General features: G+C 41.3%; 1 protein-coding gene and 1 non-coding gene across 2 annotated transcripts; one reads left to right on the forward strand and one right to left on the reverse strand.

Annotated features, from left to right (window-relative positions):
• Nucleotides 1-18,287: 18,287 nt before the first annotated feature.
• On the reverse strand, nucleotides 18,288-83,939 carry LOC124166493 (homeobox protein OTX1 A-like). Its single transcript, XM_046544021.1, has 3 exons — nucleotides 83,351-83,939; nucleotides 50,747-50,898; nucleotides 18,288-19,340 (listed from the first exon to the last, which is right to left on the reverse strand). The coding sequence occupies exons 1-3, from the start codon at nucleotides 83,544-83,546 to the stop codon at nucleotides 18,288-18,290; spliced, it is 1,401 nt and encodes a 466-aa protein (XP_046399977.1). The 5' UTR covers nucleotides 83,547-83,939.
• On the forward strand, nucleotides 81,737-81,810 carry Trnai-aau. Its single transcript has one exon. It is a non-coding gene; the product is annotated as a tRNA-Ile (tRNA).
• Nucleotides 83,940-144,179: the final 60,240 nt, after the last annotated feature.

Below are 144,179 nucleotides of genomic sequence, written 5' to 3' on the forward strand. Positions count from 1 at the left end.
GTCCGATGTTTCGTTCGCTGCCCGCTCCTGATCACTTTTTTCCTTGGTAATAAGGATGTTTAAGCAACTAAGAAAAATAACCAGCAAAAGCCACAAAACTTTGGGCAACAAACCGAAGTAGGACGCGTGATAAAACCCGAAAAAGCATCAAAAACAGCTACAATGAGCCGAGAGAGCTTCGACGAAGGGTTTACAAAAGTCGCCACTGGCGACGCTGAAGACAGAGCGACGGAAATGAGCTATAATTAGAGATGCATGAAAATCGCAAATGCGATATATATGCGATGTGCGCAAATAAACGCGAAATAGATGCGATGACTGGACTTTTATGATATTTACGAGGGTGCTGCACACGCTCCCAGCGGGCTTCCCCCGCTCTTTTCAATGCAGGTCCACAGAGGGTTAGGCGCGTTTCTAATTTTAAAATTTAGAAAAAAAGGCAGGGTCTTATGTACAAATTTAATTGGAATGTTCATGCACAAATTGAGGTCAGAGGACCTCTTCAAACACAGCATTGGAAATAATTACACTATCCTCTGTAAAACGCACATGATGACTCATACTAACGTATCAACAGGAGACTTGAATATGGAATCAGCTGCATTTTGATAAAAGTTATTTAAAGAATGCGAGATATTGTTGCAAATGAACAAATGTATCAGTTTGTGCGCCGTTAACGTCAGTAATATTTACCGGTTTTTGTTTCTTTATTTTATTATTTTTTTATTATTTAAAAACCAATTTTAGGAAACAACAGCAATATTTAGGAAGTAAGATATGCCGTCACATGTTTTATGATAAATTCTATGAATTTTGGTACCTCATTTGTAGAGTTTGGTTGCGTATAAGTTGAGAAAAAGGTATATAATATATACAGTAGAAATAATATAGAAGATACGCAAATTTGCCTTTTCGACGGCAAAATTCGTACATTTTGTGCCGAGCGCAGTTTTTAAATGTTCCGCCGACACTCGCCGCTTAAAGCATGTGAGTGACTGGGAAGCTGCTAGTTGGCCTGGACTCTATGTGGCCGCGAAATAAGCGAAATAATAAATATAAGTAACCAAGTCAAGCTACTAACTTGTACTCGGCTGCTGGTGCACTTTTCAACCCTGCTTTGGCTGGCCAAACGTTGCAGGTAGGCCTCTATTGTAGTTAGAAATACTTAATATTTATTAAGTTATGCAGCATACACTCCTGAATCGTGTGAACTTATATTTCAGGTAGATGAACAAGACGCCTTAGCTTTAAAAGCAAAGATTCCTTCCGAGACGTTGGGCCTGACTGCTACATAGATGGCTACATATGTTTTCATCGGCAGCTATTAGAAAGGTTGAGAGAGAATGCTGGTAGTTTAGGCGATGTTAATCAAATATTTCTTGCCATCTGCCAGGAAAAACCTGTTTTTGGAAATGCTGCACTCCACACAATCTGGGCGCCAGTGTGCAGCGTGGATGCCTAGAGGTTTTTCAGCCACTACAATTTAGTCGTGACTGACAGACGCAACCGGCTGAAAGAAGAAAGTGTCGAAACTTGTTCCATGTTGATGTTCAGCTAGTATAGTTCTAGTATCATATTTAATTACTTACTATATGTCTTATTCCTTACTTTATGATTGTTATACAACATAATTATTTAAAAGAGTCTGTATTTTGTCATATAACTGTGTTTCACTACATTTTATCGTCATCTACCTCATTATTAAATTAAATATAGACGCTACAAAATGCGATAAACTGTTATTGAAAGTGCGTTAAAATGAAAATGAAAGTTCCATTTTCACGTATCTCTAGCTATAAATAAGGCTGTTAACATTAATATACAGATTTACATATATTCTGTCAGAATTCTCAGAAGGAAGGAGAGGTATACGCGTCGCATGCGTCCTTCGGAGGTCAATAATTGACAAAATGGATATGTTTACTACGCCACTCACTTGGTCACCATTTAAAACCTTTGGTTGGAGATATAAGTTTCCACGATATTTCAAAACATACCACTTTGACCTTTGACCCCCATTATGACGTTTAGAGGTCAAATCATCAACAGTACAGATCTACGAACTGCAAAAATGACTTGGGCCATGACCAGCTTAATGATGAGCATCTAAGTAGGCACCCTTTAAAACCTATGGTTCCACAAGTTGGTTGTCATGATGACCTGACGTTTAACTCTATGACCTTTGACCCCCGTATTAGCCTTGGAGGTCGATTAGAGGGTAAGATGGGTATTTGGACAATACCAATGATGATGCAGGCTGCCTACTGCCGAGCATGGCGGAGCGTAGAGTACCCTGCTAGCAGGTAGCGCTTGGCTTAAACAAGGATTATTAATACTCTATCAAACGAAGGAAACTTTCCGACCATAGGAAATTTTAATAGGTGATTATAAAATAGATGTTTCCCTGAGCTCTGTGCCTCATGCGTGCATTGGTAATCTCAGATGATGTAAAACTCCTATCTACTCGTATAGAATCTACTAGTACTAGTAGGTCCCTCTGACGTCACGTGGAGTGGCATCGCATGGGCGCCAATCTGGCCTTTTTCAGATGAGGTTAAAATTGACCATTGACATTCGTCTAAACCGGGATTACAAAAACCAAACAATTTGTATATTATGAATACACTAATGGTGGGTAACGAATCGCAATCAATGCCTTTCGTTTTCTTTGATAAAAAAACTACCCTATTGCTGCGAAACCTGTGTTCCATGGGTAGGGACATGCAAAAGTTGGGGTTATTTTATAGCCAAAAGTGGTGTTATATTTTTACAAAAGCGATGTAATTTTGCCCTGAAATCGGTGTTATTTTAACATCAAAATAATTGATGTTGATTGAGAACCATGCTTTCAGTGGGCCACCCGTTGCCCTAAATTTAGGATATTATTGACCGTGGATAATTTAAGCAATAATATACATGGAGTATCGACTAATTTCACCTATTTTACATATTTTATCCTTCGTGTACCTATATATCCAGCTTACATAGAAGAGAAATTACTTTTGAATGTCTAATTTCAAATGAAATATTGCTGTAGTGATCAAGTTGTGTTCTTTTACATTTGTTCTCTTATCTGTTAACACAGTGCTATAGCAGGAAAAAATTCTCCGTGCTCCTTCCCTAATGCCATATCAACATTGAAACCTCCTCAAAAATTGCAAAGTGAAAAAGTTACGAGATTTTTTAAGTCCTGGCTTCTGGAGAGAGGGATACCAATGTTGAAAGCACATCTCGATCGCATTACTCCGTGAACTTTGTAAAGGCCACCATGTCAACCGTTATCCGATATCTCGCGGCTAGTGGCGTCCTTTTGAAGTCGTCTGGTCCATGGGTTCCCGTTGATAGGCGATCATGATGCGACGGAGGCACTTTGTATGGGCACGCGTCGACGATAAGAGAGCACGCGCTTTGCTCATTAGGGCAGGGACCAGGTGGGGCGCGTGCGTGGCGAACAAATAGCCAACCTAGAATTTAACGAGCCCGATCCAATGGACACGTGGGCGTGTGGCAGAGGGTGCTTTCCGCTTCTTCACAAAGATAGCACCAAGACCACCAAACGGAGCACTTAATAAGCCAATCCGTCGAACCACGGAAGAGGGGAACCCGCGCAACCTCCTCTACCCATAATTCTCTTTGTCTCTCCGTTCGATGCGTCTTAAACGAGCGCTTCCCATGAGCACACAAAGCGGTCGAAAATACCTACTTCCTAGGAGAGGGGAGAGAGAGCGAGAGATATGCTGGGCGGCCGATAGAGGAGGTAAGCTGGATTCACGGGATCCTTGTCCTCGCATTAGTGCGAGTGCAATAGCGGATATGCATGGACTTATTTCTGTAAGGTCAAAAATTGAGTGTTCGTGTCTTTGAAAATCCACATTTTGGAAAATTTCGCACAATTTCAATCCTTAATATCCTGGGAGTATTATTAATATTTACGTTTTCTACGAGTCAAGGCAGGTTTACGTGGAGCATTTAGCAGAATACTTTCTCTTATCCCGCCCAACTTGGAATTTGGTATGGTATTTGGAGGAGGCGACCGACAGCTGAGGTCATTTGCACCATGACGGAAGGGTATGGAAGGAAGGGTGGAGAGAAACCCGGCGTCGGCATTAGCCTGCTCTTAACGAAAGGTGCCAGGGGGACCACGGCTTAACGTCCCATCCGACGGACGGAGTGTTGCGCTTGAAATGTCCTCCGCAAAACACTCAAGCAGGGATCGGGCAGTCTCTGAAAAATCTCAACCACTGCCGGGATTTGAACCCGAGCCCGCCGGGTGGGAAGCTAACACTCTAGCCACCACACCAAAACGGTCCCTACTTGGAATTTCCTTTTCAATTTACAGTAATGCCAACCTCCTTTCATTCTACGCCTATAAATCCTATTCTTTTCTTCCCCTACCTCGTTACCCAACATTCTATCGTCTGACACTGTTTCCATCATCCCCTCCCCATTACCACGAGTAAGTGTAGTACTCACTTCATCCAAAACTGTCTCCTCCGTATCTCATCTACAAGGTGCCTCTCCTCACCCACCATGTCCAGCACTTCGTCGTTCCTCCTTCTCTTCGTCCTTTTCGCCATTTCTATTATTAGACTCACTAACACCTCGAAAACCTTCCGTCGTTTTTTCGCTGTAATTTAGATCAGTCTCTTCACTGGCCTTTCCTTTAAACTATTCCATAAATATACACCAATCCGCCCTTTCCTCCTTTGCTAATGCATTGTAGAAGTGAAAATAATTACCAGGCACCAAATTCATTTATTAGACATTCAATGCAATGTTCACACTTAGTCTCGTGGAGGTTGACAAACACTAGTTCAATATTCAATTGAAAATGTACAGAATTTCTTTTCAGCAGGAAATAAATTCATATAATTATTAAAAAAACAACACAAGAAATATTGTCTTGCTGATTGAAATATTCGAAAAATTAACACTAAACTACATTTTTTTCTCTGATATCACGCTGCATAAGAACGTCACTTCATGTTTTAAGTTATAATGGAAGATTTAAAATATAATCATAGTAAATACGTCATTGAGATGCGTGATAATCAAGTGGTTAGAGAACTTGGCTGCTGTAGGGGTGGGGGGGGGGTCCCAAGTTCAAATCTCGGTTGAAGCCTTCCGTCACCCCAAATCAAAATACTCGGATCGCGAAGTGGCCAAGCGAAAAGAGCAGACCCACCTTCACTGAATGTGTGAAGTTCGTACACCTGTGATCTATTCCTGGGTGAGTTCTAGCCAAACCAAATCAAACCATCCTTCGGGTTGAATCACTGAGTGATTGAGTGAATAATGGCCTTCATTGCCACGGCCAAGGAGGCTGTGCAAAGAGACTTAATTTATGTTGCCACTTTCGGAGAATTTTAATCAACTTTCACAAATGCACAAAGTCCTGCTATGAATGGAGAGCGATGCCTTTAAACCTGAAACGTATTTTCTGTGGAGTATTCGCACATTCGAAGAGTAATATTTAAAAATTATGAATATTAAATAGATTATAACTTCAGGAATATAAATATCAGTTAACAGTATTCATTATAGTTTGTTTACCCGTGAGATTAGGATCGTCCTGCCGTCAGCGTCGCAAGTGGTGACCTTTGTAAACCCATTCTAATGTGCGGTCGGTGACAACAAATCTGGACGCGGATTGGAGAATCTTCTATTGTTGTGAAAGGGAGTTTTACCTCGGCCTACCGCAAGATAAGACAAAGTCAAACAGGTCAAGTATGGTAGGATGAAAAAACAGAGCGTAGAGGGAAAATTGCGGGAATTTTTGGCGCGACAGTTGAACAGAAAATAACAAAAATACTAAATAAGGATTACCTGATGCGCAATCATTCAGGGATAAGCGGTGAAAAGAAGATGGTGCTGCGACGTGCTCATATACACCTCGTCAGAATATGGTCCAAGAATATCATGCCAGGAGGTAGAAAGCCGAAATTCTCGTAGAACGAGTGCGGCGAATTAAAGTTCGTCGAGATACTTTTTCCCGCCATAGCGTAAATATTCCGAGTTCATTCATGACCTCCTGTAAACTGAACGCGTGGATCACCAATAAAAGTAATATTTAAACAAATTAAAGATCGTAGCACTTTTCCACAAAATTTTTAACTGCGTACAAATAAGAAAGTCTTGTACCAGATGATGGCTCAGTGAGCCGAAACGCGTTGTACGCAGGAAAAAATTTTGTGGAAAATCTTTTTATCTTTTATTTATTTAAATATGCTTAACTTCCACCAATTGAAGCCTGGATCTGTTGAACTTACTAATAAAAGTAATGGACAAAAAGGGGGGAGCATTGATCCCTAAACACACTTAATTGAGTCTTTCACCGACTCCTATTTCGAATTTTTATAATAATTACCTACTCGACATTTGAAAAGTAATTGGCAACACAGCTGGAAGCCTCGTGGAGAGTCCCGTGTTGTGATACTCGTGGCTGCGACATAAGAGAGTCCCAACTTGTAATCATGCGTCTATCCTTATCTGTAAGATGGATCTCTTATTTTATTGAAGGAGTGATTAAGTAAAGGAAATAATCGGTATAATAGTCCAAGTGGAGTGGGAACTATTCCAAAAGAAAGTCTCCTTACAGCTGAAAATGTAAGGGTTGAAGTTAGGAAGCTAATGCGACTCGGAAACCAAATTTGTGCATCCTTGGATGTTCTCTCCCACAGCCTGTGAGCTAACAAGCACACTGCTGTGGACCTCAACCAAACAATATTGACGTAATGATGGTGACCCTAACGGATGCACTTTTTTTAGTTGTTTTTTATTCATTGTTGCCGCGTAGCCCTGAATGCGTATTAGATATGACACATATTGTATACATTTCTATCTCCATCAGCCGTTATCCTATTTCGTACATAGCGTATGCCGTTGGAATAGAAATAATTTAATAAAAATGAGTTATATAAGGCTTCCATTACCGCTCCAATCGTCTTAAAAGTGGACAATATTCCCATCGACTGCGCATTTCAATCTGTTGGCCTTCGTTCACCCCCAAATCTTAGATCAGCAGTCACTTGCTTTGATACGACCATGACGTAAATACAACGGAGCCGATTGGCAGGGGGCTGGGGTGGGTTGGGGGAGCCACCCAAACAATGGCCCCACGACAATCGCGCCCCCTGCACCACCACCCAACCCGACCCCCCTCCCCCCCGTTTATCGTCACCGAGATGCAAAAGGGCCGACGAGGCAGGGGTGGCGAGGGAAGCGGCCCTGCCTATGGCACGTGCCTGCCAAGCGGACATTCAGCCGTGTGCCGAGAAAAGAGGTATTAGCGCCCCTCGTGGGTCTAGCGGCGGGAAAGGGAAGCTCCCGAATGTCTTCATCCGCGATAATTGAATGTCACCCTGCGCAAACACTGATTGGATGGAAACTGGATTCCGGATCACGCAACCCCCTCCATTCACCCACCTCTTCTCCCCAAAACACTCCCCCTCCACCCCCAAGGGATCCTTCTCCGGTGACAATCACCCTTTCAGAGTTGCGCGGATGCGACTGCCACTCTTAAATAAACGGTGCAGAAAAATTGCGTCGAGCAATTTTAACCATGGATTGCTGATGCCTGTGTGAACCAAAATAACTGATGAGTTTTCGCTCGAAAACACACCTTTTTAGAACTACAAAAACTTTGAGCCAAGCGCCGAGATAACAGTAATTCGTACCTCTGCCACTTAACTGGTTTAGTGCTACTAGCGCGGCCGAAACCAGAAAAAGAAATGTGAAGAGAAGAACGATACGATCATTTGGAGAGATTGAGAGCGGAAATGGTTCGGGGATGAAGTTCCAGTCCTGTGGACGTGACTTTTTAAGAAAAATTATTGAAGTCATTTTTAATTAGGAAACAATTTATTTGCCACTGGTCATTTATTTATATTCCGACGAGTTTCAAAACTTCAACACCGAGGGGCAGCACTGGGTTACCACGGTCGTGTGAATGAAAGTGGTATGTTACTGAGGTCGAATGAGCGAGTCATTATGATTTCCCGAAGTCGTTTCAGTGTCTACTCTATAGTGCGGTCGTTTTCACGTGTTCGCCTAATTGTAACCCACAAGTTAACAAATTTAAAGTAAATGCTCGAACGAAGATTTGACTAGCATTTATTCAAGTCCTTCATTGTTCAGGGGAACAGCGAATTCCTTTACTAGTCCGTTCGACAAAATATCTGTTTATTTATCGTTTCTGTCAAATACTGTGGGGTTTAAATGTCCTGTTCTCCGTGTCGCTCTTAAAGATATACATTCTCAATGTCTCAAGCATCTATGCCTAACGCGCAGCCTCCGAGCCTCCAGTGGCTCCCAGGCCAATTCACTCAACCCGGTAACGCCTGGATTAAAAAGTTTCTGCGATTTTTGTGGCAATCATTTATCTAAATGTCAATGACACTCTGATTCATTAGGTGCAAAATTTATTCTTTTACCATTAAGAGTTACGCCTAGCGGTACCATATGGTACCACAAGCATATTTTGCATCATAACATCCCAAATATTAGGCTCACATCAAATAATTTTACTTTATACGAGATATACAGGCTACAAAAATCATAATTACATAATAAAACCTTTGCATTAGCAATACATAGGGCGTAAGTAAAGAAAATGAAATGCTTGCTCTAAAAAATTCCGTTTTTTTGGGCTAGTTGATATTTCTCAAATTTCAAACGGCCCTAAATGCGTTAAATACGGCTTTAAAATACCAACATTTTCGGAATATGTCATTAAAAATGTTCTCAGCAATTTAAAACTCTCAAAAACCCTAATAAATTATGATAAATAATAAAAAAGCTACGTTTAACACTGCACTACCAGCTGATACCATTTGGTACCGCCAGGCGTTAACGGGTTAACATTCTGTGTAACGCTTTTTGTACATCGTCGCTGCGTGATTCACTCAAGGATTGGAATTGAATCCCATCAATAAATGCAATGCCTGCACCTACGTGCCGCTCACTACATTGGCGTCCACTTGACTCGCGCATGGCGAAAGGACAACTGCTTTCCGCTCGCATGCGGCTCGATAGCGGCCCTCTGAGTGAGGAAAAGTGCGCGTTGCTCTTTTTGGCTGACTGCTGTGCAGGCCAGCGCCTTCCTAACCTAAAATGAATGGTAAACGATGACGAAGGAATAACAAATTTCGTAAATATTTCACTTTTGGAATAATAATGATGAATTCTAGAGCAAGAAAGCGGTCCAAACGGCGATTTCTTCGGCTAAGCGAATTAGAAAATAACGACTACAAATACTGGCATCGATGGATAAAATACTGCTGACTTTCATGTCATAAAACTTAATTTCACCATTGAGAAAGCCTTTGAATAAGATATAGTAAAAAGAAATTCAGATATTTCCATTCGTTTTGTTGCTGAAGAGTTTCAAGTGCGATGCATCCGTGTGGCGACCATAAAAAAATCGTTAAAATCCTGTTCGTGAGCGCACATTGAAATTGCTAATAACGGCATAATTTGCACATCCTCAGTAAATAGAAATAAACGAGATTTTTCCGACCCTTTTAATCGCTTGAGCTGTCTTAGTGTTATTGGCCTTCCAATTTGAGTTTCTGAAGGTCGCAAAGGATATTGGTCCGGTGTGACATCTACCTACACCAAAACCATACTTGGGCGAGAAATAGTACCTGAGAGGGTGATAAACCGCGCGTAGAGAAGTGTCTAGGATCTATTACAATCAATGGCATTCCACTACCTGATGTAAATTTACGTAAAATATTTTGGGAAACAACACTTCGGACTGTCCCCCTCCTTAATCAAACTTCCGACAACGTTAATAACTTCCCACTTCACTAAAATGTACACACTAATACGGTCACGAATATTATAATATTATAAATAAGTTTCAATTCTACAGATAGGTGGGATTAGGGATGGAGGGGAAAGAGAGAGTGCTATTGGTGGACTTGCGGCGAAAGTGCGTTACTCGTATTGTTAGCCATTTCTGCGAAAAAATTGTAGACGCAGCTCCGAGATGGAAGGTTTTTTTGAGAGGAGATCAACCAGATGGGAGAGAAATAGGTAATAATTGGAAAAAAGAGAGATGGATAGAAAGTTCTAAGGGCACAAGTCTCATTTATTTCGGCGAAACGATGGAAGAGGCCTGAGAAGGACATAGACTTAAAATTGACGTTTTTGCACGTGTGAGGAAAAATTAAATTTGCTGTCTGTGAGGAGACCTAGGTTCTTTATTGTTGAGACATATTGCAGAGATTGATTAGTGTTAGTTTATTTGAATCCATGGATGGGGGAAGGATTTATTGCTATTAAACATATGGCACGATAATAATGAGTGCAATAGAGAGTATTCTCGAGTAGTTGCAACACATCGCGCGTGTGAATTGAATTACAAAAGCTGCGTCTGTGATGGGCAGACATATCTTAATTCCACGGAGGAATGAGCTTTGATTAGGGCTGGATATCGAAATTTATATTCGCGGTGATGTGATCAATCAAATTCATTACTATTCAATACTATTCTTTGCGAGGGCATTATCATTGCCAACATACTACGGAAGATCAGATCATATAAATAAAATAAGAGAGATAGATTGTAGAACAGACAGATTCAGAATGTCATTTTTTCCACGATCAATAAGAGATTATAACGGCAGCGATAGAACTCATAAATAGAGCGCATGACTTGTAGTGTAGCCTACTAACCTATGTAAACCTTAATGCATGTTTCTTAATTTTACTATTATTTCTAACAGCATATGTTAGTATTATTTGTTAGTATACATGATGTTTTTTTGGACCGTGTGGTGTGCATGTGAGAGTTCAATTGCATGGTGCAAGCTGGTGATTGATCACCCCCTGCCAACCACCATAGAGGTGGCTCGCAGGGTATTATGTAGAAGTAGATAAGTACCGAATACTAGGAATACACGGATCGCTCCGATCTCGTCACCACACTACAGGCACTTTTTTGAAAACCGAATAATATACACCAAAAAGTATCAACATAAATTAAGCTTCAATGGGACGTACTGGTGCCCACTCTATAAGGGCACCTTTAGCTAGGACTTTTTTCCATCCTTTCGACTCTTAAATATTCGCTCCGCCCACATGCTCCTATCAAGTATCTAATTTTCGGATGTAATACGATTATAGAATTAATTATTGACGCAATAGCACTGATAGTAGATGATAATTATTGCCCCTAGGTAACTCTAACGATCTGATCGTTGGATTATTCTTCCTCACAAAATAATCCTCCAAGGTCGTTAGATTATTAATGGCTTTGCCTGGTTTCGCTGATGGTAGGACCCGCCCGCCTCTGTGACGGTGCGGGATTCCTCGCCCCTTCCCTTCCTTCCCTATCCCCTCCCAGGAGGCGTCGTCGGGCTCCTATCGCGGCGGCGCCTCCTTCCTTTCTCCTTCTCGTCCTTCCCCTCCTGGGTGCAGAGGAGAAATGCTAGCGCTTACAGTCCCTGCTCCAGGAGTGTAACCTTGCGAGCCCGCCCTGGAGTCTCGTTTCCACTGCCCTTAGGTGGCGGCTATACTTACTGCTCTTAAAACCTTGTGTACACGTCGAAGTTTTCTGTTATGTCGGTCGGATGTTACGCTCGCTTGATCGTATGGACAGCGATGTTAAAGCACTGCAAAGAGAGCACGAATCGAAACTGACATGGTCGATCTTAATTTAATCTATTTGAGAAACTGAAGCAGCACAATTTGGAAAATCTACATGTGTATTACCACGGAAGCCGTCTCGAAAGGCGTGTGGCAGGGAGTGTTAGGCGACACGCCGTTAACAAATAAAAAGCAAATGCCCCAACAAAATTCTACATACCATTTATTTATATCCTCTATTGTTAAGGAAAAAAACGAATTCCCATACGAGTCTCTAGCTGCTCCCTGCCTAATTCGTTTAACTCCTGCGCTGCGCTTTCTGCATGTACGCCCGTAACAGTTTTTGACTAATGGTGATTGAATTGATGCACATTCCAAGCGGCAAACGTTGATTCAACACACTACCAAAATGGCGATTTTCGTCTATGTCGTATATTTTAAGTAACAAAAACAATATCAAAATTTCCTTACATGAAAATTCTGGGATTTTTTCCGTATTCCATCAGTATGCTACTTTGATATCCATGTACTTTTCTGCACCTCGGAAATTGAAATCTACCTATCGGCAATTTGCAAAATCAAAGAATGGGTAAAATTAAGTTTTATAAGCAATTTCCAATGCGAATATTTCGTTCTCTCTGTAAAAAACGACGAAGTACAACGACCAAATATTTTTCCCGTGACACGATGTAGAAGAGTACCTACCGTTTCGCCGTTCTCACGGTTTTGTTTTTCTTCTTCTTTCGATCGTAGAAGCTAAAAGATTACGTTTAAGTGATGATTAACGATTAAAATTGTTGTAGTCGAATAAACATTGGGTAAAAAGATATATAACATGACCCTATGGAGATTCGACAGAAATTCAAACAAATGCTTTGAGTTCAACGTTCTACCTTTTCTTGCGCCGATACTTGTATCGCATGCGCAGAGGCTTGTTGTGGTGGTGACTCAATGTTGATGACTCATCATGAGAAATTTGTTATATCGTGACCAATATTACGCCATAATAGCGCATCCAATGTTTACATGATCGAAGTTCCTCCGCTATCATGAACCGATTTGGCACTCTTGCTAAACTTCTGTCTTGATAATTATCGGGTGATATCGTTGTTGAGCCACTGCTGTGTGAGATTTCAGGCTCTCCTTGCGACTGCTTGTGTCCTCAGTTTTTCAAGAACACCGGGATATATAATATTCATTTTTCTAACGTTTCAACGATCATCTCCGCCTTAAGGATTATACACGACTAACCTTTACTCTGAGGCACTATCGGGAGTTATGATAAATTGTTAAGTTTCTACACAATTCATTAACCCAACCAGTTACGCGACTTATTGTGTGTCATTTCCAAAAGTACATCTTACTTTTCTCTCGATTTGTACCCCTTGAACAACACAAAAGAAGCCTACAAACATGTTGGGATGAATAAGGGTTGTGTGGAAAATGACTAAGTCGTTATTACTCCCTCTAATAACGCAATAGTTTCAGGCAGTGTATTTGTAAAAAAATTACAGGTACTGGGACGCATACCCACAAAGTTAATCCACACATTATTTTTCAATTATAACCCAAATTAAAACTTCCGACCTTTTAAAACTTGTATTAAAAATTACAGCAAGAATCACGTTTCACCAAATACAAAAAAAACGATGATATTTTTGAATCTTTTAATTTGCATAGAGTACTTACTGACAAAGGATTATTTTTAGGAGTACGCGATTTTCTCATTGAGGTGCCGGAAATAGAACTTCTTAACAATGCGAAGTGCCCGCCCGCCAATTTTGGGCGAATACGTTTGTATTCTCGTCTGTAATTGCAACTCACGTGCCTGGAGTCTTGTTCCAGCCGTGCCGATACCGGACACTTGTCGCGTGACGCCCTCTGCGAAGAAGCGTTGGCGTGGGGTTACACTCGCGTGGGGACGGTGACACGAAACGAACAAATGAAGGCTGCTCCCCGCACCAACCAACCGCCGCGATGACACATGCGAACAAGCACACTCCCATCAATAGCGCCTCGTGAATGCCTCATTCACATTACGATTGTTCCAGCCATTGTCGGAACTATCGTGCATTCACACGACGATGGTTAAAACCCGTGCTGCCCTCTAGTGCTGACATCTAAAGTGAACGGGAAATTGACGGATAGCAAAGCTGTTTATGTATACAGGGACAAGATATTACTGTATTCAACGTGTATTTACCGAATAATTTTTCTTCCGTCCACATTCTTCCTTCCTAGGACAAATCCATGAAAAAAATAGAGCTTCACGAGCTTTTCGTCTTTCTCTTGTCGCTTCCGTTTCCGGTCTCCCAGCGCCTAACCATCGTAAAGTGACAACATTCGGAACTACGTCAGCTATTGTCAGGACATGCATTCACACGGCTAGTTTGGCCAACCATCGTTAGGACAATCGCTTCGACAATCGTAATGTGAACGAAGCATGAACACGGATCGGCGTCTGGCCGACAACTGAAGCGCGGCTTGCGCACGAAGGCAACCGGTCATTGCTGAAGCGAAGTGAGTCAGCTCCCTCGGATAAGGGGTCACGCGGGGGTCAAACGGGACTTACCGGAGCGTACGGCCGTCCGCTCGAGTTGAAGCCGCTGTCTGATTGGTTTCCTGCCACTGCTAATCAAGCCCCATACTTTCTCTGCGAGTTCTTCCCGGCATGATATGGTATTTGGAGGAGGCGACCGACAGCTTAGGTTATTTGCGCCTTGGGGGAAGGGTAGGTACGTAAGGGTGGAGAGAAACCCGGCGTCGGCATTAGCCTGCTCTTAACGAAAGGCGCCAAGGGGACCACGGTTTTACGTTCCATTTGACGGACGGAGTGTTCCGCTTGAAAGTCCTCCACACAACATTCAAGCAGGGATCGGGCAGTCTCCGATAATTCTCTGCCACCGCCGGGATTTGAACCCGGGCCCACGGGGTGGGAAGCCAACACTCTAGCCACCACACCAACCCGATCCCCGAGTTCTTCTCGTGCAAGAAGAATGACACCACCCACTCGACTTGTCTTTTCTACAAATAGTAAAACCAAATATGTACAGTAGATTCCGTTTAATGGGTCCACCTTGGGGCACTTGGGGCAGCCGCTGAACTGGTGCATATCTTGAAGAACAGAACGCAATAGAGGAATATCCCAGAGTATTTTCCGCTTAATTGGGACAGCATGTCACTTTATTGGGCCATGAGTCGGCGACATAGACTATACTAGCGACGAAATAAATTTTTTTTATTTTCAGAATACAATTTTTTTATATTTTCCTCATTTGATTTACTCTTATTATTAACAAATGTTCCTATTCTTGCCCTATTTTGAAAGCTCTTTTTTTATAGAATCCGCAAGAGGATGGGACATTTCTTTAATAGGACTTAGTAAAAGGCATTCATTCAGCGTCGCCCGAGGCTGTGAAAAATATTTTTAACAAAAATGTTATAATTATTGAAAATGATAATAAATTAACTAAACTCGATGATTTATTAATCAAATTTATTTTATAAACTTATGCTGCATTATAAAAATTCTTTAGTCTTCTTTCTACCATTTCAAAGTTTTTTATGGCCATATACAAGAGGCAGCCGCTTAATTGGGGTAGAGTGCACAAGTCCCGGTATGTCCCAATTAACCGGAGTCTACTGTAAAACCAAAAGCGCCATTTTTCGGTGTCTGAATAGCAATACGGGGGAAAGAGATTGCTCAGAGGGTGGAGCACTTGGCTTCTGACCGAAGGGTCCCGGGTTCAAATCATTGATATATTCCACCAACATATCCATGGCTAAGTTTTAACTACACGTATCTCAGAAATAGTAACTTTTCGGGAGACCAAGAAAACGATTAATTTTTTTCTAATTGTACGTTAAAATTAAAAACCAAAAACTCCTAAAACTGAAAAAGAAGCATACACTTGCCAACAAAGGGTTGTTTTTTGCTTGCATTTTATTTTTTTATAATGTCATTAAACTTTGTTTAAGATACCTGTCTCAAACAGGCCCAATTTTGAGACACGTGTTGTTAGAACTTAGCCATCGTTATATTGAAAACTCAGGCGGTTTCAACCTTTTCAAGTCATTACCAGAGGAAACAAAATGATGATGATTGGAAAATATCGAAACACTTAGTTTTTAATAAATACTGCGCGCAACAATATCAGCGTTTATTTTTGAATTTATCATGCAACCATTCCGCGAAGTGAACTCTCGAACCATTTATTAGAAACAATTAATAAATCTTGATGCCTACACTGGAAATTTAACAATGAATTTAAAAAATAATAATTCAATGAAACAAATAGCGTAGTTGGGGAGAATTGCTATGCAGCTGACAAATTCGAAAGGACCAAGTTTATTAACTTATTAATTGGAAGTACAAAGGGATCAATGCGTGTGGAGAGGTGGACGAAAATAAGAGAACGTTTGGTAATGGAAAGTTTATGAATATGTATGGATTAATTAGGATGGGAGTGGGCGGGGCAGAGTGGGACTTCATGCAGGAGAGCATGTCAGGGAAGTCGAAGCTTTTCCAACGCGACAAGGTTGAAACCAAAAGGAATGGCAAATATTAATACATAAATTATTTTCAATTACACTAAATCGAGTGAAGCGAGAAAACTGTTTGCCTGACGAATTGCATGATATCTTTCATAAACCATGGAAATCGGTCAAAAGTTCTTAATAAAACGGCCCTGTAGTTTAGGTACCTACTAAGAACATGAAATGGACCTCCAAACTAATTCAGCAGCAGCAATAAAATGGAAAAGGAAACCAATTTTTTTGCGAAAACCATAATGCAGGAGATGGAAAGATATTGCATAAATGAGCAGTAAACCTAACTAATTCTTAAGACATAATTGAATTAGAAAAAAAACAGGTGATGCAAGTTTCGAAATTGTTTATTCGGAGTAATAATCCTTTACAAAATCATATTTCAAATTTCCGAAGGGTAAATTTAAAGAGGTTTATATTAAACGTCCAACACATTTTTAATGATACGATGATATCGGACACTATTATTTTTTCTAATAAACTCACTTATTACGGGGCGAAGTGTGTATTTTTTTATTCTTTATACAAATAGCACACAGTCTACGTGACAACTTTACACTTTTACCGACAGTCTCGAAAGATATGACACCACACTGCCCGCGATCTTCCCCAAAAGTCTTCTTAAGTGCAACACAAAACTATATGCTCGACAATCCATCGAAAGATTTATCACAATACACATTACTTTATGATACATTTTTACCAAACCAATTCACACACACACACCCACGCTTACACACACGTTTCTGTTAAAAACTGAATATCTGTGAGTTTTTTTGTGTATTTCTCAGCCTCCTCCAAGCATCGTTCTCGGGAAAACAAGAACACACCCTTACCGTTGATATGTGGAATCACACGTATACAATGCGTTGTGTTTTCATCTATTATAGTCATTCCTCCTGAGATGCACAAGGTCCATTTTTCAAGGAAAGAACATTTATGAAAAATACGCTCAATTGTTCGTATTTACACGCAAATAGATGCATCGGATCGCATGTCTTTCTTTATCCTCCCAACTTTGTCACTCGCCCCTAGTGTTCAAATTGATCCAAAACCATCCATAGTTTCTTCAGGAGCACCAGCGAATTTGGGAGTTTTAGTGAAGTTTTAGTATCAAAGTAGGCGAAGGAGATGAAAACGATAGCATCTGTGCTTCCTCCAACACACTGAATGGTACCGCTCAAAAAACAAGGACACCTACAAAAGTTTTTGACATAGTGGCTCACTAAAACAGAAACAAAATACTTTTAAATGCATTCACACGAAATGTGTGAGACCATGATCTGCGGGTGAGTGTATAAGTTCCTCGACACAAAAGAGGAAACACGAGAGGCTTTCGAGCACCAATGTCACAATTGTACCCGAATTTGTACGTTTCAAGAAGATGACGTGAATCTTTTCCAACGAAATGAAAGAAACTTGTGATGAGCTCCTGTGAAGAACCGAGAGACAAAAAGACATCATTTGGCAGCTCTAAGGGGTACCGGTGCCTCACAGCTACGAGTCTGTGTCCATTCAAATAGTAAAAGGGACGAGTCCACACTGGATTCTCACTTTAAAGAGACAAGGAATCATCCAATCCCATCGATTTTGAGGTCAGTCTGCCCGGGCGTTACCCGAGGAACACGAAAGGATGCCATTCCGACGTTTGTCCAGTCACTTTGAGTGGAAGGCTTTCCCCCAAGTGGGATAGGTACCTGGATAGTGTTTGCTCAAATCAAATACGAGATACGACTCGATAACTCTATTGGGCAACTCGCAACTGTCTTTCTGGGGACACCAGTCCATGCCCATACTTCCTGGGGAAGTTTGATGGCTAGTCCCCGGTCGACCGCTTAGAGTAACGAGGAGATGCTTCACTTGCCTGACTTGCAAGCTCACTGTCAGCCTCCAAGCAACACGCTTCAATAGCTCCAACACTTCCTGGAAGCTATGCCGGCTAAATTCCGAGCAAGCCCTGGGTCATGATCGTAATACCAACTAGGAGAGTTCAAGGAAACACTTTCCTGGCCTGATGGTCTCTGGGCTGGTCCCTTGGCGACACAAGGTCAAACCCTTCGTCGTTGGGGAGGCAAGCCGGGTCAATTGAAGGCAGTCCCCAGATTACACCGAGGAGCGCCAAGTATGCGGTGCTATGGAGACGTTCCTCACGGCTGCCCTCCTAGCGACACCATGGCGTACCTGTCGGCCCCCATGCCCCCCATCACCATCCCCGCCCCTCCGCCCCCGTTCCCTCCGCCCCCGCCGCCGTACTCCAAACTGCAGTCGGGACCCCGGGACTGGAACGCTCCCCCGCCGCTCTGGCCCCCGACTGAGTTGACCCCTGCCGACGGGGACGAATAGGAGGAGGCCGCGGCGCCGTGCGAGCCCATCTGGTGGTGCTGGTGGTGCGTGGCGTGGTGCGGGGGGCCGAAGCCGGCCATGGCCGCGGCCGCCGCTGCCGCCGCCGCGGCGTGGTGGTGGTGATGGTGGTGGTAGTGGCCTGCCGCTGCAGCCGCCGTGGGCGACATCTGTACGTTGGGCGGAGGGAAGTACTCGACCACGCCCATGTTGCCGTAGTAGGGGCCATAGTTCTGCGGGTAGCAGGGGGAGGGCGTGGAGGGCGAGGCGGTGGAGGATTTGAGGCCGCCGCCGCCTCCGAGGTAGCCCCCGCCCCCTCCCGCCCCCATCCCCCCGCCGCTGGACCCCATGGGACTGCCCCCGGAGGAGGAGGCGGAGGAGGCTGTGGCCGAGTTGCCCCAGAAGCCGTTGTAAGATGCGTGGCCGTGGTGTGAGCTCTGGGCGGTGGTCTGGTGGTGGCTGTGGTGGTGCTGGGCGCCAGGGGGGGTGTCTGCGTAGCCCATAGGGGGGCTGGGGGTGGAGGCGGAGGGGGCGGGGACGAGCGGGGGCGGGTGGGAGGCGCGGAACATGACAGGGGGCGTGGGAGATGACGAAGACGAGGAAGACACGTGCTCCTCTTTCGGGACCACCCTCAGCGCCGCGCTCTGCTGCTGTTGCTGTTGCTGCTGTTGGGACTGTTGGTTCGCGGACGCCGGGCTGACTGAGGGGCTGGTCTTGGTCTGTCCGGCCGCCCCGGGCGACGCCGACGACGAGATCTTCTTGGGCGTGCGGGTCTTGCCTCCGGAGGACTGCGTGGCTTGCTGTTGTTGCTGTTGTTGCAACTGCTGCCGGCACTTGGCTCGCCTGTTCTTGAACCACACCTGTGAACAGAGGAGAGCGGCCGTGAGAAATATGAAGCTGAAATAATGTTTATAATGGGATACTATCACTTATGAAACATCTACATCAATTACTATCCCTAAAGCCGCCTCGATAGGCGTGTGGAGAAGCGACAGAAGCTGCAAATTAATGAGTAAATCGAGATAATGATTTTGTGCGATATAAGTTATCATTGAAGGATCATATTACCTATTCACCTTAGTTAAATGAAGACATAAATCAAGTTACATCGTTTTATACGAGACGTTAGCCTTCATAGTATCCATGAACTCAGTCAGGGGACATAGCTCCGCGGACTGACTAGGAAAAAACTGTTCTTTCAGGTTCACTTCCGCGTTTATTTGCTAATTATAGCGAAATTTGACATTATCACCGAAACATGTCATAAATGTCCCAACAACGCGGGAGAGAAAGCGGACCATATATAAAAATGATGTACAATGTCAAAAACTACGTCGCATTCAATAAATTCGAGTAACATGATATTTTTTTACGAAAATAGCCTTTCATTCATTTCGCTGAGCATTTACTGAAAGCAAAATAAATTACTTAAGTTTACAAGGCACTACCTAATAGATTCTTCTTCATTATCATTCCACACAAATAATGTTGGTCTTCATATAGCGGTGACCCAACGGGATAGTGATAGGTGGCATCGATTTAAGGAATCGTGACTCAAATCCCAGAGAAGCCTTTGAATAACTAAGGGATTATTCTCGGGCTCTGCATGAAGTTACTGGCTTCATTTTCGCCGATGTTTCGGATAACTTGTATATCGGTGTTTGTTGTAGCGGTGCTTATCTCGCCTAGTAATATACTTGTCTCATTGAAACATTATAATTACTTGAAAGAATGAAAACAGTTTTACAGGGAATATAAAAATAATATTTATAATAATTTATTTACTCCTACATCTTATTTTTACCTCTGAATACATAAATACCAAAGAGAAGGATCTTTAGGTGGTCTCCAAGGTCATAGGAACTTGGAAACAGCACAGCATTCTTACATTATTCGTGAACTGAATATAAGAAAATCAGACCACCACACTACAAAATTATTATATAATTATTAACGAACGGATGATGAATGACAGGGTATAGGAAATGTACGACGTGCTACCACCTTGATCGCTAAACCACACAATAACCGAGTGAGGGAGAGACGCGGTCGAAGAAGACGACAATTGAGGGAAGACCACACGATGTGAAAAAAGATTTTGAGGTGCCAGGAGGAAAGAATGAGATAGAAGGGGAAAATATGGAAGAAGGGAAAAGAGAAATGGGAGGAGAGTAGGGGCTCCAAGCTAGGGGTGGAAAAATGTACACAGTCGAATATATATACGCGCTAGTGAGAGCAACATTTACACCCGATAGTGGTCACAAACAGCCATTTCTGTTCGCACTTTTTTTTTTGCCAAGGACCCATTTTCCCTGGACATCAATTCACGCCTCTCTCACCCAATTCACGCGGCAGAGTGCAGGCTTAGACTTCCCAACGGGAAGAGGGGGTAAAGGGGGGACATTCTCTGTATACAGGCAGGCCTAACAACCCTCCCCCTAAATACGATATTTTATGAAAGGCAAAGTCGGGAGCAAACATTGGCCAGTCATTTACACCCTGAGCGCGGAGGGGAGAGAGGAGGCGAGGGCGAACCCTGACGGCCAGCCAGTCGCAGGGTACGCTCGGCCCCTATTGAACACCCTTAGATAGTATTTTCCCCACCCAATCCCCAATGCAGCGGGGCCAAAAAATAAAACCCGTGGCTGGCCCTCCCCCCCTGGGACCCTGGCGTTGAAATCTCCGCGCGCCCTCCCGTTAACATCATTTTTCAAACAAAAAAGCAGAGCCTTGCGAGCGGAGAGAAACTTTTGCCCCCCTTTTAAATGGTCCCCCGGTACCCTGGCCCCCTCCCCAGGGTACGAACCCCTCCCCAACCCCTTCTGCGCCACCTTTGGCAAACTGTTCATGATGGAGAGGAGTCGACGGCGGGGGGTATTTTTGAGCAGGGTACGAGGGGGGGAGGGGAGTTAGAAAATCCCCTGACCCTGGTGCGCGGCGAGGAATGCTCCCCCTTACTGCTCCCCGTCAGTGCTGCCGCCTCACGGCCACCGACAAAGTTACGCCGTTCCCCGGGCGTATAATCGCTAATGGAAAAGGCGAGGTCGGCCACGGCATCTCTGGGAGGAGGGGTTCCCCAAGGTGGTGCGATGGGTCCACCGTTTTTCCTCCTCCCCTGTGCAGGGGGCACAGCAGATGGGGGCGGGGGCAGGGGTGGGAGGGGGAAGTGGTCTCCCCGAGCAACTCTTTCATTTCATTTTAACTCTTTCAAAACTCGAGTCGGGGAGAACTGTGCGTGGTCCGGGAGTAATCCCAGCAAGAGGAGGGAAAAGGGTACGACGGATATTCTGTTTTTCCTCGGAGGCAAGGATTGGTGCAGACCCCTCCCGAGCCCACCTACAGTATTTTTTGTGAGCACTCCCCCCCCCCTCCTCCTCCTTCTGCTCTCGAGTTTCCGGGTAGCTGAAAAAAATTGAAAAACGCCAACTTTTTAATGACCGCTTTTCCGCGTGGCGAACGCTTCTTTTTTTACGGCCGCCGTTTCTCCTCCCGCAGCGAGCGACCACCCTCTCCCGCCAGAGAGGAAGAAACTTCCCCATTATGAAATTCCAGCAAAATTGAAATAAAAAGGTGGGCAAAATGGATGAAGTTCTGGATCGATGTTGATGAGATGTTACGAAAATTTCATCTCGCAAAGTTTCATTCGTTTTACAACGCAAAGTTAAGTAATTGAATTTGGATGAAAATGTCAAAATATTACTCAACGATGGTACTTGATAACTCTATTATTTTTCACTCCGGGTTTCTCATCATGCTTTCTACAACTCCTTTGGTTTTATGTGCATATGCATGTTTTTATGAGAATGCGAAAGATAACAAAAGAATGTTGAAATGACAGTTTACGAAGAATCTCTAAAAATCAATGACATAGCGTGATATTTAGACTAAGAATTAAGCATAGGCACCACTGCACGAAGTTCTCTGCCATCAGTTAACTATTGCTCGAAACATCCGATAATGAAATCTCAGCACAATAGCGTTGATATCAACGAGTGAAGTGCCGGACAAATGTCGGTGAAATATAAAGGGATTTTGATGCGAAAATATCATTTGCCATTGATACTCGATAAGCTTATGGGCTCTTATCCTAGTTCACGTAACGTAGACTGCAGGGTTTAATGTAATATTGTAGGGTATGGCAATGGAAGTCCCAAATGAGTTTAAATACTATGATTTACATACAGTTTACATCACATAAATAGGTTATTACAAACAAAAATAATAAGAAATCTTTTGCAAAACAACAACCAAATAGTAAAATTTTTCCAAAGAATACCAATGGATGAGCTTAAAATTTAATTTGATACGTAAGTGTCATAAACGCTTAAAATTTCGTGCTAGCGTGGAATAGTAGACTTGTTCTTCAATTCTCCCATACACAGAAAAAAAGTTAATATTTTAGAACACACGCGCAATTTTCCGAAATCGGTCGGGATTTCCAATCCCAAGATAAGGAACGGATTGAAAGTTAAGGAGAGTGATAAATGAGAGGAGAGGATGCATTATGACGAAAGGTAAAAGATCAACGGCTTGTAGACGACACATATTTTTTGCCCCGAGTTCATCAGCTGCCTACTGCCCACAGTTCGCAATAAAAAGACACCCGAATTCCCTGACACGACCCAGAGTTCGCCATTCAATAAGAAGATAAGTCAAGTGTCTAAGGCAGAGGGACATGTGTCAGCAATATAGTCATAAAGGCGTGATATTTTTAAGATTTTAAAATTTATTTCAACATATATATATGCCATTGAACTCTATATTTCTCACAATGAGGATTGAAGATCATTCATCGATTTCTCCCAAACGCTGGGACTTTAGGAGAATTTTTGAAATTACGCGTGATTTCATGGAATACTTATTGTAATCCCAGCATAATATAAGCATTTTATGGTAATTTCTGGATAGAGATAGACAACAGGAGATGATAGAAGGAAGGACACCGAGGAATTTTCCTCAATTTCTACAACAACACGCTACGAGTCTACAACACGCTGGGATGAGGATTTAATTTTTTAAGGTAACCGTGATCACTCGGACACGTTTTGTAATATAAACAGAAGTTACGAATAGCATATAAAGTTACAGGTAGTGGTCAATGGAAGCCGAGGATAAAGATAAGGAAACTACGAAGTTTTCATCGATTTCTCTTTGACTGGGCTTGTTTTGCTCAGAATGAGTTTAATATTTCAGACATTCCCGTATTCTTTCAGACTACGAGTATGTCTGGTAACCCCAATAAACATGTAAATTGTAGGTTCGAAGATTTTCGTGGCGATGATCAGTTGATCTCTGCATTCTCTTCTGATTTTCACCGCGTCCATTGGGTTTTGGCGACAACAGTTTGCGATCAAGGCTACCACTTGCATAACGCATGGAAAAGGATTCTCCAAGCACCAACCAATGGGAGACCAGCAATGAGAGTTGGACAACCACCAACCAATGAGAGAGCAGCAGCGGGATGAAGAGACCTATATAAGGCGGAAATTTTCCGAGTTACTTTCGACCTGAAGACGCAGACTGCAGTGTCAGCGAAACTGTTGTCGCCGAAACCCAACGGACGCGGTGAAAACCCGAAGAGAATGCAGGGATCAAACATGTAAATTGCATTAACCCCTTGCGCTGCAATGACGAGTCTAGCTCGTCATGAACTTGCGATGCCAAACCGCGCAATGACGAGTGTATCTCGTCATCGGATTTTCATAATTTTAGCACTACTTGTTAGTGGAACAGTTTAATTATTTTGAAAGCTTAAAAATGTTAAAACACACAGAGTATACATAAATAATTCGTATTTCATGAAACGTGATGCATTGGAAGAATTAAAATGATTTTATTCGAGTAGCGACAGCTGTATTCTCCATGTTTAATAATCAAATTTTACTTCACGGTTCTTCGTTTATTACAATTTACAAAATATCATTTTTTAACCCTCCATTTTAAAGAGAACTAAATAGGGAATAGGAGCAAGATATTCGAAAAATTAATCGAATTGGAAGGGGTTAAGAGCAGAGGATTGATATCACCCTGGTAGACCAAAAGGATTATATCTGAATTTTTTTAAGATTTCGAAATACATCGGTATACGCATTTGCAAATCTGTTTATTATACATATTTTATACATGTTTGATGATCCATGGTCCTCGATTTATACCAGAATCTTTAAAATATACAAATAATATCCTCACGGCGTAACTAGGGATCATCATATATGTATAACATACATATTTACGACGAGTTATACGTATTCAATCTATATACAATCCATTTTATGGCAGCAGATATAATACGTATGATATCTAGATATTATCTGCGTGGTAGAGGACATTTGAATGTATTTTATACAGATATAATATGTATACAGTGTATACTGTGATACATATTAAATCTAGATATAATCCTTTTGGCCCTACTAGGGAAATGGCATGGCACTCATCATCCGTATTTGGCCCAGGGTCCATTGGCTGCACACCACCTCCGACTGTACTAGGAAGTCACGGAAATTCGTGAAGCGACGCAGGTGAAGGTTCAACCCGGTCCAATAAAAAGAAGAAGACAGACCGTGCGTCGTGTGGGACGCATTGGCGATGCTTTGGGACTTCGTCGGCCGGACGGTCAGGGGCGAGCGAGACACTAAGTTTAAGAGTAAATATTGGGAGCAGATGTCCTTGGGGCCTGACGACGACAGCATGATTGAGATATTTCGAAAGAGGGGGGGGGGGGGGAGGAGATTAAATTCGCCCCTGGGGCCAGGTGCTAAGAACGCCCTTCCTGCCTCCATTCCGGACACTTAATTTCTCCCTCTCCTCGAACAACACGCGGATACTCTCTCACTCGGCTTAACGGCGGCATCAAACGGGGTAGTTTCCGATCGGAGATATTAACTTTTGGCTCGCACGCACAAAAAGTCATGAGTCAGCCGACCCATCTTATGAAGCGATTAGGAGATGTAATGCCCATAAGCTCATCGGCACACCACAGAGTATTATCCAGTCCATTTGCCTTATAAATAAGCGGTTAAGGTGTAATACTCGCGAGGAATTACACCTTCGGCCCTGAATTAAGCTATTAAGAGATCCGTGAGTGTCAAAAATGTGCGAACAAGCTCTTTTTTTCCCGCGGCTTCTTCGCTAATGACAATGCATCGCCAAGGTTACCCACACCAAAAAATCAACTAACTTGGGGTATCCTAACGTCCGTTCTATGAAAATAATTACAGAAAGTATGTACTATGAGCAGGATCGTGGTAGCCTAGTGTGAATCCTTCGGATATCCCAAACAAATTCCACGAATTATGCCTATCGCCTCAAGCTCAATATTGTGGAAGTTCATTTTATCGCAAAAAGCAAACATTTGTTTTATTCTATCGATTTATTTTCACGTACAACTAGTTTCGACTCAGCGGCGACATCTTCAAGTACAAAGAGTAAAAGCAAATACATTTATTTCTTCCTTTCATAATAAGTAAGGATCATGCATTTCTACATCTACATAATACCCCACAAGCCGCCGAAAAGGCGTGTGGCAGGGGGTGTTAGGACAGCAGCCTTTTACAAGTAAAAAAAATGAAGTGCTCTAACGAGGTTGGGACTAGCGTTTATTAAACTCCTTTATAGTTCGGGGGAAAAACGAATTCCAATCTCCTAATTTATCGCTCCTATCGGACCTGGAAATATAGTGTGGCTCTAATATTATGTTCTCTGTGTCGTTCTTAAAGATATCCATTCTCAACTGTTCAAGCAATCTAAGCATAGCGCGCAGCCTCTGAGTCTCCAGCGGCTCCCAGCCATTTGCTTTGTTTCTCCTTGTAACTAAAGATGGAGCCGCTGCGTTAAAACTAATTGTACCTGAAAATAAATCGGCGGAATATAACAAAAATTTTCTTTTCATTTGTGATAAATTCTCGAAGTTCGATGTGGCTCAGGGAAAACAACCGCGTACCCTGAATGTGTGAAGTTCACACGACTGTGGTTCAATCTGGGGTGAGCTCTATCCTCACCTCACCATACCGGCCTCCCTGTTTAATCACTGAGTTAGTGACAAATAAGGACAAGCGAAAAGATTACCTTCACAATTTGGAATAATTCACGTAAAAATTCACCGTGGGCTCGGCGCCATCTACCATTGTTTACTACAACTGTAACCAATAACTGCTGTAAAAAAAGAATTGAAATTGATCTGTTTCTCAGCCTATTTGATGCATTTTTCGGAGTTTACATTTCTACGATATATATGCACGCTATTTTCCATTCCGAGGTGGCCTCTTCCACGATTCACAGAACGGATGATAAGTGCATGAAAAAAATGACAACGACACGGCTCGTTTCAAACTTTTATGCTAACTTTCGTGCTAATTTCACTTCAGGTAATATCCTCAATAATTCTTTCCATGGACGCCGCCATAAAAAAATCGGAATCTCAAGATAGTGCTCCGTACGAAGAAAAGCTAGCCATTTAACCACGTTTTATTACACTTTTGCTTTCTTGTTCGTGCTTCCGGGAAAAATCTTGCAACTCAAATTTAGACCACTTTCCGATTATATAGATCGCTGAAATTTTCAAAATAGCTCAGAACTCGATTACAATTGAATGCTATTACACTTTCATCACGATTGAAATAGTACCTCGAGTGATATTCTCAGGTATAAAAATTAAATATGGAGTTCTAAAACTGGCCACTTACATCCAATGGAGGCACTGCAATCACAGTAAGGGCAATAAAGCATCTGTTTGTAACGCGTAAAGTACCTGTACATTTTGTTTCTAAAAACTCTCCATCTGTTTGAACCCAGTTTTGGCAGCTTTTTGGGCGACACGACGTCCTCTGCATAGCGGCAGCGATTCCGACCTCCTCTCAATAATGGCTCCAATTGAGACTTAAGTTCCGGCACGCGCAAATAGGGGTAATAGCGGCCTCCATCAAAACCCTAAGACATCAAGGAAAATATTTTGGAAAACGGTTCCAAATCCTCGAATAACATCCGTGGACTTATGGGATTGGACCAAAGGGGTCCACGCGATGGGACTCTGAATTGAAAGAGCCAGAAATACGGGCGACGAAAGATTTAGGGGGGGGGGGGGACTATTAATCGGCCTTCTGCTCAAGGATGATGATGATGAGGATGATGGGAAGAGGGCCTTTTGAAGCGAAAACAAAGTCCCATTTCCGCAAAGGATTAAAAGGGGGCAAATGAAGTCGAAAATCCTCAATCACCACCTCCACTTTGCGAGATGACAGAAAGACGTCATTGGGTTATGTCACACCAGCTAATTTCCCGTATAACAATACCTTCTTCTACACGACATCGTGTAGATCAATACATAATTTTTAATAAGGTCAACAGATTAAGGCGTTAAATCGTGGAAGTTCGACATATTTACATAAAAGCTTGTAGCCCTTTTCCACAGTATTTTAATGCGTACGACGCGTTTCGGCTCACTGAGCCATCATCTGGTACAAGACATTAAGATATTGTGGAAAAGTGCTACCATATTTTATTTAAATAAAATTGATGTATAGTTTGACGCTAATATGTTATTTTTTAATTTACTTTTTGTTAATTAATTAATGTAAAAATGATTTAAAACATCAATATATTAGCGTCAAATTATATAATAACATATAATTTGACGAAAAATTTTAAACTGGAAATTGAAATGTTGGAATTAAAGAATATTTTCGAATTTCACTCGCAATTTTACTTAAAGCACGACCAGGATTTCAACACATGCTGTCATCTTCAGGTGAAACTACTGAGTCCAAGTTCAACATGCATATTCTCAAAGGGTATAGGCCAAGGAAGGTGAATGGGAGTGGAAGTCTTTAATTTCACTTGAGGATGACAATATGAGCTGAAACCCATGTCGTGTAAAAATTGAAATAATATGCTAAATTCGCAAATTTTGTTTATTTCCATGGTTCAACGTTTCGATTTAACCAGACCAGTTAAAATGTTTTCAGAGCAGATTATAATCCCACTCTAATGTAATCTTACATTGCGAATATTTCAAATGCCTCTTCATCAGATATATGGCTAATTTTACTTTAGTTCCATTTAAAGTGAAGGTTGAATATTTTCATGGTTAATGCCCTAAACTATATTTCATAATACAAGCTTTTCTAAATGCTAAGCGAATACTAAACTATTAAATCTCACCCCCCCCCCCCGCCAAATGAACACTTTAACTGTCTGTTAATATAACCTACAGCTATCAAAAATTTCGCTTTACTTAAATTAACGGTTGAATATGATGGGACGGTTAACACCCAGAAATAGTTAAACCGAGCACTGAAATGTTGAGTATCTTCCCACGATTCTTTTCCACCATGATGACTTCAGCTGGTCAAAATACACGCAAGTGAGTCGTGATCAATTTGAAAACCACTTCGCCGCTGATGCCCTACCAACACCCAAGAAATAAACAAGAGCATATAATTTTTCCCGAATGGAAATTTGGTACATTTCGTTCACTTGTGGGTAACTACGCAATAGAAAGGCCGCTAAGTTAGCGGTGGTTTCCTCAAACATTCCTGTAAAATTAATTTCCAGCCTGCAATACCTTTTAAACTTCACATACAAATAAAATACAAACCTGCTGCGCTAATATCGCTCCATCCCTGAGAGGTTCAACGCTCTTTTCAAAGGTTATAACGTCTAGTTTAAAAAATTCTACTTACAAAGACCCCAATCTCTTAAATTATTTTACGTATCATGAGCACTTAAAGTGTCTGATCAACGTCTAACTTCACCTTTCTTTTGCTTACATAAAAGTTTCTATGATTTGACGGTTAATCCCAAACACAAATTATGACATACGAGCTCTGCAACTCTAAGCCTTTCAATCTTTTCTTATACATATATTATTTCCCGTAGCAATGACTTCAGCTGGTGAAAATATATGAGCGTGAGTTGAGGCTAATTTGAAAATAAATATGGCCCCGTACCTCTCCGGTTGAGTAGGAAGTGTCCGCCGAACGACCAGATGCGTGGAGGTCGTGGCTAAGGTAAGGGGGAGGGGTGTATTGTGTATCCGAGAGGATTAAAAAAGTAGCTAGGCTGCAAAGGGAGACGGCAAATGCCAAACGGTCGACTGGAAATCACAATGCGCGCAAGGGGAGGCTGGAGTCGGTGCGTGCAATGGAGCAGTTGGGCGGTGGGAGAACCATGATGGCGACGAGGCGAAACGGGGGCCTGTTCGGCGAGCCATCCTATTGGCCCCCGCGGACGCTGTGTCGCGGGTTGGGCGGAGAGGAGGAAGGGGGAACGACCACCCCTTCGTCTCCTCCTCCTCATCTTCCTCCGACACGAAAAACACAGAGCAGTGAGGCTCCTTCACTCTCTTCCATTTGCCCATCACACCTCCGCTTATTTGTCGGACGATTACCGCCAATGATACTTCCGTGGGCTATGACTTCTCCATTGACTCGGGTGCCAATTCTTACTCCCGAAAAAACTTCGAACGTTATAAACTCCTAATAGAAATAGAGTACCTATTCCAAAACCGAATAACGAAGCTATCTTAGCGTCACAAACGCTACGACGAATTCCAAGGACAGCAATGAAACCTCCAACCTCACTAGTATCATTAGAACAGGAAAAAGTAACCAAAGGAAATATTGATGAATAGACTTAAAATCACGATATTTCTCTTTCCACAAGTTAGCAGAGCTTAAAACATCGTGTCTAAATAAGCAACATGCACACGAACACTATATATAGAGATACGAAAAAATCGCACTTTAATTTTTTATTTATCGCACTTTCAATAACAGTTCATCGCATTTTGAAGCGTCTATTTTTTTATTTTCATAATGAAGTAGATTACGATAAAACGTAGTGAAATACAGGTATATGACAAAATACAGAATATTTTAAATAATTATGTTGTAGATCAATTATCAATTAAGGAATAAGACATATGGTGGCGGAGATGTAGCTAGTCCGCGCCCACTTGTAGTCCGCGGCCAAGTAGAGTCCCAGCCAACTAGCAGCAGGCCAGTCGCCGTTCGAAAAGGCAAAAGGATTTTGGAAAAGGACTTTGCCGTCTAAAAGGCAAATTTGCGTATAAATGTCATAGAAGTCCAGTCATCGCATCTATGTCGCATTTATAAGCGCACATCGTATTCATCGCATTTGCGATTTTCACGCATCTCTTCACTATCTACGTAGTCATACCAATTACGTCATCTTGCATTTTCCTTTTACAATCTTGGGTCGTGCGCGCAGCTGCCGAAAATGGCTCTCGCTTGCGTTTCCTCGCTACAATATTCGATCTCACGTGGTCGCATCCACGCTGCACTCCGATTAATTCCACCTTGGACCACGAGAGAGAGAGATTATCGGCGAGGAATCACCTCACTGCCTAGTGGATGAGGGTATGAGGGTCGGGAGTTAAGGAGGACAGGAATTCTCGTCGCACGCGTCTCATCTTTAAAGAGACGAATGTTAACCGTAATCGCATTATATAAATAGGCGGCAAACTGAGGACGGAAAAAAAATTAATAGAGGAAGTAACCATTCACCCTGATCTCCATTTTGATTCTTCCGCGGATTTTAACTCTTCGTATACATTTGAAAGAGATTCCGTACCACCTAACCTTACCACCACCGATGGATAAATAAAATCTAATCTTTCGTCGCCATGTGCTAGCTGAAACTAACGCCAGCAAGCCATAAGAAGGCAATCGCAACTATAGTTGTGAATCTCTTCGATTACTTAAGCTAGCGACCGGTAATTATAACAGGGGCTTTTATTTAGGCCATTATAAGCGGTACCTAACTTGAATTACAGAAGATATGTATAAATGAGGTCGTTCACTTTGTTTACATGCTATTAATCCCATATTTTAATGCAACAAAATTTATCATTCTCATGAAGAGAGTAGTGGTATAGGAATTTTGATAAATCATTTTGTATACCTTTCCCATTGCTTATACGTTTCCGACATTGAGATAAAACGTTTAAGTTTTTGTTTTCACTGCCCTCCTCAGATGTTAGGTACTGCGCAGGAAACATGAAAACTTTTTGTTTATATTTGGACACGAGGGAGTTGCGCGATCGAACGTGGGCCAAAAAACGTGTCTCTATCTCAATATCAATTCGACGCAAGCATCACAAGAACCAGGGCCACCTATGTTAGCCATCGTATTATTTGATCAAGGCCACAATCAATTACATTGATTATGAAAATCGGTATGAATATATCGGAAAAACCACCAAGAGTCAGAAGGACGGCAATTAAATTAAATTTACTGCTTTCCATTCAATGTCAACACCAAAACAAAAGTAATTCATCAATGATTGGGACAAAATAACCTTATTTTTATTCATCATCATCCGCACAAAATACCACTATATTAACTTCGCATGGACGTGCACATTGCATAAATAAATATGGCGCGGTGCGCACGGAGGCAAGCGAGGGAGAGGAGTCGACAGTCGCCGATTTGCTGGTCGGGAGGAAAGGGGGGGGAGGTGTTGTTGCTGCTGCTGCCACGGGTTACGACTCGTATCCTCCCCACACAACTACTGCCTCCATCCTAAGGTGGGCTAACCGGCTATCCTCTGCCTCGACGGCGGGGAGTCGCGGGGGGGGGGGGGGGGGGTAGGGGGGAGTAGGGAGGGGGGGTTCCGGCCCTGCTCTCTCTCTCTTCGCTGAATAAATCAAATCGGTCTTCAGGAGGGATTGCACGAAAGAGAAGAGCGGTGGTGGGGATGGTTTGGGCCGGGGGGACAGGGGGGCAAAGGGTGGGATTTTTTTCTCCCTGACTGGGGATTGATTCATGGCTCTTAGGTATATAGAGGGGGGATTTAATCCCTCCTTTACCCCCTTCTCACCTCCTCCCCCCCAAATCGAACCTTTTCCACCCCTCCCCTCCCCCCAGTAACTCTCCATACGACCGAAATCTCCTTCACGGTCCAGACACAAGCAAGCATCGGGACCCCCGAGACACGGCGAAAGGTTTTATAATCCACGAAATACGGAAGAAACAAATACGTATCAGGGAAATTCTCTCGTGCGCTTCGTTAAAAAAAATAACAGATAGGAGAGCTGTCCTTGAGGGAAGGAGTTTAGAATTTTTTCGCGGGTAAAGCGAAATACATTCAATTTGAAGGATGGTGTGAATAGATTATCGACCTTAGAGCTGTTAAATATCTATTTGATGGTTACAGAAGAAGGAAATCAGATCTTGAAGCTCGTAGTAGCCAAGATATTCATTTAAACTACCTCAATTCAGAGAGGAAAGGGAATACAGACTCAGACTAGGAGTGTTCGCTGTAAGGCAACATTGAAAATATTATTGCGCAATCACAAGTTGATGAAACTGATTGAATGGAATGCTTACTGGTTACTCTTTCGGGTGTTTACTTTACGAAACAATTTTTGCGGGGAAAACTAATTATACACACCAATAAAACAAACTAATTACAACAATTAGTTCAATTATTCAGGCCATAATCATATCTTAAGGTGCGAAGGTGCTAATTCGTGTCACCTTGCCTCCGATTAATTTTGACAGGATTCCAAAAGGAAGGTAGCAAGATTCTGAAAGCAATAATTTTTGTCACAATAACTTAAGTCTTAATTATCATAAATTTCGTTAATTTTCAATATTCATAATTGCGCTGCTTAAATTTTCGAAGTAATATCATTCAAGATGTCCATATGTCACACAAAACCGACTCGCCTTTCATTACCATTCATGCGGATTCACAGCTCTTAGCGTTAGTTCTCGCGGAAGTTTAAGGCGATTCATTGACCAAATATTCCTAAAACTACTTTCAAGAGCACTTCTTTCTTCTATTTTTTTTCAAATAAAAAATGGTTCGCGATTGAATTTCGCACCCCTTAAATACTTGCATTTGTGCAACCCACATTACTTTCATCACACTGCAACATTTTAGGCATCAATCCATCACGGGTTGCAATTACCGAATGGGCAACACAGAAAAACGGACGAATTTATAAACGGAGGTAAAACAAACTAATTTTAACAATTAATTCCATTACTCTGGCCATAATCATATCTTCAGTTGTGAAAGTGCTAATTCGTGTCATCTTTCCTCTTAATTTGTCAGGATTCCTAAAGGAAGATCGCAAGATTCTGAAAACATAAGTTTTATCACAATACCTTAAATTTTAATGAGCCCAAAATTTCATCTGACGTTCATTGAAAACATTTGAATTTGAAATTGTGCTCATTGCTCATTTGATTCAATATCCATGACTTGTGCGCGGATGACTGTTCGTAATCGCATCAATTACTCAAAACTAATTTTCGTTCACCCATAAATAAAAATTCCATTTCAAAAAAATATGGGCAGTAGCAGCAATCAATGCTCGACACATTCTCTCGCTTTTTAAAATTCCATTTTTATACACCGGGTTTTGTTTTTATTCATTTCATAAATTCACGATAGGTGGGATTTCAACCGTCGTTCCGGATAAAAACGGATTAATCTTTAGTCTCTGGGCGACGTTCCCTGGAATAAAAGTTGACTCTACGCGGCGGAAGACCCAAAAATATTTTATAATAGTACACGTAATCGCTGCGAAAATCTTACCACAACTATAAGATGAATATTTTTATAGGTAGCGCAACTGAAACTTCCTTCTTATTGTAAAGGCCGTTTTACACGGGGCATGGAATTGCGCAGGTTAGAGCTGCATTCATTTCTAAAATGGCGTGGAATTGCGTGAATGCATGAAGGAAATTAGAACAGGGGCTATTTTGTGTTCTAGCAATTCACCGCTTTAAGGCCGTTTTACACGGTACACGGAATTGCGCAATCTGACGTACGTGCGAAGTCGCAATCAAAATTGCGTCGTGTAAAGCGGTGAATTGCTAGAACACATGCGAGAATGCGTGGGTGCGAGACGGCAAAATAGCCCCTGTTCTAATTTCGTTCATGAATTCGCGCAATTCCACGCCATTTTAGAAATTAATGCAGCTCTAACCTGCGCAATTCCGTGCCCCGTGTAAAACGGCCTTTACACGACGCAATTTTGATTGCGCCTTCGCACGTACGTCAGATTGCGCAATTCCGTGTACCGTGTAAAACGGCCTTAAGAACAAAAAACGGATAAAATGCCAACAACCGCGAAACATTATTTATCTCCAATTTTACTATTGGTCTCTTTATTCATGGCTGCTCCCCTAAATTAATTAGAAGACTGAAGTTACACCTTTGGGCATCCCGTATCTTTATCGGCGATCAATTAATTACTCGCGCATTATTTCGGGCGATGAGAATGAAATGTTTGGTGCTCTTTGGCAGACCCCTGTATTTGCTCATCGTTAGGGAGTCCATCCGGACCGGGTGTGCCCTAGGGGTCTAAACAGGGTTCCCACGAGGGGAGATCAGATTTATGACTCGACAATCTGCGGCGGACGTAAACACAGGACTCACAGACACGCTTGGCGAGATAACCCTGAGAGCACGCATTCCCGCCACCATTACAAGCATCAGCGAGTCAATTACTGAGGTTTTCCGCGCGAGATACCATTCAGTAGCCAACGTTTAACGCACGCTACATCGCAGGATTCATTATGAAAGTAACACTATTATTAAGCCGTGCTTAAAATATCTGATACAAAAATTACATGCGTGGGGCACATAACCTGATAAAATATCGGATCATGAACGCTTTACTAAATAAGGACAATACTGAAGATGGTAAACTTAGATGTCTTGTAAGCGCTTATATAAAAATATAAGTACCCTATTTACATAACAATAAACTAGGCCATGCTAGGTTAATCAGATTTGGCCTGCTAACAGCTTGGTTTTAGACAATGTTTTGGAGATATCTTTTATTTTAGCGATGAATTCAAGCTTAGAGAATTTATCAGGCGTTTACTGCCATACTGGTGACATTCTGATACTCATTCACGGAATTAGCCTTGTAACATATATTAATAAAGCAGCAAATAGGACACAATTCCAAAATTAAAATTAAAATATTAAATTGGTTTAGAAGTAAAAATAAACAAGTTTACTCCAAAGACTTATTTTTTTGTGAACTCGTCTACAATTTGGTAATACTTTAACTATTTCACGTAGTTATTAATTTTCCCTCAGCTACAGATATAAAACAGTATCTGTACTATTATTTTTGTCCGTTACACGGATTGGTTCTTCTTAAATGTAGCCTACATCCTTATAATTCACATGCTCGTCCTATGTATTTTTCCGAATTTTCCGATATCCATGAAATACATGTAGCGTATTGCAAGCTTCATCTTGGAATGATAAACTCGCCTCCTTCCATATATTTTTAACGTCAAACACAAGGCATTAGATTCATGGAATCGTCGTGCTGTACTAAATGGGATCAGAAGAACGAGATAAAGGAAATAGATGGAGGAGAGATAAGAAATGTGATCCTTTCCTTGTTTTATACAGAATAGCAATGGTTTCACGAATAATAACATTCATGGTGTCGTTCGCTCGAACAACGCATTGCATGATTTTCTTTTTCCAATGGTATATTTCCTGTTTTTCAGAATTTTCTCAAAATCTATTTTCCTTTTCTAACTCTCATCACTTGTTTATTTTTTGGCTTTTTTATGTGGGTGTAATTGTGTTGTGATCTCGGGTTAAATTGAGCGGTCCATGCTCATTGCGAGCTCACGCCACCTGCATGAATATGCACGCATTTTTTGTTGTTATTCTGCGTGTTTTTTTATGATCATAAGGGGTGCATGTGTGGCTCCTGTTGCGTGCTGGTTTTTGGTCATCCCCTGCCAAACATCATAGAGGTGGCTCGTGGGGCATTGCGTAAACGTAGAAGGCATCATGCAGATGTATTTTAGGCGTGACATTACTACGGGACGTGGCACTATCATCGCATTCGCCAGGTTCAACTTCGATCAGCAACGATCACTAAATATATAGCTGCCGTTGGGGTGCGGGGTTACACGGGAGAGGGTTGGATTAGGATACGTATAGATATGAATAAGGGGTGGAGTGGAGAGGGGGTGGGTCGCAGATGCGGGGGCGCAAATAAATCATAATTCACCCCACGCGCCCCACCATGAGTGTTGGGGAGGGGGGTGGAGGGGGTTGCTTTTCCAGAATTCGCCCCCTGACCCCTCTCTCTCCCATGAAACCATAAATTCACACCCTTCCCTTACACCCCTATCGATAATCCCGTCCAATCCGTAACCACGCCATAACAATGTGCGAGGAAGGGCCACTCTGGCTATATCCTGACGTCCTTTGGAAGAGGGGGAGGGGAGTCACAGATATTCTTAGAAAACCACGTCCACAGCGTCTGGGATTACTCCATCCATGTACCAACTGCATGATACATATAATACGGATCGGAAGAGCCTTTTTACCTACGAAAACTGATTGCTTAGGAACCATAGATAGCATTTTTTATGGATTTAGATCTTAGATTACAGAAATTATGTGTTAAAGTTAGAAATAGGAATGACTGAAGAAAATGTATGGGGGGGGGGGGCGAAAAATTGCTTAATTTCTTTACACTGGCAGAAAATATTTGAAACATCTTCCTTTAAATTAATAAATTGCAGCAAATTGCGTTTCTTCAAGCGTGATCGTTGGGAATTCACTATTCATTATGAAAAAGTAATAATAATAGTAATAAATATCGATGCTATTAATAATAATTGTAATGATAAAAGCTATAATTATAACTGTTACATACAATCGTAGACGGTTAAATGTATTCGTTTTTCGGTGGACCATGTCGACTACGCACAGGTAGTATTAATCATGAGATGATTTCAAAAAGCACAGAACTCACATAAAACACACTAGACACCGTTCTCACACTTACTAGAAATCTAGACTAAATGAGTGGATTTCACTTTATTTTTACGTCGTGCACTTCACCTGTGTTTTACAATCATATTCCGTTCCACAATATCCAGTTGTTACCGAAACAGCTTAAATTGTATCGCTTAAAAGCATGTTTCGATGCAGTTTTACATTGCATTTGGGAGCTCTTCAAGCACTCAGTAACTTATTAGCATTAAAGAAAGATAGCTGTGAAAATATCCATCATGTCCAGGTCGTAGGAAATACTCCTCACACATCTACTTCATCTATCTTTACGTCTCCAGATACACTAGTTATAAATAGAACATTTTATAACTAAATATCATCGACCATGACACCCATTGAAATAATTCAGTAACAATTTCAGTAATTCGATAACATTATCAGTAATTAAATAACATTAGCAATAATTTTTGTTGAGGTTAAAAAATAATGTTTAAGCCATTTTATCTTGAGCACACTAAGCTAAGAGGGGTCATACAATGTGTACTTCATCCCCCACTAGAAATCTACTCTGAAAGCCAGCGACTACGCTGATGACGAAAAGAAACCAAAAAAGTAAATAAAAAAATATCAAAAGCTAATTACGAGTTGTATCAACGCAATTTTACAATCCAAGGAGAAGGTATTTATAGCCCCGTAGGGAAAGTGAGGGAATATCAAGGTAGCGAATCGTATCACTGCAAAAACAAGACATTTGAAAGCGAAGAGAGGGCAAGAGGAACCAACTGAAGACATCTTTGTGCTCGCTCTAGTCAACGTCACCGCGGATTTTAATCTCGACCAGTGGACATTATCCGGGCATTCATTCATCGACCAAGAGAAGGACACAAAGAAACGGAAATACTACGCATGCAGACGACGGTGAAAGAGATGGAAAACCCAGAGGCCACCATTGAAACGTCCGTGGTCCAGCGGAAAGACATTCCCACCCAGCCATTCAATTCCAGAGTCCGCAAAACACGCGAGCGGTCCTCTTTCGGGGAGGGAAATTTTTTAAATCCGCGGAAATATGACGCTCTCCCACCACGCGGCGCTGTTTCATTCCATCGGCACGCGAGAGGAAATTCAAAGCGGACCCTGTGAGCTCACACCCTTTTTCCCGGAATTAAATCCTACGAATGCGAAACCCCTGCTTTCTTTCCCTTTCCTCTTTCACGAGAACCCTTTTTCACAGGATGCGATCCAACAAGCATGATATGTATTCCTTCAAAACGCCTTTTCACCATTTTTTTTTTCTCCGTCGTCGTACCCACCTCCATACACTATTTTTCCCTCTCTCATATACCGTTTTACTCCCATTTTTGAGGCAAAAAAAAATATTTTTCCGTCCGTGAATTCCTGCCTACGCAAGAGAGAGCAAAGTCCGTTTCCAGTTGGACGTCGCCGGCAGGAGAGGGAGGGATTCTCTCGTTTATAGCGAGAACCAAAAACTGAATAAATACGCGTCCACATTGGAGTCGAGTCAAAACGAAAGAGGAGCACACTGCGCAGAAAGGAGCCGGTAACGAATAACGACAGAGAAAAAAGTACCTCAACACTTTTTCGGGAAAAAATCGCGATTTAAGACTCTATCTACATATGTACACTAAATCGCAAGTCGTCTCAATAGGCGTGTGGCAGGGGGCTTATGCGTCGATGACCAAGGCGTCACATGGAACACAGTACAGTCCTCATGAAGTTGATTCGAATTTTGAACAATTCAAAGTGCCTCGAGAAAGGAAACTTAACTTCATGCGGGACTTATGTCGACGTAGTCGGAGTAGAGAGCCAATTATTTCATCATCTCCTTCGTGCCTACGTTAGCCTTATAATTGTCCCCGCTCTAATCACATTTTGCTACGAATTTCGGGGCAAAAAATAATTTCCCCTCCAAAAAAGTGTTCCTGCGCAAGACTTCGGTTCAATTTCGACCCTGCGTGGATGGAGAGGCAGGGATTCACTGACTTACGTTGCGAGAGAACCGAATAATGTTAATTCGAGTCACACATAAAGGGGAGGCTGGTGGGACTTCGGACCGAGGCCAACATGAATGAAAGAAAGACGAAAATGGAATTGGAGAGGAAGCAGAGGGCTTATTCTAACGACAGCGACACACAGACAGCAAACCTCAACACATAATTCAGAGAAATTTTACGGTTTGAGCCGGTATCTTACGGTAGATAAGCAAGCCACAGTGTAATACACTCCTCATTCAGCTTCGTTGAGCTTAAGGTCTTATGATTCATTAGCTAAAGTCTAAGAACCTCATGAACGAAAAGAGAGATTCCGGCGAAATAAATATTGACTTGAATTAAAGATGGAACAATGAGCTTTATGAACACAGAGACAAAATAATAGCTTTCATCTAGGCATCCATCCCAGATAAAAAATCTGAAAGTCCCATTGGCAGTTGGTAATAAGTTTGTTATAGGGTCTCAAGCGCGTAATCTATCGTGCCTAGAGTTAATCTGGCCAAAATATTTTGATAATTTCAAATATTTTCACCCATCACCTGTCCTAATACTTACGGAAAAACTTTCGGAACACGGAAACTCATGAGACATGCACGCTGCCAAAATAGGCTCTTGAATTGATGTTTCCTCAATAAAATCTAATAATGATCTTGCTTAGAGTTAAAAATAAAACCAGTAGGAGACTATTTACGTAACGTAATTCATCATTATTGGTTGAAATAGATTGTGTAGCTTCATCCACAGAAATTTTAGTGAGAACGTAGGAACTACATATTTCTATTACTCTAAATTCAGGACTCAGGTATTGATGGGTAAAGATTATTCACCTGTCAAACACATGGGTAGCGGGTCCAAATCCAACGTGATTAAATAATCACACCCAAATAAAAGGATGTGCTTTTCATTGAATATGAGCAAGTAATTTAAAAGGGTAGCTATGAAGCCTTCAATTCGCCCAGCATTCTGAGCCAATTCACGATTTACCGCATGATGAGGCGCTACAAATGAATACAACTGCCGAATATGATGTCTGATTAAGATAAGTAGTAGCTGACGAATAGGAATCGATTCTCGAAGTACATCTGCGATTTCCAATCGCTCACTAAATCAGCAATCTTCCTGGGCACAGAAAGGTCCGAGGGGGGGAGAAGGGGAGTCACGTGATTTGTTGTTGCTATATTGTCCGCGCATGCGAAGCAGTCAATTGTTAAATACCCTCGCCTCCTCGTATCCTTGAGGTTGCCATGGAGCAGATGGCAGATAGTGAGTGAGAAGAGAAAGAAATTGAAAGGAGTCGAACGATGAGATTGAGCATATGCCCTGCCCCACCCCACCCTTCGAAGCGAACCAATGAGGACGAAGGCGTGCGCCGACTGCAGCGCCGCTCGGCGGAGGGGAAAAAAGAGAAAGAGGCGATAAAGCGCGCAACAATGACAAGAGCACGCATCCGTGATCACGGGCGCTTGCCGCAGTCGACGAACAAATGACCGTCTACCACGCCCCCCCCCCTCCCCGCACTGCAAGAGGGAGGGAGGGGGTGGGCAACAATGGGGGGGACCAAAGGAGATGCATTGAATGGGGGGGGGAAGAGTGATGGAGACGGCTGATACTCAGTGGAACTCACGGGGGAAGAAGTACTATGCGATTACGCTGTTTGAAAACACTATGCGATTCTCACTGGTAATTAATAGATTTAAAATCAAGTAAACAGTACAGTTTATTTCCCTCTTATACCAGTACACGCGTTTATTTGATAACGCGTATAATTTTACAGAAATGCGATTGTTAAATACCACCTTATCGGCACTCTGTTCTCGAAAATATTTAGCACAAATAGTTTTGAAGACCACCCTGTGCTCATTGTTCAACATATTGAAGATGACCGAAGTTCAACACATTGTCGATTATTAACAAATAAGCTTTACTTGACAGCACGATTAATCGAAAAAATGCTATTGTTACATTCAATTTTGTTGACACTCCATTATCAAAACTATATGGCCAAAATATATTCGAAAATTACTCGATGGTTAACATATTCGAGATGGTCAAATCATTTTTTCATACTCAGCTTATTACTGCCAGTCAGCCATTTCTCGATAACCTTGGGTTTCAACAACATAGTGACTATCAATAATTGTTTGCGGTCAATAATGGTTTACTTAGCATCATCAACTTAAATGGTTTCCCCAAATTTTAGTGGCCATGAAGAATAATCGACTTTGGTGATCCATTTCCAATTAATCGAGTTTTTCGGTTTATCTTCCGCGTACAAAAATCTGTGTTGACGAAATGTTTTGCAAGCCTTATAGACAGCGTCTTTAGTAGCAGGTGGATATAAAACGCTGCATTTACCGTCATCAAAACATTTCGTTATCACAAATGAACATATCCGGAAGAGCTATCGAAAAAATCTCCATTTTCATAAACTACTACTATGAAACCTTCCATCCAATATCTATCTTCCAAATTCATCATTCATTTCATGTTACTAATTTCATACCATAAAGATGAGTATATTATAGGAGATTCACGATCTTATTTTCCAATGACTCGGCAACGCGGCGTGAAATAATTTTCTGAGCCGGAGGCACCTACTGATTGTCTGTAGCTATGGCAACAGTGAGGGGGATGAGAGGGTTTATCGCAAGTCCAATGAATTTGTGTTTATGAAAGTCAAATGGCGATCATGAGTGGATCTACTGCTGCATTTGACTGCATGACATCAAACTTTGATTTCCACAATAATTAACGAAAATAAATGTACCTATTTTATTTCATCGCGACCCCCAATCTGAGACCCTGGAAGAGGATGAACGAAATGAAGTTATGCACACAGACAGAGTGCGTGCGAATTGGAGATTGTTTTTGTGGAGTGTGGTGGGGCTGTCGCTTTATCTGTGCAAGCCACGCTCTGCCCTAACAGGGAGACAATCTCGCAACGCGCGCTCTTCTCATCTCGGGCGAGCGAATAGGGTGGCGAATGGAACAAGAGGACGCGTGCGCCACACAGCCGTCAATTGTCAAGCTAAGAGGGGCGTGGATGGGGGCGTCTGTACGCGGATTGGCCGAGAGAAAAGTCATCTGCCAGTCTAGGGGCGGGGGAGGTCATGCCAGGTTAGAGGCACAGAGAAATGCAATTGCTTATCAAATTGGCAATGCGAGGCCTATGCTTTGGTGGAGATACGGGTTCGAATCCCGGCTGAGCAAAATATATTTTCATAGCGAATTCCATCCATCTACTTTGCCCCCTTGAGCGTGATTGCGTTCAAAGTTAATAGTTTCATGCAGTGTTTTGATCATCTCAAAAGCTCACTATACAGTGAAACCTCGGTTAGCGAACGCCTCTGATAACGAACAATTCGGATAACGACCCAAAGTTTCGCTAAAAATTTGCCTCGGATAGCGAACATAATTTCGGTTAGCGAACAGATGTCTATCGGCCATATTTGTGTTCGGTGCTGTGCGATCCCAAATGGATACAATGTAATACAATAGTAAGTCTACAAGTAATACATTGTGATACAATACCTATATTGCCTCTAACTTTCACATAATAGCGAGTCAACAGGAGCTAGGAACCAATTATTCCTATGACCTTTATTTCTTATGGGGAAAATTGTTTCGGTTAGCGAACATTTCGGATAACGACCAGCTTTCTGGAACGGATTGTGGTCGTCATCCAAGGTTCCACTGTACTTCAAGGTCCTAAAGGAGCGATAAATTGAGAGAGATATTTTGCCGAACGGATAGGTATGGGAATTCTTTTCTCCCGTGAGCCATAAAGGACTTCAATAAATCCAAGGTGGACATTCGTTAGAAAGTTTTCTTCGCTATTACTTTTCTATTATTTTTGTGAACGGCTTGTGTCCTGCCATGAGCCATAGAGCTACTGAGGCTGCTAGCGGGATGTGCGTGGGTGTAGATGAAATTTTGAACACGTCTGCTCACTCCCGAAATTCATCTGAAGTTGAATGTGGGGAATAAGGTGCGCCCCCTTCCGGAAGCGAAGAAAATTAATTCCACCCCCTGCCGCACATGAGTACCAGCGTAGCGATGGAAACCAAATGAGCTTTGATATGCGTGAGGGATTAGGGAGATTTTCATTACTATTATTACTACTGCTATCATGCTTCCGTGGTGCCAAAGCAGACCCTACGATTCCACCCCCCTCAAAAATATCAGGAACCAACCAGTACAGCATAAACACATTCCACGTGGATCAGTTTAGGGGGGACATTATTAGCAATGCTCATCAGAGACCCAACCAGGGGCAGAGAGGACAGCTGCCCCACCAGAAGCAAAAATCGGAAAAGTCTTTAAGCAAAATCAGTACTGAATTGAAACGAAAGCAATCAACAAATATTCATTAAACCCACGAAAAATGAAAATGATATATAGGTATATTAATATAAGATATGTAACAAAAATAAAACTATTTTTTCAAGGAAATAATCTCATAAACTAATGTCACAACTTGGTTTGCACCCCTCCCCTTGACCATGGCTTGAACCCACCCCCCCAGTTATGATCCTGGGTACGCCCTTGGACTCAACACACCGGAGTATGGAGAAGTAGAGGTAATAGAGACATTTTCATAAGATTTATCAACAACTAAATACAAAATTGCCCATAACCTCACTCTATTTTAAATTTGGTGGTCTATACCATGCTTACAGAGATTTTTATGGCTTTCATGTCATATATGTGATTTTTACATGTGTTTGAAAATGTCACTCTTTTGCCGAAATTTGTCAAAAGTGCAATTTTTGAACATTTATAGAAAAACAAGTTTTTCTAACATCACATCGTTTTCCTAACATTTTTGAAAACTATAGCGGCATGTTTGTAGCCTCTACAATTTTTAATAGCTATGTTCATTTGGTTTCGGTTTTACAGGGGCACAAATTTGGTAGTTTTGAATAATTTGACCGGTGCGCAGAATTTTTGTGTGCGCCTCATTGACTTCAAACACTCATATCTTGGAAAATACTTGCAATACTTGCTGCTGCTGCACCATTTTGGTGGTATAAGAAGCGGCAATGCTTTCTTTGGGCACGTCGACAACTAAGTTCATCATCACCACACTGTCTATGGTTGGCTGTCACACACACTCACCCACTGATTTAACATTGCCGCGAAAAGCAAGTCGGATTCATCTCTGTGGGCAATCAGAGTAATCAACTTAAGGCTGGATGGCGATATTTGATGGAACTTTGTGACAAGAAACATAATAAAAGATACATTGAGTTGTTTGTCTCACAGAAGTTTTTATAACCGACCCAGCTTTCGACATTACACTATGTCACCTTTGAAAATGACATAGTGTATTGTCGAAACCTGGGTCGGTTATTAAAACTTCTGTGGAATATACAACAGTGTATCTTCATTGTGTTTCCAATCAGAGTTGCTTATCGCTAGCGATAAAAAAATCTAGAAGAAATGCCCATGGTATTTATTGCGGATATTTTGCCGACAAGACCTAGCTACAGCAAACATTAGCCAATATACATCTAAATACAACCCCGCATGCCGCCTAAAAGGCGTATGGCAGGGAGTGTTAGGACATCTACATCTACACAATACCCTGAGAGCCACGTATAATGTGTTTGGCAGGGGGTGATCAATCACCATCATCAGCAAGAGGATTCTCATACGTGCACCACACGGTTCTAAAAATGTTACGCATATTTTTTAAAGTATGCCGGGACTAGCCACGGTGATAACTTATACGGGAGTCACCCGCAATGCACAATCGTGCGAAAGATCCACAGAGAAAAAAAGCCCGTTTAAGGCGAATGATTTTTTCTCTGTGGATCTTTTCGCACATGTTACGCATACTAGCAAATTACATTTCCGCATTCATGCAAAGGCAACTACTCATTCAGTTAGAACTGCAAATGCCTATGAAGCTAGAAAATGCTAAACAAGCTTTTATAAATAATAGGAAAATTCAGAAACAAGGAATACATAAGTTAGTAGTTACACTATAAGTCAACTACCGTATTTGTAAGTCATAACGCTCTCGTTGTTGTGTCTGTTCGACCGCACAAAGAACGACATTCTGAATCTATCTTTTCATGACAAGGACACCAGCCATTTGCACATAAAAAGGAAACGCTCCAAAGAAATTACAACAGGCATTTATTAAAGTCCTTTATGGTTCGGTGGAAAAAGGATCATGAGAAGACAATGCAAAAATCGTATCGATAGTCGATCATTTACTCGCAAACTTGAGTTAGCGACCCATAATAATGAAAATAATAAACGCAAAGCACCGATAAAGTTAGAGCTTCTGTGGCTGAGAATCTCCATTTCCCCATCGGATCAACAAAACAAAGGTTTGTTTCAATAAATCAAGAGGATGCCCGGATGGGATAGTAGAATCTCTACCACACCTCTTTGCATTAGTGGTGGTAAGTTTAGAATCATCAGATTATATGCAATCAACTGTTCTCTTCGGACGATAACCAATATTTCATATTTGTGGTTTGAGACCGCGTTCCAGAAACTTTTCGATCCTTGATCTTCCTCATTCTCCTTTCCTTTGTTCACGGTCTCCACTGTAAATCATTCTCCTCCCGATGATGTCGCCACCGCTGCAGATTAACAATAAGAGCACACGACCCCTTCCCCCGACCAAAGAAGGCCCTCTTCCAAAGCCCTCGTCTCAATTTCGCCGCGACAAGCAAGTCGGAAGCAGTGCTGCGGGCAATGAGATAACAACCGACATCACCCTCACATTAATTTTTCCCCAACAATCTCTCCCTCTCAGCGGAACAGGAATTTAACCGATCCACGGCTCCTCCTCCCACCGCTTCGTCGCGCTGGCGTCGTCTTCGTGCGTCGTCATGGCAACGCTACTTAATCGAGGCGCAAGTCAACCTGCGGGTGGTCTCCGATAGATGGATCCACTGCTCATCCCTTCACACACACATCCCTCGTCAATCGTTAAAAACAGTCGAGGAGCTGCGTCCGTCCACTAATCTCACCAAGCACTCTCGCCGGATAGAGTGAATTGTAATCGGAAAGACAGCGGAAAATTGCGCCTTCGATGTATGCTTCACCCTAAGACACTCCTTGGGCTTAAACGCACTCCTCACTATGAACTCCTCTATTTCCTGCTTCGATGGAGATATTTACGATTTTCATGGGTCGCAAATTTTATGGCTCCCCAGATAAAGTATTACGCTGTGTTGTTTCTGCACTGACAATTATTGACCAACTACTATTGCTACAGGGTACAGTTCTCAACGATCTGTATTCTACCCAGTACACCATCTCTGGCCTGGAAATAAAATACTTAAAAATTTTCCGTGGTAAATTTGATATTATTTCTATTTGAAAATGTGTAATTTCACTGTTCCGGAATTATTTTAATGCGTTCGACGCCATACGGCTCACACAGCCATCATCTGGTGCAAAATTAGCTAGATAAAAGGTATACCTTCTACTACAAAGGCAATGAGGTATCTAAGCAATGTAAATAATTGCCATTATTAAGGTATAACCGCACGCACATACCGAAGTCGGACGACTAGAATTAACAGTGGAGGTATACAAGTTATCCTTCGCGCTACCATTCTGGATGGACCACGATGGCCTAACATTTGGTACCGCAAGAATAAAATTAAATTGTGATGGGAATTCAGGAACATGGATAGTGTAGTGCCCAACCCAGTGCCCCGGAAAGCCAAAGGTGCGTGATTCGTTCGACTTCCGGTACAGGAGAATTTTCCCCCGGTATTTATTGTGAATTTACAAGTTGTTTTCGTGATAATAGTACACAGCAACAGACGGTATATAAGGTAGGATAGGCAGATATGAGCCTCCCAAACTCGCCAACTTCACTTGGCTGGCAGAGACATCGAAAGTATACACTCGAACACAGATTCGGCTATTCGGCAGCAGCTTGGCAGTCCCTTAAAAATTTTCTCTGCTCAAATCTGTGTCTTGTAGGAACGTTCTGATGAGCAGCGAAAAACGTAGAACGATTTCTTGGGAGGCCGGACGAGATATGACTATACTGGACGACCGCAGCTTTCCGATTACTCCGTCAGAGTGAAGACCACTCCGTCAAAAACGTGAAATGGTAAGTAACTCAGAGGCAGCTGACTGATTGCGGTCGAGTACGGAAGCCGCTTTGCAGTTCTACTTACTATTCTACCCACGATCACGCATTGGAAATGTGGACCACCCAACCAATGCATCTGAGAAAGTCGTGATGGCGAGACGAAGAGTATTCCTTGACCCGCAAATCCCCGAAACGAAATCAGTTCCGATTCGCTCGCTCCTGTTTGGGTTTATGCTCGCACCCTCTCCGCCCCCAGCCCTCCCCCTTGGGGGCAGGGGGAACCATCGACCTTCAACCCCCTCGCAAACAAACCCCAAACGCCGAGGTGTTCATGTGTCCACACATCTGCACATCCCCAACACACACATCAAACCCCACCCAACGCCTCCTCATACATGTATGGCATCCTTTCTTCGCACCCTGCTCTTTCCGTATCACACACAAGGGGCAGGCACGTAGCCTCTGGGGGCGATATTCTCCCCACCAGACATTTTTCACCTTGTGTAGACTGCCCGCGAGAAGACAACAATCCCACGAGTACCTATCATCCGACAATATCTCAATTAACAATTGTGGACTTAAATTATGGTCTCAAATCTGAAATTTGATCAAAATCTTATAATATGAAGTACTCTCGTCAGAGCCCGAAAATCTGTTTTGCAAAAATCAGTCGGATTTCGTAAACAAGAGAAATAAGAGAGATAAGAAATAAGATAGATAGACTGTAGAACAGACAGATTCAGAATGTCTTTTTTTCCACAGTCAGTAAGAGGTTATAACGGCAGCGATAAAACTCATAAATAGATTAGATGACTTGTAGTGTAGCCTACTAACCTATGTAAAACTTAATGCATATTTCTTAATTTTATTATTATTTCTAACAGCATATGGTAGTATAATTTGTTAGTATGCGTGACGTTTTTTGGACTGTGTGGTGGGAGTCCAATTGCATGCTGCATGCTGGTGATTGATCACCCCCTGCCAAACACACTAGAGGTGGCTCGCAGGGTATTATGTAGATGTAGATGAACAAACGCCCCCGGAGAACAATCCATAATGACTACGGCCGTATTGGTAAACAGCAATGATGACTAAATTTGTAGATTTATAAAGACGAAATTTATAGATTAATTAATGGTTTTCGTATACATGGTATGATACATGCATATTGACGGCAACCCGCATATCACCCAAGTCCTCTCCGAAGCAAATTTCTGGCCACGGAACTATCTAGGGTTGGGGGGGTCAGGAAGCCCCCGTTTAGGAGCACAGGGGGGGGTTATCAGCTCCCCCCCTCTTTGGGTGCGTGTGGTCGTATAGAGATATCTCGTCGGAAATGGATAGGCCCCCAATGTTTGGTGACGCGAAAACCTCACGCCTCCGGGGGGGGGGCGCTTTATTTGATACGGGGGCGGATAGGGGAACCAATTACCCCCTCGTTTGCAAAGGGCGGGGGCGTTTGCTTTGGCCCGGGGCGGAAAATGACACGCCGGGGCTGGTCGAGCGAAGAGAGGGTGGGATGGTGCTTATCGACGTCTCATACTCGATACATATAAACTCTCAGTCAGTCAGTCAACGCTCGGGATAAGTAAAGACGATGGGAGGGAGGGTGGAGAAAAAAAAGACGAACGGGGGGCGCGCTTCTTCTTTTTTTTATTTAATCGCGCGGCAGTCATGGAGTTATTTGCCGAGGGATTGGCGCGTGATTTATTCGTGGCCGCAATCTCCGCGGCCAGACACCAGGAGGCGACACACGTCATCGGTGGGCGCGCGATAGCGGAAACTACTAAGGACGCATTTGAGCGCAACCGTCACGCGTGCTTGATGACTTAATTTAACTTAAATTATGCCGTAACAGAAACCGATGAGAACGTTATACCAGCGTTACTTGCGAGCGATTTTTCGATCGAGGTCTTTAACATGGCGTGCTCCTCACACCCCAACAAAAAATGTCATTATTATCGTAATATATATAATCGAATACATCAACAATTTCACTAAAATTTTCGACTGTAGAGACCAAGATATAACTACTCACACAAATGAAACCTATGCCTTGGAGTACATGGCGCAGAGACAAATGGGGTGTTCGGGAACTTGGGCGATTGAAGCCGAAAACGAAAGTTACGCGAAAGATGCGAAAATAATATATAATTATTTTTATTCATCTTCACCGCCCCGAAAATGGCACATTAAATGCCTTTACAGCTGAGAAATCACACGAATAAAAATTGCGGAGGAATCTACCATGGAATTATTTAATTCCGCTGATGATAACGCGAAGTGAATAACATATTTACGAAGTTAAAACAGTTGACTGCGCAAAAAGATATATTTCAGTACCATCATAATGTTCATCACCGTATCTCAACTGGTAAAGTTGAACTTACCACGCTCAGGTAATGGAAAGGAACGAGACAAAGCGTAGAATTGGTTGCATAGAATATTTCAATAAAATTGTAAAACCATGTTAACCAGCTTCATAAACAAGAATATACACGTAAAATTAAAATGATTCTGAGAGTTCAAAAAAAATATGCATAATAACGAAAAACAATGAACAAGAATGTAAATAGAGAAAAAAGAAAAAATTATCCAGAATGAGCCTCAAATTTTTGACAATTGTCTAAAATATCCTGAGCGCATACTTTTAGCAAGTGAGAGTAATGAGAGCATTCCCATTGGACACGAAGTGCTTCAGAAGTACGCATAACTCCCGGTTGAACGGTATTTCTTTCGCAATGGACAACTTATTCAAAACTTTAATTAATATGCTAAAATTTATAGGCTCTTGGATGTATTCTTTCCGGGTTTCATACTGGGTTAGGTTATGCATGATCAGAGCATCGTCATTCCTGCAGATATTAGGAGAGTTTGCCAAGGAAACGGCGGCATCGATCATGCCGTAACCCTTTGGAAAACTAGAAAAAAATCCACCCGAATTTTTGACTGGGAAAGCCTTCGTATATAAACTCTTGTCAACATCCGACATCCTAGGCTTAACAATGTTTACTCAGAATTGTCTGAAATGTAAAATGATGCTACTGGAAATGGAAAATATTGAATAATGCCTCCCCAATATATACATTGAAAATATCAAGATTTAAACATTTAAAGATTGATAAAAAAGACGAAGAGCCAATTTTATAATGTCTGGTTAACGCAAACCATAAGATGATAAAGCAAATCACTTTACTTGGCGGTAGCTGAAATTTCGAATTAGATGATCAGTACAAGATCAGACATTAAGCTAACCAGGCCACCGCCAAGCAAAATGGAAAGCAATATCATTTTAACGTCAGGGTTAACCAGACGCAATAAATGAGGCTCTAAATGAGAAATAACTTCACCCTTAAATGACTCAGGAGAAGACCAAACAATGAGATATGGAAGAGTATTTAATAGTTGTTTTAAGTCTCTCACCTGCACCCTGGACTCCGGGAGGTTGATCTTGAGGGCCACCTCTTCCCTCATGAAGATGTCCGGATACCTGGTCTTGGAGAAGAGGGCTTCGAGGACGTCGAGCTGGCCTCGCGTGAACGTGGTCCTCTCTCGACGCTGCTTCCGGGGGTTGCCTACACCAACGAAGTCGGAGATGAACACTATATTAAACGTAAACAGCAATCATCAACCCTTGCTGGCAACGATACAAACACACGCATACTATAGACACACACGACATGCACATCACACTCAAAACACAGCCCTAAACATCACCCAATACACCGAAATACAAACGCGCCCCAAACACAACCAAAACCTCGTCCACAACAACTTTTTAAAAACTCATAATAATAATTTGAAGTGATAAAAAAGTTATTGCAGGAGTCCTTTATCATAATTATTTCAGAAAAATTACTTCCAACGCTTCGGCTTCATCATCAGTGCCGGTAGATCGTGAGAAAGAGTGGATCATATGGATTAGAGCAGTTGACACCGACTTTAACTTTCCATTTTTTAATAGGTACTTATCTATCAGCAAGTGTGTTCTAGAACGTCCAATTTACAAGAATTGGAGAGAGAAAATACTTCAGAATAAGGTCTGCTGGTTAACAGCTTAAAGCGATGTAACTCAAATAAGCTAGACCAATGAGAAAGTTAACAGTAATTAATACAAAAAATAAAAGATGCAGCACTTACAATAAGCAGTCCAAAAAGCTGACGATATTTTTCAAAAATATTATTGATTAATCGATTGATCGAAGAGTGATGATGATCGTAATTATTGACGTAATAAATCAATTACTAGTCAAGATACGCCAATTTAAGCTGTCGTGAACGGAGATATGGTCTTTTTAATTGAGGTGTAATACTTTAAAAAAACAAGGATTCATCAGCACACAACTTGACGCTAAGTATAAAATTTGTAGCTAATTTAGAAAATCATTACTAAGTCGGAGGACCTCTCATATTTCATGTATTTCCATTGGTAAAGGATTGAAAACCTAAATTCAAGAGCCAATTTTTGCGAAAATGAGATTTCTAGAAACACATAAAGGTCCTCCTCCCCTTTGCCAGCAGAATTTGCTTTTTTTCAACAATAAATTCCAAAGAAGTTCAGCAGACCGAGTTGAAAACTTCAATTTTACACTCTGCGTCCCAGAACAATTGTTTTCCTCATTTTTTCTCGAATCTCGTCACCTTATTATCTGGTTCTTGCATTCATGCCTTAAATTATAATTGGGTCAAATTACAAAATCAACATTTAATGATAAAATATCATCGCTATCAACGTGTGAAAAATGGTATTACTTCTTTGGTACATTTTACCGTCAATATTTATTTTACAACTGTTAATCTCTTTATCAATTTTAAAATACCGCTTGGCAAATAATAAATTACCATTTCAGACATTTTACAAAATAATTATACCTGTCTTAATATTTCGAGGTACATTGCCTCATCCAGATATCGAAACACATCCTTTTTAAATCAGCATTAATTATGAGTCTTATAAACATATCTGCCTTGGAATGAAACACCTTTATAGCTATGATATTTAGACAAATAAGTGTACGCCAATGAAACATACTAGTAAGTAAATCATTTGTATCGTTAATTTTACTGCATACCAAAATGACATCCTCCAGCCTCAGTATCACTCGAGTTATCATAGCAGCTTACCTATTCCACCACCGCTGTATAACGGCGCTGAATAAGTCACGCAAACCAAAGGAAAAGGGTATATTGTGTTTTGCTGAATGAGAAATGAAGCCGAAGCTCACATAAAAAATTATCAATTTAACATGCTATGGCCCAACCGTTGAAGTATACGAATCCAATGATTACAGTTGATGTAATGGTCGAATCAAATATAAATTGCATAGATGCTTTTTGCAGAGTTATTATTGTAGCTGCGGAAATTGCCTACATAAACTATTAAGGTGTAAATCCCTTTTCAAAACGCAGAAGAAAAGATCTATTACAGTATGACATTGCCTATTGCATTGTATGGATTTGAGATCAGGACGCTAAACAAAAAATCAGAAAAGAACCTTATTGTATCCGAAAAGAAAACTATACACACTTTTTTCGCAAACGTAATTATTGGCCCAGTACGTGACCAAAGCACTGTAAGATACAAAACAACAGAGAACTAAGAGACCTCTACCGTGATACCGAGATTATTTCCCAAATCAAAACCAGAATATTAAGAAGGCCACGTGAAGAGGAAGGAGATGGAGTCCACACTGAGGATGGTGGCAGACAATCAAATAAGTCAGAAAGATTGCCACCGGGGCGCCCAAGACTACGTATGGTGAAGAGATCAAGTGCAGGAAGGTATGCAAAGGATCAATGCAACACTGGAGCTAATAATGCAGAACGTAGACGGATGGCTAGGGCAGCTGCTGACGAGGGCAAAAAGCTTTTCGGGTTTAGGTGGCTACAAAGATGAGGTAAGGTGTCCTATTATTTTCATTTTGGACATCTCTATATTGCATATGTGAAAGGAAAACCATTTTTTATGCTTCTAAGTCCTGATTCACATAAAAAATGCGAGTTCTGGTCATTGTACTTAAATAAATAAAAGATCGTAGCACTTTTCCACAAGACTTCCACACCTGTCTTGTACAAGATGATGGCTCAGTGAGCCGAAACGCGTTGTACGCATTAAAAAATCGTGTGGAAAAGTGCCACGATCTTTTTTTACATTTAAGTATGTCTAACTTCCGCTAGTTGAAGCCTGAATCTGTTGAACCTATTCCGGTCATTATCTCCAAGAGCATGCCAGTCAGCCTTTGGATATATAACGATTGACCGATTAGAAACATTCTCCCATAGCTACCAAAAATAACTCCTGGCTTGAGGAATTCACAATGGAAAACAAAGAATTTCCTTTAAATCCCGTATCAAATTAAACTTTCAATATTTCAGTAGCCTTGAAAATGGGTGACGAGGTGGAACCCTAAAAACGTCAGCTGCCTTAGGTTTTCTCACCGCCACGCTATTTTTAGCTTAACCCTGTCAAGACCGAACTAACTTACCAGCTGATTTTTATCATATTTTTGCAAATCCCATTTATTTTAAACTAACTATAAGATTTTATGAAAGAAAACCCAACAAAAAATTTTTAATGCGTTTTCAAGCATGTTTCCAAATGCGAACACGCCTCAAAATATTGCTATTGCTTGAAAAATAAATGTACCATTAACCAAAAACTAAGTTTAACAATATAATATACACTGATATTTTGAATTTATGATCGTTTGTTACTGGAGAGCTAGTGTAGGGAAAAATATCGAATAAACCGCATACTCACTACAGAGGTGAAGAAAAGAACCAAATTTGAAAAGGTATAATTAACGACCAATGTATACACAAGTCATGCTATTCACTTTTAAAAATACTTCCATGCTTTATTTACGCAACAAAAGCTATAAAAGTAATCACAGATACGAAACCTAATTTTCATTAATTTTTACAAATCTTTTCTCAAATGGGAACATAGGACTGTGAACGGATAAGGCGTGAAAATTATTTTTTTTTTAATCGACCAGTCGCAATTGGTGACTCGAGGACGAAGATATATCCGGGGGATCAGAAACGTGGTATCGCAAAAGTTGGAGGAATAACAATACTCGGTTTGTTTGGCGGTCGCCCGGGGCACGCTCCCGCGAAAGACCTTCAGCCATTGCAACCCACGGCTGGAACCCTCGCGGCCATAAATCCCAATTCTAATCTCTTCCGCGGCCGAGAAAATGAAAAACGGAAGCTCATCGCAAGGCGCGAAGAAAAAAAAACGTCCAGTCAGACAATCACAGCAAGGGAGCCGTGGATAATGGCCCCCCCGGAGAAGCCCAACGGGATTATTATTCCCTATCCTATCCTAAGAGAGGTTGCTTCGCCATTTCTCATTCGGAATCAACAAGACGGCGGTCTCACAAATCCCTGGAATCTCGGATGAAGACGTTGTTGTTTCCCCTGCCCCCTGACGGGGAGAAGAAGAAGGAATTCATGGAAATAACAAGCGAGACGTTCGCGCGACTCAACAAATAAAAAAAAACAGAATGGAAAATTGCGATGAAGAGGGGGATTCGCGAACCGAATGGCCGATGGTGGCAGCACAAGCAACGGCGGGGCAAGGAAATTGGGTCCGATTGACCTTATTGCATTATTACGTGTTGATGTCTGGTATTTTTTTTTATTGAAAGTTAGCGATCATCATCATCACTATTCAATAATTCTAAAATTAGCTTCCTGCGAAGTTCTCCACTCTGATTTCCTATCATAGTGACGTATTTCTTCCTTTTTGCATCATTTATAGCATATCCTATCCTTCGGGACCATCTTCTGCCCTTTCTCCCGTCCACCTGTCCTTCTACGATTGTTTTCATCAGGCCATCATGTCTCATAATGTAGCCAACTAAGTCGTCTCGTTTTCTCCTTGAGGTTTTTTGAAGAGTTCTCATTTCTCCCACTATTCTCAGCATTTCTTCATTACTTAATCGGTCGATCCATTTTATCTTCATCATTCTTCTGTAGCACCACATTTCGAATGCTTCCATTCTTTGGTATCTCTGCCTCTGTCACTGTCCAAGCCCTGCTCCCATAGTCCATGCGTAGGCTTAGTGAATCAAGTCCTTATTACCATATGATGGCAACAACGCGACGGTTCAATTACAGACAAGTAATTCATTACATGTCGCGCAATATATAGCTCATACACAGCATTATTTCCCTATTGGTACGTAGGATTCGTACGTACAAACAGGTAAACTAACAAGTTGTAAGTAGGAAGCCATATGAGGTTAAAGTCTATTTCTATTAGGACCTTATCAGCGACTGATGCAGCTTTAATGCTATTTCTAATTCAACATTACGTGCATATCTTCTTCGGGAACGTGTAAGCGTGCCTACGTTGATGTCACCGGACGATCCTTTTTAGTGCACGCACAACAAATGCTATTTGGACCTCACTTAAGTTGATAAAAAATTAGTTTGAATCAAAATCAATTTGTGGGAGTAAATACCTTGAAGACCTTGGGCCATCTCATAAAGTATTAATAACATTAGTCGCAACCTTTACGGGCTCCGTTAAAAAATAAAAAACACACGCCCATACATCTTCGTTCGTGCCATCATGCTTCCAAAGCTTTGATTGAAGGCCCCTAGGTGGGAGAACTTAGTTCGCATTCGCGAAGTGGATTTGCTCCACGTCCTCGTACGGCATCGCTCTGAATAATGATCGGAGGTCGCCTAGTTAACACGAATCCAAGGATTCTAGGGATAGGAGGTCCAAAATTCGTAATGTATAAAATCGATTGTTGTTGTCAATTCGGTCATTTATATCTGTTTTTAAAAATATCCGCAGGGATACGATGACCGCAAGGGCGATCCATTTATTTTCTTTGGCTTTTGTGATCATGAGGAATGGCATTGTAAAACTATGAATATGATAGGTCACATCACCAGGAATATAGGTTGTGATTGACAGCCCAAATTAAACTCAATTTCCCCGTCACATTCGGATACCTCTGCCTTTTGCGACGCGAGTGGCGACTTTTGCAAATCCATCAAAATGCATTTTGCGTGAAAACGCATCTAGTGGTCCACTCGAGAATCCTCCATTGTAATATTTGCGCTCCAGACGGACTAAGACGTTGTTTCGCGTGCCCTCCGGCGGAAGAAAAAGGAAGCATTCTTGGAAATAACACGTCCGTACGAGTCAACAGAAAAGAACCAGAAAACTGAGATGGAGAATTTTCCGCCGCCGGGGATTGGATAAGAAGTCTTCCTCGTCGCACCGTATGACAAAAGGCGGTCGCCTTCCGAACGCAGATAAGTCCGGGGAGGAATAAGCCGTCCCTCGGATCGCAAATGAAAAGGCCATGAATATAAGAGGAATGGCGGCTGTGTTCTCGGAAGAGTCGTGATTTCCAGGAGAACAATCGAGAAGTCACAGCAAGTGGTTTCCGGCGACGGGTATTCGATCTTTTTCGGAAAACTGCGTCAAAAATATTTGCACAAGCCAGAAATACTGAATATCAAATCATACGTCCATAGCAGCTATCGCTGGTTTATAAAATTCACGAAATTGCGATTGGCTCTGAAACACACGACCGGCAAGACGAAGTTTATATATCAGGCTAAGAGCTCGTTAATTTTTCCGTTTCGCAACTAACGGTTCTCAGTCCTAATATAGATTAATAATTCAAAATGTTCAAATTATAATAATCTAGATTGTTCAAATTATAATAATCTAGATTGTTCAAATTAATTATCTTTTGGTTGAAAGAAATAGTTTTAAGGTGTTTTTTTATGCTAAGAGTGATAGGTCGTGGCTTCAGATAACTTAGCAGCAGAGAGTTTAACGAGAAACTTCAAAAGATGAAGCCTTCTAGGAATGAGTGCATCACAGTTTCGTTCATTACATTCTCCATCAGACATGGGCGTAACCAGCGAGGGAAGCTGCCCCCCACCACCAAAGAAGAGGAATAACTTTAGTTCAAAACGAAAGTTTTGAACAAATTTTGTTTTGAAGAAAAATGATATAGTACCTATAAGATATGGAACTTAAATAAAAATCATTACTTTTAAAGCAAATTATTTTATAAACTAATAAAGCGCTGTCATAATTTCCTTGAAATTTTGGTTTCATTAGCCTTATCTGTGCTAAAATGTTTCATCTTGAACGACCACAGACAAACCCCCCTCCCCCGGGTACGCCCATTTCATTAGGACTCATTGTTAGCAAGGGCGTAGCCGGGATCAAAACTGGGGGGGAGCAAGCCATGTTTGTTCAAGTTGTAGATAAGATTTAAGCATGGAAAAGGTGAATGAAATCGACATTATAAGGAAACTGTGAAAGCTCTTTATGTGAGTTTTTAAAATTATTTGCTTGAAAAAATATTACTTTCCTTCAGGACATTCGTAATTTTTGCTGCTGCCCCTCGCTGGGTATGCCCGTGATTGTTAGTATCACGTTAGGGAATACGGCTGTCGGTTTGGCACCGTGAGGCTACTGGTGCAAAGGAGGCTGGCACATTTCCCCACGTGTGGGAAGGATCGCTTCCCTTTAGGGCAGGAGGGGAGGGGGCGAGCAAGGGATGGAGAAGGAGGGTGGGGGAATGAGAGGGGTGGGAGAGCAGAAGAAGGAGAGGGATTGGACGAGAAGGGAAAAGGGGGGCGGGGTGAAGGACGAGCGAGGGGATTGGCTGACGCGATGGCGGGAGGAAGAGGCGGGGGGGGGGGGGGGTAAGAGGGGTTTGAGAAGAATGCTTGCGCGTGGACAGGAGGAGGAGGTTCCAATGGCCGATGCTCACTTACGCATCTTGCTTCACCCGTGGGTAAAACACGAAAGCCTGCTTTACAGACAAAATTATCAACAAATCATTCATATGGAGCGTAAGATTCCATTGCCTGCACGTCAATGACAACCTACGTTCGTGGAAAAAATTATCCTCGACCCTGCTGAAATAATCGTGGATTTTTTAAACAATTTTTTATTAACGGGAAAATTATCCTTCGGAACGCGCAGTGTCGCCGTCAGTTCTTTTCATGCGCCTTGCGTCCGTGTTTTGTTAGTTTTAAACGTTATTCTCGGATGACGACACATCATAACAAAAAATGACGTGAATAAATTATCGGCTTGAGAAGTACACTTACTACAGAAAAGACATCGATGCAACTAAGAAACAACTGAATGTCAATACCTTGTGTATGGATTAGGGTCGTTGTTTAGGGGAAATTCATAAAGCTACGTGTCCACTGCAGATTTTACCGTATTGACCTTCCCTCTTTAATTATCTGGGCCATTCATTCATGCTATTCCATGAAATCCAGTTTTACTTCTTCCCTTACCCACAATCCTAGACCCTACGGCCGTGTGGTGCTCATGTGGCGGTCCTCTTACATGTTGCATGTTGGTGATTTTTTCACCCCCTGCCAAACACCCTAGAGGTGGCTCGCAGGGTATTATGTAGATGTAGATGTAAGCATATACTCCCCTTAGTAATAATCCATACAACTACACCCTCTGTCTATTCTAGCTGTTTTCTCTACCAGCCCACCATGCCCAGCACTTCTTTGTTCATTCTCCTCTCCATACCCCTAATCTTATCCTCAACACCCACATCATGAATACTTCCAGTTCTTTCTCAACCCTTTATCTTCAACGCCCTCACTCAGCCAACAACCGCGCCAAATGTTATGGTCCTGGTTATCTTCTCATCTTTGTAATGCCATCCGCTTATCAACCCCTTTCATTGCCTGCCTACTCTCCAGACCCTATCGTTTTCTTGCTACACTTAACTTCGTCCCCATTTCTCTCTGATGTGCTGCGACAAAAAATTAAAATTCTTCAATTTTATGACTAACCAACTACCCTGTGTAAAACTTGATGCGTGTTTCTTAATTTTATTATTATTTCTAACAGCATATAGTAGTATAATTTGTTAGTATACGTGACGTTTTTGGACGGTGTGGTGTGCATGTAGGAGTCCAAATGCATGCTGCATGCTGGTGATTGATCACCCCTGCCAAACAACCTATAGATGGCTCGCTGGGTATTATGTAGATGTAGATTACATGTTTTTTCCATAGTTCTAACCTTGCATGTTTTGCTCTAGGAATTACTAACCATTAGCAAGTTTTTTTAATGAATAAGTATATTTAATTTGCTAGTATGCGTAATATTTCTATGACCATGCGGTGTGCATGTGGCGGTCCTCTTGCATGCTGCATGTTGGTGATTTGTCACCCCCTGCCAAACACCCTAGAGGTGTCTCGCAGGGTATTATGTAAATGTAGATGAGTTTTGCTAAACTACTCTTCACGGTGAAAGAGATTTTCGCACAGAAGAAATACATATTTCGACATCAATGTATGTGGTAATGAAATGCTTCGATATAGTGTAGTTCGTGCTCATATTACGAAATGTGTTACAACTAAGAAATGCACATTTAGGGCACAGCAATTTGGTACCTACACGAGAGCATTCCTTCATCCTGCAAACTTAACTGATGTGAGTTTAACCGTGTTCGACGATCCTCGGTGTAACAACATAGTGAAAACATTAAATAAAACATTTTCTTATTTTGTCTACTTTTTAATCTGTGAAAGTTAAGTGCGCGTTACGATGATTAGCGTATTAATCGGGTCCATTAGATGCATCGGCATGATCCAATATAATCAATATAATGACGGGGCATTTGCATAAAAACTCGCACTTTCGCGTTAACATCATCAGGCTCCAAAAACCTTTTAAGTCTACATAAATTTTATAGTGTGAAGCATTATTATTATATGGAATTATAATTTTTTAGCATTTCATTAAGACAAATCGATTCCATAAAGTCACGCCCGAAATGACGAATTATATCATTAGGTTTGTTGGACGAAATCGATAGTGGAGACATTTTACGTGAAACTTGTGTGGAACGATTAATTCTCAAATCAACTATGAATTTTAACAAAGTTGAAGTTAATTTTTTTATTTTTAAAGTAACTATTCAGTGATAGCAGATATTAAGAGTCCACAAAAATTGAACAGACAACGCAAGAAACCTTGTTTTTTTTTAAGCATAACGGACTAGCCGCGGTGATAACTTTTACGGGAGTCACCCGCAATGCACAATCGTGCGAAAGATCCACAAAGAAAACTCATTCGCCTTGACCGGGATTCGAACCCGGATCCCCCGATTTCCGGTCGAGTGCTTTAGCCAGTTAAGCTACCGAGGCGTCATTCTTCCCTGTGGATATTTGTGGAAACTACCGGACAAGGTGTTGCTGGACTGCTGAGCATATGATGCCACAAGCAGTCCAAATCGTGAGCACAGCGCCACAGCCGGAGAGCAGGCCCGGACATAGAACACATAGAGGTGTTCGCTCTTGACTAACCTAGTGGTTGGAGCATTGATGATCCCCAACTTCCTTACTTTCCTCCTTCGCTAACCCCGTCACATCGGAAAATGGCCTCGGGCAGAGCAGCGAGAGAGAGAAATCAGCGAAGCGAACACAGAGCGAAAGAGAGAGCAACTCCGACAGCCTTCGTCCCTACCCACAATCCTCTGCGTTCGGATCGATCCCATTGGTCGGCCTCTCTCACACGCACACACACCCATCCAGATCTCCATCGGACCCCCAATCCAGTTTCCTCGACAGCCACCCCATGACAGAAATTTGCTATTTTGGTCCCTCGGAAAGCATTCGGGATTTTGTTGTCAATTCGCAATCATCGGAAAGTCATGCATTCCATTAAATCAGCTATATATTTCGTTAGCCTCATATTAAAAGTTAAATTAAACCTAGGTACATCTACATAATACAAAGGTAATTGGAAGGCACAGTGTGAAGTAAATACACACATTGAAAAATGCTATCAGAGAGTCCGCCTCTGTTGTGGTTATTTCAGCAGATATATTGTGGGCAGGCCAAACTAGGGAAATAATTTCGGGAGGTTGAAGCCCCCATACTCATAAATAAATGTCACAAAAGTGAGCTACAGCGTATTTACGATATCTTACGATACTTTTCCCTCTCCGCTATAACCTAAAACGTATGTTTCATCATTTTTAATTTTAAAAAATATTTTCTAATGCATCCTGGACTCTGACCCCATAGATGCTCTAAATGTTACGATTCTGGGGCAATATTTAGCTGTCCAACAGGTATCATAAAAATCTCACGATTTAGCAAAAAACAAGAAGGTTAAGGGGATGAAAATTTGAGCAGATACGTACTCGTTCAATGCCAATGCGATAATTTCAATTTTATTACGATCATGGTAATCACAAAATAACGCTTATTACTTGCAACTTTGATCTTTTACAAATTACCTTGTTCTTTTTTCTTCGGAAGACAAATAGGCACATCTTCAGATTACCACAAGCCTGGGTAAATTGTAATAAAATGGTATTGCATGGGCATTATGCCAAGTATACTGTAGCGCGTTGAGGTTCTTAATGTGTTTTCACCTCTTGTGTGATAATATCTCGCTTCGGGACGTCTCTCGTTTCGAAATCACTATCGGTATATTTAGCGGGAGAAGCCAGGGCCCTTCCCTGCTGGTTCATTACCCCACACAAAGGCATCACGGTCGAGTGGCTGGGTTTTTCCCGTCCCGAGCTGCCGTGAGAAAGAAAGAAAGAAAGAGGGAGAGAGGCCCTCCTCGCAGGGTCCAATCAACGCAAGGCCCCCGCCGCGGTGCCGACGACCCTCGGGAGAGAGCATCCACGGAGACCCGCAGTCTGCCTCCTCCCCATTCCCACGGCAAACACTAAACCAACCGCGAAATGACTACTTCCTACTATCAACGCCAATTCATGGAATTAATAAAAACAGATTTAATGCTTTTTACAATTGAATAAAGAGCCAGATCAATGAAGAAATCAACAATAAATTAACCTTGATGATCTTTTTCTGTTGGGATTCGTAGAAAAATTGAAAATAATTACGCGAAAGACGAAATTTCATCTAAATCCAAATAATACCCCTCAACCATGCTCAATGGGCGTTTTAAGGGGTTGTTAGGACACCGGAATAGTGCCCGGTTTACAGAATAAAATAATTATATTTATTATGCGTTGGGCATCACCGTTAGAGCAAAGCACAATTTACAATAACTGGCTCACCAAAGAAGCTAATTATGTACGTGAAAAGTAAAACATAAATAGCTGTTGATACAATACAAAAGTAGATATAGTAATAAAGAAATGGAGTAGTTTGATGAAAAAATTGTAATAGGATAACAACGGAACGAGTATTTAAATTTTACAACATTGGTAATATGAACGCTGTGATTAATTTATCACAGTAAGTTTAATTTTTCCCTGCATTGAGTGTAACCATAAGTTCATTTTATAATGCATTAATGGACCCCAACTGTTGCAAGTCATCTATTTAAAGACGGATCAAGCGAAAAGCGAACCGTAGAGAGCAGTTAAATACGGTAGATAGAATATAATTAGCTAAAATGAGCTGTAGGGAGGGCTCTAAATGTCAATTAAAAGAGAAAATGTTATAATAAATATATAAAGAAAAATTACCTCCAAGGATCTGGGTCCTGCACAAAAACTGAAATAGTACATACTAAGCAAGCGACTTAAGGGTGGCCCGCGATATTTTGTGATAGCGTGCAATAGTTAGAAATAATTGAAGAAGAAGATGGCATGGTTCACAGATTTTTTATAAGAGTCTTTAACAATATTAGTCGAAACTTGGGTCAGTTTACAAGAATCTTTGGATCATATAGTCTTCGACGGTGGATACGTTAGACGCCATTTATGACCCTTATAAGATATAACAACAAAATATCGGTATAATGAAGAAAATTTAATGAGACGGTAATTTCCTTTGCTGACAAGATTCCTTGAACTGATCCGTTTTTTCAATGGCCATGTTATTGTTCGTATCGAAATATCTTCCTCCAAACTCCTCGAAAACAGATTGACAACTACGGTTGCCCGTGGGAATCAGGATGGGCATTTGAAAAATATACCACTGAATCCGTATTTGTAAACACAGGTTCAAAAGTAAACAGGTAAAACTATATGGGCGAACATTGTGCCTCCACCGTCGTAAAATATTGCTCGGCCCCTCAGAAGTAGTCATAAAGGTAGATGAGGACGAAACCTTCGGACTATTCCCAGGAATCTCCTTTTCGAGAACTGATCGAACAAAGTCAGAAACGTCCCAGCACGGTCGAGCACTATAATAATGGGAGCCCGTGGGAAACGTCTTCGTTAACTTTACCGGTAGTTTCTCACGAGCTGCACCATATATATTTGCACGACAGGATGCCACAAGGTTACGTTTGAGCGAGAGCTCCCACCCATAACTATAGACTAAGCCTTTTAGGTAGTCTTCAGTAGACTAAACCTTTTAGATAAATTCAAGAGCAGTGTCTTCTCTGACGCAGTAAACAATATCTTACGAACGCCAATACACTACGGTAGATCAGATCATGTAAATAAAATAAGAGAGATAGACTGTAGAACAGAAAGATTCAGAATGTCTTTTTTTCCACGATCAATAAGAGATTATAACGGCAGCGATAGAAGTCATAGATAGAGCGCATGTCTTGTAGTGTAGCCTACTAACCAATGTAAAACTTATTGCATGTTTCTGAATTTTATTATTATTTCTAACACCATGTGGTAGCATACTTTTTAATTATGCGTAACGTTTTTTGGACGGTGTGATGTGTGACGGTGTGTGGGAATCAAATTGCATGCTGCATGCTGGTGATTGACCACCCCCTGCCAAACACCCTAGAGATGGCTCGCAGGGTATTATGTAGATGTACGGCCGCGTCGAAGGCGCGTATGCTGAATTCAAGGGGACTGCAGAGAGGAGGCCATATTCCATCCATCCCATAGAAGGTTGATTTCTGTTTCCTCTTCGGTGGCTATGTACTTAATCGGTTTTCAAAATCTCCACACCGTGGCGATTAGTGTTAAGCGATTCACATTTTCCAATATTCTGCAATAAAGCGTATTCAATTGCAGTTATGACTTTGACAGATCATGAGGATTATTTTTTATTTATTTACCTATTAATTTCCGAGGAATCGTGAGGATTATTTTTCAATAATATCTTAATAATATTTTTCAATATTTTTATTACATAATTTGTATATTGTTTTATATATTTGTTTTTATATATTTTATTATATAAATGCAAATAATATTTTTCAATGAAGTCGTGAGGAATATTATTTATTTATTCCCTTATCTCTTTTCAACTTCCCCATAAACAGCACATACTGAGGAATTAACAACGCACGACGCAAACATCCATGCCCTGGATAAGGACCACCTACCCAGGCGGGATTAGAACCAGCGACCTACGGATTGGCAAGCGAGGACTCTACCCCACCGCCACCGAGGCCGTCATGATAATAACGGTTGATAGCCTTAATTATAGGATATTTATCTGTCAAACCCGGATCGCTTTATCCGTCAGCAAGGCAAGTAGAAATTTGTAATCCCATTCAAAGCCCAGTGGCTCACTCCAACCAGCCAGTTAAGAGTTGAAGCTATTTTTTGCGCATATATTTGCGCGAAGCTATTTGGTCTACCTGCATCCAGTCTGCAATCCAAAAGGCAACAGGAATCAGCATAGCCCTTCACTCTTTATTAAGGAAGAGTTCACCGCTCGCAATCAAAACCAAACTCCTGTTATACAACTCAACGATTAAGCCCATTCTGACATACGCATCACCGGCTAGGCTTCATGCGGCGCCATCTCATGTTAAAAAGATCCAGGTCGCTGAAAACAAAATCATTCGAAAAATAATAAACGCGCCGTGGCTTATGAGCAACAGGAATATCAAGAAAGACCTTCACTGTGTCCAATTTTAACATACTTGAAATCGCACTTTAAAAAATTCGAAAATTCATTAGCTGCTACCAAAAACCCTCTATTAGAAAATCTCTGGGACTACGACATACCCGATAAACCAAAATACCTCTATCCCAAATGTGCCCTAAACCCTACCCACATCCAAATTCCCTAATTACCCTAATTAACTATGCCGTGACTCATACAAAAATTTAAAAAAGTGATTATTTTAGCTGAATGAATCTGCAAAAAAAATTGAAACACCCAGGAGACAGCCAAATTCAGGCTGCGAACTGAGGAAAAATAAAGAGAGATACGTGCGTGCGAGATGCGCATATTTTTCGTTGTCAGTGTGAAGTGTTGTTTGTGTGAAAAGAAGATACTTACATCCAACCACTGCGACATTTTGTACGCCTATACTCCTGCTCTATTTAAGAGGAAGTTATTTTTTTCATTAAGTATAACTAGTTTAAAAGTCACGCCCTCATCTTGGTCGTTAGGGAGATGTATTACAACACATTCATTACATCCCATAAATATTTAATAATAGATAGCCCTCAAAGCAAAACCACCAACGAAAACAAAATATATGGATATTTATTCGCCAACAATGGAGTACTGCATGTCAAGCGATCACGATAATAACCAGTTCTTCGAACTGTCTTCTTAATTTATTTCTTAAAAAGATCATAATTTAAGATGCCTTCTATTTTACGTTTACTACTCAACCTGAAATCATTTTTATTTGTGCGCGTATTACGTTTATAGATCCCCCTTTGTCATTTAGAATGAAAGCAATAATATTGAGACGCATGAAGGACATGCAGATGAACTCAATTAAATTAGTTTCAGAGGCATACGGTGAGAGGTGTTCTTCTTCGTGGCATGGGGAATAAAACCCAATTGTGAGGCTGTTGTTACGGTGGCTAGATGGAGAGAAAGACGACAAATCATATGAAATACTGGGAAAGTTAGAGAAAGCTAGTAAAATTTTAAAACATACCTGACGTCATATTTCACTGTTACAAGCACTACATCTACATAATACCCTGCGAGCCACCTCTAGGGTGTTTGGCAGGGGGCACTAGCAGCGAACCAACCAGTCACAATGCAAGGAAATTCAGCTGAGTTGGTCCTTGGCTATCTTGATGGCAAGTCTTGGCCAATTTCTCAGTCCAAATACAAGAATCCTATTAATTTTACATTTCGAGATTACAGCCTCCTTGATTTACGGTTCGCATTAGTAAAAAAAAACCGTGGAAACAAATGACTTCGAAACAGCGCTATAGAGAAATCTCTCGCGAATCCAAAATCGATAACACCTTACACTAACGGTTCCCACTAATTTACGAATATTTCACGCTAACTTTTATATTAATGCCATCTTTGACCTAGGGGCTCAAGAATGCCACCCTAAATGCTCTACACGACTAAATAATAGCTTAATTTTCCGCTGAACCAGGATAAAGGCTGAAATTTTCACGGAAATAAACGAGAAAAACATGGGAGCTGATTGCACGAAACACCGTTCCAGCTCACCACCGGAAAAAAACCGATGAAGTCCTAAAAATGTTCACAAAAGATTCAAGAATGCAGTGCGTACGAATGGAAAGTGAGTTTTGGAAAAATTTGGTTTTTCCCAGGACGTGGGAATATCCACGGGAAGAAGGGGAAGAACCGTTCCCCTGGTGAGGAGTCCATTGAGGTAGAAGAGAGAGAGATGGAGAAAGGCCATGGATAACAAAAAGCGAGGCATCTCAACGACTTGGGAAAACCCGGGATGTGTTTCTCCTCTGGACACAAACTCGCGCGCAAACTGTAGGAGCCCAATAAAGGGTGAAGGACCCCGTGTTTGGGCCCTGAGGGTCGCGGAGGAAGGGGTCGCCGCGGAGGGAAAGGGTTCTTCCTTTCCCTCCCAGAAATGTTGGAAATCCCCAGCATTCAAGGGTCTTGTTGAGGGTGGCTTCCTGCTCTCGCAGGTAAGGAAAGGAAAAGGCACACACAAGGATTGACTTTGTTTGGCATTGGAACTCGTGGGTTTTTACCGCGATAAACTAAACGGCCTAAGTGGCAAGCGGGATGGGGGACTACCAGGTGGCTTTCTTGGAGATAATTAGCGAGCAGTTACCAGGAAAATTCGAGATCCTGCTGTTTAACGACTATAGCACGTGGTTCCCCGTGAAGGGATTTAAAAAAAGACAACAGTAGATTCCAAAGAAGTTGAGGCTCTCCTCTGGGCAAAAACAATCCACGAATTTTAGGCAAACGACTAATCCCAGCTATTTTACGCGCATTACTTTAAAATATCTACGTACAAGTTTAGTGCTCTTTCCTACGCAACAAAGTTTCGTGAAAGATCATGGAAGTCTTGAAGCTCCTTATTTATTATACCGGTTTACAAAAAAATTACACTTAAGTACTTAAACGAAAAATTATCTTAATAGCTTTAAGGAGTTAAAAAAATTAACGCGCACGCTATGTATCGATTTTCTGCATAACTATCATCCATACACTTCGCATTCAAATTTAGTCGACTTCTTCCCTGCTTCCGCGTCTTTGTCGGAGCTTATTTTTTTGTTCTAACACAATATCCATGTCACTTTTTATCTCGAGATGTCTTTCGTCATAATTTACCGTTTGAGTGAACATAACACGGATGAAAACCCCATGAAACAAATGAATTCCAAAAATGTCACGATAATATTTCTGTCATTCTAAATCGACCAAATCGCTCGCTTATTACGTTGCTAATATCACCAATGCCCTAATCTTTTCAATGACAGACGTCTTTGACCATTTGGTATTAGAATCTCACGGTAATTACTTCCTATGGTTCATTTATCGTTAATTTATCAACCGGTCACAATTAAAAACTTACTACAAATAAAACTGCTTTTATCAAAACGAATCCTGTTTCTATTATCGATACATTTAGATTATTAAATATCAATTTTAGCCCGATGTACTACATAATTACTTCCTCTGTTAAATTAGAACCAGTAACACGTATCAGTAACTGAAGAGGGTACGTGGTGGAAGGGCTCCAGCTATAAAATTAATACAGCAATAATAGCAATATATGCAATAAGGACACTTTGTTACTTCCACAATATATGCAAAAATTCCGACCGGTTTCCGCTGTTACACCATTATCAAGTATAGAAAATCAAGTAAAATAAATATTATGCGCTTGGTAATTGCGTAACAGCCGTAACCGGTCGGAATTTTTAAATATATATTGTGGAAGTGTCAAAGTTATTTTCATTGCAAGTATTAGTAACGCTAAATTAAGTGAATACTATGAAAAAGAGGAGTATGCGTGAGAAAATGGGGAGAGTAGATTGAAAGACGTTTAAAGGGAGTAAAATGAATGTTATCATTTCACAAGCGGCAATACGCTTTAAGAATTGGCTAGGAAATCCATGCATTTTTGTAAGTTTCTTTGGTTTCTTTAGGCCTAAACCTAGGGATTAATTATAAAAACATAATTATTCATTGAATTATTACTAATTTGGTGAAATCACGACAGTAACTGGGCGATATTTAATAACTGGCTCAACCCCAAATGAAGGTGGAGCGCTGATTTAAATTACAATGCATGGAAAAAAATTAAGCACACACGAAGGGTCGTCAGATAATTTGAAATTGCGAGGGAAAATAATTACAAAAGCGTTATTTAAAGAATTAAAATCTTGATTATCACTTTCACTGATTTGTATCGTATGACTCCCAATGTCACGCAATCATACCGCTTTGGTTAATTGAAATCAAAATTGATTAAGTATCGATAAAAATTTCTATAAACGGGTAATGTGTGAATACATATCCCAGAAAACTTACAGTCAAAACTACCATGCCATAATCGCACATCAACACGGACTTTAAAAAGCATCTGCTTGCTTTACTTGTCCTTTTGTATAATACTTTGAAGGAAAGGTAATCATTGTTAATATGATAGGAGGAATTCCACGACAAATATGGTCTTCCATTATTTCACAATGATAAAAGTATGTGTATGTATCTTCGTGTGGGCCGTGATACTTCACGGATCAGAGTGTCGTACAATCGGAAAAGCAGACCTGACGACTGGAAGCCTTCGCATCTGGTGCTGGCGGAAAATATTTAAGATCAAATAAGCGGATTAGTTGAGCTACGTGGAGGTATTTAGAAGTATTGGATAAGAAAGATAATTGTGGAGTAGAATACGCCACAGAAAAAGGGCCCATAGGTGGACAGGTCATGTCATGAGATACAGCAACTGCGTGAGGTACGAACATTGGGATTGTAGTACTTGCTACACATGTATTAACAAATTATGTATCCGAATCTGATGGGTAGGTATTTGTAGAATGCGACCGACGGCGTATGTCATGTACGGCATTAAGGATGGGTGTGGAAGGAAGGATAGAGTGAATCCCAGCGTCGTCATTCGTCTACTCATAATAACTCGAGGCGCGCAAAAGACAATCGCCCTTAGTTCCATCCGGCGGGCGTTAAGTAAAACTTGAAGTGCCCACCGCTGGGCACTTGAGTTGGGTTCAGACAACCGCAAAAGAATTTACGCCACCGCAGAAATCTAAACTAAGACCCTTCGGGTGTGACGACAAAACTGTACCCACCACACTGACCACCAAACAGTTGATTGAATACAACTCCAACATTAATTCATTAATTAATTTACCGTTAACTTGGATTAATAAATCCAAATAAATTAATCGTTTACCACTTAAATATGGAAATTCATCTGCTGTCGAAATTTTATCTCAAAGCCGGTGACGTAATCTTCCTCATCGATTTAATGGTACATGCTTATCACATTGGTAAGACTTCACGTCTGCAGGCCAGGCATTTACTTTCCATTTCATGATCGTAAACAGTTTTTAATGGATCACGAATTTTTAACAGTCCTTCCATGAGTAGTATTTCAAGGAAATATTTCGGTTGTCAAAATAAGGAATCTAGCTCCCTCATCCACCATACTTCATTCATCAATAGGCTCTTTCACTAGAGTCCAATAGAGAGTAACATGCAGGACATTAACCCTTGTGTGAAACTTTCAAGACATTTTTCCCAAGTATTCTGCAATTAGCAGATGAATGATTACTCTGTAATCCTAGATTAATACTTATGGCTGATTTTTTACGAACGAGTATAGCTAGCAGATTTTAGGTCGGAAGAAGGCGCTGAATGTTTCTGAATGATTAACTCAAGTGAACACTCGCGTAATTATGAATCCAATTGCGTTAACATTGAAGATAGTCCATATTGCACGAAAATTATACTCACACCAACATGCCAATTTCTCTACCAAGAGGCCTTATCCATCACCTTCTAACCACCGTAACCAGTGTGCGGTGGAAACAAGGCAATGTACTCCCCATCTTGAACGAAGAGGCAGGAGTGGAGCACTCTCTTGCGGCCACTAGAGCAAACAACGTGTGGGGGTGACGCCTCGGAGCGTCGCATTCGACAGCAAGAGTTAAATGGGACATGGGGCAGTGGGGAAAGGGTAGCCGAGCGCACGCAGCCAGCAGCAGCCACTCGGCTACCTCCCCCTCGACTCTGTGGGAATTATCGCCGCTGCTGGGCGTCAATCGATGTAGATTATCCCCCACGAGTGTACATCCCCCTCTTCCTGCGTAAACCGCGTACCCCTGCTGGGGCGACCGCTGGGCGCAATCACACGCTCCCAGCACCCGGCGCCGACTGCATCATTTCCCAAGCTCCTTAGCACATCATCGGGAGCGAGGGCGCAGCACACCGCATCACTTCCGGACGGCTGAGAGAACGACAGAAGGGAGGGGGAGAAAAGCACAGAACTTTCCCCTTCCCGACTCGTTTTTCTTTCCTCCGACGCCTGTGGAGTGCAGTCGCGAAGTTCATGGGTATCCGAGACGAATTCGAGCAAAGCACCTCGCAAATTTTACGCTTTATTTATTTTAATTTGATTAAGTTTTGCCCAAACTCTTTTCGCTCGCATCGGCGAATGGGTATAATAATCGCTCTCTTACGACCAAAAATCATTATCTACACTCGTTCGTAAAAATCAGTCAATTGGATATAAATATTTGAAGTTTATAATTGCCGGCCTCGGTGGCGGCGGGGTAACGTTCTCGCCTACCAAACAAAGAGGTCGCGGGATCGTGTCCCGCCTGGGTAGGTTTCCCCGGTCCAGGGCATGATCGTTTGTGTACGTTTACTTGTTACATTTGTTGAACACCCCGGTGTAAAATGGCCAAAGAGCTGTATCCGGTGGTTTGAGAATAAAATAAATATAAATAAATAAATAACGCCAATTCCAGAATGCTTGGAAAAAGGAAAACGTTTGGAAAATTTCACACCAACTCAATAACCTACATTTTAAATTTTACTAGACGCTACCGAAAGAGTACAGGACTGCATGAGGAAAAGTACATACCTTCACCTCAGTCAAAGTGCCTTAACCCTTTCGCGACGGTGGAGTTTTCGTCTTAGCATGACTGATGTACTGAGCCGCAAGAGACTCTTCTTTCCCCTGGTACGGAGCATTTTTGCGAGGCATTCGTTAAACTGATAACATATCTCTTGATTTTGCAATCCATAATCCGGCGTTTATTGAGTTTAGTGATCGAGGAGATATCGCTGAAAATGAAATACTTAGGCAGTAATCAGCGCATCGTTTTCATTATGCATTAATCACCCTTTACAACTCATCAAGTACACGTATAATACATATGGTGCTAATAGGCTGGAATAGCCCAAGATTTTGTGCCTGCTTGGTCGCCGATGGAGCGCAGAATTGGGGGAAACAATCGAAAATCAGAGGCTATGCAATGTGAGTGACTGCTTTGTTTCCGTGGATCGTCAAAACAAGAAGAAATGACTCCTACTCCAACGAATCCCAAAAATTATTATCTAATTGGCTAAATTCGACAATACCGTTTGTTTACGTGTTGTTTTTTCCATTAAAAATTTTATATTCATTTGATTTAAGCACCAGCGAAGACGGAGAAGTAGTACGATGCAAATGAAATTAAATTTCTTGATTTTCGAGAACAAAATTATTCATTGCCCAGGAAAAATATTGAAAGTGAAGGTTCAAATTTTGCATCAGCTTGTGGTTGCGATGCAGCCATCTTGCGCGTTTATTTATATATTTACTCTGAGGACACAAACACTAAACCATGGTGTTCGCTAAGCAATGGCGCGCTTCTGATCTGGGAACGCCATAAGTTTAAATACTTATAGTACTCGTTAGCTTTTTATTAAAACAATACCAGGCCTTAAAAACTTGATTTATTTCCAGAATTTCTCCGCAACTATCAACGAAACAATGCTTGCTACAACAAAAAATGTAGAACGTACTTTAGCCAGGATTAGTCAGTAGTCAAGAGAAGCTTGACGACAAACACATACGAAGAGATTAGGAGGTTGGGAATCAGCCTTTTACAATCATCGCCTTCCTCAGGCTAAAAATTAATATCTATACTCATTCGTAAAAATCCCTCAATCGGCTATAAATATATGGAGATTTTACAGCCAATAATAGAGTGCTTAGAAAAAGGAAAATGTTTAGGAAGTTTCGCACAAACTCAATTACGTATATTTTAAATTTTATTTGACATAACCGAAAGATTATTCGACTGTTTATTGGTCAACTGGCATTAATGGCGTGGTCAATCACCATCTACGGGTTTATTACGTTGTGCCGGTGCAGGATAGATACTTAGAATAGATACTTTCACCCGGCTGGAAACCCGGGAAACTTCATCGCCAGCGTACTCAGAGAGATCCTACCCCTAAAAATACCCATTTGTTTGCACCTCACGTTAACAGGTATTTTCATGCGCACTAATTTCTTTAGCACTAACGTGAATATAAAGAGGGACTATGGGACTACATGAAAAGGGATATGTTTTAGATTACGACGATAATCACCTTGCACTTGGAGTATTGTAAGGCAAAGAAAATTGCCATATCCATCCCGTGCGTGCCAGAATCATCTTGACTGCGCGTCTGATGCCCGAATTTGATGAAGTGGCCGTGATTTTCGTTTATGATTCCATAGCTCATGCTTGCGATGCATTAAAAGCAGCTGTAGCATTAACTGTCAAACCTTAATGTACACGCGGCAGGAATAAAGTGAAAATAAAAGCTTAATACTTCGATAACCGATTAATGCAGGGTAAATATTTTCGTAGGTGAGTGAAGTATTCTTTCCAAATTATTTTATAGTAAGCCGAGACATACATTAAGTACACACACAGAAGCAAATTTTAGTATCGAAATAACAGCATATTAAGGCTTGGCGTTAACATAGGAGTTAATCATTCTCTACATTAAATTGCGCATAAAATATCGCAGATTAAATAGATTTACTACATCGTCAAATGACTCAGTAAAAGTTAGTGTCTCAGTAGAAAGTTTTTGCGGCACTAACAAGATTGTTATCATTCTTTAAAACGCCACACATCCATCAATTTAAATGATTATCCCTCAAGCCAATCACATCCATGGCCGATTCCAACAATCATGGCTGAAAAAATTTCGTGGACTCCAAAAGCCACAATCCAAATCCTCTTCGTCAAGTGCTTCAACACTTTCAGCTTAGAACACCCTTCACTCCGAGGCGCACCCGGGCCAGGTTTATCTCGGCCAATTTTTCCATCTTCGTCCCACGGCAGCCATCGCAAGGAACACCTTTTCCGAACGGAATGAGCCCAAACCAACCCTTCGGGCTTGTTTTCCGTGTTTTCATTTTCCTTTCAAAAACTTCCGACAAATAGGCGAGAGGGTGAAGACATAAGCTCTAGCTTCCGAGCACCTTTTATCGGTAAAAGTGCGACCAGTGGAACACAATGGGAAGTGCAGGACCCTTCCCGCCACCCGACCCCAGCCTCCGTGACTGACATGTTTTTCCCGACGCGGAATTGCACACTCGGTTTGCCGGCCAACGCTTCCGAGAACCACGGGCGGCGGCCAAAGAGAAGGCCGATGAGGCGGAGACTTCAATGAGTGCATCCACGGCCGCTGGAGACTTCAACGCCTGCACCACTCCTCCGCGTTGGGGAGAAGACCAAGAGAAAAGAGTTCGGCGGCGCGTGAGGAGGAGTGGAAGGCGGTTTGTGGTGTCGGGAAAGAGAGGCGTGATGGACAGCACTGGGGGACAGTTTCCATGGAAAAAGGGAACGATGATGATTAGGGTCGGACCCGCAGCCTCACTGAGATGGGATAGAGGAAGGAGGAGGAGCCCTCCCTTTTGAATTGTGCCTGTCCAGCGATCGGCCACTGTGAGGGTCGTCCGGAACCCTCGAATGACGTGTGTTTGGCCCGAGATATAAATAGGTGTCAACACAGTCAGGCCCGGAGGCTCGGGGCTCACAGAATAGCAGGGTACACAAGGACCAACTCGATACGTGAAATTGAAATAAAGTTGGAAAAGACCAATATTGACGCTAAAAGGGAAGAATAGGGCTAGGTTCTGATGTCTGCCGTAAAATATTACATGTAAAGATTAATTTACAAATGTAACCATTCGAAACTACAAAATATGATGTCATCATTCGAGGCTAATGCCAAAACAGCGACTGCTTCTTCACATGAAATAGTGAAATGCTTTTGATTGTAAATCACGGCCATGTATATGTATTATGGCGGTTAATTATTCAGATAAATTTGAAATTGAAGCCATGACTGCTAATTACAAAAAATATTCCAAATCAAAGTTTCTTTTCCAATATCGCGGCTACGAGGCCAAAATCTCCAACCGATAAATGGAGGTTCTTTTATGTCACCCCTAACTACTTTGCTGCAATAAGGTAGTCTAGGGCATTTTTTCTCGCATGTCACAATAACGTTTTTAACAAAATGAATCCGTTGATAAATACACCTCTGACGATTGACCACAAATCTGGACATATCTCATGGAGTCTTTTGGGTTTAAGTCCAAAACTCACGATGCTTAAACAGTCGCAAATCTAAAAAAATCATAGGATATTACATTGCTCGTTGGGAGATAATAGAGATTTACTTGTCACTAGAACGGCAATAAATGTAATATTCGTTATTATTAAAACACAACTTTGTTTTTACCACTTAATTATTATAATAAAATATTTTTATACAATTAATTAGCATTTTACTATGATAATTCAGTGGAAAATACAAATGTGCATTCTTGATTTAACATGGAAAGGTTACACAATGTAAGATGTTCTTCAAATGAACACACCTTATTTTTGGATTAAGTAAGGTTAAACGACAACTGAATGGCGCACGGAAAGAATAATGAATGTTAAATGATACACATTGACGCCTAATATTCAACGCTGGACGACCCCAGAAGATTTCATCGCCCGACTACATACAAATCCGCTGCGGGTAATCTCGGACAGTGATTTACGAGCATAACTCAAGGAGGAGGGGCTGCTAAGTGAATTATCTGGGAGGTAACAGCGGCATAAAAGAGGGCGGAATCAGAAAGGCGATGGTGGTGGGAGCGTGTGCCTTGCAGTGGCGGCCGAATACAAGTGGGCGGGGCCCCCAGAAGGCCACTTTACGGGCCCCTTTTCTCTACCTGCCCGCAATCCGTCTGCGCGACACCTCCTGCCACTTATCTCTCGCTGAAGATCGGTGGAGAGGCTAGAGTAGGGGCCCAAAAGGAAGGCAGGCCCCCAGGAGAAGGCCTCCACCACGAGGAAGAGGGGGCGCGGTCCAACACGCCTCCAGAATAAGCCCCGCCACCATTCGCCGAAGCATATAACCGCCAAAGATATGTGTGCTTCGCCTCAGAATGGGACGGTCTGTCGTCCCATTCTTGCCTCTTTATAGAGGCTGACGTTCCAAGCAGTGGGCGTTCCTCGCGAGGCATATCGCACAAAGAGGGCGGCGGTGGACGTCTGAAGGGTTGACAGCACACGCTGAACAGTGCGACGAAGGGGTAAACGAGGTGTTGAATGTGGATGGCAACAAGGAAGAATATAGAATAGATATGAGATTTAGATGTATTTTGCGAAAAAGCTGAGGGGGATAGCGAGGGACAATAGGGAAGGATGTCAGGTCTACGAGAATGAATGAAAAATAATGTAAGCATTCTTAGCATTTAGGTTCTAAATCGCACCGATTTAATGCCTATTTATCCAGAAAAGGCTGCGGAAAAGAGGAAGAGAAAATAACTTTGGTAAGTTACACACTGATACTTCATTTCCGACCATTGTTTCGACACAGTACTGTCCCTATGTACGACGCAGTACATTCTCATGATTACACAAATGTGAATTTTCTTTTCTCAATCCGTGATCCACAATTTAAGTCGCAAACTTTTAACTGCATTAAATAGTCAAAGCGACTATTTTTTATAAAATGCAATCCGTGTACGCAGTTCTCCATGATAGCATTGTCGTCTCTACAATGAAACGTTAGGGAAATGGTGGTCAATCGGTAAAGAGACTGCTATTCTAAGAAACTCGGGTTCAAATCTCGAGTACATTCTTCCGACATCCACAAACGTCGGCCACGATGGCGGTGGGGTAAAATCATCGAATTGCGAACCGAAGACCGCGGGTTCGAGACCACCGAGGAAGGTCGCCCCTATACAATGATATTCCAGCACGTTTAATTGATAACCCTTTACAATGTAAAAGCCAATAAAGTGCTACTTTTGGTGGCATGGTAGCAAATAAATAAAACCCTCGAAGTACGGCATGGCTGATGGAAGAGTACGCGATCCTTAAAAGGAAAGATACTTTACGTTATTTTTACAAGTAGGTATATCTAGTTGTATTTTTTATTCCGTATATGCTATACTAACTTTTTCAATTTCATAAAGTAAAATTGAAGTGTAGAGTTTTGTAATTGGGCCTCGGCGTTTGTAGCCGCTTTGAGAGGTCTAGTTTAACCTTAATCTGAATATATACTCTGTGATTATTAAATTTCTGCCTCATCATAGGAAGTGAATATCGCATTGTCACGAGGAAAAATTCCTCTGGAACCAGGGACTTTCTGCAATCCGGACTACTACCCTATCTAGGTTTCTCATTTCCCATGGCAATTGTACGGTCCTCGTGGTCCATCCCTGGTGGCAACGCGGTTAGTCAAAGGTCTGCATTTCGATTCCCGGTCCGGGGAAATATTTTCTGACTCCGCTATACTCAATGTTTTCTCCCGCACATTCCAAACTGTTTTACTTGCATTCCGCCAACTTTCAACCCCCTTGGTGAGTAACTTCGCTCGAAAACAGACTTCAACACACCAAAATATCTCCTTTCAGGCCTCCTGCCACTTCGGACGAGTAGCAATTTTCAAGAGCGGTGGTCCCATTGCAGCAGAACGTCTGCTGTGGAGAGGAAATGGATTCTCCGCGGTGGTTGAGAAGCAGCTCTCTCTCTCGCGGTCCCCAGCGACAATGGACCGTGTCCCAGAGTGCAACGGGGCGTGAGGAGACCCCTGGTGACAATAGGCGCGGGACACTCGCGGTTTGGGTCTTTGGAGACGAGACGACGCCGCTCGAACGGAGGCAAAGCCTTTGACGGAATTGAGGGAAGGTCCACGGAAAAAAGTACGTAGCAATAAATCATCCGGAGAAAGTACTAAGGGCGATTTTCCAGTGTCCATAAGTCAATGGCGGCGCTAATTATTATATTACGAGGGTGAGATTTGGTCGATTTTAAATTAAAGGGTTGAGAAACCAAGGAGTGATTTTTTTTCACAACAGAGTTGGGCAAAATTAATTGTTAGAAGTAATACACAAAAACCTGGTTGCCAAGGGAAACGAGTGAGTCTCCGTTCTGTGCTGACATCGAGTGGAAAATCAAATGCACTATTAAGTATCTAATTGATCTCGTTCGTTTTCTATAGCTAATTTCTGTACCTTAACTCTGTTTAGAAAAAAGAAATCACTTGTACCCTTTGGCTTCCAACCCACTCAATTTTTCAAAAGAGGCGTTCATGAACACGAAGGATCTTACGAGAGGATCGTTATTAAAGAGGGCAAAGAAAACGTTAGTGAAGGGCTTTACGGTATGGAAGCATGTACACTTATGAAGTTGGACGAGAGAAGACTGGAAGAGTTCGAGGTGTGGAGAAGAATGGAGAAGGTGAAGTGGATGGAGAGGAGGAGTAATGAAGAATAGCTGGGCATGGTGGGTGAGGAGAGGCAGGTTCTAGATGAAATACGGAGGAAACAGAAGGTATGGATGGAGCGAGTACCTACTTAGCGGAGAGGGGATGTTGAAAATGGTGTTAGAGGGTAGAATGTAGTTGGGTAAACAAGGGAGAGGAAGGAAGAGAATACGGTTTTTAGATATAATGAAAGTTGAGTATATCTTAAATTGTGATTTGAAGGCGGAAGTCCGTGAAGGGAAAAGAGGCTTCCAGAATACTTTGTAAATTGTCTATACAAACATACCTCAATCGGTAGATTACTTTAGTTATAATGATATGGAATGCCGTACTTGCTTAATTTTATCTGCGATACTGGTCTGCCGCTTATTCGTTACGTGCAAAATATAATATTTGCATGACCTTCCAATAACTTGGTTCAAATATTACTCTGCCCCCTACGGCAATATTCGTTTACTCGTGAGCAGGGGCGTGTATCCTAGCTTGGAGGCTAAACCTGTTGGCACCTTTGCGGAAGCCAAGAATCGCTCTACTCGTGGTCGCAGACGGAGGACCGCAGGGGGCGGTGGGAAGGGCCCTCTCTTGCGGTCCCATTGGGGCCCCGAGCCAAACCACACCGCCGTGAGCACTCACTGGTGTGTGAGAGCCACGTTGCATTCGACCACGGTTGCACGCCCCTGAAGTGCTCTCAAGTCGGCGGGAGGGAAGAGGAGTGAGTCTTTTGGAAGTGTTCGGGAAATGTGCGACGAAATTAGTCCGAAGGGCAGGAGGACACTTCGGCCCGAAAACAGCATTCCGACCGCGTTCCAGGAAAACCCTTCGCATTACTCGTCAAAAGAGAAAATGGTCGCCACGAAATGCTCCAGCACTTCTTGGGAGGAGTTAGATCAGAGAAATGAAGTGCAGCGAAGGGAGAGAAAGGTAAAAAGGATCTGACAGAGACAACACGGAGAGATTTTAAGATGCCATTCCTTCCTCGTAAGACCTGTTAGGGAGAGTAATTTGAGCGTTAAATGCGTCTATGTAGGATAGTTAAGAATGATTTTGGGACGGCGTTCACGTTTATCTCATTTCAACTCCATGGATCGTTTTTTTTTACTTTTCACGTGGGTTAACTATAATTATTTATTAGGTACTATACTTGATGGCTACACATTTAATATTATTAATCGTCTGCGATTATTGTAGCTTCCTATATAAGTGTAGCAAGAACTGAACAAATTCTGGAGTTTTGTGCGTGTAGTAAGGAGCGGATCAATCCATGCTTGTTTGGCCAACATTTTCCAACGGAAGAGAAACATTGATCCATACTTCATGGCTTGATTAAAAAAGGGAGGAAAAGTACTCATACGAAAGGGAAAAGAGGCTTCCAGAATACTCAGTAAATAGTCATTACATGCACACCTTAATCGGTAGATTACTTTAGTAATAATAATATGGAGTGTGGTACCTGGCTTATTTTATCTGTGGCGTGCCGCTTATTCGTTCCGTGCATCGTGCGATATTTGCTTGGCCTTCCAATAACTTGGCTCAAATATTACTCTGCTATCTAAAGCATTATTTATGTACTCCTTGCTTGGAGGCTAAACCTGTTGACAATTTCCACACCGTAAATTTCTCACTAATTCGAAAGTGGTTGAACTTTACTCTAAATTCATCTCTTAATTTGCGCAGGCCTCGCGCTAATTCATTCTATGAACGCCAGCAGTGACCTTAGAACACATAAATCTCGCGCCAAATACTTCCTACGGTATATTGTATCACTATTTTCTTTCTTAGAAACTAGTCCGAAATCTATAACTCTCACAAACCGCGATCGAGCGAGTGTGCTGGCTGCCTTTAACTGGTCTGCTCCGTGAAATGGCGAGGGGGACGAGGGGTGAGGAAGTGGGGGTTGGTGGGGAAGCCATAGAAACATCATTTAAGTCTTCCCACTCTCTATAACTCGTGGCTCTCCACTTTCAAGCACCCACACTCAGCCAACACACTAACAGTCGATTTCCACGGACTGACACGCGCTCCTGCGTACGCAAGCATTTGAAAAGACAAGGCGTATTGAGTAAGGAAAATTTTCGTCACTATTACTATGCCCGATAAATACAATCCTTAACACAATGATAAATAAGATTGATAAACACAACCAATAGAAGCCTCAAGATCGCACATTAATTAAACAGAAGCCTGCTTCATCGAAATAAAATAATACATCTCAAAATTGCTTTCAGAATTCGGCATTAGCCAATGCTACATCTATTTTTGGATGTGTTTATGTTCTAACTATTTCAAATTTTTAAATACCCATGACAAAAATAAATAGCTCTGGCAGCTTAGAACAAAAAATATATTATCGATCTACCATGGTATCCCAGATCACTCACCTAAAACAATTGCACCCAAGGTGATGAAACCAGGGATGGTTGAGTAAAAAGATATTTTGTGTTGAAAGGTTATAATTAGATTTTTTAAATATTGACATTGATACAATTAGTTTCAACAAATATAAATTTGATAAACTTATGAGCATGCCCTGAAAATGTTAGTTGAATTCACTATTTTCCATTCACTATCAATATTCTTAGAGGCACCATGAACAATTCACCAAGTCTACATTTTAGCAATTGAAATTGCTTAAAATTGATTTAACTGACTTAATTTGCGAACTTAATAAAATGCACAGAAAAACTGCACGATTTGTAAAAATTAAAACGGTCGGACAGAGAGCGTTACCCAGATGTTAAACGAATTAGTCTGTGAGTCGCTATGGACTCGCAGGCTACGCGCTAGGCTTAGATTGCTTGAACAATTGAGAATGGATATCTTTAAGAGAAGATAATATGAGAGCCCCACTATATTTCCAGGTCACGAGGGAAACGAGGGAGGGGAGGGAAAAGAATAGGATTTTTAGATAGATTGAAAGGGAGTAGGCCTTACAGTGAATTGAAGAAGGTAGCGCTGTAAGGAAAGGGAGGCTCCCAGATCCTTTCTTTAGTACTCCATGGAAACCTACCTTAATCGGTAGAATACTGTAATAATAATGACGATAATAATAATAAAGAGAGCCCGGCAATATTTTAACACCCCCTTGTCAAACGCCTAAGGAGACGAGCGGATTGTGGGATAGTGTGCACATGTAGATAAATGCAGAAGGCGAGGAGCACGGAGTTAGTGTCTACAAGAGGTGAAGACCGATGGCATTTTCGTTCAGTTGGTAAGCCCCTAGCAGTGCCCCAATACGTAAGGGGCCCTCCGAGCTGACACGCGTGACAAGAGTGGGAGTGGATGGCTTCGTGGGCACGCACGCGACGTGGATCGCATTGCAGCGAACCACGGAATGCGGCGTGCTCGTTGACTGAAGACTGAGAGCGCGCGAGCCACAACTCACCCTCAGTCAGCGGATATTATCGGGAGTGAGCGAGCAGGAAATTCGCGAAAGTAAGCGAGAGCTGTTTAGATGCGATGAGAATGCCAAACTTATTTGAACATTAAAATATCTGATACACGAACGTGGAAGCAATGGTATAGTAAGGCACACAAGGCCCATTAGCTCAGTTGGTTACAGCGTGGTGCTAATAACGCGAAGGTCGTGGGTTCGATCCCCCCATGGGCCAGAATTTTTTAGAACGCGTGCAAAGAAGAGCTGCCAGGTATGTGAAAGGTCGTTACGATAGTCTTGTTAGTGTAACTGACCTCTTAGATAAACTCGGATGGGAATCTCTGTCGGACCGTAGATTGAAAAATAGACTAAACCTTTTATATAAATTCAAGAGCAGTGTCTTTTCTGACGAAGTTAACCATATCTTGCGAACGCCAACGTACTACGGAAGATCAGATCATATAAATAAAATAAGAGAGATAGATTGCAGAACAGACAGATTCCGAATGTCATTTTTTCCACGATCAATAAGAGATTATAACGGCAGCAATAGAACGCGTAAATAGATTGCATGACTTGTAGTGTAGCCTACTAACCTATGTAAAACTTACTGCATGTTTCTGAATTTCTATTCTATATTCTATTTCTAACAGCATATAGTAGTATAGTTTGTTATTATACGGGACGTTTCTTGGACGGTGTGGTGTGCATGTGGGAGTCCAAATGCATGCTGCATGCTGGTGATTGATCACCCCCTGCCAAACACCCTAGAGGTGGCTCGCAGGGTAATTTGTAGATGTAGATGTAGATGTAGATGTATAGCAGACATATTATTAGCAATATATTTCTCGTAAAGTAAAAGCACTTGTCATTAGAGTATTGAAGAGAATATTGAAGTAGAATATTGAAGAGTACTTTTAAATACTATCTTTGCACATTATTTTAACATTGTATGTCATTAGTCTGAATTCTGTATGTATATTTTTATTTATTTTTATAGATTTTATTATAATTCAGTGTATGGAATATTTCTATGTATTAGGTAATAAATGTATTAGTTTTCATTAATTTTTATGTTTCAATCTTTCACAATATTTTTAAAGGAACACACGTTAAATAAAAGCGTACTTTGACTCATTAGTTATGGCATATTCTATTGTTTTGGCCGCACCAGCCAGCTATCAGCTTGTTAGTTTAAGAGGTGGCAAGCCCAACACTGGTCCTTACCACAGGGGTGCCTATATTCCACCTCGTAAAAACTCATGCTTGAGTAAGCTGTTATAATTTCATGTACCATAATGTGGAATAAATATATATTATTATTATTATTATTATTATTATTATTAAATTAGTACTAACATTAAATTTTCGTTTATTACTGACATGAACGCAAGCAAAACCATTAGTATTCTCTAATGTCGAGCTCCATCAACGAGGATGATATTTACAAAGGAGTTACCATATTCCTAGCGCCAAAAACTGAAGGTTTTTCATGAACAGGTGGATAAATTAAGGACGAGTTCCTGATGATATTGAGGTAACGTGGAAAAAAATCCTATTCATTCCGTTTATGTTTCACCGTAAACCGTAAAGATTGAGTCGTTGCCGAGATACAACACTTCAAACTCGGGTATCTTGACATTTTTAACGACTGTATTCTATTGATACAACGCATCTTGACTATGAATGCTGAAAATTATCTCAAATGTAATTTAATGGGATATACCTTTTACATTTCTCTCTTTAATTTCACTCTTGAGCGGACAGATACTCACTGGATGGGTATCCCGGGTGATGGTGCGCGGCTACCACGTCGGGCGGCATGGCGAACCCGGAGAGCGGATGGTGCGGCCCCTGGTGGTGGTGCGCGTGGTGGTGGTGCCCGAACTGCATGTGGTGGTGGTGGTGGTGATGGGCAGAGGGTGCCGTGGAGGAGGGGGCGGCCGGGGGCGGCGGCTTGAGGTAGGCCATGTCGGAGGCGGAGGAGAAGGCGGAGGAGGGGGCGGCGGGGGCAGCGTAGCCCCCGAAAGGGCCCCCGCCGAACGGGAACGAGGGCGGGGGCGGCGGGGGGCCGGAGGCGGAGTTATTGGAGGAGGAGGAGGACGACGAGGAGGAGGAGCAGGAGGATGGGGAGGAGGTGGTGGCGGCCGCACCGCCCCCACCGCCTCCACCGCCGCCGCCGCCCCCGCTGGGGGAGGAGGAGGCGGAGTTGAAGGCCGGGGGCAGGAAGAAGGAGGAGGGGGCGGGGAGGTAGGCTGAGGAGGCCGTGGTGGTGAAGATGGAGGGCGGGGGAGGAGGCGGGGGCAGGAAGGGCGAGGAGGAGGGGGCGGTAGGGGGCGTGGGGGCAGCGAAGTGGTCCTCGGGGGCGGAAGGAGGCGAGCAGGAGGAGAACGGCGAGTCCACGGACGGGGAAGCGTCGTCTTCGGGTGCAGGGGGGGGCTGCGGGGGCGTGGAGGGGGGTGGCGGCCCCCCTAGGGGGTCCAAGGGGTGGGGGCGGGGCGCGGGGGGCAGCGAGGCCTCCAGTCCGGGGGGTGCGGGGGGCGAGGAGCCGCCGCCCGAGCAGGCAGCGACCGCTCCGCCACCGGCAGGAGGATCAACTGCAAAGAGGAAGAGATAACAATGTCAGATTGTAGGTATCGATAAAGATATAAACATTACATCACACCAATAAAGGAAGTCAAGTTCATAATACAGTATTGATATCCGAAACAACTCTTTATGAAGAGGAATATGTATTTTAAATCGAAACTTGAAGGTTTTACGTGGTGGAAAGGCTCCATATTAATAATGAAAAGTAAGAAAGTAATAAAGTGTTTTTCATTATTAAATATATCTAGTAATTATTCAATCAAATTTAAAAATTTTATCCATCAATAAATTTGTAAAATTGATATACTATAAAATCATGGAGGTGCAATTAGCCTGTGAAAAAACTCCATCGCCGCCGGGATAGAGTTCGAACACGTGAACTGTTTCTCATGCCACTTCTTTGATGTGATTTTCAGGTTTTATCAATGGAGGACTCTTATTAAGCTGCGTTGTGAGCTCTGCTATAATTCCAGCTTAAGAAGTTAACCACATCTTGCGGACGCCAACGTACTACGGAAGATCAGATCATATGAATAAAATAAGAGAGATAGATTGTAGAACAGACAGATTCCGAATGTCATTTTTTCCACGATCAATATGAGATTTGAACGGCAGCGATAGAACTCATAAATAGATTCCATGACTTGTGGTATAGCCAACTAACCTATGTTAAACTTAATGCATGTTTCATAATTTCATTATTATTTATAACAGCATATAGTAGTATAATTTGTTAGTATACGGGACGTATTTTGGACGGTGTGGTGTGCATGTTGGAGTCCAATTGCATGCTGCATGCTGGTGATTGATCACACCCTGCCAAACACCCTAGAGGTGGCTCGCAGGGTATTATGTAGACGTAGATGTAGATGTACTTGGCGCAGAACTCCGTCCGTCGAATGGGACGTTGAATTGTGGTCCCTTTGGCACACTCTTTTAAGCCTGTAGGATACTTCCCAATTTATTTGCCACTCTATTGGATATTGGATTGTGGTCCAACTGACACAATTTCTAATACACAAAACAATAACACAATATTGGACACAATTTCTCGCCCAATTTGGAATTTAGAACAGGTTCTTTTTTCTCGCGGCCTATCTCCAAAACAAGAAGTTAGTTTTGTTGACTCCAAACAAGAGTGTAGTAGTTTATAGTGGCCAAAACAAGTTGCCCTTTGCAAAGCATCAGGTTTGGCTGTAAGTCATTGTTTTTCTCCGAAAATTTGCTTGAAGATTCTAAAATGTGGACGAAAGAAGTTGTTTCATTATTGCTTAAATCGCAAAAATACACGAATGTTTACACAACGTAAAATCATTTGAATACCATGGCGTTCTCTAGCGTGACATTAGAACACTATTTCGGCCAATATTAGTGCAAATATTGATACGTGTCGTACGGTACGTAACGCCCAATGTTTTAAACAGTATTGCATGCCGAGTTTTTGGCCAATAACTTGGAAATTGTCATACGGGCTTTAATAGCTGGCTAATGCCAATGCCGGGTTTCGCTACACCCTCCCTACCCCACCCTTCCCTCAGCTGTCTGTATATACTTCTTTCTCCACATGCCAAACAGAAGCATTTACTTAGAGGAGGCTGATACATGAAACAATATAACGTTTATTTCATAAGAATTTTTAAGATTTTAATAGATTTATATCGCCTGACGAACTAAAAAGTAATGACTTTAGGGCAATATTATATGTAAATTTTATTTGAAAGACCTCTCTTTTAAAAAGGCTGTTATGAATTTAATTTCCTATGGGGAAGAAATATTATGGATTATGTCAGAAAATATATGATATTTTGACAAATAATATATAATGTCTGTTACGCCATAAGAATCTTTAAAAAAATAGAATTAAGATACCCTCCGTACATACATTTCAGATAATAGAAATTTAATACTGTAATTGAAGTCAAATAACTGGCGTCACATGACAATGGCGCAATGGTCAACCCAAATTGTAAGAAAAAAGCCAGTAAATATAAATGCGATATCGGCGTACTATATAGCCTACTTTGTGAGCTCGATAGATGCGGTACGTGATGACGAAAGAGTCATTAAATAAATAGCAAGATACGCACTGGCATCAAATAGTGAATTCCTGAACTAGCCACCATAACCACAAACAAGATTTTTGCGCAACTTAATAATACCTGAATTTGGATTTGACAGCTGCGAATCGCAGCTGGCCGAGATTCCAGAAAACTAAAAATACTTAAAAGTCACCGACATTCCACCCAGATTGAATAGGAATTTTAATACTACGAATTCTCGACATGATCCGCGAGTCGGCAGCTTGTGCATAATTTAGAGAAAGAGCGTGTACATTTACCACCGACGATGTCACGTGAAGAGTCTTCGACGCACGATCACGTGAAATGATCAGGTTAAACCGAATGCTCGGAGTAGGAGTTCATTGGGGTAATGGCACTTTTATTTCCAGCGCGGCGTACGAAAGCGTAGATAAAAACATCCAACGGATGGAATTAAAAAAAAATATATGAAATTGAACCGGTGGAATCGTTGAACGGGATATTAATCCTCAGCATTTTGATTAAAGGCAATTAAAAACCTTAAATGCGGAAAGAGGCTGAGATAAGCTGGCTTAAGAACACCTGGGCGGATGAAAAACGGCCGACGGTCAATTTTTAAACGAGCAATTCTGCCCGTGAAAGCAAAAATATAAACTGTGAAGAGGGAATGGCCGAAATAAAGTCAAAACATCGCGGATTTTGGGAGATGAGCGATCGCATTTCACGTGCACACGAACGTGCATATGGGTTTCCGAAGAGCTTGATCGTTGATTAAGGTCCAACCTTACATTCGGAATGAGAGAAATTATCAGACCGGTAATTGAAAACTCTTCCCATACCTGACCGTTTCGTGATCGGTTCGACAACGGTCGCACTTCGCCCGAACAATGACCTGGCGATATGAACTTGGAAAGCAGGAATTATCGGCAAATTAATTTTTATCCGATTATTTTCTTTTTTTAGCCGAGAGAATGTCGCAAAAGGTTTGATGGACATGCCCAAGAAGTGAGGGAATGTGTCCACAAAATCACCTGATCAACACGCAACGGAGGGTGAGAAACATATTTATTTATTTTTTCCTGGCTCTTCATACACGCAGATATTTGGATGGTGAAAGCACTCTGAGAATCACTGGGTCTAAAAATGTATGGAATGTATTTAAAGCAGATTGAATAGCCAGAAAGCTTTATTTTTAAATATAATTGTGTATTAAATAAATATAATATTTAATATAATAAAAAAACGATAATGTTCAAATGAATTTATTTTGACGGTGAACCCAAAATTGAATACGAAAAATCTGTGCCAATGTACTTCTACAGTAGTAGGCTCAGCCTTTAATGGAGACGAACGGATGAGTCAATGAAGTGAGTGAAGAATCGCGAGATCTACTGTTCACAGAATTCATTATTTTAATCACTTACAGAAATAAACAAGTTGGTCTTACAGGCGTCAAGACATTTGGTAGTATAGATCGTTCATTTATAAAGCACCAATGACTGGCGTTCTAGATCTATATGAAATCCCACAAGGGATGTCTTTACGAAATAGAATCCCCGGGTTAGAAAGATAGTTAGGCAGACATACACAATAAGAGAACGTAATACTTCCCATACACCGATAGGTTTCTGCTTTCTCTCGCAACGCGATACTTGTTAAAACTTTCCTGGTCACCTTGGAATGACACGGGTGAGTAATTTAGATTTTTTTGTTTTATTTCAAATATGAAATAATCTACAACTGTTGTGCTTGGTCTCCAGCAAAATCTCAATAAATAAGCTAATAATCTCAAAGTCTCAGAGACAATAATCTTTGAAAACAGAGTACTAATACAATGTTGTACCTATATTTGAAGCAAGAGTTTGGAGAATCATAAAGGGTAGAGAACTGAGTTATATTTTTACTAATTGTAAGCTGTATAATTGCAACAATAAAAACCAACCGTTTAAGATAGCTGGGACAACACTAACATGATAAAACAGTTTTAAATGGTAGATTCAACAGTAGAGGACCTCTAGGAAGACCAAGACTGCGTTGGAGAGATCAAGTACTGAAGTATGTAAGAGGACTTGGATCAGAAATAGAAATGATAAAAAGAGTGGATGCGAGTAGTTGGCGAGGCGAAAAACCATCTTGGGTACACATGGACACAGGAGTAAGGAAGTAAGTACTTCAAGTATAAAAATTTTGCTGAGAAAATACTGGGGCAACTACGTCAAATATGAGACACAGGAATGAGTTTACAATGGTGCTCTCTTCGCATGATACCTGAAATGTTCAAGATGATTCATTAAAACGCTTAGTATGTCGCGAAAAATGAACGATCGAATGACATTTATGCAATCTTTCAACTCATGTCTCAAGACGACACATCACTTCCTCTAGTGAGCACATCGTCGTCACACAGAAATGTTTCTCAACTTATACCAGAGCCTTCACTCTACAGGACACGTACGAATGATTATCGACAGCATTATCCTGCATATCGATGGGTAAGCTCTAACAACACGTATCTTAAAAATATCAACTAAAGCTAAAAAAAAAACGATTAATTTCTTTTACTTGTACGCTGAAATTAAAAACCAAAAGTTCATGAAACTGAAAAAAAGCATTCATTTGCAAGTAAAGACTTAGTTTTTGCTTATATATTATTTTATAACGATATTACACTTTGTTTCAGATAACTGTCTCAAACCGGCCGAATTTGAGATACGCGCTGTTAGAACTTAGCCATCGATATAAAAATTTGAAAAGTTTACCTCGGTATCGTCTCAGATAGGAAAGCTAAATTAATTTTGAATAACGTTGAAAAATGGCTTTCCTGTGTACTAATGAAATTTCAAGATAATAGTTTAAGTTTTAAGCAAGTAACGTAAGTATTTAGAAAAAAAAGACTAACTCCGATAAGCCGAGCGAGTACTACTCGTTCCCTATAGCCGTTTCCTTCGAAAATTTAAGTTTTTAAAAAAATCCCCAATCGTGTTACACGGAAGGTAAGTAGTGCCCTCCATCGGCTTAAAACCGAAATGGAGGACGTCTCTTTGCGTTCGGAATGCCACCTACGTGGAGGGGGACAGAAGACGAGCGATAAGCGTCGAGGCACACGACTAATAATATATGTGTGTAGTGTAGCCACTACAGCGGAGAGACCACCACTCACGCATCCAGCTCATTAACATGACTATCTCATTAATCCCGTAACTCACGTCCAACCAGGCGGGCACATTCATCACAGGCTGAAATAAGCCAATACTCCATCTCCGACTCTTCGCTCCTGACCTTAGAACAACTCGAGAAAATACTGTCGCTTGGCTACCGATGCAGAGGACCGCATCTGTTTATTAGAAATTGCTGGAGCACACATGAAAATTTAAACAGTATTGAAATATCTTGGAAAAAAATCGTTGGACTTGAAGACTTGAGTGAAAGAGAATTTGAGAAGTAACGCAAGCAGCGAAAACAAAATGAATGGAAATAAACAGAAAACCTAGATTTAGTGCAAAATCTAAAGAGAAAAATGATTCCATTACTGCATAATTGCTTGATTAAATTAGTTTCCAATGGTGCCATTAATATTGCTAAAGTGTAAAAGTGAGAAACACAATTATAAACTACAGCATAAGAAGATAATACAAAATATCTATATATTACACAGATAATTACATCCAAATCGCTTGGCGGCATTTCGCGTTTAAGCCCAATTCTGCAGGAAATGAATACTAAAATCTTTAAAGATATGGATGCAATCAGAGGTGGCAGAGATTTAAATCAAATCTAATCATTTTAAAGTTGTTGGTATTCTGGCCGAGGCAGTGAGATAAGAAATATTTCCACGAAACCATTTTCAAGCAAGCAGAATTAAACTGCTCATGTTGAAAGCATAACCTTAATTGAATATTTCATTTCCATGAATAATTCCCTGAGTAATAATGCATACAAGTATATCAAAATATCTCACAATTTTTTATAACATTCCACAATTCAAGAAAGACTGAAATAAATGGAACGCCTTTACGACACAGGTGTGGTAAATTAATGTCCAGCAAGAGTAAAGTTATGACCTCCTCAATATTGACCTACGGGATACTTTGACTATGACTCCAACTTCCTACCAATACGCACCATCCCAACGACTAAGGTAGGTTTACATGAAGCATTTTTCAAACTGCCCCAGCCTTCTCCCTTTCATTTTATCTAAAAATACTATATTCTTCTTTCCTCTCCCTCGTCTACCCACCATTCCACCCTTTAACACTGTTTTCAACATGCCCTTCCCACTCATTATTCGCTCCATCTTACCCTCCTAGCTACTCCGCATCTCATCTAGATGCTCTCTTACCCACTATGTCTCGCAACGAAATAAATCTGAATGAGTGAATTCTCATAAGAAGGTAATATTCTTAAATGTAAAAAAACAACCCTGTACGCTATTCCATACATTTTTGGAGGAAGATTCCCGTTTACAATCGCTCGGAGCGAGGTGACGTAGCTGGTGAATTGGCGCGCAGCCGGCCCGCAGAGGATGCCGGGAAGGGAGACGTCATCTGCCGCGCAAACACGAATTCGGGCCTCGCACACAACGCGGAAGAAAGAGTCGCAAACACGGGGGCCATTGTGCAGGCGAAGGCACGCAGCGATATAAAAAGAGCCAAGGCACGGAATGGACTTAGTAAGCCGGATACAGGCGTTTAGCGTTTAGGGGGGTGGGGGTAGGAGGAGAGGAAAAAAGAGAGGGGGGTGGGTGCATGTGGGAACCCTCCCCCACTCTTTTCCGAACCGGCGCGGAATCAAAAGAAGAACGACCCCCGCAACAAGTAAAATGGCAGCAGCGAAGACGACAAGGGGTATCGGAAGGGGAGCATTTCTACTTCCAGGGGGGGCAGGATTCATTGAATTAGCCAGGGTCACCCTAAGGGGGAGGAGGATGCAAAAAAGAAAGGTTTCTTGCGGCGACCAAGGGAAGAATGAGCCTTCTTCAATGGCGGGGGATGTTTTGTCAGGGGGATGATGAGGAGACGGGGATTATAAGGGGGATGTTGGGAGGCGGGGGTGGTCTCGCTGCAAAAGGGGCAGGTGGACATCCAACTACCCCTGGATCACCCACACATGGGCGGAGACAAGCAAAAAAGGCCCTCCCTTGTGAAATGTACTCGTGGGACTACTTCATGTCAAATAGTTAAAACACCTCTAACTATTCCATGAAAACTACACTGCTTTCCAGTTTTAAATTTAGACACATGGGGACCGGTGCGATTAGCCTCAATCAAGTGGCTGCCACATTTATCCGTGGCATTCCTTAAATATGCATCGAACAAATATTTAAGACGCTGCATCTTCCAATCTTCCATATTATTCATACTGTATAGATACCTTTTTCTCAACTTATACGCAACCAAACTACAAATGAGGTACTAAAATGCACAGAATTTATCAGAGAACATGCGATGGCATATCTTACTTCCTTAATATTGCCATTTTTTCCTAAAATTGGTTTTTATATAATAAAAAAAACAAAAAGACAAAAACCGGTGAATATTCCTGACGTTAACGGCGCACAAACTGATACATTTGTTAATTTGCAACAATATCTCGCATTCTTTAAATAACTTTTATCAAAATGCGGCTGATTCCACATTCAAGTCTCCTGCTGATACGCAAGTATGAGTCATCATGTGCGTTTAACAGAGGATAGTGTAATTACTTCCAATGTTGTTTGTAAAGAGGTCCTCTGACCTCAATTTGTACATGAACATTCCAATTAAATTTGTACATAAGACCCTGCCTTTTTTTCTACATTTTAAAATTAGAAACGTGCCTATTCCTCTGTGGACCTGCATTGAAAAGAGCGGGGGAAGCCCGCTGGGAGCGGTCGCAGCACGCTCGTAACCAATAAATAGCAATATATTACAAACCCCACCATACTGAGGTATATCAGTTAATAAAAATAAAATAGTCTTTAGTTAAGACAGTCTTGTTAGTGTAACTAACCTCTTAGGTAAAATCGGATGGGAATCTCTGTCAGACCGTAGATTGAAAAATAGATTAAACCCTTTAGATAAACTCAAGAGCAGTGTCTTTTCTAACGAAGTTAGCCATATCTTACGGACGCCAACATACTGCGGAAGGTCAGATCATAAAAATAAAATAAGAGAGATTGACTGTAGAACAGATATTTTCAGAATGCTGTTTTGTCTTAGATGAATTAGAGACTATAACGGCAGTGTAAGAACTCACAAATTGATCAGAATACTTGTAGTGTAGCCTACTAACTTATGTAAAACTTAACACATTTCTCTGAATGTTATTACTATTCTAACACCATTTTTTGAGTTTTCTAGCTTTATTGGTAGATTGGCTTCATGATTAGTCCGTATGCGTAACATGTTTTTGACCGTGCGGTGTGCATATGGGAATCAAATTGCAAGCTGCATTCTGGTGATTGATCAACCCCTGCCAAATTCCCTAGAGATGGCTCGCAGGGTATTTCGTGGATATAAATTTTACACTTATTCCATATCGATCTAACCACACGGTAATTTTTCAGATATTCTAACCCAGTCGGGTAAATTTTGTACCAGGACTAAGCCACTCCCTACTTATTCACTACCTCACTAGAAAAGGTACTGTCATTTTACGCTAAGAACATCGGTTAATTTATCGAAGTTTTTCTTCTACAATCTGGCCATTAAACCGCCGGTGCTATCTCGGACGGGTGTCGCTGACTGCAAACGTGTCAAGGGGTCCGAAGGGAAAACGATGCCTCGATGCAATCAAATGATGCGGATAAAAGGGGGAAGCACAATCCAATCACGGCACAGCGTGCGGAAAACAAATGACTGCGGCCACGCCCCTCTAGGCAAACGCATTGTGGGAATCCGACCCCCTTCACATTACAACTATATACATTCGCGTATTGGAGGATGCTCGGTCGTTAGGGAGCGACTGGTCGTCAACGCGACCGAAATGAATACAAACAACGGAATGAACGAGGTGGCTGCACAGTAGGCAAAAGGAGGAAACAACGTTAAAAGAACTGGACCGTCAATATTACCATGGGAAATGAAATTACTTTGTGAGATACAAGCTCAAAAACAGATTGATATTGCTATTCTGATGCTACTCCTTTAACGCGAATTTCAATTGAGTGGTCTTGAAATTATTTATCAAGTTTAAGCATATCACACACTTAGTGATTCGATCCGATTGTTGGTCCGGATATTTGAGGGTTAAGCTCACCCCAGACTAAGCCACAAGTGTTTAATATCAAATAACATATTCAAATAGGCGGGTCATTTCATTTCCTTGGACCACCACGCGTTTCGAGGATTTTGGTCAGACTATATGGTGATTTAAGAATATAGTGCAAATAAATAATCTCATAGAAATACATCTGCAACAAAAAACATATCGTCGGAATGAGCAAATCATGAGCTAGATACGACGAAATTCGTTGGGAAAGCTTCGTCCTCAGAATACAGCAGAATGTATTTAAACATGGATCGGGAATCGAACCAAAGAACTTGGTCTTGCCGGCCCACTCCACATACCACTTCGCAATCCACACTCCGTAATTCACACGGCAATTGTACGCGAAGCTAATAGGGCGTGGTTTGATTCCCGGTTCATGGTCAATGATGTTTTTTTTAGCGATCTTCCATGACAGAGAATGGTGGAAGAAGGATCTTGAGATCTGGGATTTTGCTCCATCAGTGCGTGCGCTTCAGCTGAAAAAATCTCTCTTTTCCAAATTTATCTCCCGCGGAAAGTAACCATAATTCTCCAATAGCAGAAAATGAAAGCTGCGAAGTATAGCATACATGTGATAATAAAAAGTGAAAAGATTAGGAGAGTGGAATGTGAAGATTCACCGGACCACTCTTTTTATGACTACATCTACATAATACCCTGCGAGCCATCTCTATGGAGTTTGGCAGGGGGTGACTAATTGTAGATGACGACAACAATGGAGCGTATGCATTGTATTGTATGGTAATTTGAGAAGGCGACCGACAGCTGAGGTAATTTGTGCCATGAGGGAAGGGTGTGGAAGGAAGGGTGAAGAGAAACCCGGCGTCGGCATTAGCAAGCTCATAACGAAAGGCGCCAAGGGGACCACGGCTTAACGTCCCATCGGACGGACGGAGTGTTGCGCTTGAAATGTCCTCCACACAATATTCAAGTAGGGACCGGGCAGTCTTTGAAAATTCTCCGCCACTGCCGGGATTTGAATCCGAGCACGCCGGGTGGGAAGCCAACACTCTCACCACCACACCGACCCGATCCCCGCGTATGCATTGTTAAGTTGTAAAAAAAGTGAAACAATTACATATAGACTTTTCAACCCACATCCCTTTCAGAGCATATAATTTAGAAACCGCGATGTTTTCAAAGATATTTCTATCCGTATTGCAACTTCGGAGGCCAAATGGCCACAGAGCTATGGCGCCGAAAACTAAAGCCCTTTGGAATCTGGAAGCGGCGCGTAGACCTACCCCAATTGCCGGGAGCGAAGACCGCAAATTCAAGTCTTCTTAGGCTCGCGGATTATTAATCCTGTAAGCCGATACAAATAATAATGCGTTTATCGATGTTTTCCTCTTCCACCGCCAGATTCGGCCTTCAAAAGCACCTGGATACGACGAAATTCGTTGGGAAAGCCTCGCGCTCAGAATTCAGAAGAATGTACTTAAACATGGATCGGGAATGGAACCACGGACCGGCCCACTCCGCATACCACTACGCTATCCACACTCAATAATTCACGCGGCAACTGTAAGCGAAGCTAATTGTGCGTGGTTTTATTCCCGGTCCATGGAATTTTTTTCTCATGGTAATACATGCACAAAAATATTATAATGTTCAGGATAAATTATCAACATTCTAAGAACGTATAAATGCTATTCTGTCATTTCCTGCTCATTTTGTAGCTCAAGATTTCAATGAATAAGATAACGAAACAGCCCCCCACACTCGTTAAAATCGACTTTTGGACGGTTGATAGTTTGAATCCAGGGAGTTTAGTTGTTAGTGATAAGCTTAAACGATGACATAGCAAGTTGTTCCTGTGTAGGGTGATGGAAAAATGCCTTTACTCCAGCGCGAAAGTTAATTTAAAAATTGTGCATCTAATCATGTGATTTTATATCATAAATTAGCCATCAGAAACTATGTAACATATCTAAAAGTACAGGTTTAATTCAATGGAAGGTATTCACAATTGAAGTATGTATTGAAGCACTTATCGTACTAATTTATAAAGCAAACTTTGCGTTTCAACTCTAGGATTTTCAACTCTCATCCAAAGTACACCGATTCTTGAACTAATGAAAATCATTTGGAAATGGGAGGACACAAAACAGGGATAGCGTCCGGAGCGACAAGGAGAACTTTCACAATAAGAGCCACACTATATTTCCCGGTCCGACAGAAGCGATAAATTAAGAGAGGTAATTTGCCGAACGGAGCTCCTTCTTACCCGAACAATAAAGGAATTTAAGTAATAAATGCTAGGCAGACCTTCATTTTAGAGTTTATTTTCCTTTTTAAGTTCATACGGCTGGTGCCCTGACACCCTCTGCCACTCGCCTGATGAGGCGGCTTGCGGGGAAATGTGTGGATACCGCGTTTGATTAATAAGTGCAATTGTGCCTATTGCGCATCCCCATTTATGGGTTCAGTGTTGATGGAGACTTTCGCGGAGTGGTGCAGCATGCGTAGCAAGGTTTTCGGGTTGACCTCCGCGTCGTCTCATCTCCATGACGACAGTTTCGCCGGCGTTGCAGCTGGCATCTTCAGGTACGAAGTGTTTGATGCAGGTTTTTGCCCGTCTTATATAGGCCTTGGTTTGGACTAGGTGCGTTCTGATTGGTCCGTTTGGGTAAGAGTCTCTTCCAGGTGTTTGAGAGCGAATAGCTGTCCTCCCTGTTGAAAGTGGATGTTTTCGCTATTTCGATAGCCTCTCGTATGAGTCGGGGAAAGTAATGTTTTTCTCTTTTCTCCTATATAGGACGGGCAAAAACCTGCATCAAACACTTCGAACCTGAAGACGTCAGCTGCAACGCCGGCGAAACTGTCGTCATGAAGATGAAACGACGCGGAGGTCAACCCGAAAATCTTGCTACGCATATGGGTTTAGTGATTACAGCGACTTCCTCGTGAGCGGCGAAAGCCGAAGTGAGGCGCAGGGTAGCCGGAGCGAGGAAGAGTCCCCGCATCCATGGAGCCGAAGCGCGGTGCTACACCTCGCGCCCCACCAGCACCTCAGAGTAAACACCTCATTCACACTATGGAAAGGTTACACTGATCCTTTTACGCTTTTGGCGTCATTTTCCCCATTATCGTGAAGAGTCATGTCAAGTTATCAATGTCGCTATGCTTCTCTTCGACACAACTACGCAGATTATAATGAGGCATGTCCGATAAATATTTGGAAGATAATGATTAGGGATGGTCGGATCCAGGATTTTTCTCGGATCCGGATTCGGATCGTATCCTTGATATTCGGATCCGGATCTTTCGGATTGGATATTTTCGGATCCAAATGCATTTTCAAATTCCTGACGCTGAGATTACCCCGATGATTGTTAAATCTCTTGGGAAGAGTCACACTATGTGCCAGTCGTATTTTGCCTTTTTTATATTCCACGGCTGAAATTCTCCTGTGTAACCTCGGCTGTAAGTGGCGCCGATTCCATGGGGCCTGAGGGGGCCCAAGCCCCCTAAAAATTCGTTATGGGTGTGAGAAAAAATGTTTCAGGCTTGTCGATTTTCCCCGGAGTGTCCAGATGTCGAGATTAAAGTTATTAGGGTTCTAATTTTGATCATATGACTCTTCTAAAATGCTTAAAAAACTTAAAACTCAATACTTATAAAATTTCCCGGGGCAGGTTTCCTGGTTTTGGCCCCCACAATATTTTTTCTAAGTCGGAACCCCTGAAAGTGTGTAAGATCCAGCTACAAATTCTTCCTCATATTTTCCGAATTAAGCTTTCGTGCACGTCTCAACTAGAATGAAGTTTAATACTCGTTGGGACATCTGTGGGCACAGCTGACATATTGGGAACTGTTTAAGATCACAATCGTTTCGATTATATGGTGGGTTAAGTATCATGCTACGGATCAGAGGTTCTACGGATGATCAATCTAAGTGGCTGATGATTGGGAGCTGCAGAACCAAAGTGGACAATTTCCTGATTCTTAAAAACTTCGTAAGACCCAGTATAAGGAATCAAGCAATTAAGCGTGTTGAAAACATGTATGTGAAGTATAGCGGCACTCTTAAGCATCAGAGCATGGACAAATGGAAAACTCACGAATAATACAAAATGGAATCCTCAAGTTGACCTCTATATATGTAGCAACCCACCGCGCATTCAATTGGGTTTACAAAAGTCGCCACTCGTGTCGCTGATGGCTAGAGCGATCCGAATTTCAGGGTAAAACAAGCTGTGACAAAGGCTGTTCACATGAATTTATGTTCAAAATTGTGCGATCAGTGGCCTTAACAACTCCTGAATTCTATCTCTCGCAAGTGCAAATACTCTATTGCGTATACCAACAATAAAGCATCGCTATTCCCTCAAAGCAGTGCTACGGACAAACCAAGATTACAAATAAAGTGCGCGCTAAGTAACAGTAATATTCAAGTATTACGGAACACACTGATACATCTTCTATGCAGCCCACCATCCAAATTGGTCGAAAGAGAAATTTATTTCAGTCGCACAAGTCTCTGGCCTTATCCTTAACGAACAAAATCACTCCGGTATAGATATAATATAAGTAGGCGAATGGTTTATCCCCAGGTGCTAGGGACATACGACCCAGTTCACTATAACACGCACGAAAAGGAGAAAAGGACATTCTGACAGCTCTCTAAAAGGACATAAACAGGCGGAAATCGTATTGAGGAGACTCGCGGAAGATATTCCTCACATGTAGTGACGGACGGACACGGCGAAGATACGGAACAATGGGGCAAAACAAACATTGTTGGACTCTAGACATTTGTTGCGTCGTCGCAGCCAACAATCGGAGGGGAGCGACACGCCCCCGAAGACTTGTGTGAGCACGGCTCCCCTAACACACAAGCGACACGGCCAGGGCCCCAAGGGCCCTCGACTCGAAGGTCCGAGAACAAGTGGGGCAGCCTAAACAAACCGATCGGGCACACACTCCTCCGTCACTTGAGGTCGCAACCGGAACGCATGGCTCTTCGCAACGGACAACAATACTTAGTTGACACCGACTGTTACTTAGTTTGCTCCTCAAAACGAAAAATGTAAGCAAGAGCGACTCCTGCGCATGTCACTGAAGACTGGAATGGTCAAATCCAAGAACACGTGATCTTATAAAATCGTTACATGCTTAATTTTGTTGAATAATTCTATATCCATGATTAAAACACAAATGGTAATATCCACACTATTTTATTTAACACTTAACCGACCATGGTGTCGACACTTTGTGTCATTTTTAAGGTGACAACTTCTTGATTCAGTCAGATTGGCTGATTCCAACGTCGCCATTTCCGGAAGACTTAAATTGCGGAAAATAAATGACACGAAAAATGTTTAAAATATGCATTGAATTGTAAATGATCGCCAATTTTGTTAATAAAATCACATTGTAATATTTTACATAATTTATTGCACGCGGTTATTCATAAATTTTGAAAATTGATTACTTCGTTTGAAAAGTGCCCAAAAAATTCAACCAATGAATGAAACAGCAATTATCCACTTTTTATTGAAAACTTGATATCAATCACCGGTTGATAAACGTGGAAAAGTCATTCGGCTGTAGAGAGGACGCGCAGATAAACGTTTCCAATTGAAATGGAATAATAAAGACACATTCAATGAGCAAGATATCCACAGACAGATACAGAGGATACATTGCATGTACACTATGTGAATGCACAAAAGGACACACAGTAATTTCAGAGTAGGTGTAATACAACCCTATTATTCACGATAAATATAGCTCAGTTGCGTTATAAACTGATAAAATCATTCCAGTACTAGAATAAAAACAGAATATATTGTGAACTTTTCAGGAGAGCAAAAAAAACGATTAATTTTTTTTACTTGCACACTAAAATTAAAAACCAAAAATTCGCCAGAACAGAATATAAAGTGGTACCAGAATAAAAACAGAATATATTAAGTAAATGTACAAAAGGACGCATAGTAACGCGATATCGCAATGAAAACGGAATACATTCTAAAACAATAGTTCAATTCCATTAAAATCAGTCAACTTCGGTGTCACCATCACGAAAACAGGAAAAGAATTAATCCAAAGAAGTACCAATGAATTTGAATGAAGGTGCAAGAGAACAGGAACCCATGTATAAGCAACAAAAGTACCTATGGCAGCATAAACAACTGGTATATACAGTATTTATTCTGGTGGGAATATTAAATGTTATGAAATTCATAGTTACTAGTAATTTCAACATATCGATGGCTAAGTTCTAACAGCACGTATCTCAAATTCGACAGTTATCTTAAACAAAGTGTAATAACATTAAAAAAATGAAATACAAGCAAATAAAAACTCATTAATTGCAAATAAATGCTTCTTTTCCAGTTTTATGAATTTTTGGTTTTTAATTTCAGTGTTCAAGTAAAAAAATAATCGTTTTTTTGCTCTCCTGAAAAGTTGCTATTTATGAGATACGTGCTCTTAGAACTTAGCCATCGATGTACAGTCTTTTTTTCTGGTGGAAATATTAAATGTTAAGAAATTCAAAGCTACTAGTGATTTTCAACATATACTTTGATTTAAATCCCCGACCGGCTTCAATCATGTTGCATTATCGTCGCGAAGGTACTATCGGAGATGATGGTAACTTTTAACACAATGATAACCAACACGAACCCAGTGGTGTAAATTATTTTCAAGCATGGCAATGGGGAGGTCAGGCTGTGCAGGTGGAAGCCATGCCGAGTTCCCGTCCTCCGCGAGAATATCGATTCGGTGGTATCGCCTTACACGGCACGCGAGGGCACGGCGCTTGCAGCGTCTCGCGTGGTCACTCGGCGTCAATCCACGCACGGCTTCCCGACGAATATATCCACGGCTCAAGTGGCGCCAGACCCAACCCACCCACCCATTTGCGCCATTTCTAATCACGTGATGCAATATGTCAACGAGAAAAAAAAGAAACCCGCGGCCCGCCACTGCCCCGATCGCCGCGCCACCACCCTCAACAATACGCCACGGACAACAACGGCACGGCAATATGTTCCGTAAATAGCAAAGAGATTGGTTGATTGCAACAATGGAATGCCCGCGATTAAACAAAGTAGTTTTGCCTTGCATGATATGTGGCACAGAGATATGGAAGCTATTAACATTAGATAAATAAGGCAATGCGATTTTAACACTGAATTCATTTTAGAACGAAGCGTTTCGTTGTTACAACAACAATTTCAAGTTCCACAAAATGTAGTTTTGTAAACAACGGCATTTTCAAAATGTATTTTTTGAGCAAAACAATGAAGATGTGTTCTTTCTTACAAATTCCACAACCAGGGTTAGCAACGTAGATATAATTCTGCGAGTAGCAATGAAGAGTTCAAAAATGAGCTCATTGGAACCTAAAGTGCGTTAGCTTCATCATCTCATCCGAAGAAAATATTTTTATAACTAACGCAGCGGTCCTGAAGTAGTTTTGAGTAATCCATGCAGTCTTTAAAATAGGGGTTTAATGAATATTGGACTGTTTAAAATTGGGCGGCCCGATTGATTCCGTAGTTCGCATTATTGATCTGAGCTCCAACATTAAGATTACCTCTTCGATACAAGACAATCACACAAAATTTCAACGGGCATAGACCAGTTAATAAATCGAGGTGCAATTCTACGCGTGATTTCAGCCGAATAAAATAATTTTGCTCATTCATCACCATAACATTTCAAGTATACATGATAAACAAATAACTTATTGCAGCTATATCTCTCCATAAATAGGGTCAGCAATGCTATACCCTCAGTCTATCTCGAAAAACTAAGTTTTGATGTCCCCTGTTCCAGGCTATAAGATTTTCCCCTAATTTAAAAAACTCCCACGGTCTTGGAACCGCCTCGTTTCCTTTGACAAAGTATGTCCATAGCTGAATGCCAATAATATGGCACGATGGGAAAACAGTTGTGTTTAGAAGTGCAATTACCGTATCTGTAGTTTAGGTCATACACGAAGTAAAACATATTTTTAAAGTGATAAAAAGAGAAGTGGATGTTATTACCACAATGCCATAAAAAATATCAATAGCAATTCCGCTTGACTTGAACCATTTCCATGTGTACTATAAGCTGTTTCCCGTAAATTCAACTTTAATTGTTCTAAATACTAACATTGCACAATTCTGCAAATCGATACCTATTCCTAAACGCGTGACTAAACAACTTGATAACGACACTAAGACAAAGCCTATTGAGCGGAGGTTATGTACTCCAAGGAATGATGCACTGATTAGATTAAAGTCGGGGAGCGAATCAAAAGAATGAACCATTTTGTCGTTGTTGTGGCAACAAAGCACGACAATATTCAAGCCGGATGGCACGATGGGAAGGCGCTTGAATCGAGGTGTGAGGTTGCCGCGGTAGCCCTCAACATGAGGTAATGCTTGAAAAAAATGAGGGGAAGAATTATAATTAGAGTAGCAAAAGTATATAAAAATTTCACAAAGATAATTTCATTGTATTTACGATAGTTAAAAAGCCCTGGCTACCTCCTGTAGTTTCACTTTACGTCGTTTTCCTTGTATTGTGCTACATTTCAGCAAATTAATGTCGTTCTGCTACAATCTACGTGGTCTATTGAAGCAGAAAATGACGAAAAATACATATGATCTTGATTTTAATCTTTCTTTAACAATTCTACTCTGAAATCTATGGTAACTAACTCAGAATAAATGAGGCAGGTGAATGCGGAGTGATCGAAAAAATTAAACGCTCTTGCCTCGAGTTGAACACACCCCGAACTTCAACAGAATTGCCGGAAATGGAAAAAAGTAAGGGATGAGGAATGGTCAATAATGATAAGTTATCGTAAAATGTTCAAATTTGAACGAAAGTAAACAACATTCAAATAACACATACACAAAAGCTGTCGTCAGTCAGCAAATCCAATCCATCAAGGATCACGTGATGTGAGATTCGGCCAATCCCATCCTAGCTGCATACTTATTCACTCATAAGTCATGACTAATAAACAATCTTCATCACGAATTAAGAATCCTAAGCTACCTGTCCGCTGGAAACCAAATCTCGCATTATAATTCGCGTTGAAACATAGATGTATAACTTTTTTTTACGCGGAATACAGTAGTTCTGACTGTTCTGCATAACAAGACCGTCATATAATTCTAAAATAGTCAAGTACGCACTATGAATGAATCATTTATGCTGGAACTTCTTTTGGCTTTTTCCAACCGGGTTCGAAATTCACATTCGTCATTCGGAGGGGAAATGACGTTGTGTATTAGCGACATTTCTATCTATTTATTCAAGCACGAATCCGAGATTGTACGGAGTGATCTCGCGAAACAAAAATGATACTCAGAAATACCTACGCGATTTTCATCGATGCAAATAGTTCCGAATTTATACTCCACTAAACCACGGTCTCCGCTCCAGCCTTTAACCAGCCAGTATCTGCATCTACATTTCATGTCGCAACATTGCTGCCTTATACACGCGACATACATGAAGATAAAATGTATGACCCGGTCTTGAGCCCATTTCACACGGTGCATGCACTTGCACAAGCGTAGCGCATTTCAATTTGTGTCGCGTAAAAGTTTGAAATTTACAGACATAAAGGATGAAATTCATCATTCAAAAACCATTGGCTTAGCCGGCATTAGAACCCTGATCTCCTGATTGCCCGTCAGGTACGTTACCAGATACACCACCAAGCCATCTTCATCCGAAGCGAATCGTTGAAAAATTGTTAGATCCAATGTGAGAATATGCTGCTAGCGTGTGGGACCCTTACGAGGTAGGACTAACAGCTGAAATCAATCGAGTACAGCGCAGGGCGGGCAGATTTGTGATGAGTTGTTACGACAATAAGTGCAGCGTTTCCAGTATGTTACACGAGTTAGGATGGGAATCTTTACAGGAGCGTAGATCGAAGGCTTAACTTACTTAGGAAATTCGAGGATGATATTTTCTCAGACGACGTGAATCATATCCTTCGTTTAACATCATACTATAGTAGACGTGACCATGAGAATAAAATACAAGAAATAGACTGCAAAACAGAGAGATTTAAAATGCCATTCTTCCCTCGTACTAAGGATAGCAACGTTGTTCCATTTGATAGGATTAATGGCGTCGCTCGCTAGGATCCCTCATTGCATGTTTTTTTTCATAGTTCTAACCTTGTATGTATTTGCACTACGAATTACTAACCATTAGAATTTTTTATGAATAATCATGTATATTTTGCTTGTATGCGTAATATTTCTATGACCGTGCGGTGTGCATGTGGCGGTCCTCTTGCATGCTGCATGTTGGTGATTGGTCACACCCTGCCAAACACCCTAGAGGTGGCTCGCAGGGTATTATGTAGATGTAGATGAATATATGAACGCGAGGCAGCAAAAATAGCCCTTCTGTTCAAATTTCGTCCATGCATTCGTCCATGCACGACGGGCAGGGAAGAAAAAATGCAGTTCCGAGTTGTGCAATTGCATGCACCGTGCAAGGTAAGCGTAAGCCGAATGGCGGGTTGACGGCAGAGCAGCAAGCAGTCAGAGGCGACGCGGGGGAAACGGAAGACGGCGACTCCGATCAAATGCGGCAGTCGGCGCATTCGATCGAAGAGGGACTCGAAAACGCGCCACATGACTTCTGTTCGAACGATCGTGCATTATCTCATTTTCCGTGACGCATAAAAAGTTAGCACAGGAGTACATACTCATGGTCCACTCCAGGGCGAATTAACAGCAGAATGAAGAAAACGACACAATCAGGCTGTATATGTGTGCGGACAACACGATGGTGGGATCATGTAAAAAGGAGATGGAATTGGATAGGACCCATGGAATGGATGAATATCGAAAGATATCCTAAATTAGCAAATTATATTACAGTCCCTCAGTGAAGTAGACGAAGAGGAGGTCATATGAAAAGGTGGATGGATTCACAATGTAAAACTAGAAGATCTGTAAGGAATGTAAGTCCGGAAAACTGACTGGAGGGAAGTTTATGGACAGAATTGGAAAAGAAGAGTGCTTACAGAGCTTTTGACGCTCGCTCCACTTTCGGCCTGATCGCGTTAAGTTTATTTCCAACTGAAATGTAAATATTTTAACTTCAAGAATAACTGAGGCAATGTTTTCAAATAAAACAAGCGGTCAAAATTGACATGGATGTACTCTACGTATAACTACACTAAAAATTGAAAATAACTTTTATACTTTAACAATAATACGAGTAAGAATACTCGTCGAGTTAGCCAATTTTGGTGGAGGTAGCTATGGGTCAGATATGCTTGTTTCGTGTGTCTAAAGGCCGTTTTACACGGGGCACGGAATTGCGCAGCTTAGAGCTGCATTAATTTCTAAAATGGCGTGGAATTGCGCGAATGCATGACCGAAATTAGAACAGGGGCTATATTGCCGTCTCGCATCCACGCATGTGTTCTAGCAATTCACCGCTTTACACGACGCAATTTCGATTGCGCCTTCGCACGTACGTCAGATTGCGCAATTCCGTGTACCGTGTAAAACGGCCTTAAGGTTATCGCTCAGTGACTATGTTCGGTGATGTAGACTGAGGAAGACTGGAAAAGAAAATCACAACCTATATCAGTGAACACAGCCATTGGACAACATAACCGCAGCCACACCAACTGACACATCTCAACCTCCACCAAAATTAACGATTAAAGCGTGAGTCGTTAAGGTTTTAACAATTAATGCTCTCGTAAAAAAGACCGGCAAAGCGGGAGGGATGATGCGTACCGGAGGCAGTCCTCCGGTGATTAAATAGTTGAATAACTTTCTTCGGTGCAACCGGCGTCGGACTTCGGCGGACGTCGTGCGTAAAACCAGTGGCGAGGCTTGCGAGCGGAGGTTTTCGGAGAAAACATGACTGCCAGCGCTAAGTCCCAAGATCGCGATACTATATTGATGCGCCGCGTTTTCAGCGATCTCGAAATTGATATAAAATACTTTTATGCACTTATATTCGTGCGCATTCATAAATAAATCAATATAAATATTTAAATGCAAGAATAATTTTTCAAAGCCATACTGTATGGATGGAGGGAGTACTCAGCGGGGAGGGGATGTTGAAAAAGGTGTTAGAGGGTAGAATGTTAGGGAAACGAGGGAGGGGAAGGAAAAGAGTAGGATTTTTGGATAGATTGAAGGGGAGTAGGCCTTATAGTGAATTGAAGAAGGCGGTAATGGAAGGAAAGGAAGGCTCCTAGATCACTTCTTTAGTACTCCATGCAAACCTACCTTAATCGGTAGAATACTTAATAATAATACTACTAAAATTCACCTCTGGTGTATTCAAAATTGACAGCAATATTTGACTCTCATCGCTTAATTTTTTTTAGAATCTCCAAAATAAAATCTTTATGTAATATGCTACAATTCTTTTTCGTTTTAAATCAGCCTACACAGGTGTTAGGTGGCTGCAGTGGCCACACTAAACAAATTCATCTGACACATAGCAACCACTCCGAAAATGAAACATTTATCATTAACTTATTACATCTTAGTGTTTCATTGCGTAAGTTTAATCCAATATATTACTGTCCACAAGTGAATGATGCTTCCCATGGACTATATGACCCATCGTATTGGTGACATGGTAAGATAAAAGGACGCTTCCAAATTCCGAGTCGATCATGAGCCAGTAGTGGCTTCTAACAACCGCTCCAAAACCTCCGCTTCATCGCGAACTCAAAGAGACGACTCCTATATCACCTTCATTTGTTCACAATAACTCATAGAATGTTAGAACCAAACGCGTATGCCATCGCTACCTGCCTAAAATATTCCGTTGCGATATTTCCAACACCACTTGTAAGACATCAAGAAAAAGCAATAAAGACATTAATACAGCGATAACTGCTATTTACCGAAGCAAACCTATTTTCCGCATTTCGATGACTATCAGCTGTGAGTGTCGATATTCAGCGATTGATGGTGATGATGTTGTTTATTGCATTGATGTCAGCATTAATTCAAATTGGCTAGTATTGGTTTATTTCTGCATTGGGTACGTTATCTCTCTCTTTTTTTCTATTGCTTCTGAAGTGAGTGTCTACGCAGTAATTCCAGGGCGGTCGCATGTGCGGATGTTGTGTCCTGTTTAGGGAGAGATCGATATATTTGGTTATGTCGTCTAGGTATTCTGTAAGTGGTTCAATATTGAGATTTTTCCTTGATGTAAGTGCTGCGGAAGAACCATAAGGCGCAAGTGATTGTCCTTAGCGTCTTGTTCTGCATTACTACGAATTTTTGAAGTATTTGTTTGCTATTTAACCGCAGACTGAATATCCCTAGGTTAGCGGTGGCCACGTTTTGCACGGTAAGGTACGTTTTTCGCTTGCTGAGCCAGAAGGGGACGTTTTTAGAGCGGGAATATAGCGGAGACAGCGTCTTTTGCCTTGCTGACGTGTGCCGTGGTATTTGGCTGTACTACTGCGAATGATCCTAGCGAACACCCCAGTATAATTACCTTAGCCATAATTTGGAAATGCTTAAAAGTACGTGTAAGAGTGCTAATATAAGTGTTTAATAAACAGTTTTTCTCCTGTCCTAATAATCTTCAAGCACTTATGTGCGTGTGGGAGACGAGAAAAATCGCTTAAACAAGATCAAAGCATTGAGAAGAAGACTGAAACGGTCACATCATGAGAGAGTTGAAGACAATAATCTTTGAAAGACAAGTGGGAGGGAAAGACGGTAGAGTACGACCTTGTATTGAGATACACGGAGCAGACGATGCGAAACTGTAAAGCGATGCAAGTGCTAAAATATAAGCTGATGAGAGAAGAACTGTGTCCAATCGATATTCGATTTTTTAACTTTAGATGAGGACCAATAATATGCAAGCGAAAGACAATGTAAACATACAAGTATCACCAATTTATTTGGCCTTAAATTTTAAGGATAAATAATTTCAGTCCTCTATTGGACAAACACGGATAAGGAATAGTTTTAGAGTTCAAGGTGAGGGAGGAGAAATGACAGGATTCAAAATAGCTGGTGGTTGCATATTATTCCACGATTTATCAGCCAATCATTTTCGGATTCCAATCAGCCTGCTAATAAATGTCATAGTTAAAACGGACCTTCTTCACTGACAAACGCAAATACGCTTGGAGGTACGTAATACGCAATTTAATTACTTTTGCAGAAGAAAGAATTGCGCCACCGTCTGAACCCAGTTGTTGTCTTTGTCAACCCAGGAGGCTGCTACATTGAGGAGAATAACAGAAAAGAGAATGGTTAGCTATAAATTTTTGACTAATGAAAACTGAAACTTAATTTAATAAAAACATGTTGGCCGATATGACCCAATCTCTTTCCATGAACCCACATTTCATTATGTTTACGCCTAAATTGTAAGAAATATTCAAGAAACTCTCCAAACGGTTACAAACGTGTCAAGAGGGCGTAAAGGGACAAGTGTTCAGAGGGACACTCCCTTTTGAGGAATTATATCCGTCGGAGATTTCGATATTCGTCGCCGAAAAACAACCCTCGGGCGAGGGGACCGATCGAAACAGTTGACGAAGCCATACATAGGTGGTGTTTGGCAGTTTCCCAATCAGCTCGCACACTGGGCTATCCTGGTATTTCCAGAAACAGACGCGATCAGAAAAAATAAAGCATTCCGCCCAAAAAACGATTTCCCAACTCTCGCGAGGGAAACAACAGGGTAGGATGTCCAGACGACGGACTGCGGTCCAGACACAGCATCCCATACGGCTGACGAGACGAATCTCTGACGCCACTGCGGGGTTTGAAATCCCGCACGACGAGAAGCATTGTGGAGGAAGGTGAGCAATGGGATTACTTCAAACAAATGGCATCACAGGAAGAAAATGTCGGCCAGTATTGACAGTGTACAGACAAAAGAGCAAAGTATAGAATTACTTCTCCAAACGCGTTTTACAACGAAGAAGAATTAAATTTTTGATTGCCGACAAAACTATTTATTTATTTCATCACCAAAAACGGCACAAAGGCTTTTACATTGGCTGTTCGTTAAATAAATAATACCTAAAAGATAACAAACAATAGAACAAAAAATAAAAACTAACAGAAAACAAAATTTTTAAACATAAGAACACCATTGATTAGACAATGGTGAATTATTCAGATAGCATTTTAAGGTGGCTTTGTGACTAATAGCAGAGGAAAATAGGTCCAGGGAAGGGATTTTTGCAGCTATGGAGTTAAAAGAACAGAGAGCGTTGAGAGATGGAGAGACGGAATCGCGGAATGTGAAGCAGAGAGTTGTTTCGTAAGGGGCGAGGAGGAATATGAAAACGAGAAAGAGGGAGAATTTCGTTTGTCCGCAGAGAACCGCTAAAGATTCTTGCTTGAAAAGAAAACTTGGCTTAGTATCAGATATTGCATCATCGTGGAATCGAACGTTTGAAAGTTATATTAAATAATGCATGTTTAAGATAATACATTATGGCGTGGCGTGGTCATGATGCAGTTTTGGTAGGCCGTCCTCGAACACTTCAGTGGGTATGAGATCACTTGTGCATCAGCACGATCTTAACTTGCCAACGACATCAAAAGTTGTGTTCGAGATAATTTATTTAGCGCAAGTCAGATATCAACAGTGAAAAGATGACTGTTTTCTCAAATTATAACCGAAATTGTTAATAAACTGGAATAAAATGTCGTTCGGACGTCATTGATAAACACGACATAATTTTAAGTACTGTAGGAAAAAATTACTGGAAGACAACGTGGAATAAATATCTTGAGAAATTCAACGTATAGACAAATGTTTAGAGTAAATTAGGTTATATCTTACTTATACCACTTATAAATTACTTATACCACATCTTTTTTACAGAGTGCGACCCGAGTTTCAATGAATTATCAGCATCATCAGGCGCTCTGTGAAAAAGAAGTGATATAGGTAATTGTGTGATATCCAGGAAAACTGTTGACACTACAAAGTTAATCAAGAGTTAGTGAATATCCTAAAGTAAAGGAACTCAGCTTAAAATGGACTTATGAGAAGGAATGGATGGATTAAGTTCATGAATCTAAGGGAATATGGAGTCAACTATTCCCTTCATATTCCCTCCTCATCTTTGCCCTGAAAAGTTTATCCGAGGTTCAGAATTTTCATACTTGATAAGTAGGAAAATTTTTACTAGAGTCTACTGTACTACATACACTAAAATTAACAAGGTAGAAGGTTAATGTTTAGGTATGTTGTTAATTTTAATTTAGGAAGTACACGGCCACATCCTAAGACGCGATGGTATGATGAAAATTAGAAGGGGTGCCCAGGATAACATTTATGGAACTGGTAAAGAAGTGTGTTATAAAGAAGAGCATTGCAAGTATTAGAAGATTAGCAGATTACAGGAGAATAGAGTGGAGAGCTACGTTGACGAAATCATCAAATAGCCAAATGGTGATGAATTTGACGTTAAATCTCAAACAATAAAAGCAAGGTAAAATATTTATGATATGACCGGCGAAATCACGACGATCCTTGATGAAATCGTGCTAGAGGGTGGGAAAGACGGCGCCCGTGATCGGGAAGACGGCGGAGAGGACGCGTGGGCAAATCCCCAAGGGGGATGCCGCCAACTGCTCTGCCCCCGTCACGAACCAAAGTCACTGTGACACCCTTTTCCAACACGGCCGGACGAAACTTAAGATCGACCCTTACGAAGAGGAGCATTTGCCAAAGTAGAACAAAATTACTTCTGGTTTATACAGTGGTGGTTAACAGGACAGAACTCCAGCCATGCTCCTATCATGGCGGGGTAGAATGTAGATAGTTTGGAGTTTTCAATTCGATTATTTTGTGAATGGCTGATACGCTTAGCATCCCCCGCCACACTCCTATCGAAATACCTAATGGGCGAATATATTAAATGACGCGCCACTTCCTCTAGACCGATCGTAATTCAATCTTGAGGAATCATTCGATTACAACTTACGCTAATCTTGAAATTATCGATGTAAGTACTCACAGATGGGCTACTCCAACATTCGCCTGTACCACAAATATAGCGCAAGTGATACCAAACTAGAGGGAGGCCAGGGCTATCTTAGTATTTTACATCACGGAATTAGGTGCATGTCAAAAATGCACGGTGAAGCATTAGATAGTTTTCGGTGATACCAAAATATCTGAATGGCACGGAATCAACCCGGAGATTAGCTTTTCAAATTATGCGGAACATTATTTATAACCTTATCTTTGAAACTTAACAGTCTCGCATGTTCTATCGTCTCAGACAACCTGCGATTTTTATCCAATTCCAACCAATATGAAAACAAATACGCTCTAAAAAAATAAAGGCATAAACCCCGATAACCCAACTGAGTTGTAATGCGATATACAATTTTATGCATGCACTGAATTCATACATCTATCTGTTAATGCTATTTCACCATTCGGCCATCTCATGATAGAGAATAGAGAGGTTGCTGCAATGGCTGAAGAAAGGCCACTTATTTAAAACGTGTCGATAATTGGCGTAATCTTTTATAGTTAAGACCGATCAGGTGGGAGACCTTAGAATGGGAATCTTTACAGGAGAGTCGAACAAAGTTTGGGTCAAATATACTCAGTAAATTTTGGGGAAGAAATTTTCTTAGATGACGTGAAAAATATCCCTCGTTTCGTAACATGGATGTAATATTATTTTTTGTTGAAATGCGAGATTTTTTTGGAGCATGATGGGGTTGTGTTGCATGCTGGTGATAGGTCACCCTCTGCCAAACACCCTGGAGGGGCCTCGAAGGGTATTATGAAGATATAGGTGCGTCCTCTTAAAGGAGCATATTGCTCACTCTCGACCAGACGTATTTACAGTAATATATACGCAAAACACTTTCAAAACTCAGTCTGTCATGTTGAAATTTTTGGAATGGACAGACTTTACTTCAGTCAGCATTTGCGAGTATGACAAATTATGCTTCACACCTGAGGAGATACAAAGGTAAGCTGCCGTATTTCAGGTGTCTACAATCATACTACTACATAAATGTGACGTGGAAGTTCCAAAATAATACAGCAGAATGATTGCATCTAAGAAAGCAAGAATTTCCAGCAGTTGTTAGGCATTTCCATCGTTCTTCCAGTGCAGAGGCGTGAGTCAATATTCAGGCAGGCGAAGTCATTTTAGGTGAAGTCACCGACTTCGACCTGAAGACGCCCGTTAGAAGTTAGTTAAGGAGCTGAACGTTCGTCATGATATTGACTCACGTAGATGAGGAAGAAGAATATAACGAGGATGTCACAATCTATACTCAGCACACTCGACAACTCAGAACACTGAGCTCAAATTCGGATTTCCTCAATCGCACATTAAAATCGAATCACTTACAAAATGAAAATAATAGTAGCGATAGCTATCATAAGGACAGGCTCGGCGGATGGATTTCAGATTGGTTCCTCTAGACCAGGGATCTTCACGTTTTTTACCCCGACGGTCTTTACATTACAGGTCTTGTACAAAATGATGGCTTCGTTATCGGAAACGCGCCGTACGCACGAAGATATCGAGGCAAAGCGCAAATGCCTTCCATTTCGAATTCTCAGTGAAGTAAGTGGGCCCGAAGCATGATGAAATTAATTATTAAAAAAGCACACTGCGCGCCGTATTTTCATCCGGCTTAAAAAGGTAACGTCTACGTAAGCAAAGGCTGACCGGGGCTGGATACCGACGAAATTTCTCATTCCGTGGATAGAAATGTGTCCCATGACCTCGCGAGCCACAGTTGGGATATCCCTACCAAAAACTACGTGGTAGTTTGCGACCCGTGAGAATACACCGCAGTCCACTAGCCCCGTAATTAAACCAAGTACACACCGCGCACAAATGGCCACGTAACTCCGACTACCCATCCAAGGCGCGTTCAAATCCTCGGTGAAGCCTTACGGACACCATAATAAAAATCCCCGAAATACGAGTAGGCCGAGAGGATTCTTCACACCCTTGTAGCTCAGTCCGGCTGAGCTCTACCATCACATATGCAAGTTAAGCTACGGGTTGAATGATTTATTGGATGCACACTACCCCTACCAACACCCTCTTAACTCTTCGAATACACCCCCATTCTGTAGGAACCCACTATCATTAAGCCGATTTCAAGGGTAACCAAGCAAGATAATTGTTTTCAATAACAACACTAATAATTTTCTTAGGGGCTCACCTCCCTTCCAAACTTCTTCATCCCAAACTAGGGGCTATCTTATGATTCATCCAGCGGATCACTGTCTCGTACGCACCACGCTATATGAAGGTCCGCGGTTCCTCGCCCATAATGGCTTTTTCTCATTCAATAATTTCCAATTCTCATTATCCGAAATCAGTGGGTGCAACTCAGGACTTTTTCACGATTACGCGAGATATTACTTAAATATAAAATTACAATTGCCACATTCATTGAAGACCACGATTTCGACACCACCTCGCGACGTACATAAATCAATGAAATGTGAAATTTCCATGGGTAATTACTTTAAATAAGGGATAAATGTCATGTAATGAGCCCTGTAACAGTAACATTTTTCGCGTCCTAGTATTCTTACGCTCAACGCCTTTCGATACGTCATAATGCAATCATCAGGTAGGTACGCACTTGGTAAAAATACCACTACGTACGTATAATCACAACCTTTTCCTCGTAATACCAAGAGAGGACGCCGCAAACATTCCAAATTCTTGCCCGTAAACATAAAAAAATGTGGAAGAATGATAACGATTTGTTATATCCTGATTTTTCACACATATCGATTGGCGCACATCATCATCTGATTCATTCGTGATCACTGACGTCAAAATGGAAAAAAAACCGGCTTCTAGAATGACGACATAAATTGAAGCTGAAAAAGTCGCGCACAACAACTTTGTAGCACTATTTCTCGGGATGCCGCGTCAAATAAATACCTTCTCAATAGACTCCCGCAGAAGGAGTCGAGTTGCACTGGGATGATGAAGACGCCTTGAAGACACGTTTCCTCTTCCGTAACAACAAACCCCCACGATGAAGAACAACTGTAGTCAAACTCTTCCTAAGATACAGTTATGTATCTTCTCAATTCTCCGCAGCGCAGTTGTCGATGTATGTAAGCAGACGATGAATGATAATATCTAATAAAAAACACCTTGCACTTTCCCCGACGAGTCTTCTTGTCCAGGAGAACGTAAGATTGAAGGTTAATACACAATTTCCCAGTTCACTTCACGGTTTGTTGCCCAGGGTGGTCTTGTAACGAGTACTACAAGAGGATGGCAGACGAGCGGTTGGTCGCTGGTGAGGGTACCGGCGGATGGAGCGCGCTATCGCCGGGCAACTCGAACGTGGCGCAGACGGGGTCCTTGGTGTACACTTGCGTAGTCGCGCAGTCGGACACGATTCTCTTCCGTGGAGCTGTTTCTTCGAGGTACGTCACGACGCATGCGCGCTGGTCGGAGCCGAGCGAGGGACTGAAGGGGGGAAGGCGGGCGCGCGGAGGGGAGGGCGGGCGGGGAAGGTAGGGGAAGTGACAGGCGTGGGAGGAGAGCGAGGGGAGGGCGTGGACTCAGAAAGGAGGGGAGGGTTGGATGCGCGATTGTGCTCCCAAGGCAGGGCGGGGACGGTCGGGTATCGAATTCAGAAATGGGAGTTGGGGCTTGTTAATAGGAAAAAAGATAGCGACGAATGCAGAGCAGAAGGGATCATTTAGCTTGAAATTGTAGTGCCCTAAGGTTCACGCGAAGCAGCGCCAAACAAAAGCAAATTAATGGAAATAAAGGCTTGTAAATTTAAACTAATCAGCAATTGTCCACAAACAATTTCATTCATACGACCGGATTGGAATTGACGATTACACGATATCTGTTGAAAAATTGCTGGTAGTTTCAATTTAAAAATGTTACAATTCGTTTACGTATTACCACATTACGTTTACATATGCTCTCTATATGGAAAATTGGCACATCAACACAGAGACCACATGACTGATACACGTATTATGGCTATATTACAAAGGAAACTGGAGAATAGGTTCGCTGTGTATGCGCGAGTGTGCTGGCTTCTCACCCTATGGACCTGGGTTCATATTGCGTTGGTGCCGGAAACTTATCGCAGGATGCCCGAACCCTGCTAGAATACTTTATGTATGGCAATCCGTCCGTTGAATGGGACGTTAGGACTTTGTCCCCTTGGCACCTTTCGTTAATAGCAGACTTATGCAGACGCCGTGGAGGTAATCTCTCCTCAAAGTGTGATCCATAAAGAACCACGAGAGTCCCATGCACAAGGCCGGAGAATAAGAAGGAAGCGGTGGTCCACAAGGCAGGATATGATTTCGTCATCAACTCAGATGCGGAAGGGTTCTACATCTACATCTACATAATACCCTGCGAGTCACCTCTAGGGTGTTTGGCAGGGGGTGATCAATCACCAGCATGCAGCATGCAATTGGACTCCAACATGCACACCACACATTGCAAAAAACGTCACGCATACTAAAAAATTATACTACTATATGCTGTTAGAAATAATAATAAAATTAAGAAACATGCATTAAGTTTTACAGAGGTTAGTTGGCTACACCACAAGTCATGCATTCTATTTATGAGTTCTATCGCTGCCATTATAATCTCTTATTGATCGTGGAAAAAAAGACGTTCTGAATCTGTCTGTTCTACAATCTATCTCTCTTATTTTATTTATATGATCTGATCTTCCGTAGTATGTTGGCGTCCGTAATATATGGTTAAATTCGTCAGAAAAGACACTGCTCTGGAATTTACCTAGAAGGTTTAGTCTATTTTTCAATCTACGGTCCGACAGAGATTCCCATCCGAGTTTATCTAAGAGGTCAGTTACACTAACAAGACTATCGTAACGACCTTTCACATACCTGCCAGCTCTTCTTTGCACGCGTTCTAACTCTGTTATTAAGCCTTTTTCATGAGGGTCCCAGGGTTAAGGCCGTCGATTTGTCGTTACAAAACGTTCGAGAAGTAGGCGACTGATTGAGAAACGAAAAAATACGTATCTGCTTATGTTTTAAACTCTATGAAAATCGACATTAATATAAAATTGGTCAACCAGCCCATTATTTCATATCATGGCGACAGCATTTTGCCCGGAGGTCGAAGGCCTGCCAACCCACATGAGAAAAAAATTAAAATGTGTGACCTCTGTTGAGCCTGAATGAAGGTTAATCGGGGGGCTGAACGAAATGGTCCCCCCCTCCCCCTTCAACCCCCGTCCAATTCCATTACGCACACATCCCTTAGCGTGTTAATGCAAGTCCCGCTCGCAATGAAATTATCCCCGCCGAGATTACGTGGCCGTTTTTCCGGCAAAAATATACAAACCTCAGCCACGCACTCATGGAATTAAACCAGATCTCTCTTGCTCGAACCTTGTTACGAGCGAAATGGAAAATTGGTTTTCGGAAAAGTCCGACTGATTATTGCTAGAGATGCGTGAAAATCGCAAATGCGGTATAGATATGATGTGCGCAAATAAATGCGATGACTGGACTTCAGCTTGAAGATGACTTAGCTTTAAAAGCATAGCTACCAGCCTTCCGAGACGTTGGGCCTGACTGCTACATAGATGGCTACATATGTTTTCATCGCCAGCTAATAGAAAGGTTGAGAGAGAATGCTGGTAGTTTATGCGATGTTAATCAAATATTTCTTGCCATCTGCCAGGAATAACTTGTTTTTGGGAATGCTGCACTCCACACAATCTGGGCGCCAGTGTGCAGCGTGGATGCCGAGAGGTTTTTCAGCCACTACAATTTAGTCGTGACTGACAGACGCAACCGGCTGAAAGAAGGTGTCGTAACTTGTTCCATGTTGATGTTCAACTAGTATAAGTGATATTCTGGCTTCTAGTCTTAAACTTAATTATTTACTATATGTCTTATTCCTTAATTTATTATTGTTCTACAAAAATTATTTAAAATATTCTGTATTTTGTCATATAATTGTGGTTCACTGCATTTTATCGTTATCTAACTCATAATGAAACTAAAAAATAGACGCACAAAATGCGATAAACTGTTATCGAAAGTGCAATTTTCACGTATCTCTATTGTTAATTTCGATGAGACTATTAGTTTCCAACAGTGGCGCGCCAAACGCCAGCAACAAGTACCTCCATCTACATAATTCTCCGAAAGCCGCCTCAAGAGGCGCGTGTAATGTTAAGATAAAACGTGGAAAACAGATTACGGTGGGTATGGCCTTAGGTTTTCCCGGCGTATTTTTCAGGCGCGGAAAGGTCCTCGGGTTTTCCACCGGTTGATGTTTTCCATGTCTCCCGACGTTTGCTCGAAACGTCGGGAGACATGAAAAACATCAACCGGTGGAAAACCCGAGATACCTTTCTGCAGATTACGGTGCGTGCAGTCAGTGTTTTAATTAATGGACTGATTTTTCGTTTACGTAACGTGCATAATTGTTCAGTGCGAAACAGATGCCCACTACAACCATCCGTTCTGCAAAAAATATCTCTCATTTCATAGTTTCTGACGTACATGGAAATAAAATATAAGTTGAAAATTTGAAGAGCATGATTGGACTTTGATAAAAATGCATTTTTATATTTCAATATGCACTTATTTACAAGTTTTCATTACAAATATAATAGAAAAATTGCGACAATTACAATTAAAGTCAAGTTATATTCTCATTCGACTGTTTGGAAAGATGCCTAAGAGGATAATTTATAGGATAATTTTTCACGGTACTTCTCTACAAGCTATAATTTGTATTTACTAATAATAAATCGGCATTTATCGACATTAGGGGGGGAAAATCCTTCCCATGATCAACAACACAGTTCAAGGATTTTGGTGTCCAATGTGTGTCCAATGACTTCACCCGGGATTCGAGCCTGGGTCCTTAAAATCAGCAGCAAACTCTCCGCGTGCCAATACACTCATAAAATCAATGAAGCAAGTTTTCCTGGTTATCACACAATAGGGTAGTTTCCTTCATCAAAGAAAACGAAAGGCATTCATTGCGATTCGTTACCCACCATTAGTGTATTCATGATATAAAAATTATTTGGTTTTTAAAATACCGGTTTAGACGAATGGCAATGGTCATTTTTATCCTCATTTGAAAAAGGCCAGATTGGCGCACATGCGATGCCACTCCATGTGACGTCACAGGGGCCTAGTTTCTATACGAGTAGATAGGAGTTTTACATCGTCTGAGATTACCAATGCATGCATGAGGCACAGAGTTCAGGGAAGCATGTCTTAATAATCACCCATTAAAACTGGCTAAGGTCGGAAAGTTTTCTTCGTTTGATAAGGTATTAATAATCCTTGTTTAAGCCAAGCGCTACCTGCTAGCAGTGTACTCTGCTACCTGCTGGCATCCTGCGTCGTATCAACGCCTCAAAGCCTCACCCCATGGTCACCTCACATGCGGCAGCGGGAACCAGAATGACGTCACACGGAGTTTTCCCAGCATTCATACTTACCCGTCGCGTTTTCGCGCGCTTGAAAGTTTTCTCTTTTCGTTTAATCGCGAAAAATAGATATCGTCATTTAAAAATCTAAAAGCGTGAAATACGTCCTCCAGGAGTAATAATCATTCCATTTAGGCAATAAAAAAAACAATAGGAAAACACCCTATTACTTATACCACTTCTTTTATACAGAGCGCGACCCGGGTTTCAATGAATTACCTAACAATAATAAGATGAACAAATCATAATTTGCGCCTGAAGATGATGATAATTCATTGAAACCCGTGTCACGCTCTGAATAAAAGAAGTTGTATAAGTAATTGTGTGAAATACAGGAACACTTATAATGGAATACCACAAAGTTAATCAAAAGTTAGTGTATTTGATTGAAGTAACTCTATAAATGCATATGTTATCATCACGACAGGTTAACAATACCAATTTATTGGGAGCATCAATGCGTATCATTATCCTTTCAGCTTACTCGGCGTTTCAGCTCGTATGTGACTTGCTTCGAATAGGTAGCGATAGAGTTCACCAACACTAAACCACGTAAGTACGCGTTATTGTCCCTCCATTGGGTCACTTCGAATGTTAAAAACTTTTATACTGGATTTCTGAAGGTTTCAAAAGGGTTTCGAACTCAGGAAATCACTGTGTCCAGAACGAGGAGGAAACATTCATGTTTCACGAAATAAATTAGTACACTTTAGGTACATACATTGGAATAGGTGCTACAAAATAGAGCGCCGACGAATCGTACCTACATTGTAACGCTTTCGTCCCCATGCTGCGAGAAATATCACATGGTTATAATGCAATCACTTTATGTCTGCGGGTGTGCTTTCGTGAGAGTCCGGACACTCTCGGATGGCTTCGGTGATAGAGGAGGGGTAGTACTGAGAGAGAGAGAGAGGAGGAGCGAACATAACGTTGCCAAATGTACATAGCCGCCCTATTTTGCTACTGAAAACGTGTGTGTCATAGGTGGCCACAGGTATTTTGTTCCCGCCGCCGAAACAATAAATGTACCTACTCATTTGGAAGGCATAGGGGATAATCCTTTCACAGAAGTCCATGACATTGTCAGCTGCCGCGCTGAATGAGGCACCGTTGGTGGAAGGCATACTTAGTCACATACAAGGAGAACGCGTGAGGTTTGGCAACACTGCTCCACGAGCAGATTTACGATGTGGAGGTATGAGAGTGACTGACTGATGACACGCCTGCTGTTTGCTGATTGGCAAAGGTAAAGTCACATGTCGAGAAACTTTCCCTCCCCTCATCTCCACTTGCTTTGGCCACACCAGCTCACCCGCAGAGAGAAAGTGAACAGAGTATAGAGACTAGGGTCGTAAAGAAGAGGTTATGAATCACGAGAAAGAGTTTTCGAGGGGGCCAGAGACGACTAACTACCTACTTTGCCTTACTTGTAGCTTTTCGTGGCTGAAGCGTGTGGTCACAGACATGAAGCTACTACCTGTAGGCCCTCAGCACAGAACGATAGGAGCTGCAGGTGCTGCGTGTGAGGTGGATATAAAAAAGTACTCCAATGCAACAAAATTGATAATTATCCTTGTACTTAATGGTTTTCCCAATGACTACCCGTAAGGGACGATCACCGTGAATCTCGTGGTGATATGCAAAACAATACAGGTTATATGATCAGGATTTTTTTTACAGAGATATGATGCTGCACCCTCTCTTTTTGCTTACCAATTTAGCAAGATGTAATTTAGCATATCAAGCGCTTTTTTTATATCATACTCGTGAGACAAAAATCGTAAGATTTATTTGACGCAGCTCTCCATTCCGCTCTCCTATCTGGACTTTCCAAAGTGATATTTCTCCTTTTAAATCCTTAATATCTTGCCCTATGCAACTGTTAAGGGGCCGTTCCTTAAGGCCGTTTTACACGGGGCACGGAATTGCGCAGGTTAGAGCTGCATTCATTTCTAAAATGGCGTGGAAATGCGCGAATGCATGAACGAAATTAGAACGGGCTATTTTGCCGTCTCGCATCCACGCATTCTCGCATGTGTTCTAGCAATTCACCGCTTTAAACGACGCAATTGTGATTGCGCCTTCGCACGTACGTCAGATTGCGCAATTCCGTGCACCGTGTAAAACGGCCTTTACACTTTTTCCTTTCCACCTATCCTTCTACGAGATGCCCTTCCACGATTGTCTTCATAGGGCCTTAATGCCGAAGTTGCCATAACTTTGTGGCCATATAAGTTGTACTCTCACCTTCTTAGCATTTTTAGAAGACCTCTTTTCTCCCACTCTTGTTATCACTACATGGTTACTTACACGGTGGATCCTTTTTATCTTCGCTGTTCTTCGCTAGCACCACATTTCCAACGCTTCCATTATGAACTATTCTGTTGCTGTCAACGTCCAAGCCTCGCTTCCATAGAGAATCATACTCCAGTTGTAGCATCATTGTTTTCTCACTTCTATACTTTTAGCTTCAGCTGTAAGAAGATTTTTCTTTTTATAGAATACCAACACAACCTGTGTTATTCTACTGACTATTTTATTCTCGCTTCGTCCATCGCTAGTTTCCAACGGCTTTCTACGAAACAAAACTCTTTCACTTCTTCAAGAATTTGCTTTCTAATTGAATGTTAGTCCCTATCTCCCCTCTTTATTTGCTTACTAATATCCCAGTTTTGTTTTTTGCTGATTTTCAGCCGTGATATGGCAATGGTCCTTTCCATATTTATCAGAATCTTCTTGAAATCGTCCTATGTCTCGGATTTGACGGTTATGTCGTCGGCAAATCGCAGCATACCACTTCTTTCTCCGTGGATATTAATACTCAGATGCGTGAAAAGCATTTGTTTTGATCTGCGTATTCACGGCCCTCCCTCCTTAAAGGCGGTAACAGTGGATATCCTCGAATAAGTCCATCAACAAGTGTACATTGCGATTTTGGATTTTCTCAGGCTTACGGCATCAAAGTGCCTATCAGCAATTTCGTGCGTTTAGAACTTCAACAAACAGTGTTTTAAAATTCTTCACATTGAAACGGAAAACGATTTTTTTATATTATCCCGGCTCTAACTTTTATCTTATGACCTCGATAAATGACGGTAAAAAATATTAAAATAACCTTATACGCATAAAATGGGTTTTTGTCTACCTTCATAAATACTTAAAAATTCGCGTCGTCACAAGTTGGTGAAAATTGATTCGATGATCCACTTCTGTCAATGGGATTCATATTAAAAAAGAACAATTAAATTAATAACGTCCGGAAGCAGAACGCACGAGTGAAAACGATGACTCCGCTAAAATTTTAAACAAATGACGCGTAAGAAGAAAATTACAGTTCAGCTGGACTACCTCTCTAACTTTATAAACTCACCCTTTGATAGGCATGGTGGTGGGGTTGCAAGGGATCATGGGAATCGAGATGAACCACCGAGATGAATGATGTATTGGTGCAGAGGGGGAAGGGAGCAGTAGTATAAATAAATTAATGCTTGGATGAGGGACGAGGAAATGCAATGCTTTAAGCGTGCGCCTTTTTAAACGAATTCAAAACGCCACGGAAATCCAAGTCAGGTCCGCTAAGCAGCATTCATCGCCCCACCCTTCCTCCTCATGTCCCCATGGGGTCGGATTCCTTCACTCCCAAGAAACCGGAAAGGGATGTGGCATGCAAATAAAACGTAAAATCGAAAGTGAAAAAAAACCCTCGCCAGGACGGTGATGATGAGATTGACGGGTAGGCCCAACTGGTTCATGTGCTGGGCAACATCTCGTGCACCCATCGACACCGCTAGAATAGTCTTGTGACAAATAAATGCGAACGATGTTTAAGGCCTTAGCTATCTCATATCGATCGCGGGGTTGTTTGTAGTTTCCAACGTCGTACTTAGGCAGGCGGGACCACGGGAATAAGACGAAGGATGTCGACCGCAAAACAGAGAGATTTAAAACCTCATTCTTTCCTCAGGCATACAATCTGGGATAGCGGCTGTTTATTCCATTCTTGACATTGATGGCGGCAATTTGAGTAAATTTAATTCGTAATTCATTTTCAAAGCATTTGTCATTTTTATATTCTCATTATTTCCGAGTACTTTTCAACCTGTACTTATCCGCGATAAAAAAAACTTTGCGCTGTCCATTTCATGAAAATACTATATTAGTCTCAAACCATCGACAAGTTACCGAACCATTGACAACCTTTTCATAGCGATCTATTCATTCTCATTTACATCCTTTAAAACCCTTCCTATGTAACTCATTCGGACCCTTGATCTCCTTCCATTACTCTAGTCCTCCAACGATTCTTCTTCTATTCTCCTGTAAATGATTCTTGTCAGAATCTTCGACGCATGTGTCGTCATGCTTATGGTCCTGAAGTCTTTGCACTTCTCAGCTTTCTTCTTTTTGGGTATGGGAATGATGATGTCCTTCTCAAATTCACTAGGTAAATATTCTGTTGAGTACGTATCGCAGATAGTGTTATACAGTTGAGTTGAGACATTTCTCCTACATTTTTTGATTAGCTCTGCTGGAATGTCATCCATTTCTGGGGCCTTATTCTTTCGCAGGTCTCTTTTTGCAGCGTCAAATTCCGATCTTAAGGTACTTGCTCCTATGTTATCCTTTTCTACTTTACTTTCCTCTTCCGTAATTTTTGAGCTAATTTTGCTTCCATTGTAGTATAATTCCTCCAGGTATTCCTTCCATCTCTCTTTCGGCTTTGTCTTCGTTTTCCATTTAAATACTTCCATTATTGTCCCTTATGGTATAACATTTTGTGCTTCGTTCCTTGAAATGGTTCCTCACTATTCTATAGGCTGCTTCCACTTTCCCTTGTACGAGGTTATTTTGCACGTCCTCGCATATGTTCCTCATTCACGCTTCTCTAACTTTTCTCGCTTTGCGGCAAATCTCGTTCCTTATTCTCAAATTGCAAGTCTCTCCTTCCCCTCTATTCGCATTCTTACACTTTCTCCGTTCTTCAATGTGGTGTAGGACTCCATCTGTGATCCATGACTTTTTCTTAACACATTTTCTTCTCCTTAGAACTTCTCTTGCAGCCTCCTGAAACCCGCTTTTGATATTCTTCCAGCTATTCTCCACAGATTTCTCAGTCTGATCCAATCCTATCTTGCTCTTCACCACTCTTTGAAAGGTCTGTTGAATTTTTGGCTACTTTAGTTTCACAATATGCCATGCGTTTTTTGATGATTTCTTTCATATCTTGAATTTCAAATTGCATTTCACCATCACTAGATTATGATCACTGTCGATATCTGCCCCGGGTAGCTTTTACAGTCCTTTACCTTGTCCCTAAACCTCTGCTTCTCTAAAAAATAGTCTAGTTGAAATCTCCTTTTGTCTCCTGGCATTTTCCATGCATATCTTCTTCGTATGTGATTCTTAAATAGCGTGCTGGCAACCACTAATTTGAGTTCTGTGCAGTATTCCAAGAACCTTTCTCCCCTTTCATTTCGATTTCCTAATCCATATTTTCCGGTTATTCTTCCATCCTGGCCTTCGCCGACGACAGCGTTCCAATCACCTAAAACAATAAGGTTTTCTTCACCCCTTACCTGTTTGATTACTTCCCCAATATCGTCGTAGACGTCTCCAACTTCTTCATCCTCGTAGTCTGTCGTAGGCAAGTAAACCTGTACCACTACGGTATCTACCGTCTTAGTCTCTAAATTTACCATAACTATCCTTTGATAGTATTGTAGGAAGCTTTTCTCACGCATTCCAGCGCTTTTTCTTAGCACTAGCCCAACCTCAGAATTACCGTTTACAGATCATGTGTGCATAATCCTAAAGCTTCCACTCCAAAAGTCTCCCTCCTCCGGCCACTTCATTTCGCTGATTCCTAGCACGTCGACATTCAATCTTTGCATTTCCACCTCAATGTTTTCTAGATTACCGCAGGTCCTAAGTGATCTCACGTTCCATGTACCCATTCTCATTACTTTATCACAGTTGACCGATATACCTTCTCGGGTAGCACCCGCCCGAAGATTCTAATGTGGGACTAGTTTACTTCCGCAATTTTTAACCTGAGAGAATTCCATCATGTCAGATAATTTAAAGTTGGAGTAGCTGCGACTCCTCGGGATAATGATGTGGTGGTTTCCCCTTGCCTTCCACGTCGCAGTACTACAGCCGTTGAAGTAAATGTTATCACGCCTGCAGTGAAATGAGTGTCGCTGTACTGACCACCGTGGTCTCCACCTTCACTCATACAAATAAGAGCTGCTGCCCTCTCCCCGGGTGATTTGAGGCATAATTGTTGGCGGCCTCTCATCGCCCAGTCACGGCATCTTCACAGGTTAAATGTATCATTTAGATGGCCTATCATACCCAGGGATGGACCCCTACCACCTCGGAATTTCGCCGCTTTTTGTCCACGACTGCTTGATTGACAAGTAAACTCGCTTATATGGCAGCTAACCTCCTTATCTAAAGGTTGACCCACCATCCGCAACCCGGTGGACGCACTCGGTGGCTTAAAGCTAAGCCGCGAGTGTTTAAAACTAACTATTTTAGTTGGAAATTTTCAGAGCACGAGGTATGCTCAGGGAATAACGGGCATTTTATTTTTTTTATATGCATTTCTTCGTCTACATTAATGTTGTCACCTTAAAAATAGTCCCCTTCAGATATTATGCGTTTCTGCCAATCCTCGAAACACTTCCAAAAGTCAATTTTTGGAATGCCTTTTAATGTCAGGGATTTGCTTTTAATTTGCTTTAACGTTATTTTTTTTTTGGAGTGATATCTTGTTATTTTCACTCATTAGCAAGAAAATTTCCCACAGTAAATCGGTAGCGTAACGTATCTTTCAAAATTGTAAAAATTTCAAAAAATTATATCAACTTTGACAATTTTTACAAGCATAAATAGTAGAATAAGAAAAAATATTGCATTAATTTTTAGTACATTTTTGAAAGGAAAAATATTTTAAATGCCTCCAATTTTGTTATTAAAAGTGCATTTGAATAATGACAAAAATAAAATTTTTGCGCAAACCAAAGAGGCAATTTCTCAAACAGCCTTGTCAAAGAGGTAGTGTTGTATAATCTTACCTGAAGATAGCATGTAATGTATTGAAACCGGTGGTGAAGTAAAATAAATTAATTGTGGTAAATTGCCTGTGACATTGAATTCTCTGATAATTTGGATGAAACAATCCTGATATTTTAAGTTATACCTACTTTGTTGATATCATATGATCTTACCTGAAGATTATATAAAATGTATTGAATCGGTAAAGATAATTTTAAATGCATTGATATCAGTCTTGAAAAGAAATAAACATTGGAAATAAAGAAATAAAAACTTTGTAAGGTTCGCTGTTATTTAATTATGGGCACGACCCGGGTTTCGTAACTTGGTTACATCGTCAGGTGACTGATCTTGCATGTATCTTATATTTATACACATATATGACAGTGAGGACATCTATATGTGTATAAATATAAGATGCATGTATATATATGTGTGAATAAATATAAGATGCATACAAGATCAGTCACCTGACGATGTAACCAAGTTACGATTTGTACCCTTATTTTGATTATTAACTTTGATAGGTCTCGTCCACATTGGAGAGACGTTTTTAATTCATATACGCGCCAAGTATTTTTATTTATTTCTCGATCGCACAGTCGCGGTGGAATTGGTTACCTCGTTAAATTGCGATATCGGGGTCACAGTTAAAGCGTTCACGTAGGCATGGCTCGCACGAGCATCGAATTAGCAGCGAGAGGGCATTTTGTCCCCCAGGGGTGGCGATAAACATCTTGAGCGGGCTATTATATTCAAGGCCTCGTTAAGACGGCCTTAAGCCTTTAAGAGGGGGGAGTGGCCGGCGGGACAGAATACGGGGGATAAAGCGCCGGGGACCGGAAGTCTATATGCTGGGGAGGCACGCGTCGCGCATTTAGATCAGCTGAGAAGTGCGCTGTGAGGCCTTTTATTAGTACAGTCGATCGGAATTTTAACCTCAGAAATACGAGTGGATGACGTTTTCAATAGGGTGGTCTCCTATTTTTTTTTTTAATTTTCTAAATCGTAAGATTATTACTCCTGGAGTGCATATTTCACGCTTTTCGATATCAATTTTTCGCAATTAAATTAAAAGTGAAGCGCGAAGCGCGCGCGAAAACGCGACGACTAAGTATGAATGCTGGGAAAAGCCCGCGTTACGTCTGGCTGCTGCTGTGCGAGGCCACCTAGGTGTGAGGCTATGAACGCCTCCACAATGCAGGCTGCTTCCTGCCGAGCATGGTGGCAGCGTACCATCCTAGCAGGTAGCGCTTGGCTTAAATAAGGATTATTAATACCCTATCAAACGAAGGAAACTTTCCGACCATAGCCAGTTTTAAAAGGTGATTATTAAGAGATGTTTCCCTGAGCTCTGTGCCTCATGCACGCATTGGTAATCTCAGACAATGTAAAACTCCTATCTACTTGTATAGAAACTAGGTTCCTGTGACGTCACGTGGAGTGGCTCGCATGGGCGCAAATGTGGCTTTATAAATGAGGTTAAAATTGACCATTGCCATTCGTCTAAACTGGGATTTCTAAAACCAAAAAAATTGTATATTATGAATACGCTAATGGTCGGTAACGAATAGCAATCAATGCCTTTTGTTTCATTTGATGAAGGAAACTACCCTAAAGGTAACTGCACACCACCTGACGCTCTATTTGAAGAAGATCACGATAATGATTCACCCAAAGAAATGCGATGCTTTAAATAATCATTCCTAACAACTTTATATGGCTTAAAGAATTCTATGCCCAGCGATATTGAAGATCTATAATGATCTGGGTCAACTTCTCAGGGGATTCTCACCAGATTAAAAAGTTCACTTCTGCCCACGTTTCGAGCTCCGTCTCGTGGCTATTCCTCAGGGTTGCTATAACGATCGATATCGTATAACATTTCACATTGTAACGCAAAAGGTTTAATTTATTTCTTTAGCCCCGTTGGTCTTCCCTATTCTACATACTATAAACAGAAATATTTTGTTCACAGAAATCCGCAGGAGATTACGAGATACGGATTACGAGACTGGAAATATCTCTTCAAAAACTATTTGTCGTGGGTGGAAGAATAGCACTGGCGGGCCCTCGTGGTGGGTAGATGTAGACGATGTAGATGTAGACGAGGGCTGTGCGTGTCGCTGGGAGGACGGGAGGAAGGCTAGAAGGAGCTCTAGGGAAACACAACGCAGCCACTACTAGCAAATATTATTTCCACATCGACTCCTTACATTCAAGATGGGTGGAACGATTTATTTAAAACGTTCAGATTAGTTTTAATCTCGTCACACGTTCAATTTGATCAATTCTAGTATAAAATTGCAAATAATTTACGTAATACTGAGTCATTTTTATAGACATTTAACGCTGTTCAACATACCGTCTTACGGAGCCCGAAATAAATTATTCAATGAATCATTATGAACTCACAAATCTTCTTCGAAGAATGATAGATAAGTTATTACTACAAAAGATCCAAACTTATATCAAGGTATGTTGTACCTAACCTTATAACATATGGAAGAATTGTGTTTTTGTTAATCATTATTGCTGACGCTAGTGCTGTGCTGGCCCGCCGCGTCGGCAGTGTATAAAAGAAGACAAAAATGTTTTATGATATTCGTTCGTGACTTTTACTGCTATGAGATCTATGAGTACCACATTCTGCCAAAACGTCTTTCCATGCAGCATAGACGAAGCATTTTATGGACGTTGTTAATATGTAATATGGGTTGTGAGAGAGGGGCGATTAGTGCTTCGACCGCCTGAAAGTGTAATGGAGGCCCTTAGGTGAGTGTGTGTGGGATTAGGGCGTGCGTGAGCCAAGCCTTTATGCATCATCCACTTGCTCCTTGTCCGGCCCTCACTCGCCACCCCTGAATCAATACGCCATGTCCAGTGACTGTGTGTGTGAGGATTAACCCGCAGTCCATAAAACATTCCCTCCGGCGCACCTGTCGCCGAGTCCATGAACATTGACTGATTATTAAAGCGTAGTTAAAATATTCCATAGCCATTAAAATTTGGAAGATGAGGAATTCCATGACAAATCTCCGCCATTTCTCTGATAAAGATAATAATATCAATAATAATAATAGCATTAATAATAATAATAATAATAAACTAATAGAAAATACAGTTCCTTATTATAAATACAAACCTAAAACCATTCTTGAAAACGATCACTGTAAGATTTATTATGACCGATCAATTATCACCGATAAAACAGTCCATAGTAATAGACCTGATCTAGTGGTGCAAGATAAAATTCACTATGAAACGTACTTGTTGGACATTGCCGTACCTAATTCGCATAACATCACGACAGCCTACACCAACAAAATGGAAAAGTATGAAGAACTTAAAGATGAAATTAAGGGATTATGGAAATCAGATAAAGTACACATAATACCAATCATTATCTCTGCCACAGGAGTAGTGTCTCATTCAATCCATCAAGGTCTTAAAACTATTGGACTGCCGAAAAATTTGTTCATTACAATACAAAAACCAGCAATTTTAAATACATGTCGGATTGTCAGAAAATTTTTCAACACAGAGTAAAAAGACGATAGTGCTTGGTGATACCCGTACCTATCCTAAAACCAGTAAAAATACAGTAAAAAAATTAAAAATAATAAAAATAGAATCCTGTATACCGATGCACCATACTACAAAGACCTTCTTCCTGATGTTATGGAAAACGATGAGTGCAAGTTATACTGGAATGCAGAAATCAGAACTGACCGAGCAATTAAAAACAATAGACCGGACAGAGTTATATTAGACAAAATAAAACAGCAGAATACCCTCATAGACGTGACAATTCCCTTAAACTATACTGTACAGAAATCACAATCCACCAAAATTAACAAATATGCAGAACTTGCAGCATTTGCCACCCCCTGCCAAACACCCTCGAGGTGGCTCGCAGGGTATTATGTAGATACAGAGGTAGATTGGTAGAAATTCAAAGTAGCACGAAATTTTTTAATCTCATTCCAAGCATTGAGGTTGACTCGACGGTTTTTTAAATGACATGGGTAATTTACCTGGTACTTGCCCACTAGTTACGTAGAAAACACTTTATTTCTGGCGATGAACATCCTGTTTACATGGTCGAGGAAGGCGATACATTTTTTACTTCTATTTTTCTATACTTCACCCTCGTAATAATAAATTCGAAGTACGAGTTGTATTCAACGGCGGAGTTCATAGTAAAAAATAAGCGAGGAACGACTACGGTGGAGTTCGGTCGATTTTGGATTAGCGTGCAATTTTTCAAATGCGCAGTGTAATAATCTTTCCTGTCATGCGCTTTTCTTCCGTGTTCTGTTTGATCAAATCGCGAATCGCGGAAGAAGACATTTCGGAGTGAGAAAGAGCATGGAAGTTAGAAAATATGCACCGGAAAATGTATCTACATGTACATAATACCCTGCGAGCCACCTCTAGGGTGTTTGGCAGGGGGTGTTCATTCACCAGCATGCAGCATGCAATTGGACTCCCACATGCACACCACAAGGTCCCAAAAACGTCACGCATACTAACAAATTATACTACTATATGCTGCTAGAAATAATAATAAAATTAAGAAACATGCATTAAGTTTTACTTAGGTTAGTTGGCTACACCACAAGTCATGCATTCTATTTATGAGTTCTATCGCTGCCGTTATAATCTCTTATTGATCGTGGAAAAAAAGACATTCTGAATCTGTCTGTTCTACAATCTATCTCTCTTATTTTATTTATATGATCTGATCTTCAGTAGTATGCTGGCGTCCGTAAGACATGGCTAACTTCGTTAGAAAATACACTGCTCTTGAATTTATCTAAAAGGTTTAGTCTACTTTTCAATCTACGGTCCGACAGAGATTCCCATCCGAGTTTATCTAAGAGGTCAGTTACACTAACAAGACTATCGTAACGACTTTTCACATACCTGGCAGCTTTTCTTTGCACGCGTTCTAACTCTGTTATTAAGCCTTTTTCATGAGGGTCCCAAACACTGGCAGCGTATTCTAAATGTGGTCTAACGAGGGAAAAGTAGCTAATTTCTCTCACTTTGTCGTCGCGCTTTCCTAATATTCTTTTAACAAAATCCATTTTACGATTAGTTCGATGTAGTTATGGAATTACACGGCTGAATTTAAATTTTAAATTTAAACTTTTAAATTAAAACGTAATTCTCTCGGAGTCTCATCCGGGTGCGTACTTTCCATCGCCATCAACGTCTCGACGTCATAATCGAGCATCATCATCAGGGCTGACGTATCCACATTTCGACCCCATACTACAGTGCAGGCTAAGATACTCGTTTCGGGCGCAGAAACGTAAGCAGCGATGAAGAAACTCCCCCGTCGGAATTGTATTTACTGCGTGTACCGCGAGAACACCACATCGAAGACTTCATTTTATCTTCGCTAATTCTTTCGGAAAAACGGTCATAAAGGCATAACGCAAAAGCCGTTACGAATAGAAAAATTCTACATTTCTTTAAAGTTTGCGAATAGAAAAATTCTAAATTTCTTTTACTCATTTTTATTCTTATCTTCTTCTATATTATTTTTACTGTATAGATACCTTTTTCTCAACTTATACGCAACCAAACTCTACAAATGAGGTACGAAAATGCACAGAATTTATCAGAGAACATGCGACGGCATATCGTACTTCCTAAATATTGCTATTGTTTCCTAAAATTGGTTTTTAAATAATAAAAAAACAAAAAAACCGGTAAATATTCCTGACGTTAACGGTGCACAAAATGATACATTTGTTCATTTTCAAAAATATCTCGCATTCTTTAAATAACTTCTTTCAAAATGCGGCTGATTCCACATTCAAGTCTCCTGTTCATACGTAAGTATGAGTCATCATGTGCGTTTAACAGAGGATAGTGTAATTACTTCCAATGTTGTGTTTAAAGAGGTCCTCTGACCTCAATTTGTACATGAACATTCCAATTAAATTTGTATATAAGGCCCTGCCTTTTTTTTCTACATTTTAAAATGAGAAACGCGCCTATCCCTCTGTGGACCTGCATTGAAAAAAGCGGGGAAGCCCGTTGGGAGCGGGCGCATCACGCTCGTATGGTACATATTTTAGGAGGCCATTTGATGAGTATGTGGAGTGCCCATCGTAAGCTGCATAATGGTGACTTATCACCTCCTGCCAAGCACCCCAATGTGGTGAATCGCAGAGATTTGCATTGACGTAAACGAGTCGGGTTAACCACAGGAGGTGTGGGAGAGAAGAGATGAGCCCAGTTCAGGAGGGTGGGGTAAACCTCCTCAGGAAGATCCCAATTCCCTTTTCTCTCTATTTACCTATCGCAGAAACTTGAACTCACTCTCCTTGTATGGGTACATTCTGAATCACAGGCCTCTTTCCCGTCCCTCAGAGTGATAGATGTCCAGCGATAGGTTTTCAGAGATGAAAAGAGAGATCGCTTATTGACCCATCATTTCCTGAATCACACGGTCATCCAAAGTCCGTACCCAGGTTCAAAACTAGGCGGGGGGGGGGGAGGCAAGCCATGGTCGTTCAAGTTGTAACATTTTAGCATGGGAAAGGTGAATGGAACCATTTTAAGAAAATTATTACAGCGCTTTATTACTCTTTAAAATTATATGCTTGGAAAAAAATACTTTAGTTAGATGACTTATATCAATATCATTTTTCGCGGATTTAAAGAAAATTAGGTGAATGAAACCAGCATTTTAAGAAATTAAAAAAAAATTATTTGCTTGAAAAAATATATTTTAGTTAGATGTCTTATATCAATATTATATTTCGCGGATTTAAAAAAAAGTTAGTGGAAAACTTTCGTTTCAATCCAGTCTTAATTTCCCTTAAAGACGTTCGCGATTTTTACTTTAAGGGGGGAGGGGCTGGCCCCTCTTGTCCCCTGCTAAGTACGCCCATGGGTCATTCCCGTATTTCATCGCTTATTCCGTCACTTTCCGTATTTACGACTGTCACTATATTAAAAGGCAAGAGTGGCGTAATAATCGCTGTCTGCGGCCGCGCGCTGTGATTGGCTGTAAGACGGTACCACCGATGGTGTCAGCGACGGAAACAGGGACGTGCCGAGTGAAGGGAAAAGGGATGGGGTTCCCATCCATGAAGCCATCATGGAAAATGATTGCGTGAAACTGTCATTTTCCCCCATCTAGCGATTTGATTTGTTGGATTTTTCTTCCTCGTAGGAAAATGCACTAAAATCGCTGGCACATTGATTGCGTATGCTTGGTTTCGCTAATAGTAGGACCCGCCCGCCTCTGTGACGGTGCGGGATTCCTCGTCCCTTCCCTTCCTTCCCTATCCCCTCCCAGGAGGCGTCGTCGGGCTCCTATCGCGGCGGCGCCTCCTTCCTTGCTCCTTCCCGTCCTTCCCCTTCTGGGTGCAGAGGAGAAAATCTAGTGCTTACAGTCCCAGGAGTGTATCCCCGCGAGCCCGCCCTGGAGTCTCGCTTCCACTGTCATTTTCCCCCCCATCATTGCAGGTATCGCTAGAGCTATCGGGGAGGGAAAAAATTAATGTGCGAATCAGGCTTGACTGCAACGAACCTCACCTCTGCTCCCGAATAGGGGGCACTGCTAGAAAAGAGAGCGGAATGAATGAATGTGTTGGGCCCCCACAGCTCCACCCTCCCGCCTCTCCTTCAAAAGACCGCAGGGGCCCGCTCCCCCCCCCCGTTTCTCAAATCCCCCCTGGGCCCGTTGGTGGCCGCCGCTGTTCCTATAATCCCTCCAAACCATTCCCCCCACCCCTAACCAAACCTCCAGTGCGTGCGTCCTCCCCTTGTTGTGCGTGCGAATGAACCTCTCCACGCACAAACAAGCACACGCCGCCGACCGCACACCACATGCAGAACACAAGCACTCGCATGTGAGGCAGTAATGCCTCGTTCACATTACGATTGTCCGTGCGATCGTCATAACTATAGTTGGCCGAACTAGCCATGTGAATGCATGTCCTGACAATAGTTGACGTAGTTCCAAACGTTGCCACTATGCGATGGTTAGGCGCTGGGAGACCGGAAACGGAAGCGTCATGAGAAAGACAAAAAGCTCGTGAAGCTCTATTTTTTTCATGGATTTGTCCTAGGAAGGAAGAATATGGGCGGAAGAAAAATTATTCGTTAAATACACGTTGAACACAGTAATATACCTGCACCCTGCATACCTCAATAGCTTTGCTAACCAACAATTTCCCGTTCCCTTTAGATATCAGCACTAAAGGGCAGCACAGGTTTAAACCATCGTCACTGTGTGAATGCACGATAGTTCCGACAAGGACCATGGTTCCGCCAAACGCTGGAACAATAATAATGTGAATGAGGCATATCAGAGAGAGAGAGATATCCGTTCTTTTTTTTCTCTTCGCTTGCTCCCGGAGGCGGGGGCAGCCGTTGTCATGGGGACGCCAATGAGGACCTCTCTCGATTTTTTTCTCTTCTCTCTCTTCTGCTCACTGCTTGTACTCTCTTGGGTAACGAGACCTAAATGGCATATCCCGCGTATGTAGGCATTGAGTAAGGAGTTCAGGTAAGGAAGGTAGATGAAGTCAAATATCACGGTGAACAAGTAAATCAGGGGCAGAGATAGTTTATAGAGAGGTGCGTATTATGGAGATAAAAGGGATTAATACACAAACTTTTGCTATTTTACACATTATATATAATCAAATTTACATACACTTAGGTTTCAACGAATAACCGTCATTCTCAAGGTCTTGGCTCTGAAGGTAACTGTGGACAGGGAAGTGGGAGTAAGTTTGATTAAAATTTGAAAAAAAAATACTTCCTTTTCATCTTCCATTATGATAGAAAACTTCCACCAAATATGACCTAAATCTAATCTTTATGCAAGTACTTATTGCTACAATGCTGAAGTAACATAATAAGGTGATTCACTATTTTTTATTGCCTGTATCGAAAGATTATTACTACTGTAGTACGTATTTCACGCTTTTAGATTTTTAAATGACAATATATATTATTCGCGATTAAATGAAAAGTGAAAATTTTCAAGCCCGCGAAAACGCGACGGCTAAGTATGAATGCTGGGAAAACTCCGTGTGACGTCATTCTGGTCCCGGCTGTCGCTGTTTGAGGCCACTTTGATGCGAGGCTATGAGCACCACCACGATGCAGACTGCCAGCAGTTAGCGCTTGACTTAAATACAGATTATTAATACCCTATCAAACGAAGGAAACTTTCCGAACACAGGAAATTTGAATAGGTGATTATTAAGACATGTTTCCCTGAGCTCTGTGCCTCATGCATGCATTGGTAATCTCAGATGATGTAAAACTCTTGACTACTCGTATAGAAACTAGGTCCCTGTGATGTCACGTGGAGTGGCATCGCATGGGCGCCAATCTGGCCTTTTTCAAATGAGGTTAAAATTGACCATTAGCATTCGCCTAAACAGGGATTTCTAAAACCAAATAATTTGTATATTATGAATACACAAATGGCGGGTGACGAATAGCGATCAATGCCTTTCGTTTTCTTTTATGAAGGCAACTACCCTATTCAAATGCTGCCTTAGTAAGAAAAAAATGAGAATTGACGAACACAGTATACAGGTGAATGTAGAAATAACTTTCTGGGAAAAATAAAGTTTTGAGGGAAAAATTTTTAAAAATTGGTGCATTGGAAGCTTATGAATAAAAAAATGCCACGGCAAAAAGAAAAACATTCCATCAACATGAAAAGATTTTCATTGACCAATCTCAGTTCAAATTCAAATTCACTCCACGAGAGGTAGTCCAGAATTAGTAACCGCTAAGTATTTCAGGAAATCGGTATTAGTTAGTTGAATACCTTGATTGGAGTGATTGTTAGCCTCGGTGGCAGTGTCCTTGTCTACCACACAAGAGCTCGCGGGTCCGAGTTACGCCAGAGTAGGCTCACCCATCCAGGGCATGTTTATTTGTGTCCGTTTAATTTTTAAGTTAAAAACCCCGGGCCGTTAAAAAAGTATACGCCGGGAAAGCCTGCGATCGAACAAGGTTGTAAATATACATTATTGTTGTTACATTAAAACAAGCTATCGCAAACGAACGAAGTAAACCTTTTTTCCTATCATTATGGGAAGGCTTCGTGAAAGTATGCCTCGAATATCTTTTTCCAGGGAAACATTATTGCCAATCACCACGGTTTGTGTTTGCAACTATCTTAGCCGAAAATAACATTTTACAAGTGTAAAATATCCATTCCCCTGCACCTCCACAGGTAATTATAAAGATTACAGCCAATGGAAATCTCAGAGGCAGAATGCAACAGAATACAGGGAGATTGATTATAAATGCGGGGATATAAAATAACATGTTTGGGAATTGAACACCGTAACATTCCATGGCTAATATATGCTCCCGAACAGGTTCATCATTCTGGTATAATTATCGAGCAGTTCTGCCGTGATAAGTAATATTAAAACAATAGAAAAAACATTTGAATCACAAATGAGTAATAACTTACGCGAATTAATTATTAATATAATATTAAAAATGTATAGTTGGCTCTGTAATCGAAATCTGTCAAAAAATAGCCGTTTCAGGGCCATCACCTAGACTAATTGAAATAAAAATTTATCATCTCATTAACGCTTATATGATACAAATATTATTTTTTATGTCTAAAAATATAAAAAATAAAGTTGCATGCCGAGACACAGTGAAAATAGAAATTATTGGACATATTTCAACAATGCATAAAATACATGATGTCTCCACGTTAACGCCACAAAGACAACAATACTGTTGTCAAAGCGACACTTGCCTTATGGTGCAAAACACAACCGAAGGAGATTGATGCTCTTAAGGTGCAGATATTGCGATATTTTTCGGATTGATAGAACGTGCTTTAGATAAAAGCGGAGAGAGAATACCAGAATAAGGTGATAGCGAAGACATATAATAATAGTACAACGCAATTGTTCCAAGAAATTGGATAAAATGGGCGGCGCCTGTAAGTAATTTTTTTTTAATCTCAAAGTAAGCAAAAACATATTGTTAGACTTGAAATCTAGGAAAAATTTATGGCAAAAATATTAATAAAACATGGGATTGTGCATATAATGGGCAATGAATTCCATCACCGTTCCACCGCTATCAGTAAGAAACGTTCGCAAAAAAATAAAGACTATTTCTAATGAAATAAGAGTATTTATAATGAAATTTTATGCCACTCAGTGAAGTACCTCTCTTTGATATTGATGGAAAGAGTAATGGATTGACAAAATTGCAATATAAAGTCGTCAGTGATAACGTAGAACAAATATTTTCATGAGAGACATTGAGATCAAATACCAATAAATGTACTTGCAGTGGAAACGAGACTCCAGGGCGGGCTCGCGAGGTTACGCTCCTGGGGCAGGGACTGTAAGCGCTAGCTTTTCTCCTCTGCACCCAGAAGGGGAAGGACGGGAAGGAACAAGGAAGGAGGCGCCGCCGCGATAGGAGCCCGGCGACGCATCCGGGGAGGGGATAGGGAAGGAAGGGAAGGGACGAGGAATCCCGCACCGTCACAGAGGCGGGCGGGTCCTACTATTAGCGAAACCAAGCATAAGCAATTAATGTGCCAGCGATTTTAGTGCATTTTCCTATGAGGAAGAAAAATCCATCGATCAAATCGCTAGATAAATGTACTTGCAGTCTAGTTTGTGCAGCCAAAGTAATACTCCCCGAAAATAAGCATAAAAACCGGTGAATATTATGACATTATTTCCTCTGTGGGAGAAGTACTATTTTCCTATCGAAAAAGTAAGTCAATCCCCAGTGGGTAAAATGGAACTATTACATGTAAATATAAATGTATATATCGATAATCTTCTTCGCCCTCATAGGCTGCTGCTTTGGGAGGAAAAAGGAGGAGGAGCAGGAAGATGCTGAGTCTGGAAAAGATTATTTCGAAAAAAAATTCGGCGTGCGAAGCGCCCCAAGCTATCCTTTCACTGTCACCTATCCCCCTCCACCACCACCACCCAACACAAATATACCACCTCCATCTCCGATTGATGTTCTTCTGAATACTGAACCCTCCTCCTTCCCCTTCCCTCAATCAACCTCTCTTAAATCAACCTTCGTTCAAGCAAAATCGAGTGAGTCAACCTCTCTGCAACCATTCTCTCTTCAATCAACCCCTCTTCAATCAACCTCACGTCATTATACCTCTCTCCAATCAATCTCTGGTGAATCAATCTCTCTGCAACCAACCTCTCTTCTATCAACCTCCAGTGAATCATCCTCTCCTCAGTCCATTCCACCCAGTCCGAGAATCTTCCTAGGATACGAGTTCGACAGGGGGGAGGATAAGATGTTTCGATATTGGCTCTATTTCGAGTAGCGAAATTGACACTGAGGTCGGTAACGCATATTTTAACTTCCTTCCCAATTTTATCATCTATGTCTATTTCTCTAGCTAATTCATTTAGTGGATGCTAAGCACTGCATGAAGCAAGTGACTTTTTTCGCAGTCATTCGCACGGGTCCAAAGTTAAATAAACACCAAGAATTATCAAAAAAGACTATTCGGGCTTCCAGCCGGGTGGTCTCCCTCATTCTGCCGACGTTTCGGCACACGAGTCGGGGTCCATCGTCAAGGCTAATGGTGAGTGGATGAGGTCCGAAATGTCGGCATAATTTTGAGAGGCCACCCGGCTGGAAGCCCGAAAAACCTTTCTCGAATATATTCGCCGGGAAAGCATCAGATCTAACTTCATCAAGGATGACGTTGGCCATGAACAAATATTTAAATGGCCGGGATACGAACCCGGAACTCCCAATTGCCGGTCGGGATTCAGCCAGTACACAATCAACATTTTCTCAGGTCGAAAAAAGAGATGGGTTTTTACCAAAACAGTGACACCATAGCAAACATTGTGGCATATGTGACGGAGGTCGTGCCTACTGAGCGACAGGCTCTGTAAAACTCCGACAGTGGCTTAGTACAGGTACTTCACACCGACAAACTTGCTAACACGCTCGGCCTAAAATTGGGAGATCCGGGTCCTAATCCCGGATAAGTCAAATATTTTTTCATCGCAAACAGCATCCTTTCTCTATATAGCGGAAGAAAATTTTAATTCTCGATAAATATTGGTAAAAGCTCCTCCAAAAAAATAATGGACGGAATTGGGAAAATTGTATACTGCCACTGGTATAATTGGTACATTACCGTGGATGTACCGCTTAATAAGGTATGTTAAGTTACTCAAATATGAAGAAAAGTGAATATCCCTGCATCAAATTTCCATTGAAATAATCTCATCTCTTGACATTAATTATTTTCCTGTCAAACATCTATCTTACCATAAAAATTCTTTCCAGTAACGCGAAAAAATTTAACTTGCCTATCGTGTCAATATTCTTTGCAGATATTTTTGAAACCGAATGAGAACTCATCTAAAAATTTACTTTGAATTTCTTCAAAACTTGGACTGTTTTGCCCACTGAAAAATGGCTAATAGTAAGATGGGTCTCCTCCTACAGCGAAATTCAACAGCTACGGTCAAGCTAAGTCTCCATCAAGAACCAGAGAAGCATCGTCTCTTGTCTTAATCTAGAGGAACGCCACGCATCAGTATTGTCGATGACATATGATTTCATGGTTTACTACAATGTGTTTCTTATTTTTTGCAGTGGAAAACGTCTCATGGTGCGTTGGAAATAAGGATTTTACGAAACCCATCAATTCATTGAGAAAATCTGAAATCCGTAATGTAAACATAAAAATTTATTCCTAAATTTTCAGTCATTTCATTTGTGTTCCATCATTGTCATTTCCTCCTAAATTGTTGCTACTTAAAATGTAAAATTTTTGAGTAATCAAATATTACGTATTTATATAATGAACCACCCAAAACACCAAAATGGATCATTTAATTGCCTTTTCCCTTGGCAAATTTAATAGAAAATCAGGCAATCCAAGTTAGAGTATTTTTATCTCTTACGAGTAATAATAAATAACCGTATTTATAGCTAAATTTCATTTTAAATATGTTTTCAATTTTAAAATAGAAATTCGTTAGACGTTTCTAAATGCAGTTACTTCCTAAGTAGCTTCCGCAACTTTATTAGCATTGAGATATTTCGATTTTTTTCTATAACGTTACGTGAAGTTTAAAATAGAGTTTATTAGGGTTTAATCAAATATAGTTTAGCCATCCGATAAATCAACTGCGTCAATTTTTATATTGCTCTAATAACACCACTAGCCGCTGAATCTCGTCTACTATTCGGGCACTTTTAATAGCTGAAGAGAATATATTGCTGGCATTAGGTTAAACAAGATTTCCAGATACACTTATAGGGCTCGAGAAAACGACAATTTAGAAATATGCAAAAATATTCAGGATAACTGGTCGCATCCGCACAATATGTTGCCTACTTTTATGCCCAATACATTTTATATGATATTTATGAAGACTATACAGAATGGTGTCGGGCTTAATCAGCTGGACCGTATTAGTAAACGAAAATTGACAGGCAGTATTCCACAAATAGTTGTGTAAAGTACGCGTAAAGATGAGTCCAGAGTTCATTTGCAAGTTCAAAAAGAACCTTTCAATGAAGGAAGGAGTTACTTATATCTGCGTAAAGAAAAACAAAAAAAACACAAGGCTCTATCACAAGGCCGAGGAAATATCGAAGAAAAGGCGACCCGAATGTCATTAGGTAATGACGTCATCAACTTATCTGCGAAAGGGTTTCACTGTCAATAGTTCATCGCAAATAGCTCGACTATTCCACATCATTGTTTTTCGAATAACTATTGAAATACTTATGTGGAATAACAGTGTGCTCGCTTTCATTTTACTCACAAGTTTTGCATTTTATTTTAAAAATGTCGAAACAGGCGGAAGACCTGAATACGTCACCATGGAAATGCCATCGATATTACCCACTATCTAGATGCCTTGGTCTTTCGCTCAGCACTTTCGTATAATCTTCCAAGCTACGGCAACGGGCGGTATCTGACCCACACACATACCAATTTTAGAATCGATTTCCACGCTCATCCTCGGCGGCAGAATTTTACCATTTCTCATTTCATCCGCCGACTTTCTCTTCCCGTATCCAGCGACCTCCTGCGCGCACATTTTAAGATGGCCATCACTTGTATAGGGTACTCGCATAGTAAGGAGGTAGAGGCGGAGGTGGAGATAGAGGTAGACATGGAGATTGAGGTGGAGGTAGAGGTAGTATCGCATGGTAAAGAGGTTTACGCTCGCATCTTTCCCATAGCCTCGACCACGAGCCAGTCTTTCACCGTGTGGCATCAAGTATGATGATTATTTGGTTAGTTTTAACATGTTTACAATGTAAAGCGACTGTAGTGGTGATGGTGACGACATGTCATCAGCATGTAAGTGGTGGCTGATTGGTCGTCAAGTAATCGCGAATTCAGTTCCCATCCCATAAATCAAGCGCGCTGGGAGAATATCAACATCTGTATTTGCAACTTAAGTATTATCGAGACAAATTTCAGGAAATACATTAGGACGTCACATGAAACGGGCCTTTGAACGCACCAATCACGGAGAAGCCTTCCGATATACCTCGCGACACACCGCTTGAAAGACCAACTCGTTTGTCTTTGAAAGCGGTCCCGCGCGACCTCCTGGTGAACCGCGAGGTACACCTCTACCTCGACTTATTGTCCACTATGCGCGCGCCCGTAACATACAATGCATTTGTGTTACCTAGAGGTACCGCGACCTCTACCTCTATCTCCACGTCCTCCTCTTACCTCCTCACAATGCGAGCACCCTAAGAAGCAGCCTTCGACCTTTCCCGCGGCACAGCGACCTGTGAGAATGTGGTCAAAAAGGGTTCAAGAATTCAGTTATAAAGAAAGACTTTTGACTCAGTTTTCCATTGCCCTGTATCTAATGGAAGTTGAAAGAGTTAATTTCAACGCTTCTTGCCAAATTTCTTATCAAATGTCTCCAATACAGTGTTTCTATTAAGCCCCCATTTTTCCTATATCCTATAATAGCTACGGCCCGAGTTTCTCCAAGATGGCGGAATGCTGACCACGCTTAAACCTCGAATAGAAGGCCTCCAGTGTATTTACATTCTCCTTGCTGCGATCGAATGTCTTCCTCTTTCTCTCACGCAGATTCCATCAGATAAAGAGAGACCTCCATGCCATACTTCGCGCATACATTATCGATGGTGTTCGAATAAGGAATTTGGAATGATGCAAAATCTCAAGGAGATCAAGGAAGTCAGAAACATTATCAATAAGTACTTCGATGGGGATGTAACGGGATTCAATGGTGACTACACGTGAAAAAAGTGAGAAATTCCGAAAGCAGTGTGTAGGTATTTGTGGAAAAAATATCCTCGAAAAAAATAAAGTTTTTAGGAAAAATACGGTAAGGCAGTAGATTGCTGACTTCAGCGAACAAAATTACAAATAGAAGAAGAGAATTATTCTTCAACCTTAAGTACGGAGCGGGTCACCCGATGGAAATTCGGGTTAAGGAACCATTTGACCGCGAACAACTGTTACAATAGCTACATTCTCAGGGGAATTCATGGATTTATTCACTCATACCCTAAAACCCAACTTAAGAAGACAATTTGGTGGAAGGATCGCAAAGGAAATTCATAGCGGAAAATTCGTCCTCACTCAGCAATTTTCTCACGACTTCAAAATGATAAAATGCGAATTTGCCGCCAATTTTTCGTAAGTTAATGACGTCATTAACAATTTTAGTCAATTTAGTCGATCACAGAGAGTCGATCCTCGACGAAAAGAAGCACCCAATGGAGTGTTAGTGAGAACGAGCCTCGTGACGTCACGCATGCGCGACTCAGCGGAGAAGTTGTGGGCTGCCAGTGAAGAGTCAGTGACGTCATGAAATATTCAACGAGAGGGTTGAGGCCGTCACTATTTCGCCGCGAATATCTCTAGAATTAGGCGCTGGATCGATAAGCGAACTAATACTAGCCTTATAATTATTAGTTTTTTAAAAACTATTAAGTGTTATATATTATTTTCATTATTTTATTAAACTCTATTGCAATCGGCAATAATAAAAAAATTGTTAATGAGCCCATTCTTAAACGTCTCTTAGTTAAATATATTGCCTTTAAAACGGTATTTGTGTGTGCTCCTTGAATTAGTTGGCTTGTTCTCGGGAAATTTTTCTTATTTTCTCCTAAAAGAGTGACCGGCAACAGCCATGAAACGTGGGGAAATTTAGCAAACTCATAGTACCTGGGAAACACGCGAACAATTACTGCAACAGGTACAAATTCAAGAATTCAATTCAGGTAAGGGTAGCAACAAACAAAGGGATTATCAAGAATGAAAAAAGGACAAAATAAGACTAAAACTGATAGCGTAAATAGGAAAGGAAAAATGTCATTCAGTGCTCCTAATATGGAGTGCAGCGGTTAATTTTATGAATCGCGCTACCCTAACTACTATTTATTACTGAGAAATTGACGAAGAATTTCGAAATCATTCAACGGCGATAATAATTCAGGACAGCATAGACAATAGCATAAACAATGGCCATGTTTTTGATTTTGACAACGCCGAAATCTTAGATCATGAGGTTAATTTGAGAAAAAGACTTTCCAAAGAAATGTTTCACATATCTAAATCAATTAACAGCTGTAATAGAAAAAAACTGAAATTGAAAACGTTAGCAAAATTTATTTTTATTTGATTAATCTAAATTAATAGTAACTAGGTTTGGCAATACCTTAGTAACGTAATATCAACAAATATGTGCAAAACTAACGAATATCTAAATTTTTGTGTATTCTGTTCTTATATTTTTTACTATATTATTACAAAAATAACTCTTTCGTATCATTTATTTGTCAAAATATTGTATACCATTGTATTCTATATTTTTCTCATGTTTTCATTCATATCCCTGATGATACTTTTAAATAAACTGAAACGTTGGCTAACAACTTTTTTGCATTTTATACATTTGACCTATACTCCAAGAATTATTTAATCATTAATTAAATCAGGTCAGATAAGAGGAAAAAGAAAATCTAATTATTTCTACCTAACTACGCGACTAGTTTCATATTTATATTATTGTTGTATTTATTGTTAAATTGTTAGTGTATGTACCAAGACTTATGAACTGTTGCTTCACTCACTCAATGATTCAACCCGAAGTTCCCGAAGGTGAGGGTAGAGCCCAACCTTGACGAAGCCACAAGCCTTTGAATATCAAACATTAATGGGGTGTTGGAGGCCAGTTCCTCTCCTTAGGCCACTTTGAGGATTTGGATTTGGGGGAGTGCGAAGGTTTCACCTGGGATTTGAAACCCTCGATCAGCAGCCAAATGTTTTACCCACTAGGTTACCCGGTAATAATTAGGCCATTATGGAATAAGAAAGACATCTCGCGGCTTTAATAGAATGGGAAAGAAAAAAAAACATCTTTTTAACCACCAAGATTAAATTTGATCTATCCTAGTTTTTCATGTGGAAATATTTTGACAGATCGATTATTTTTGCACCACGAGAACAATACACTAATATTTATAATTTAGGCATTAAAATAAAAAGGCTTCGGGCGCTGTATTAAATCGGCAAATTTATCTGCAATAAAAATGATTTTCGGGTTAAACTGACATCAAGCAACCGATGAGAAATAAGGGACAAAATATACTTGAGAGTTACAAGATAGAAGGAGAGAAGCGTGCAATAATTGGCCTTAATGAGTGGTCTAATGTAGTGCAGCAATTAATGATATTCATTGCCCAACTATTAATACCATCACTGACAAATCGTCATTGCATCGGCAAATTGAGAGTGAAACCACCCTTCGACACCGGTGGCTATTACTCCGTAATTAAATACGAAGGTCATGCATGGCCCCTAATAGAATGGAAGAGAAGAAATAAATCGCCCTTTGATTTGCCCTCTCTTGGTGGCAGGGGCTTTGCCTAACCACCCCTGCGACACACGGGAGCGAGTCCCCAAGGGCCCAGTGGGGTTCCAAGCCTTGATGTCAGCGCGGCAAAAGCATCAACCCCCCTGAGCGCTAATTCATTTACGAAGCGGATAAGTGCCGGCCGCCAGATGGTGCAGAACCGCCAGGGAAGATGCAAGCGGCAACAGCACTCTATGATATGGTTGCCACATCCACAGATGTTACGAGGAATGTGCGGCATATTTAGGTATAACAGTGTAAATTTCCTATATACAGGAAAGATACACATAAATCTTCGTTAAGTTT

The sequence above is a fragment of the Ischnura elegans genome, chromosome 10 (assembly GCF_921293095.1).
Source record: "Ischnura elegans chromosome 10, ioIscEleg1.1, whole genome shotgun sequence".
NCBI lineage: Eukaryota > Metazoa > Arthropoda > Insecta > Odonata > Coenagrionidae > Ischnura > Ischnura elegans.

Coding starts and splice junctions, on each gene's coding strand:
- LOC124166493 (XM_046544021.1), bottom strand. CDS start 83,546: ATGGCCTACCTCAAGCCGCCGCCCCCGGCCGCCCCCTCCTCCACGGCA. Junction 50,899..83,350: donor TCACCCGGGATACCCATCCA/GTGAGTATCTGT, acceptor TCGTTGGTGTAG/GCAACCCCCGGAAGCAGCGT. Junction 19,341..50,746: donor TCCCGGAGTCCAGGGTGCAG/GTGAGAGACTTA, acceptor CTCTGTTCACAG/GTGTGGTTCAAGAACAGGCG.